Consider the following 144,179-nt stretch of genomic DNA (forward strand, 5'->3'; position numbering starts at 1 on the left):
TGTATTTTTAGTAGAGACGGGGTTTCACCGTGGTCTCGATCTCCTGACCTCGTGATCCGCCCGCCTCGGCCTCCCAAAGTGCTGGGATTACAAGCGTGAGCCACCGTGCCCGGCCACATGTAATATATGTTTATAAAATATAAACATACAGTAAAATTTCTGCTTTTTAACTATGATATTTTAGATATATTTTATATATTTTATTATATATTTTATATACATATATAGATATAAAATATAATATATATTTCTTTAAATATAGATATATACACACACACACATATATATTTTTTCATTCTTTGGTGGAGACTTTAGGATTTTCTACATATAGGATTATGTCATCTGAAACTAGAGATAATTTTTCTTCCTTTTGGATTTGGATTCCTTTCATTTTATTTTCCTGTCTAGTCCCTTTGGCTAGGATTCTTAGTACTATGCCGAATAGAAGTCAGGAGAGTGAGCATCCTTGTCTGTTCCTGATCTTGGAGGAAAATGTTTTAATTTTTACATTGAGCATGATATTATCCATGGGCTTGTCATACGTGTCCTCTATTGTGTTGAGGTACATTCTTTCTATACCTAGTTTGTTGAATGTTTTTATCACAAAAGGATGTTGAATGTTTGTTGTCAGATGCTTTTTCTGCATATATTGAGATTATCATGTAATATTTAACTTTCATTTTATTAATATGATGTATATCATTTATTCATTTGCACATGCTGAACTATCCTTACATCCCAGGGATAAATCCCATCTAATCATGGTGATTGCTCTTTTTAATGTGTTTTGATTTTGGTTTTCCACTATTTTATTGATGATTTGTGTATCTATGTTCATCAGGAATATTGGCCTGTAGTTTTCTTTTCTTATAATTTCTTTATTTGTCATTGGTTTCAGGATAGTGTTTATATCATAAAATGATATAAAATGGATGTGTTCTCTTCAACTTTTTGGAAGAGTTTGAATTAGTTTTTCTTTTAATGTTTGGTAGAATTCACTAGTGAAGCCATCTGGTTCTGGGCTTATCTTTGGTGAGAGACTTTTTATTACTGAGTCAATCTTCTTACTCATTATTATCTGTTCATATTTTATATTTCTTCATGATTTAGTCTTTGTAAGTTGAACATATCTAGGAATTTATTTTCTCCAGGCTATCCAGTTTCACAGTATGTAAATGTTTATAGTAGTCTGATATGATTCTTCTTTTATTTCTATGGCATTACTTGTAATGTCTCCTCTTCATTTCTGATTGTATTGAGTCTTCATTCATTTTTTCTTAGTATAGCTAAAGATTTGTCAATTCTGTTTGTGTTTCAACAAGAAGCAACCGTGTTAATTTCAGTTTTCCTAGTCTCAGTTTTATTTATTTCTGCTGTAATTTTTATTATTTCCTTCCTTCTACAAATGTTGGGCTTAGTTTGTTCTTTTTCTAGTTTCTTAAGGTTTAAAGTTAGTATGTTTATTGGAAATCTTTCTTCGTTTTTATACAGGTTTTTTTTTTTTTTTTACCATAGCCTTCCCTCTCAGTACTGCTTTTTCTGCATCCCATAAGCCTTGATATGTTGTGGTTTCATTTTCACTTGTCTGAAGATAGTTTCTGATTTCCCTTTTGACTGCTTCGATCCATTGGTTGTTTTGGAGCTTATTTAATCTCATCACATTTATAAGTTTTCCAATTTTCCTTCTGTAATTGATTTATGCTTTCACATAATTTTGGTTAAGAAATTTGATATTTTAAGCTGAAATTTGCTAAGACTTTCTTGTGACTTAACGTGACATATCCTGAAGACTGTTTTGTGTGCCTTTGAGAAGAATATATATTCTGCTACTGTTGAATTTATGTTCTGTAGATATACCTGAGTTCCATTTGGTCTATACAGTTGTTCAAGTTCACTATTTCCTTATTGATTTTCTGTCTGAATGAAATATCATTGTGTTGTACCAAAGTGGTGTACCAAAATCTCTTATTATTATTGTATTGTTGTCTATTTCTCCCTTCAGTTCTGTTAATATTTCCTTCATATTTAATATTTCCTTTATATATTCAGATGTTCTAATGGCAGGTGGATAGACATTTATTTTATATATTTTTATATATTTATATATATGTATTATATCTTCCTGATATATTAATCAATTTATCATTATATAATGTGTTTCTTTGTCCCTTGAGATAATTTTTGACTTATATATATATATATTTTCTGATATTAGCATAGCCACCCATGCACTCTTCTAGTTACAATTTGCATAGAATATCTTTTTCCATCCCTTCACTTTCAGCCTATGTGTGTCCTTAAATCGAAATTTTCTGTCTGAATGAAATATCATTGTGTTGTACCAAAGTGGTGTACCAAAATCTCTTATTATTATTGTATTGTTGTCTATTTCTCCCTTCAGTTATGTTAATATTTCCTTCATATTTAATATTTCCTTTATATATTCAGGTGTTCTAATGGCAGGTGGATAGACATTTATTTTATATATTTTTATATATTTATATATGTGTATTATATCTTCCTAATATATTAATCAATTTATCATTATATAATGTGTTTCTTTGTCCCTTGAGATAATTTTTGACTTATATATATATTTTTTCTGATACTAGCATAGCCACCCATGCACTCTTTTAATTACAATTTGCATAGAATATCTTTTTCCATCCCTTCACTTTCAGCCTATGTGTGTCCTTAAATCGAAAGTAAGTCTGTTGTAGACAGCATATAGTTGGATCCCATTTATAATCTTTTCAACCACTAACCATATGTTGATTGACAAATTTAATCTATTTACATTTAAGGTGATTATTGATATGGAAGAACTTACTATTTCAATTTTCTTAATTATTTTATCTCTAGTTTGTAGTATTTTGGTTTCTCTTTTCCCATCTTGCTGTCTTTCTTTGAGTTTTACTGATTTAAAAAAATTTATTTAAATTGTTATGGGTATATAATAGTTGTATATATTTATGGGACACATGGGATGTTTTGATATAGGCATACAATGTGAAATGATCAAATTAGGGTAATTGGGAGTAGCCTTAACTGCAAGCTTTTATCTTTTTTGTATGTAAGGAACCTTTTAATTCCACTCTTAGCTATTATATAAAATACAAAAAAAATTTTAACTATAGTCAACCTATTGTGCTACCAAATACCACATCTTAATCATTCCATTTATGTACCCACTAACCATCCTCACTTTATCCTCAGAAGGGTTCCCCTTTCTCCACAGGCCTGTTATCTAAAAGGCAGGCATTCATTATTGCCTGTCTTTTAGATAAAAGTTATTTTAACTGGTTGACATGATATCTCCTTGTTTTGATTTTCATTTTTCTGATGATTAGTGATGTAGACCATTTTTGTATATACGTGTTTGCCATATGTATGTCTTCTTTTGAGAAGTATCTATTCAGCTCTTTTATTTTTAGACATTTTGGCCATTTTAAATCAAATTATTTTTTGATCCTACTGTGTTTTTGGGGGGCTTTTTATATATTCTGGTTATTAATCTCTTATCAGATGGGTAATTTGTAAATATTTACTTTCATTCTGTGGGTTGTCTCTTCACTTTCTTGATTGTTTCTTTGCTGAACAAAAGTTTTTTAGTTCAATGTGATCCCATTTGTTCATTTTTGCTTTGGTTGCTTTTACTTTTGAGATACTACTCAGGAAATCTTTACCCAGATCAGTGTCTTAGAGTGTTTCCCCAATGTTTTCTTCTGATAGTATTATAGTTTCAAGTCTTAGATTTAAGTCTTTAATCCATTTTGATTTTTGTATATGGCAAGATACAGGGGTCTAGTTTTATTTTTCTGCATATGGATATCCAGTTTTCCCACAACAATTTATTGAACATATTGTTATTTCCCCAATGTATATTCTTGGCACTTTTGTTGAAAATGACTTGACTATTAATGTATGGGTTTATCTCTGGGTTCTCCATTGTGTTCCATTAGCCTATGTGTCTATTTTTATGCCATTATCATGCTTTTGGGTTCATTTAGCTTGGGAGTATAATTTGAAGTCAGGTAATGTGACTCTTCTAGTTTTGGTTTTTTTTTCTGTGTAAAATGGCCTTGGCTATTCTAGATCTGATTCTCTTTTCACTGTGTTTTTTTTTTCTGTATGCGTTTTTATATTGTGGTTATTATGAAGCATTCCATAGATATAGTTATGAAAGCCTATTTTAAGCTAATAGCAAATTATCATCAATAACATACAGTCTACAATACAATATACTTCCTTGTCATACTTCATGTTTTTGGCGTCACAATATACACCTTTCGACAAGTTGAGTCCATTAACACATTTTTGTAATTAGTTACTTTTTATATTTTCGGGTTTTTAACTTTTATACTACAATTAAAAGTGATTTCTACACCATCATTACAGTATTACACTATCCTTTATTTGTTTACATGATTACCTTTACTAGCAATTGTTGCCCTTTTAACGCTTTCCTGTTGCTGTTTAGTATCCTTTAGTTTTAATTTAAAGAACTTGCTTTCACATCTCTTGCAACTCATTTTTAGTGGTAATGAACAAACTCAGCTTTTTTTTAGGAAAGTCTTTATCTTTCATTCATTTTTGAAAGAATATTTTGCTGGGTATAGATTCATAGTTGGCAGATTTGTGTTGTTTTTTATTTTAGTACTTTGAATAAATCATCTAATTCCCTTCTGTCAGCAGAGTTTCTGCTGAGAAATTCACTGATAGTATTATGGGAGCTCCTTGACACGTAATGAACCAATTTTCTCTTGTGCTTTCAAAAGTATCTCCTTATCTTTGAATTTGACATTTGATTAGAATGCATCTTAGAATAGACATTTTGGTTTACCCTAATAGGACAAATTTGAGCTTCATAAATATGGATGTCTATTTTCCTCCCCAGATTTTGGAAGTCTTGGGCCATTATTTTTTAAAATAAGTTTCTGGCTCTTTCTGCCTTTTCGTTCTGGAATGTCACATATATATTGATTCCTTTTATTTATTATGTCCCATTAATCTCATAACTATCTTTATTGTATTTTATTTATTTTTCTTCTTCTTCTTCTTCTTCTTCTTCTTCTTCTTCTTCTTCTTCTTCTTTCTTCTTTCTTCTTTCTTCTTTCTTCTTTCTTCTTCTTCTTCTTTCTTCTTCTGCTTCTGCTTCTGCTACTTCTGCTTCTTCTGCTTCTGCTTCTGCTTCTGCTTCTTCTTCATTTTCACATGGTGTCTCTCTCTGTCACCCAGTCTGAAGTGTAGTGGTGCGATCTTGAATTACTTCAACCTCTGCCTCCCGGGCTCAAACTATTCTCGTGCCTCAGCCTCCAGCGTAGCTGGGATTACAGGAATGCGCTACCGTGCCCAGCTAATTTTTGTATTTTTAGAAGAGATGGGGTTTCGCCATGTTGGCCAGGCTGGTCTTGAACTCCTGACCTCAGGTGATCAGCCCTCCTTGGCCTCCCAAAGTGCTGGGATTACAGTCGTGAGCCACCACACCTGACCCTTTTTTGCTCTTCTGACTGGATAATTTTAAATTATCTGTCTTTGAACTTGCTGATACTTTCTTCAGTTTTATCAAGTCTGCTGTTGAAGCTGTCTCTTTGATTTTTCAGTCCAGTTATTGTATGGTTTCTATCTCTTTACTGACAGTCTCGTTTTGTTCATGGGTCTTTTTTCTGATTTTGTTTAGTTGTAGGTCACTGAAACAATCATGGCTCACTGCAGACTCAACCTACTGGGCTCCAGTGATCCTCCCACCTTAGTCTCCCAAATAGCCAAGACTACAGATGTGTGCCACAACATTCAGCTAATTATGATTATTATTATTTTTCTTGTAGAGATGAGGCCTCACTATGTTTCCAAGTCTGGTCTCAAACTCTTGGCCTTAAGAAATTCTCATGTCTCAGCCTCCCAAAGGGCTGGGATTACAGGCATGAGCCACAACAGCTAGCCTCACTGAGCTTCTTTAAGTTAAGTATTTTGAATTCTTTCTCATGGAAACCAAAGTTCTTCATTTCTTTACAGTCTGTTACTGGAGGTTTATTTTTCCCTTTGGTAGTGCATCTTTTCTTGATTCTTGGTGGTTCCAGTAGCTTTGCATTTCCATCTACACATTTAAAGAATCAGTCACTTCTTCCAGTCTTTATCAGCTTGTTTCAGCGGAGAAAATCTTTGACCAGTCAGCCTAGCTGGAAGCTTCTCAAATATTTTCTGTGGCTATACACATTCCACTCCTTTCCTATTCTTGGTGGACACATTTCAGGGTTGTGCCTCTTCTCCCAATCTCAACATGTTGTGCTGGCCACAGTAAGTCATCTTCCTGAAAGGAATGCACTGGAATGGTGACAGGCTGGGTGCAAGTTTCACTTTCCCTTCCTCCTGAAGGGTAAGACTCGGGATTGTAAACTTTCTCTTTGTGTCACAGTGCCATACAGATTTGAAAGCTTCTTGCCCCATTTCCCTAGTGCAGCTCCACTTTTCTCACTTCTTCCTGAATACAAAATCTAAAATATTTGCATCTTCTTTCCATCCCACAGTGCTATACTGGCTGCTGAGAGACCCAGCACCTTTCTTTGGTGTTAGCTTCCCCCAGGCATTCAATTACTGGTTCCCTGACTGCTTGGAGTTGAGGTAAAACAAAATTAGGATTATTGGGGAGAACCCCAAAGCCTGGGAATGTCAGATGGACTCTTCCCTCAGTCCTTCCCTCAAGGGAGAAATGATGAACCTAATGAATTTCTTTTGTCACTGAGCCAGAGTGGCTTGTGGGAGAGGTTGACACAGATAAACTAAAATTATTCCTTTCATCCATTTCAGAAAGATTTTTCTAAGTTTTTCACCTTTCAAGGCTGTTTCAAGTTCTTAATTGGATTTTACAGGTTTTATAAAGGTATTTTGGCCCAAATAGCATTGTTTTATCAGTGTTTGTGTGTGGAGATGAGGGCTAAGACTTCCTACTCTGCCATCTTGCTGATATCACTCTTCAGCAAACATTTTTATTTATAATGATTTTTTATATTAGCTAGAAATTTACCAATTCTTTAATATATCTGTTTTAAAAGATTTTTTTGTCAATTTTTCTACTGAGTTTTTTTATCAAGTTGTATAAGTTCAATCTTGGATCATTGATTCTAGACTTCAGGTGTTATGTAATTTAGTAATTGAGATTTTGATTTATTTTCACATCAAAATTTAGAATAAATATGTAGTCAAGTATGGAAATCTTTTAGCATATGGCTCCTGGGCAATAGTTTTTTTGACTTTATATGCAGAAAGGAAATTGGGCTCTTTAATTTGATTTTTAAATGAACCCTGAAATTGAACATTAAAGTATAAAAGAAATCCTAATAGGCTACATTATTCTTCTTACTTTATTCATTAGCGTAACATTTAATAATAGTAATTCAATAAATATCTGATTCAATACAATTTGAACACTATATCATGAACTGTATTTAGAAATTCCCAATAACACTTTTACTAAACAATCTACAGTCATTTTTCAAAACATCAACTCTTTTTTACAAATTTTGTCTCACGTCATACATACAGTCCTTTTAAAAATAGGGTTAGCAAAAAGGAGTTGGTTGCTTTTTTATGCGAAGTTTGAATGCAGTCATCTCTGAGACTGGCCTGACTGCTTGATAACTTTGTGTAATTTTCTGAGTCACCCATGTTAAGCTTTAAACTACTTAAGTTTTTTTTCTGAGCCTGAGAGGAAGAGAAGACATCTGGTCACCAGCCTTTGCATAATTAGCCTTTATATTAGAATATTAGAAGACTGTGCCTTTGCCTTCTGCTTATGTTGAACCATTAAAATCCAATTTTATATCTCCTTACCACGAAATGTATAAGAACAAATTCTTCTTGCCATGGTGGCTTGATATATGTAATAGGGGAGAAACATTGTTAAGAAATAGGAAAAATCTGACTACAAGAGAGTTTTATAACTTATCATAAATCCCACAGCAAGGCATATATTGTTCATCTGTCAAAAGCTCAGATTTAAATATAATAGACTCTCCAAATAAAAAGAAATGTAAAGAAAATTGGATTTGCAATGTCTTAATATTTATATAAGGAATAGGAGATGTAAACATTGTCATTTCTAAGTCCCCCTACTATACAACCACAAGAAAGATTTATTCAACATTTCTCTTTTTTTATGGATGACTGACATTCAGAGTTAGGAATTATCAAGAAAAGAATTTATGCAAAAAATCGGGTCATCTGGCATTTGCAAGAATTGCAAGCAGAAACAAACTTCAGAGTACCAAATATTTAAAAACAGCATTAGCCAGACTAATTGAGCCAGATTGATACTTAAACAAATACCGAAAATTAGAATGGAACAAAAATGTATTTCAGTGAAGTGCTGTTCCAGGTATAATGCAGTTACTCCTGTGGCGGCCCATAAAATATTTGATAATAGAATCTGTTTGGCAGAAGGTTCGCTTAGAGAGGAAATATGCTCTAATAAGCTTGCTCTAGTCAGTTGGAATCCCTGGGAAACAGACTGTAAAATAGAGATTAGCATTCAGGAGTTCTATTCGAAGTGTTCTTAAGATCAATGTCTGTGAATAAAAGAAAGGAAGAAAAGACAGGGCAGAGGATGAAGTGAAGCAGTAAGAACATTTTATGGAATACCTCAGCCAACCCTATGAATAACTCGATTTGGAATAACTTTTCAAAAATCTTTACAAAATGTGTTTTATTTATGTTATTTATAAGAAATGTGTCAGACACAATTTGTATTCCTTCTAAGATTCAATCAGCCCCATTCACCTGAAATGCCCAAAGCCAACTGCAAATGCTTCATTTCCTGCTATAATCAGTTTATTCTTCCTCTCATGCTGAGAAGCGGCATCAGAAAACCATTCATTGTAATAGATTCCTTTTTTTCTCAGACCCTTAAATCTTTATTAGCGGTCAGTAATTTTATGAATGGGAAAAACAAATTTCAGGGTTTAAATGATTTTTCCAAAATAGAATTTCTATGGAACTATATCTGTTTGACTTCAGTAACTTGTTATCTCCTTGATATATTCTTCACTGATATCATAAGTTATTGCTAATATTATATGACAGACCATTTTTTTTGTATTAAACCCCAGAGGCCTACAAGGAATGATGCCACTTCTAAAAAGATCATCAAATAAATTAACTCGAGATAGAGTATTTTCATTTACAGAGGGAAAAATTTTTCTCTTTTGGTTTCAGATTCCACATAAAATTTAACCAGTGATGTCACAATTTTAAAAATAAAAAGATATAAATGAAAAGCAGTAAATATTCTAAATTTTTCTAAAGAAATGGCTCAAGAATACCAAATGCATTGAAGTAAGACTTAAAGCTGCACTCACCTGATTCTCTTTGTAAAATAGTAATAATCATGTGGATTAACTCCTAGAATAATGCATTTTTAAGAATCATAAGCTGAATAATTTTAACAAAAAAGAATAGGATTGAAGAATAAGTACATCACACATTTTAAAGATAAGCAGAGACTTTTGGAAAATATCTACTCATTTACAGTTTTCATTGTTTATGTTGGGTGTAGTAGTTATCTAGTCCCCAAAAATGACATAAACAATAGCAATTATTAACTCACAGTGGGTAACTCTGTGGAAATTTGGGGATAGTTTAAGTGGGTTGTTCTACTTCAAAGTCTCTGACATTATTTCGGTTAAGGTGTAAGCCATGGCCACAGTCATCTAATGCTTTGACTTGGACTGGAAGATCTACTTCTAATAGGGCTCACTTACATGGCTGTGACAAAATGCCTCCATCTCTTATGACTTGGCGGCTAGCTTCTTCTAGTGTAAAAGATTAAAAGAGAGAGCTTCATGGAAGCTTCATATCTTTTATCAGTCCTCTTCTGATGGCACACTCCAATACCATTTCATATTGATTATACAAGTTGTCCCTATTTTATATGAGAAGACTATAGATGGGTAAAAATAGCAGGAAATAGTGACCATGGAGTGATTTTTTAGAGAATAGCTGCTGCAAAGATTTGTAAAATAAAATATTTCCTTACTTTAAGTCACAGTGTAACTTATTTATAAAACAATGTACAGCTTTTAGAATCAGAAGACTTCAGTGTGAAACTAACTTTTTCATCAGAAGGAAATTATTGAATCTTTAGGTTTAATGTTCTCATCAGAAAAATGGAAGTTGAAATATTTGCCCTTCTTTTTCTGAGTTGATAATGGTCCTACTAACCAAGATTGAGGATAAATGTCACAGATTAAAATTAGTTTGTTCCCTTATATTCTCTAGAATACTGTTAGCACTATTAATCCTTAAGTAAAACTTTCATGGCAGACACACTTTGGTTTTCTTATTGCACAGAGGATTCAATGCAAAACAGCAAATTTATAATTTTAATAACTAACATGGGAAAATATGCTGCTTTTTATATTCAGGATTTTTTATTCATACATAAAAAATTGTACAAATGTATGGGGTACATGTGATATTTTGATACATGCATACAATGTGTAATGATCAAATTAAGGTATTTAGAATATCCATCACCTCAAACATTTATCAATTATTCATATTGGGAACATTTCAAGTCTTCTAGCTATTTTAAAATATGCTATAAATTATTATTAACTATAATTATTAACTGATAATAACTATATTATTAACTTATTCATTTAATCTAACTGTATATTTATATTCATTAACAAATGTCTCTTCATCCCCCCTTTTACTCTTCCCTGACTCTGGTAACTATCATTTTACTTTCGAACTCCATGAGATCAAATCTTTAAGTTCTACCAGATGAATGAGAATGTGCAATATTTGTCTTTCTGTGTCTGGCTTATTTCACTTAATGAACTCCAGTTCCATTCATGTTGCTGCAAATAACAAGATTTTATTTTATTTGTGGCTGAATAATACTCCACTTGCATATACACCACATTTTCTTTATCCATTCACCCACTGATGACACTTAGGTTGATACCATATCTTGGCTCTTATGAATAGTGCTGCAATAAACATTTAATATATCAATTTCCTTTCCTTTGGATAAATACCCAGTAGTGAAATTCCTGGAGTGTATGGTAGTTCTATTTTAAGGTTTTTGAGAAATCTCCATATTGTTTTTCATAATGGCTGTACTCATTTACATTTCCATCAACAACAGTGTGTAACAGTTCCTTTATCTCCACGTCCTTACTAGTGTTGATTTTTTTTTTCTTTTTAATGATAACAATTCTAATTGGGGTGAGATGATGTTTTATTGTGGTTTTGACTTGCATTTCTCTGATGATTAGCCGTGTGGAGCATTATTTTTCATACACCTGTTGACCATCCATATGTCTTCTTCTGGAAAATGTGTATTCAGATCCTTTGCCCACTTTTTAATGAGGTTATTTGTTTTTTGCTGTTGAGTTTTTTGAGTTCTTTGTATATTCTGAATATTAGTCCCTTTTGGATAAATAGTTTGCAAATATTTTCATGCATTCTCCGGGTGCTTTCTTCACTCTATTAATTGTTCCCTTTGCTCTGCAGAAGTGTTGTAGTTTAACATAGGCCCATTTGTCCATTTTATTTTTATTGCCTGTATTTTTGAAGCTTTAGCCATAAAACCTTCACCTAGATCAACACCCTGAAGTGTTTCCCTTACATTTTCTTCTAATAGTTTTATGTTTTTATGATTTATGCTTAATTATTTAGTCCATTTTGAATTGATTTTTGTATAGGTGAGAAATATGTGTCTCATTTCATTCTTCTGCATATGGATATCCAGTTTTCCAAGCATCATTTATTAAAGAAGAAGTCCTTTCTCCAGTATACACTCTTGATGCTTTTGTCAAAATCACCTGGCTGCAAATATGTAGATTTATTTCTGTGTTCCGTATCCTGTTCCACTGGTCTATGAGTCTGTTTTTAAACTAACACCATGATATTTGTAGTATTATAGCTTCATAGTATATTTTAAGGTCAGGTAGTATGATACTTCCCTGTTTTTTTCCAAAATGCTGCAGCCCTCTGGGTGAACATTGTGGTATGTCAGCAGGGATCCAGGAATGTAGGGATGTAGGGACTATTCAGCCTTTAGGAAAAATGTAGCCTAGCAGGGGCTGGGCTCTCAAAATGGTGCTTTGCTTTGATTGCTTGGGTTCAGGGGGTGCGTGGGACCCAGTGGGAACTCCTTCTCTGGAACAATTATGTGGACTCCTGGCAGCTCCCAGTACTGGTCTCAGAGCCCTCGAGGGGCAAGGGGCCTTCCAGTGCCTAGAATTGCAGGGGTTCATAGTGGGTATACAGACCATTGGGAATCTCTTGCTTACCTTTTCCCTGCAATGGGGAATTTCTTTTGTCATCTGATCCTGATCAGGCCAGCTGCTTTGTGTCCCTATTCTCCCATCTCTCGGATGTTTTCTGTCATTTCCCTGCTGAATTCCACTGCTCTCTCTTAGATGCTCTGTTCCACCTGATTATCTACTCACTGCTTTGGTTCTTCTTTGTGGAGGATGTGAATGCCAGGCACCTCTAGTCAGTCATCTTGAAGCCCTCACCTGGCCTCACCTCAACATGCTGTTTTTTAAGATCCACAGTTTCATCTGTTTTCTTCTTCATCCTACTGGACTTCTTATATTTTTGGTACATCTGATTTTATATCCCAAATAAAAATCTGTTACTAAATTTGAACATATATTTTGTATGGGATCTGATTAATACATTAGCATCCATAGGCACAATGTCTATTTACTTTTGCTTGAGCCAGTAGTAAATGACATATCATTATATAATTTACTAAAATATATTTATACTTTGTGGCATGAAAAATTAGTAAACTATAAAAAGAAAAAGAAATAGACATGAAGAATTTACATTATTTGGGCCAGGCATGTTGGCTCATGCCTGTAATTCCAGCACTTTGGGAGGCCAAGGCAGGCAGATCACTTGAGGTCAGGAGTTGGAGATCAGACTGGCCAGCATGGTGAAATCCCATCTCTACTAAAAATACAAAAATTAGCTAGGTGTGGTCCCAGTTATGCAAGAGACTGAGGCACGAGAATCTCTTGAACTCAGGAGGTGGAGGCTGCAGTGAGCTGAGATCGCACCAATACACTCCAGTCAGGGCGGCAGAGTGAGACTCTGTCTCAAAAAAAAAAAAAAAAAAAAAAGAATTTACATTATTTGGACAATTATCCTGCTATTTCCACCAGGACTCCCTAAGTTAGTACCCATTATATTGTTGATGATGTAATTTAAAATATTTCATTATCACTATAAGTTAACTAATCTATGCCCCAGGGAAACGTATTTAACATTTACTTAGTATTTGAAGGCCTCTAGAAAGAAATACAACCTGAAGATATCTCTACATTAAGCATCAAAGGGGTCACTGATAAACAAAAATAATACCCCGAATTTTTTTTTTTTTTGGTGAAATGAGTGAGATTTAAGAAAATGTGATTGGAAAGAATGTGTAATCCTTAGGACCTTTGCCTAGTTTCCTCTACTTGGAATGTTCACCATTGCTAATTTTCTCATCTCATTCAAATTGTTGTTCTAAGATTATTTTCTCATTATAAAAGACTTTGACCACCCTATTTTAAATTCTACTACAAATTCTCCCTAGCAATCTGAGTCCTCCTTACCCAGTTCTCGTTTTTTCTAACATACTTTTTAGTTTATTATGTTTATTGTCTGACTCTTTCCTGTAAGCTTTACAAGTGTGTACATTTTTTTCTCCTTTTTAATGCTGATCCCCAGTTTCTAAAACACTGCCACTCAGCGATTGGTTAGGAAGCATTTTTGGATCAATAAATGAGAAAGTACAACTTCCCTTTCTTCTCACTTTACTATTACAGTTTTTTATACCTAAAGCTTTGTGTGTGTGTGTGTGTGTGTGTGTGTGTGTGTGTGTGTGTAATGTATCTATAATTTGTGGAGGTTTTCCTTTCTTCCACTTTAAAGTTGTCTTTTATTATTACATTCATGATAAATTTTCCTGTTTTACAAACATGCCTCAAGGTAATAGACAGTAATTGAACTTAGTATCTTTTATCTCATAAAACAGCAATTTTCAAATCTCAATGTAGTAAGAAAACATAGAGGAGTCTGCTAAAATTGCAGCATTTCATGTCATATCCTCAAAATATCAATTCAGTAAGTCTGGGGAGGGGCCCAGAAGTCAGCAGAATAAACAAACATTCCAGATAATTTAGGTAAAGGTAGTTATTTGATAACAGTTTGAGAAATACTGTGGGCTGCCCACAAATTGATAATAGCAAACCCTGACTCTGAAATATTAACTGTTCTACTGATTTTTAGGTAATAAAAATGTAAAGAATTTTCAGCCTGTTTAACATGGATGGATTAAAATAGTAAAAGATAAATCATTACTTTGTTTTCTGGTGCATTTATTGATTTTTTCCTATTAATTTATGTTAAATAACTATTCAATAATTTAACAAATAATCTGTAGGTTTGCTAGAAATGTTTCTCTATCTTGGCTGATTTTCATTGATAAGTAAAATTTAAGTTCTACTTTCAGAAGTAAACCTTGCAATTACCCCCAAATGGTGTTGTTTAGACATGGTAATTAAAATGCAGTCATTCATTTTCCAGAGATTTCCAATGATTCATAAATTCAATCTAAACATAATCCTCTCAGGATTGCTTTAGCTACATTACCAATTCAGACTCTCATCTCAATTTAAGTAACTGTTCATGAAGTTAGTATGTTCTATTTTTTAGGCTAAATTTCCTTTTATTTGCAGTAGTGATTATTGTAACCAATCTCAACAGCAAATTGCAAATGAATCTCTCCACTGCTAAAGACAGTTTGTTCTTAGTATAAACAAAATCTATATATGTGCCCCAAATTCATTCATCTGCACTAAAATTTTGAATTACCAAAAAACAGATAAAACAGATAAATAAAAGCAAATTAATGTGGTACAGGTAATATATGAAACAAACTACTTTTTTAAACAAATTTAAATATAGAGTCTCACTTTCTCACGAGGCTAGAGTGCAGTGGTATGATCTCAGTTCACTGAAGCCTTGACCTCTTGGGCTCAAGTGATCCTCCTACCTCAGACCCCAAGTAGCTGGGACTGCAGCTGTGTACCACCACAGCAGGCTAATTTTTTTGTACTTTTTGTAAAGATGGGAGTTTTGCCATGTCACCCCAGCTGGTACTTTCCATTTTTATATTAAGTTTGCTATTATTTATTTCTTCACTATTTCTTTAATACAGTTTTTTAAATCTTGAGCACTATCGAATTAATAAAACTTAAAGGTAAGAAGTAAAGGATTTATTTTCAAAATGACGTAGAAAATGGGTGTGAATTGACTTCCTTCTCTCTATAATAAAGGAGATGTTTTCTACAGAGAAAAAAATAACTGAAGTAATTCTAAGACTAAAGACAGAAGAAAGTCTTCTTTTTCAATTGAAATATAGTTGCAAATATATTTGGAATATTCAGATTATCCCAATAAATATCCCACAAAACTCTGTATTTAGACCCAGCCTAAAATAAATTATTCTGAGGTTTCAATTATTCTAGGGTTGGTTCCTCTATTGCTATCAAAGGAAATTCAATTCTACAAGAATTTATTGAGTATTCCATATAGAAAACATGTGCCAATTGCTGGCAGGAAAGAATAACCATGCAGGAGGGAAAAGGCCCTAAAATAAAAGTGTTTCTCAAACTAAGTGATAGAGCTAGAATTAAAAATGATTTTTCAGACTGATACTTCCAAAGAGATAATTATATTTATATAAAGTTTCAAGAGACCATTAATTCCACCTTTATAGTAGCTAACTCATCAGTGACATAAAAACATGAAGTCATCATTATACTACTAATTTCAACCCTTACTATTTGTCAAGTTTTGTGTTAAGGACTTGAGACATGGAAACTTGGATGTTTCCAATATTTGTTTGAGCTACATTCCCTTTTCATATTTCTCCTGTCCTGGAGGGGCTGAAAGTCTTGAAATCAAATTGCTCCAATGGGAAGTTCTTGCAAGGGATTTGGAAGGCAAAAGAAAAACAAAAACTGTCCTTCTCCTCCTGAAACCTATGGTATAGGTGGTAGAGCTTGGTAGATCCATAGTTTTGCAGAGGTCTCAGTAGTTTCGTGGAAATTACTCCTCCTGGAGCTGCAGCAACCTCTAACAGTTGGTGCTCCCTTATCTGGAAAGCTTGAGTAAAACCTGAGAGCCGGGGATGACTTTCCCTGAGCTTTGCTTCTCTATCCCTTACAACAGTTTGTAAGCACTTAATTCCTTGTGCAAACTTTCTTCCTCCATAAATCCTGAAAGATTTATTTTCCAAACCCTACCTTGAGACTGATGCTTATAAACATTTCTTTGTCCCCAATGTTTAGTCATATTTAGGCTATGTTCAGAATTAATCATCTTTTCTTTTCCTCTGGAGAATCTACAACACTAGGGTTATGTCTAAGCCAAAAAAAAAAGTAATAAAAATATACTTAAATTTTGACAGATAAGTATGAAATAATTGACACGAAATGGCCCTTTATGTAGATAAAGGTTCCTTCAAAACTGCGCTGTCAATATAAAGAATGGAATTCAAATTGACACCTTCATATTTAAACAAGCAAATAACCAGATTTGCTTTTATTTGAGCAGTTTATATAATTTTTTTAAAAAGCTTAAAATAAAACGTTTCTAAAGATAATATGAAAAATAAATTTTTATTTTAGGTTTAATATACTTATTTTTCATACTAAGTATACAGAGTTTTGCTGGCCTTTAGACATTATATCCATTTATGTGCTGTACCAACAAATACTCTGATGATATCACTGTAAATTATATCTGAGTAAAGATGACAGAAGAGAATCATAGATTGTAGCATATGCATGTATCCTCAAGCAGAATTTGTTATTACATTTGATAGAGAAGCAAGTTAAACTTTAATCCCTACAATGTTCTTTGGATGGTCTTGCTTTTGTTTATTTATTCTAGCATGAAAGTGTAAAATATTGTCTATATCCTTAAGGATCTCAAGCTTATTTTCAAAATCCTCATTTTGTTATTCTATAGCCTGACTCAATTCAGCTCAAAGAAACACATTCCCTTAGATGTTATAATGGTTAGTGTACAAATTATTTCACAACTTGGTCATACAGCTGTAGTAACATAGATACGCTCTCTTTCAGTACATATCCAGGATGTATAGCTCCATCAAAAAAAGAAATGGCAGTAATATAAGAACATGTGTAGTAAATAGGGCAGTTTAGCAAAGCATTTAATGATAATTTTGCTAGAGATTGCAGTAGAAGGAACAAAAATTTCACGTATCGTGCCTGCAATAATCTTTCTTGTAAACATTTACAATGAGGTGATTAAAGGACAATTTGATCTTTATGCCTGCCATTTCCCCATTTAAGGCTTTGTACACTAACTTTTCAGCAGCAAATGATTATGGTTTAGAAGACAACAACATTTTAATGTATTGTAATGTATTTTTAAGAAAAGAGCAGAATGTAATTTATCTATGGTAAATGTGATAATTTGAGAGTATTTGTTATCTAGAAAATCAGATTACAACCACTAATTTGAAGTACACAAGACAACTTAAATTTTGGATTTTTAATGTAAATGATCTTTATATGTTAGGCACTATATTTATAACTGTATTTAATGTTCAAAAAACAAGTTCAATTTCTGAGTTAAATGTATGATTTGCAATCATTTTTTGAAGCAAGAGATAATTTACATATATAACACAAAAGGACATATTTAAAAGTGTATTTGTTGTAATTTCTAAATCATTCACTATTTATATGAGCTATGGGATATAAGTTACAATACCTGGCTAAATCTACTGAATTTTCAAGCTTAAAGTAGTCTTCATTTGTAGTGAATGCCTTTTTCTCTAATTAAACAGCAAAATTCAGAGTCAAATCTTTGAAGTGTGTGTCCATATGTAATACACTCAGAGATTATCAGGCAAGCCACTTACTGTAGATGAAAGCCTAAGGGAGGTTACTTAAACATAGTGCTCAGTTGGAACAGAAGGTGGAAAAAGGGATAGAGACCTGTAAGTTCCCCATAGTTGAGGAGGTGGTCCAAATTAATACAGTGGGGGTTGGAATTTTCCTCTGGAAAATTAATATAGGAAATATGTGGGAAAAGTCAGAGGTTTGGTGCATCAGTGTTTAGAATAAAGAGATAATCTAGGCTAGGCACAGTGGTGTAATCCCAGCACTTTGGGAGGCTGAGGTGGGAGGATCCTTGAGCTCAGGAGTTCCAGACCAGCCTGAACAACATAGGGAGAGCTTGTCTCTACTAAAAAGCAAAAAAAAGTAGCCAGGCACCGTAGCATTTGCCTGTAGTGCCAGCTACATGGGAGGACTCTTTGAGCCCAGGAAGCAGAAGTTGCAGCGTGAGCTGTGATAGCATCACTGCACTTTAGCCAGGCAACAGCAAGATCCTGTTTCAAAAAATAAAAAAAGGTAACATAGCTGCCCCAGATTTCAGATCCAAGGTAGGTATTATGCTATACCAGATGAAGGCTTTTTTTTTTTTCTTTCCTTTTTTAGACACAGACCCATGTATTTCATTGAGAACAGAGGAAAAAAATGCAGGTACATCATTTATAATGGAAAAACAAGTGAAGCCCCCTTGGCTTAGAACTACTTTCTCTGAAAAGATTTGATAAACACATCTTCTAGGAGCTGGTATTTGAAGAACCGTATTTTGGTTTATTGGTCTGAATAAGTATCTCTGATGTGGCACCTCGTATCTTTCTCCAGAAAAAGTTCTTTCTGAAACACAAAAAATAAATAAATGGTTATAGGTTATCTCTTTAAAATGCAAGAGTTTTATGAAGCTTTACTGTATTTTGTAGTACTTGTTTTCAGTTTTTGAACTCTGTACTAGTGTGTCTTATCCTCTTCTGATATATTCTTTTCTCTTTCTTTCCAAGTTCTTTTCTGGAGTCTGTTTTCTATAGAACAGTATGTCCTTCTGAAAATGGTAGTGGCCAGGTCTCTTACCTGGATTGCAATGTTGGAGAGATTATAACACTTTTTGTCCTTGAGTTAGCTTTATATATAACTCTGTTCCCTCTGGAAGTTTTAAAATTATCCTCCAAAAAAAATAAGCTTTCAATTCTTTTAGTATTTCTTTCTTTGTATCCAAATTGACTCAAAGATTTCCCACCAAAAATTTATTCTAGAACCCTTTTATTGTTCACTTAAGCCTACACACTCCTTCAGAGTAAAATTTTTGACCTGAGTTCTCCAAAAGCTGTCATTATTCTTTTATTATCTACTCATAATCTAGAATCACACCATGGAGTCCATTAATTTTTGAGATATTTTGGAATTTATTTCTCAACTTGTTGCTCACTCAGATAAATTCTCCTTATTCTTAGGAGGGTTTCCAAGGAAAAAAAAATAATAAATAAAATATCTCAGAAAATTTAAGAAAATCAGGGCCAGCCTTTGGTGCTTAGAATCATATTTTATGCCTATCACATATTTCATCATTTTTTTTGAGACAGAGTCTCACTCTTGTTGCCTTCATCATGTATTTTTTCATGTATTTTTAATTAAAATAATTAGATTTAGACATGTATGGGTATTTGAGTTCTCTTGCTACACATTGTCTTAAATGGCCAACTTTTTCCAACGTCTATGTGTTGTTTAGATATTTCCATTCTAAGATTATTATTCAATTCTTTGGTAGTCTTGTTTTTCTTCTGCTGAGTAGTGTACCTCATTTCACTTACATTGGCCTTCAGTAGTGTCTTTTGGGCTATTTTTCTTGTTGGCCAACGGATGTCACAGAGTGAGTTCTTCCTAAGGGACCACAACTGGCAAGTAAGTCGCTTTTTTCAGATGAAATCTGTTTTAATTGACCTGTGAGGCTTTATCTGAATCACAAAAGTGCTGGATTTTCATCTCCATGGTGGATTCTAACTCTAACTTCATAGGTTGTGCAGTTGTCCTGGTGGCCCCATGTGAAACCAGATCCTCAGAGTGTGAACAAGTCATAAGATAACGAAGTTAAAATCCGGGGCAGGGAGATGGCTGAGACTATAGAAGCCAATACTGATGCAGGATTTTTTGCTCCTTAGCTCAGTTAAATTTGGGTTCTTGTCTCATGACCAGGGAGAATTAGGTACTCGGGCACATTGAAGGGTGAGGAGGGTGGAATTTATTAAGTGAAAGGAAAACTCTCAGCAAAGAGAGGGGGTCCTGTAAGCAGGTTTTCACCTCACCAATTGAATATTAGGGCAACCATATAGGAGCTGAAGAGACCAGGCTCCTCCCTTGCATATGGTGCAAATTCCTGGTGGCTCCACCCCATTCCCCCAGTGGATGTGGGCCTCCAGTTCTCTGCAGGCATGCCCGGGCAGGTCCCCTGTGCAGGTTCCCTTATCTGCACAAATCTTCTGGCATAAGCACTTGTGGGACAGGTTGGAGATTGTCCAAGGACCCTTCTCTGTCTGCCTAGGCATTTGGCTGTCTTCGGCCTCTATCAGTAGGGCAGGGCCACTGTAGCAAGTGTGGCAAAGGGCTGGCCTGAAGCCTGAGTCCTGACTTTCTTCCTTATACTCAGCTGTAAGTGCCCAAAGAGATCTCACCAGAAACACAATATATATATATCAATATGGAATAACACAAAATGTTCCAATAATACAAAAGGAGATTGGAAGAGGAAATAAACTATTTTTTTTTAAAAAAGAGGGAACAAGTATAAAACAAGGAATAACATGGTAGACCTAAATCCAAACATGTCAATAATTACTTTGAATGCAAACTGTCTAAAAATGCTAATTAAAAAAGAGATGCTGTCAGATGAGATTAAAAGTAAGACCCAACTATATACTGTTTATAAGAAACTCACTTCATATGTAATGTAATAAGTAGGCTACAAGAAGAATGGGGAAAATATGCTATGCAAATACTAATTAAAAAGCTGTAGTGGCTTTATTAATATCAGACAGATTAGACTTCAGAAAAAAGAAAATTACCAAGTATGAAGAGGCATATTACACTGTGAAAAAGGAGCTGTTCACCAGGAAGGTATAGCAATCCAAAATGAGTATGTACACTTGTACACACATACACACACACACACACACACAAATGAAAGCAGCAATATAATCCAAATTTTAGAGAGTTCAGTGCTCCTTTCTCAGAACTAACAGACAGAAAATCAGCAAGGTCATAGAACTAAAACCACCATCACTCAACTGGATCTAACCGACATTTATAGGTGCACTACATCCACCAACAGCAAACTACCCTCTTTAAGTGCACCTGAAGTATGCACCAAGGTAGACCATGTCATAGGTCATAACACAGCCATGACAAATTCAAAATAATTGAAATCATGGACAGTATGTTCTCTGACCATAATGGAAATAAACTAGAAAAAAATAATGGAATAACTCCAGATACTTGAAAATTTAACAACATGCTTCTCTGTCAAACATTGATCAAATATAAATTCTCAAGGGAAATTTAAAATACTTTGAACTGCAAAAAAAATGAAAATATGACATAGCAAATTTTGTGGGATACAGTGAAAGTAGTGACTAGAGGATATGTATTATATTAAAATGCTCATAAAAGAAAAATATATATCCAGTCTAAAATTTGAGCTTTCACTTTAAGAAAAGCAGAGCAAAATAAAACCCAGAGAAAGGTGAGAGAAGGAAATAAGGACAAAAATGAATAAAATTAGAAAAAGGAAGACAATTGAGAAAATCAGTAAAACTAAAAGATGATCCTTTAAAAAGAACAGCAAAATTGATAAACCTCTAGCAAAATTGACAAAGGTAAAAAGAGAAAAAATACAAATTGCCAATATCGGGAATAAAACCAGGATTTCATTACAGATTCTGTGGCCACTAAAAGGATAAAAATAAATATTATGAAAAACTATACACATAAATGCAACTACCTACATGAAATGGATTAATTCCTTGAAAACCGCACACTACCAAGATTCAACTATATGAACTGAATTATCTGAATAGCCTTATAATTACTAAAGAAATTCAATCTATAATTAGGGAATGGGGTATTAGGTTAACATATTTTCAGAACTAAAAGGAGACATGAGAGGAAATCAAAGCTAGACATTGCCATTTAATCAAGACTTTTCCACCGATCTTTTTATTGCTATACAAAATTAGTAGAAAAATAACAGACCATAGAAATCTATATGTTTTTATATTGTATGTGTCATAATTTTACTTATTTAAAAATTATTCTTGAAGAGCAGGTTTAATCATGAATATACTAAGGACCAAAGCAATTTAACGTGAGTTTGTGAGATAAAATATGGGATGTCCAGTTCGATGTAAATTTCAGAGAAACAATAATATTTTTAGAATGAATATATTCTACGAGACATTTGTAACACATACCAAATAAATACACACACACCAAATCAAAAACTCAAGTAGAATCTGATAAAGAAGAAAGATTTTCCTAAAGTATTTCACCTAGAAATTTCAGGAAGTCCAAAATATATGAATGATCTATATGGGAAATGTTCTATTTTTAATAGATGATGTATAGAATAAAAAAAAAAGCACTTCCAAAATACTAACTAGTCTTCTTAAGATTGATGATATTATAATCAATCATAAATCAGATGATTAAGAATAGATTGTATTTAAATTCTGGGAAAAAGCACTACTAAACAATAAAAATCAAGAAGTAGCCAAAAATAGTTATTCCTTGGCTATAAATTACTCTACAGTATTTAGAAACAAACGACAATATCTGACGTATTTCCAATGTCCTGATGTAGCAGAGATACAGTCAATGCAGTTCTCACATATTTTAAATGACTCACAATAAATCAGCTCTTACAGTTTCTGGTTCTTTGTGGGCACTCTATTTCCTAACATCTGTATTAAAATGCAAGATCCTGTGACTCTTCTAACTTGTTTCTAGGAAAAACAATTAACAAGTCATGAACTCAGTTTCTAGTTAGATGGTGAACTCTCTGAATAAGTGAGTTTATGAATCAGGGCTCACTCTACTCACCTGTAAAATAAGTAGAATTAGGTTCATTCTGTGTTTCTTAAATAAAGGGTAAAGTGCCAGTGCAACTAAGAAATAATATTTCAGGATATGCCAAAAGCCATGGAATAAATATGTGGCATCTTGCTAAAATATAGAATGAATGGGCCAGCACGGTGGCTCATGCCAATAATCCCAGCACTTTGGGAGGCTGAGGCGGGTGGATCACGAGGTCAGGAGATAGAGACCACGATGAAACCCCGTCTCTACTAAAAATACAAAAAATTAGCTGGGCGTGGTGGCATGCGCCTGTGTTCCCAGCTACTCAGAAGGCTGAGGCAGGAGAATTGCTTGAACCCTGGAGGTGGAGGTTGCATTGAGCTGAGATTGCGCCACTGCACTCCAGCCTGGGCAACAGAGTGAGACTCCATCTCAAAAAAAAACAAACAAACAAACAACAACAACAATTATATATATATATATATATATATATATATATATATATATATATATATACACATACACACACACACATATAGAGAGAGAGAGAATACAGGATATTTAGTTGCACAAGGTCCTGGTGTGTCAATTTATAGAGATGTTAGCATATCGAACGAAATATGATGAAATAAGAAAATGTCATTCAGTAAAAGCATTATTCAAGTGTTAGAATACCATGGGGCATGCTTGTTATGAAAGTGTAACCAGAGATGTCAGTTAAATAGTCTTCTAGAATAGTGAGTATTGTTGATTATACACAAAGTTTTTGTTTTGGCTAGTGGGGAGTTAAAGCTTGGGTATAAAGCTAAATGTTCTGCACATAAGAAAGTTAGCCTCGCTCCGAGTGCTGTAACTAAATCACTTCCTTCTCTGATTCGCCCCAAGCAAAATCAAACATGTGCTGAATGTGATCATTACATATCGATGTTAAGAACTGAAAAATTATTTACACATGGTAACTGGTAACAAGTTTATAAATTACTAAAACTTTTATCTGGCTTAACTAGTCTGAAAAATCAATAGACTTACACAACAAAATGCAAAATAGACATGGTTTTTTAAATGTATAAGTATTAAGAGAAATTTCTCCCATAGCCCTTTTACACTCTGTCCTCAGAGATTCAGGATGCTAATTGATTCTTAGCATCGCCTTGTAGACACTCTATAAATTCCCCTCTGTTGGATGACTTCTTTCCTTGCTTTGCTAATTTACACAATCACAACATGCCAAACTTGTGAGATAACATTTGAAATTAAAAACAGCAACTTTAAGGACAGGAAAAGGTATTGTCACCAGTAAACTGAGACCTTTCCCCATTTTGTGTTGGTTGCACAGAAAGAGCATTCAATTGGAAAAGCAAGAAGGTTTCTATTCACTGGCCAGGGAAAGAAGAGGGTGAGCTCTTGTTCCAAATGCATCTTCTCTCTGAACAAGAGAAGGCAGGGGCGTTTAAAGACTAGGTGTAGGGGCAGGAGAGGAATGTCAGCATGTGCAGTGAGACTTCAGGCTTGCAGGTGCAATTCATAAACATTCGTCTTCCTACATCACATACACAAAAAATGGCAGAGATTTTCTTTCAGAGGAGGGAATCTTAGCATTGTAATGATATATTAATGATCTGAGGGCAATGAGGGGTTGCCTGATCCAGTTTGTGCTAGTTTCATGGGGTCTTATCTTGCTTTGGTATGTGTTCAGGGGTCAAGAAGCTCTGGCACCATCCTGGGCTAACTGGTTTCTTTAAGCAACTGTGCCTACAAATAAATGGACTATAGAAAAAATAGTAAAGAAGAAACAAAAAAAAAAAAAAAGAAAGAGCTCTCAGTTATTTTATCAGGGCTGCCCTGGTAACTACCACTTTATTTATTTATTTATTTATTTGAGACAAGAGTTTCGCTCTTGTTGACGAGGCTGGAATGCAATGGCGTGATCTTGGCTCGCTGCAACCTCTGCCTCCCGGGTTCAAGTAATTCTCCTGCCTCAGCCTCCCGAGTAGCTGGGATTACAGGCATGCGCCACCACACCCAGCTAATTTTGTATTTTTGGTAGAGATGGGGTTTCTCCATGTTGGTCAGGCTGGTCTCGAACTCCCGACCTGAGGTGATCCCCCCCCCACTTCGGCCTCCCAAAGTGCTGGGATTACAGGCATGAGCCACCACGCCCGGCTGGCAACTACCACTTTAACATGTTGGTAACGTAGAATCCATTGCCCACACGTGGCTACAAAGATAACACAGACATATATCTTAATTTGAGCTCATGAATATTCAAATGCATGGTGGATCATTAAGAATCTATTAGTAATTCTTAAATTAGAAGTATTTACTATTATATAAGCATTCACTTACGAGAGCATATTTTCCTTCGTAGGGAAGGAATTCTGGGAAATGTAAAAATGAAGTATTTTTGTGAGGGTTTAGAAAAATGTTCCTGAATATAGATCTAGTTCTCTTGGCAGTGGTTTGTAACTTGAATTTTGGTGTATGTCAGATAACAAATGTAATGGTTTGGCTGGTGCCATCTAGCTGGGTTCTGCTATTAAACCATGATTACCATTATTACCCTTTTTCTAAGCATTCAGACACAATTTTCAACTTGCATCAAAATGTTCTTACAAATACAGTACAAGGATTTTCTGTTACAACTTGGAAACCGCCTTTGCAAAAATTATGACAGTGAGAGAAATTTAACATAACTGACTCCATCTTGCATCTACCCTCACAGGCTGATTGTCCTGGCTCATTCCTGGGCATAGGCCAAGCACACCAAAAGGGGAATTTATAATTTAACTTTGAAGCAGGGATAATAACAGTCCCTCCCTAAAACTAATCCCCTCCTTGGTCAGGGACTGAAGCTGCCTTTGTAAAACTAGCGAATGTCTACAAGACTAGCAGGTGCCTGAATTCTGCTAAAACATAGGAATAGTTTCTATAGCCTTTTCTTGCTCAGAAGTCATGTGGCCAGAGGTTACGAGATTTGTGTCTTCCCCAATTGCTCCTATAGGTAACATCACTATTGTAGAACATAAGATTGGTTTTTCGAGATGTATTTCATACTTTTGCATTCTGGCAACTGACTCATTCTACCCAGACATGTGACTCATGACTCAGCCAGTCCTATGGCCCCTATCCAGAGGTAAACTGAGTACAGGAGGATCATTTTTTATACCCCTGTGATTGCATCCCTAACCAATCAGCTTCACCCATTCCCTAGTTCCCTGCCCACCAAACTATCCCTGAAAATTCCTAACCTCCCAGCTTTTGAGGAGACTAATTTGAGTAATAACTCTTTCTTCCATGTGGCTGGCCTCACGTTAAATAAACCCTGTCTTTACTGTAATACCATGGTCTTGGTCAACTGGTTTTTTTCTGTGTAATGGGCAGGAAGAACCTGTTAGGCAATTTTAACTTTGATATTCAATTAAGTGAGGAAATGACTTACTTTTCAGTCTTTACCTGGGATTTTTCCAATTGAGTAAAGGGTATTTGGTTCTATAATTAAAGTTAAAATGTGCTGGGCTAAAGAATGTCATCACCTTTCCAAATAGTCAGTCTTTGCTCATTATATGACATAGACTGAGGATGTCCATTAGTGCTCCGAAATTGTGAGCAAAATGCCGTGTAAATGGCCATCTTTTATGACATTCAAAATTTTATTGTCAAAAGAGTTTATAAAGTGTTTTAAAAGAGTTCTCGAGAACCCTTCCAAAAGGCACTTACACCAAAATTTCCTTCTTTTGATATGGGGAAGCACTGAATGTGAAAACAACTTAAAAATACAAACCAAATTACTTGAGAGCCTCTCTATACTAGTGATAGCTCACTACGATGATTAAACACTTTAATGACAGACCATTCTGTGAAAGTCACATATGCATAATGCTAAAAACCAAGTGGTTCCCAATTCTTTTAAGTCTTTATTAAATAGGTTAATTGGTTAAGTAACCAGATATTGTTTTTCAGTGGTGTAACAGAGGTTCTAGTTGTTTTATGAGATAGACAGTAACCTTCCTATTTATTCATTTTCTAATTTATTTTTTAAAGAAAATATTTGTTGAACAAGACATGATGCTAGGCCCCAAGTATACAAGATTGAATAGGTAGACTGTCTTTTTTCCTTGCTCAGCATATTACAAAAGACAAGTAATTATTAAACAAGCAACGACTATCAAGTATGATAAGCGCCACAAAGGAAACGTTATGTTATTAGGATGTTTTGCTGAGTCAGCTAACGGTGTCTAGGAGTGACAGGGAAATGAGGGAAATGATATTTCAGTTGAGACCTGAAGGGTATTGAACCAAGGGCTAGGGAGGAAAAGAATAATCCAGGCAGGTAGAGGGAAGAGTGGTGTTTTCATTATATCTTTTATTTGAAAAATCTGTTTATCCAATTGTATTTTGTACTTAGTAAAATAGAAGAAGTATAATTATTTTTCTAATAATCTCAAGAAGAATAATATTATGCCTGAGTAATGTCTTTAAGCAATTTCCAGATAAGATTTAGGGACATGGAGTTAGAGGAGAGCTACTTAATAACTAGAAGAAAGCATTACATTAATATATATCAGTATTTATGTTAAGAGAGACAGTGAAAATGGACCTTTAAAGAACTTACTAACTATAAACCAATGAACTTGATTTTAACTTAAGGGAAAAAATATAAGGCTGGGAAACATAGATTATTATGGAAGATACATACAATAGAAAACAACAAAGTAAAAAAAATAGATCTTTTAGGCATAAGTTTGCATCAGGGTGAATCGTAAAGGTACTCTTTTCTACACATTTTGAGCTGGGAACTTCAAAAAATAGGAGATTTGGAAAAGAAGAGGAGATCTGTTTTATAAAAAATCATTCAGTGACTTTGAGTTGTTGAGCTTTTTAAAAAGTATTCTTTTCTCTGCTTATTAATTTTAAACAAAGATCTATGTTGACCTAAAAGGAAGAGGCTGAGGCACAAAATATAATTTAAAGAGTTTACTTGACCCAAAGTGAGGGCAGCTACCCAAAAAACTCAGACCCAAGTAACTTTGGGTATGAGCTCTGTTTGGCCTATGATACAAAAAAGAGGGACAGGCAGTGGGCTGCTACAAAGTTTTCGTTTGTCAGAAATTCACAGTGATTTATAGAAATAACATTAATTAGTGATTGGATATACATTATTGATCTATAGGGTATGGGTTATAGTGTCCAGTGTGGCATTGTTAGGTTAATGAGTAGCTACCTGTGACAATAACAGGCAGTTTCAGGAGATAAATACGTAGCTGAAGGGGGGAAGTAGGATATGATTCCTGTCTGATTTTAATGTCCCTCTGGTCCTGATTGTTTAAAAAAAAAATCACATTCCTCAGATAAAAGTTCTTTTCTCATCTAATTAGAACTAATGTAAAGACATAACCAAAGTAATACCTGAAATATAAAGATTTTATGTGTTTAGTTTACAATATAAAGGAATTCACAGAGCATTGAGATAAATTTTGTGTTTTGATGTGGAATGAAAAAGGGGATATCACATTTTATTTAAAGTCTTTACATATTTTATTCATATGGTTCTCTGATTCTCGTTCTTCTTTCTGATTAGAGAATAACAAACTAAATATTAAATATTTCTGTTCATCTTTGAATATTTTAAACCAAATTCACTCTGATTTATTTCACCTATGCCGTTTTGCCTAAAGAAAACCAAGGGCAACTTTGGCTCTACTTGCAATTTATGGGTTCATTAAAAGAAATCGTTAAAATCAAAATGTCTTGGATAATTTTGTTATAGGAAACAAGATGACCTAAAATTTCCTTAGGTATTTATTGCCTTGTCTACCACTTCTTGAGACAGTTTTCAAAACAGAGAGATCTCAAAGTAATTCACTTTCAAACCATTTTTCCTCTTAGTCTCAAGTCTTTTCATCATGTGTATTAGTCTCTGTGTCATGATGGCAAGGTTGCCAGTGTTTTCTTTAACAAAGAGTACAGCATTATGTATGTTGGCCTTTGCCCATATATTTACCTGGAATGCAAATATACAATCTGAATCATTTTCATTAGACAGAACATGGGTAAACAGAAAGTAGCTATGGGGTAGTGGTACAATTTAACAAGAATAAATCAGTGAATCCGAGAACTAAAGAACGGTTCAACTTTCATGTGGCCTGGGTTCCTAACGTTCATGCACAGATGAATGACCCAAACAGCTGCAGCACATGATAGAGCCATCATACAAAATGCATGTTCTTACAACTCTTGAAAATCTGGAACTTTACATCTTTATCAGAATTCTGTTGCTGAGGAGAGCACTTTTGTTTGTACTTACATCTTCAGACTGCATCCCTGTATAATATCAAATATATTATGATAGCAGAACTACATCTTTTAACTCTTTATATCCTTATCGCCTGGCTTAATATAAGTACATAATATGCTTATGTTTATGATGGTACGATATACCTGTTGATTTAAATAATAGCTAGTTATGTGACATGTGTGGGGACTGTGAGGGAATTAACCCTGTTTCTTGATGCAACTCAGGTTATTTAAATCAACTCAGGTTATTGGAATCATTTTATCTAAGGGGCAGATTCTTCGATAAAATAAAAGAAATAACTGAGAATCCTCATGGCATTAATTTCTTCGTGAATAACTTTAGAATTTTGTTTGTATTTCTTCTAGTGACTATGTTTAAAGAATAAGAAATCAATCTGAGAAAGCCAAGAGTGTTGGGAAACACAGGCCCGGAATGCCTGATTTTGGCAACTTATCAATTACAAATGACATCTTCAGGGCCTTTGTCTCCCTCTCCTTTGCTGTTGTTCCCTTTGTAAAGGGAAGAATCAGTGGAACATGGAATAGGTCATAGTAATACAGTTTAGTGTTATTTTTCAGGCCACATATGAAGCCATAAACTTCTAAAACCTAATTCCTGTGACAAAGCTTGTAAAAAGAAGGTAAAATAGTGCATCATAAATCCAACCTTCTGCCACTGACTGAAGCAGAAGGAAATCTGGTACAATTTAATCTGCTTTAGTTACAAGGCTAAGAATGTAATCTTGTGAAAAACAAATCTATAATCAGAATTGAATTTCAGTGTTCTTAAAGAGTTTGTGATAGAAAATTATAGAGGAGCTTTTTCAAGAAGTCTTAATGTCCACTGTATTTATTTCCTTAAATGATTCAGTTGGGGGGTTTGAAAGTATCTCTGAGATATAATACATCTAAATTTTGATTATTTAAAATTTCTAATTGTAAAAGAAGTTATTGAAGATATAGCACCTAACTACAAATTTGAAAGTAATGTTTCTCCTAATCAGGCTCACTTTTTAGGTCTTTCCAATAACAAATGCTTTGAGAAGTTATATATCAGTTTATGCAGACATAATAGGAATTATCTTTATGGTTAAATCAGGATTTCCTGAAGCAGTTGCTCTTTTGGATTTGTTTCTTTGTTTTTTACCATTTTTGCTTCCCGACTGAAAATATTTTTATTCAAAATATATGTTGTTTTCATGAAGGTGGTCAAAATAGAAGCTTAGAATTTAATTAATTCTCACCTTACATATATTTTGCATCTTTCCTAGAACTGAACAAAGGGCTTTGCACCAAAGATTAGATTATTAAAAAAAAACAAAACAGAACAAATCAGAAACTAGTCAGGACAGGGTTGGATTGTAGTGTTGCTTGTGTGCTAGAAATTCCTTCACTGGTTTAGTACACTCAACACAAGTATGACTATATTTTCAGTGTTTGTCTGTTTTTTCTTTTTTAGAGATTGGTTCTTACTTTGTCTCCCAGGCTAGAGTTCAGTGGTGTGATCACAGCTCTCTGTAGCCTCAAACTCCTGGGCTCAAGCAATCCTCCCGCCTCACCCTCTCAAGTTGCTAGGACTACAGACAAGTGCCACTATGCCCAGCTATATTTTCTTTTCTTTTCTTTTCTTTTCTTTTTTTATTTTGAGACAAGGTCTTGCTATTTTGCCCATGCTGGTGTCAAAACTACTGTCTCAAGAGATTCTCCCACCTTGGCCTCCCAAAGTGCAGGGATTAAGGGCACAAGCCACTGTGCCTTGCTTCTGTGCTGTTTAAATAAAATCAATATCATACTTGTGGCAGATTGTATTTTTCAAAAATGATTGTGCTGACATTTCGATGCTATATGCTATTCCAGAACCTTGCAACACTTCTATCAAAAGGTGGAATTTATTTACCCCCTCATTGAATTTGGATGGTACTTTGTAACCCTTTCAGACATTACTCCTTTCACCTTCTGAGGCTCATGACCTCATGACTCTTCCACAATGCTTGCCCTTGGAACACAGCCACTCTATTGTGAGGAAGCCTATATCACATGGAAGGCCATATGTGGATGTCCTGGCAGACAGCCCCAGTTAAGGTCTCAGCTGACATCCAGCCTCTACCACCATACATGTGAGTAAGTAAAGTTTCAGAAGATCCTACTGCCCAGCTTCTCGTGGCACTAGCTGATGCCAAGAATAGTAGACATGAACTATCTCCACTGAACACTAACCAGATTACAGATTTGTGAGCAAAGTAAATGACTATTGTTTCAGGCCACTAAGTTTTGGGGTAGTTATTTTCATAGATACAGGCAACTGGGTCATTGACAGAATGTAAATGGGGAGAGCAAAGAATCGGAAGAGAACAGGGAATAAGTATTAATAAGTGAAGTAGCCATATTTCTCCTCACTGTTTTGAAGTTCTAGATTTAAATATCAAATATGAATATCTGATAGATTGTTCACTCTTATCCCCTACATCTTAAAGTGAGAGAAGGGACTAATGCCCTCTGTCATACATGATACCAATTTCAGACCATTATCTCTTTGTTTTTGTGTAATACTCATTCCTCTTTGAGCCACAAACCATTTCTAGTATCATCTTTTACTTCTGTTCATCATTAAACTGGCCCAATTTCCCCATAGAACTGATGTTTACTGTTTTTTTGGATAAACATAGAAATTGACTCTTCCAGTCTTAAAGCTTAAAACTTACATTAGTCTTATCTGAGTTCCTTTCTCAGGAAATTTTCAGCTCTCCCAAATAGTATCAAAGAACTACATCCTGACAATGACATCCTCATCCATCATGATTGCTTCCTTAATCCTCTCTAATTCCTGTTTTCCCACATGTAGTTATGTTCCTTCCCCACTATACAAATCTCCAGTTTTAGTTGGTTGGGGGTGAACTTGAGACTTATCTCCCATCTTCCAGCTGGCATCACCTGAATAATGCCTTTCTTCCCTGGCATTCCTCATCTTGGTGATTAGCTGGCATCACCTGAATAATGCCTTTCTTCCCTGGCATTCCTCATCTTGGTGATTAGCTTTCTGTGTGGTGAGCAATGGTACCTAAACTGATTGCCTGGCAATTGGTAACAATTGCTATCATTTACAGACAATCTACCCATCCCCTTTTTATCAAATATCCTGCCAAATTGATTATTCATTTTATCACTACCAGATATCCTGTTATTTTGATTCCTACAATGCTCAGATGAAAAACCAAAAGAATTTAGCCTCTTGATTTCCTGATGTTCTTATTTTTAATAAAGTTCTACTTACAATTCACTTCAGTCACACATGCCATGGCCACTTGATTGGGATTGTATCACCTAGAACTGATCCCCTTATGAACCATTTTATGCAAATGCCTCACAACAGATTTTCTGTCCTGTTTTTCACTCATTTACCTGTTCTTTGAATTCAAAGTAATATTCAGTCTTCTGTCCAATATCCTTTCTAATTATCTTACTCAATTTTATTTTATTTTTTGATGTAGATTAAATTATATGGTCCATCTGTTCAATGATAGCCTTGTAACTATTCTGTTTTCTAGCTCCACTATCTTTCCATCGTTACCGTCTGGGAAATCTCTAGCACTAGTTCAACTTCACTGTCAACAGCCTCTAAGCCTATACAAAATTCCTGAGTGATAAATACACAGTCCCATATTTATGTCACAATATACTTATACTTTGACCTTATTGGACCCTCAACAATGCCAAGTAATCTTATTATTTTCCTAATTAGCAATATCTCTGTCTCTATAGAAGCTTTTTCAAAATCTTTTTACTTGTACCATATGCCCAGCAATCACCTCTACCTTATTCTCAGTAGATGACTTTACTTCATATTTTAAGAGAAAAAAGATAGAAGCCATCTTTTAAGGGCAACATCAATTCCAGCCACAAACCTTAGGATTTTCCTGACTAAACACACATCTACATCATAATCTATACTGTTATAATAAAATAAATTTCTTCTTTTTTCTAAAGCTAGTCCTTCAACATTGTACTGATTCCATCCACATTTACCTCTTTGTAGCCAATCCTCCTTTTCCCGTGTATCTTCAACTATTCTCACTTTTTGGCTGCCTGAAATTAGTCTTATAACATCTTCAGATGTCTCCAGTTTCTACTCTCCCTAGCCATTTTCTCTTTCTTTCTTTTCAAAGCTAAATTTCTTTAAGACTTGTTCATATTTCTACCTACTCATGTTTCACTTACATGCTTACCTATTACAGTCTAGTTTCTTCCTCAGCCACTCCAATGAAACTGATCTTGTTGTGGTTTCTAGGAACCTGTGTGGTAGGTAGAATAATGGTCCCCGAAAGATGTTCACATCCTCATCCTTAATTCCTAGAACTTACAACAATGTCACCTTACAAAAGGAAATTTGCTTATGTAACTTAGCTAAGAAATTGGAGATGAAAGAATTATCCCGGTTAATACAGTGGGCTCAGTGAAATCACAAAGGTCAGAGTCAGAGAAGGAGGTGCGAGGAAGGAGACAGAAGTCAGTGATGTGGCTATAAGCCAAGGAACGCAGGTAGCCTTTAGAAGCCAAAAAAAAAAAAAAAAAGAAATTAAATATCCCTTAGAGTATCCAGAAGGAACACAGCTATGCTAACATGTTAATTTTAATCCAATATATCCTGTTTTGAACTTTTGAACTCTGGGAATGTAAAATGATAAATCTGTGTTGTTTTAACCTATGAAGTTTGTGGTAATGTATAACAACAGTAAAGAAACTATACCGCTTCCTAGTTGGTAAAGACAATATTTTCTATCTCTCTGTAACAATTCCATCTGAAAACTATTTTTTCCTTCTTGAAACCATCTTCTTCCTTTGGCTTCCTAGTTTCCTCATTATTGAGAATTTTTTCTTTTTGCTTAGGTTAGGCCTTTTTAGTTTCCTGCAAGGAATTTCTTCCTCTTTCTGTTTCAAAATTCTGAAATCACTGGAAGTTTTTTCTTTTTTTTTCAATTCTTAGACTACTTACCTTATCTCATAAGGGGATCTTAAGGTTTCATCTATTTCTATGACTTTATTTGCCATTCGACAACTCCAAAATCTGTATTTCTTAGAATTCTCAGTCTTAGCTATAAAGTTCCGGGACATTCAATTTCTTTTATTTTTCTTCCACATGCATAATTCATGAATTCCATAACAGTGAAGGACATTGCCATCTACTCAGTTGCCCCTGGAGGAAACTTGGAGCACTTCTCAATACATTCATTTTTTTAACTACCCAATCCAATCATTTACTAAGTTATAGATCATATACCTCCTAAACATTTGTGAAATTAGTATACTACTTTCCATCACCACCACTTCTACCATACTTCATGCTGTTGTTATCTCCCAAATAAATTGCTGCAATGACCTCTTCACTGATCTTCCCCTTATACAATCCAGTTACCATGCTGCAATGGGAGAGTTATTTCTGCAAATCTGAACTTGCTCATTTCATTAGCGGCATTTGCTGCTTTCTCTCTTTCACTCCAAAATCTATGGTTCAACTACACTTAAAAAAAAAAATTCCTAGAATAAGCCTCTCTCTTGCCTCTGGGAACAGCTCTTGACTATGTTTAGAATGTTTTCTCCATGTTTCTGCTTTCCTTTTTGCTAACTCCAACTGCTATTCTTCTTCATCGTGAATTTCCTCTTCCCCCAATTCTGAACTGATTCTCTTCCATTATTTATCCCCTAGCACCTTCTTAGCATTTTGTTATTTCTCTTCCATAATATTTTGCCAGGATTATAGCAATTTTGTAGTTACTTGTCTGAGTTCTACACCATAATCCTTTTGAGCGCAGAGACTATGTCCACCTACCTAACTGTAATATACCTAGTATTTAACACACAGTGTCTAACATATTCTTTTTCCCTTAGTAGGTGCTCAATGAATATTTCTAGAATGAATCAGTAAGTGAATGCATGAGAAATAATTGCATTCGAAGTGGCATTAGAGTTTACTACAAGATGAAATGGTTGTGTCCTTAGCTATTAGACAAGAAGTCTCTTTTTAATTAAACATCTAAGGATCTGAGTTATTAACTTCTTTAGTCTTTTATTTATTTGATTTTTTTTCTTGTGGTTTTTTTTTTTGGCTTGTTCTGCATTTCAGGGGACTTAGGAACTCAGTTCATCATTTCTCTTCTGTAGCTGCTGTCAAATATTTCTCAAAATCAAATATTTCTAAAAATCAAAGCCAACTAAGTATTTCTAAACAAAGCCAACTGTAATAAAGGAGCATCTAAACTTTTTCCTTACAGTGCTAACTCTACACAAGCTTATGAATGTGTTTAAATTCATACTTTATTGTTAAAGCAGTTTCAGATTTTCAGAAAAATTGACCAGAAAGTACACAAACTTCCCTAACCTCAACTCAAACCCTAAGCCTAACCCCAACCTTGCCTGCATACACAGTTTCCCCTATTATTAACAACGTTATTAGTGTAGTATATTTGTTACAATTCATGAATCATGACTAATACTTTATTATTAACTATAATCTATCATTTGCATTTAAGGTTTACTCTTTATATTGTACAGTTCTGGGAGTCAAGTGTATAATGGCATGCTTCCACCATTATGGTGTCATACATAAGTTTTACTGCTCTAAAAATCCCATGTTTCATCTATTCATAGCCCTTTCCCTCACTCTGAGCCCTTGACAACCACTGAACTTTTTACTCTTTCTATAGTTTTACCTTTTTGAGAATGTAGAAGCATGGAATCATACATTATGTAGCCTTTTCAGCTTGGTTTCTTTCACTTAACAGTATTCATTTAAGGTTTCTTTATGTCTTTCAAGGCTTTGTAGCTCATTGCTTTTTATTGCTGAATAAATAACTCAGCAATTGTATGAATGTATGGTAACTTATTTATCCATTCACATATTGACAGATACTCTAGTTGCTTTCAAACTTTGGCAATTATGAGCAAAGCTTCTATAGACACTTGTGTAGAGATTTCTGTGTAGATGTCAGTTTTCAATTCATTTGAGTAAATACCAAGGACAATCATTGCTGGATCTTATGGTAAAAGTATATATATATATACACACACAGTTGAAGTATATTTCGCTTTGCAAGAAAGTACCAAATTGCCTTTAAAAGTGGTTAAACCATTTTGCATTTCAGCCAGCAATGAATGGGGGTCCCTTTTGATCCACATCTCAGTCAGTATTTGGTCTTCTCAGTGTTTGGTTTTTTTGCCATTCAATCAGTGTGCAGTGGTATCTCGTTTTAATTTACAATTCCTTAATGACATATGATGTTAATTGTTACTGTCTGTGTATCTTCTTTGTAAGGTATTTATTCAGATCTTTTGTCTATTGTTTTTCTTTACTTTTGAATTTTAAAGTTTCTTTATACTTAAAACTATTTTGGTACCTGAAATACTTGCCATACCCTGGACAATGTCACTGTAAGTTTATGTGCACAATTTTAAATGTTCTCCATGAAGATTTTGTCAAGTTATATTGTCTTAATGGTGTATACCAATACCCATTTTCATACATCCTTGCCAGACCTAAGTGTTATCATTTCTTTTTTTATCTCCGATAATTGTCTATAGATGAATTTAAGAAGCAGCTAACAAAATGAACTTTAATTTCTCAGATACACATTCATGAGGTTGTCCTGTTTTGGACTGAAGCAAGAGAAGTATAATTTCGGTACATGAACTAAGAAAAAAGCTGCTCACTTCAATTATGAAATACTTCATTTCACAAATTTTTATTGACTACTTACTATGTTTGCTAGGTATAAAATAAATACTGGACCTATATGATTAAGAAGGCAAGTGAAGTTGTACACTAAAATTTATGGTGGGAGACACAGATCTTCTTAGAGACTTTAAATTCTATTGGTGGAATGCATGAATAAACTAATAGATTAGTAAGAACGACAGCAAAGATAATTTATTAACACTCGAGAAACAATTATTTAGCGTCTTCTCTTTGGGGAAAGAACATCAAACAATTGAACAGACAACAATTTTCATCTTGGAGATCTTGCATTCTAGAAATAAGAGTATAATATGTAAGTAAATTTTGGGAGCTTGTAAGTGTTATGAAAGTCAATTGATCTGGGTAATGGAATTACGTGTCATATGGGGAAAGGATTAAAAGGGCTTGCAGAGAATTACTATGAGATGTATCACAAATAGTGCAATATCTCCAAGGAAGTAACATAATTGCTGAGATTTGAGTGAGAGTAAGGAGGCATCTATTTGAAGATCACAGACAGGCAGAAAGAACATTTGTGCAAAGTCTATAAGGCAGAAACTCATGTGCATTTCTGAAGTAAGAGACAAATTTAAAAGGCCAATATGCCCGGGGCCCAGAAAGCACTGAGTCACACTTGCTTCAGTTTAAAAGAAAGGCATGGGCCAGTGCACACAAGGCTATGCAAACCTAGGTAAGAAGGGTATAAATAATAGGGGTACTTTTGGATTTATATCTATAATCATATAATACTTTTATCTCTAAAATCCATATCTGTTAAATGTGTTCCATATGTATGAGTTTAAATATATGCATCTGTATATTTGTGTTTCTGGAAACAACCACTTAATAATAGAAATGAAAGAATAGGTACTAAGTTCACTCTGGAACCAACTGTCATTGAATTTTTCATATGATTGACTGATTTTTCTGAATCAGTGTTCCAAATAAAATGTTAGGAGCATAGCCAATTGATTGGTCACCCAACAGTAGACAGGGAAGCTAAAGTGCAAGGCCAGGGAAGTCATAATATGGAATAAGGTAATTAAGTAGCAATATAGCTGATGGAAGAGAAAAGGCAAAAACAGAGCATGGCATGATACTGAAATGTCAAGAAAAGGATCACACGAAACAGTACATAAGAATTCAATCCAGTGACCAAGACTGTTGGGAATGTAACTGCTTTTATATGTAATCATTTTATTCATTTTTTTCTGTGATAACTAATTTATAGTTTTATAATATTTTATTCATGAAAGTAAAATAAATAAATAAATACATTCAGTCAATTTTACGTTCTCACCCATTACCTGTGTCTGTAATTAAGATTCAAGCACGGGCTTACAATATATCAAATCATAAGGGAATAAGGCAAAATGAAAAGTCTTCAGAGATGTCTGTCCATGCTGTCATTTTCATGTGCATTATCTAGTCTAGACTTTAAGCATTATTCCATACAAATTAACTAAGTTTCCATCTACAGTTCTTTTTATATCTGTCAGTCTCTTCCTGCATAACATTAATCCTAGGAGCACATGACTTTTCCTTGGTTTATAAGGAATCCATTGGACATCAAGCTGCTTTGGGAGTCTTTCTAAGGTTCAGCCCTCTTATACCTTTAAGTTCTCGCCAAGTGCCAGAAGTACTCATAAATGAACATAACTCCCCTTTTCTCCTAAATTTCTTTAATCTATCTGTATCTTTCTTTGATTGCTTTTACTCTTCCTCTGGAATTCAGCCTCAGAAAAAGGAACTCACCACTCATTGTTTTCTTTTTGCATGGTTCTTCCCCAAATTCCCTGCATCTCAGGAAACCCTTTTCCTTTTTCTAGACTCATGGATGAGAAGCATTGTTTGTCTGTCAACTTGTCCCCCCTCCCCTCCAATTCTATTTTCTTTATTTTAAATTCTTGCATTCCTCAGGAGGGCCTAGCTTTGAAAATTTAAAAATACCTTTTTTGTATCCTCTCCTTTTTGTTGTCACATCCCTCCCTCGAGGGAAGCTATATAAATTAGTAGGAATGGCTGTCGTGGGGGAGTGATGACTATTTGGGCTGGCAGCATGGGGATAAAAGAATTTACCAAGAGAGTTATAGGTAAAGAAAGCCAGATTTATTAGAGAAAGTATGAAAATACATTACAAGAAAGCAACAGGCAGTTCAGCATGAGAGAAGCTGACTGCCAGGAGACAAAGACTTGCTGAGGATTTTATAGAAAGGGACTTGGGAACTTGCATTCTTCTGTCAGTGGGATGCTTGATAAATTGAGGCATTTGATGGTAAGCAGGAAGTTTGTGAGTTATGTACGTTATTTGTTCCAGAGGGCTACATGTCCTGGGCCATAAAGAAAAACAGATCTATAATTCATCTCCTTCTTCTTATTGTTTATATGTATTGAACCATGAAGAAAGGCATATTTATAGCTTATTTACTTTATCTCTTTGCTTTGCCCTGGTCCCGCCAGCCTGACTCCTTTTCCCTAATTAGGACTCTGCACTGGCACCTAGTTAATCTTGGTAAAGAGGTGAGAGAGCAAGGAACAAGGGTCTAAAGGACATGTACAATGCAAGAAGAAAATCAGTGAATTATCCTAAAATAGTTTTTGTCATAACAATCAATAAAATGGCATGATGAGATCCTAGACTAGGACATAACATGGAAAAGATTTATCCTAAAGACAAGCCACATACATGGAAAATATTTATTTTAAAGACAATCTACATTTGCAAAGAATCAAAGTATCCATTTTCATATGTTATTTAAATACATGGTAAGCTTTACCCCCCGAATATGGCAAATTTATAATTTTTTTTTTTTTTTTTTTTTTTTTGAGATGGAGTCTTGCTCTGTCACCCAGGCTGGTGTGCAGTGGTGCAATCTCAGCTCACTGCAAGCTCCGCCTCCCGGGTTCGCACCATTCTCCTGCCTCAGCCTCCTGAGCAGCTGGGCCTACAGGCGCCCGCCACCACACCTGGCTAGTTTTTTTGTATTTTTAGTAGAGACGGGGTTTCACCCTGTTAGCCAGGATGGTCTCAATCTCCTGACCTTGTGATCTGCCTGCCTTGGCCTCCCAAAGTGCTGGGATTACAGGCTTGAGCCACCACGCCCAGCCTATAATTTTTTTATACATAGAAATTTTAATCGTAAAAAGTCACTATGTAAAATTATAGATATGTTCTGTTTCTTTATAGTAACCATTTTACTATCTATATGTGTTACATAACAAGATGTTGTAAACCTCAAGTATACACAATAAAACTTACTAAAACACAACAGAAGGAAAAAGAGGGGCCAATACTGAAGTGCATTGAATTCTTAAGATTAAAAAATAAACACATATAATTTTTTTAAAACATTGAAATAAAAAATTAAAGTTTTTTTTCTGTAATTTCAAGATTCAAGGCATTATAAAAAGAATTCTGTTTTTTCCTACTAGTTTGTAAAACATAAATATAATTTGATTCACTTCCAATGACAGCAACATCTTGAGAAGAAAGCAAGATATGGATTTAGTCAAAGAATTTACTTTTATATCTAGGAAACTATAGATTTAGTAGATTTCTTTCTAAAGAACTTTTGATCACAAGATTCATAGTTAGAGGAAAATCCCCACATTTAATCCGTTACTCTCTTTTAGTTTATGCCTCACAGCAAACCACTCTTGAAAGTTCTTTGTACAGTCTAGTTAGATATATATTTTTAATTTCATAAAAACATGTACAATGAATAAAGGAGTTAATTAAAGAAATATATAAGGGAAGGATATAAAATTTCTTGTTAAATATAATTGATATCACACATATTATTGGAAAGGTCAACAAGCACTTCAAAACTGTTGAATCAAGTACCAAGCAATTAATTCATCTAATATAATTATATGTATTTAGCAAATGACATATTTTTAATCATTATATTGAAATTCATATTTCATTATGCAAAACAAATTTAGAAAGGCACATGTTGCTGTGTAGTACAATTTTGTAATCGAGTCACAATGAAATCAATTTTTGCAATCAGCCAATATTTGTAGCTAGTTTTCACTTTTTAAATATTATTAAAAAGTCTTAATTTTTTATGTTCAATTAATATTAATCTGGTACCTGAAACGTGCCAGAATGTGCTGAACCAGGTATGAACTTCAGAGATGAACAGGCACAATCTCCCTTCTCAAGGGTAAGAATCTAGTGTAGTTTATGTAAGATCAAGAATTATTTTTAAAAGTGTAATAAATGATAATGTAGCAGGACAAGCCACAGACAAAACCTCTCAGATACCGAGTTAAAGAAGGAAGGGCTTTATTCAGCTGGGAGCTGCTTCAGCAAGACTCATGTCTCCAACAACCGAGCTCCCCGAGTGAGCAATTCCTTTCCCTTTTAAGGACTCACAACTCTAAGGGGGTCCGCGTGAGAGGGTCGTGATTGAGCAAGCAGGGGGTACGTGACTGGGGGCTGCATGCACTGGTAATTAGAATGGAACAACAGGACAGGGATTTTCACAGTGCTTTTCTATACAATGTCTGTAATCTATAGATAACATAACTGATTAGGTCAGGGGTGGATCTTTAACTACCAGGCCCAGGGTGTGGCGCCGGCCTGTCTGCCTGTGGATTTCATTTCTGCCTTTTAGTTTTTATTTCTTCTTTCTTTGGAGGCAGAAATTGGGCATAAGACAATATGAGGGGTGGTCTCCTCCCTTAATAAAATAGAGCAACTTAGAAGATTTTATGAGATTTCTGCAAGAGACATCTAATTCAGGCTGAGACAAGAAGGATTGAAAAATGTTTCCAAATGGAGGTGATATTTGACTAATTAGTGTAGCATTACCTACGAAATGAAGAAGGGGTGGGTCAAAAAAAGTCAGACAATAAAGCTCAGAGGCAAGAGAAATCTTGGCGCATTTCAGCAACTTTAAATAGGTGAGAATAGCCATAAACTAAAATGTGTATGACTTTCTAGTGAGAAACAAGGCTGAAGAACGCTGGCAGTGAGCAAAACACAAAGAACCTTTTTAGTGTGAACTAAAAAGCTTGAACTTTATTTTGAAGCTTTCCTCATGGGTTTTAATCATGACTGGGACATGACAGAATTGTGTTTTAATCTATTTTCAAAATGGAGCTTCCTCTGGAGATATTTAGAACAGATTGAAAATAAGAATTTAGTGAAATCAAGTGAAAAACCAAACAAGAAGTAAACATTTGGAGATAAGAGGACTTAGCAGTCTATAGGAGGAAGTAGATAGTGTGAGATTGCGCTTTTGTATTGTCTTAAGCAGGATCTCAGGAAAGTAGTTAAAGCTAATTATATACTTGGCTTAAACAACAACAACAATCACTAAATAATTTAACATGCTGCAGGCAAGCAGAATAAAGCAGATAGAAGTGAGCAAGAGAAGGTGGAGCCTCCAAGCATTCACTTTAGCAACTAGAGGGATTGGGAGTTAAAATTTAAGGTGTGTACAGGTATCCTTTTACCAAGGGTGAAAGGGAGAGCTTATCGGTACATGCTCAAGGGGTAAATTAAGCAGTAGTTTTTTGAAGGTTATGAAGAAATCTCAGAGATTCAAACGTTCCCTAGACTTCAGTTAAAGCGGTTTGGTTTAGTGCAGTGTTCCTCAGATTTTGACCTCTAATAATAATTAATAATCCAAAAGTGCTTTCATCAACATGGCTTATATCTATTGATATTCTATTTTGTGTCCTATGAAATTAAAGTTGTGAAATAAAAAAATTAATTTTTAAATGAAAGTCTATTGCATATTAACCCAAATAATGCATTTTTGTGAAAATATTTTTCAAAACACTGAGAAGAGTAGTATTGTTTTGCAATTTTACAAATATCCTTATCTGTCTAAAAGGAAGAAAGCTGTATTTGCATATCCACTTCTGCATTCAATATCTTCAGATGAATTGTTTTGTTCGAAATATCTAATAAAAATCTAGCCTCACAGAGTTATGTAGTACAAAAATAGTCTTTTCAAATCATTGTGGATATATTCCTTTGATGTTATGCACAAACTCAACAAGTAGTTGTTTTTTTGTTTTGTTTTGTTTTATTTTGTTTTTTGAGACAGAGTCTTGCTCCGTTGTGAGACTCCAGGCTGGAGTACAGTGGCATGATCATGGCTTACTGCAGCCTTGACCTCCTAGGCTCAAGAAATCATCCCATCTCAGCCTCCTGAGTAGCTCGGAGTACAGGCATGCACCACCACACCTGGCTAATTTTTCTTTTTCCTTTTTTTTTTTTTTTCTCTTTTTTTTTTTTTTTTGTGGAGATGGAGTCTCACTATCTTACCCAGGCTGGTCTTGAACTGAACTCAAGCAATCCTCTTGCCTCAGCCTCCCGGAGTACTGAGGTTACAGGCATGAGCCACTGTCCCAAGCCTAGTAGTTGTTTATTAAAGATTAGTTGCAATGTAAAATCTGAAACCATGTGAAGAAATGTTTCATACTCTGTTACATTAAATTTATTTCACTTCAACTTAGAATGGACCTTTAACATGATCGATGATTGTAATCTTGTAACATTATGCATTTGTCATTTGACAAATATTTGAGATTCACTGGTCTGATAAATGAGCTTTTTTAAAAATGTCAGGAAAAGTAATCATGAGAAATGCCCTGACCACCCCACTCTGTTGGTGTGGGCTGTGCATTGTGACTTTCTTCCAAAGAGTACCCTATGAGAAAGGATGGCAGGGAAATGTGGTTTGGAAGAGAGTAACTTTACATTAGAAAAACCTGACAAGCACTACTTCAGCCAGGTAATCGAGGTCAACGTAAAAATCATTAATTATGTTTAAAGTATGTAAACATGATATGATGTGATAAAAATTGCCTTTCATATCTGTAGTCTTCCTGTCAATGACCCATAGTCCCTGTCTTATCATGAAAAAAAATTGTAAACACCAATAGTGAGACAGTCTGCCAAACACCTGATCATACTGTTGAGGCCATCATGAACCATGAAAAGTTAAACCTGCTACAACCAAGAGAAGTATAAACAAACTTGACAACTAAACTTAATGTGGTATTCTGGAACAGAAAAAGGACATTATATAAAAGCCAAGGAAATCTAAGTAAATTTGAACTTCAGTTAATAATAATAATTAATATTGCTTTGTTGATTGTAGCATGTATAATACAAATGTTAAGTTATTAATAATAGGGGAAACTGGGTGTGGGCACCAGGGAACTTCTCTTACTATTTTCCATTTCTTTTGCTGCAAGTTTAAAATTGTTTTAAAAAAATATAGCCTAAGAAACTATGTTTAAAAATCCTTCCTGAATAAAGACTATAATTCCTTTATACATTATTCATCAAAGGGAATATAGGACATAAATCTTTTAGGGGACTAAATTCAAGTCACCACATCAATTTGTATTAACTTGTCTGTTTTTCCCAAATTGATCTATAGATTAAAACAATCTCAGTAACATCTAAACACATTATTTTATGAATATCAACAAACTGATTCTAAGGTTTGTATAAAGAGGCAAAATACCCAGACAAGGCAACACCAAATTGCAAGAGAAGAAGAAAGTCTGACAACTGATACTATTAAACATTAAGAGTTAAAATAAAGCTCAAATAAGATAGTGTAATACTGGTAAAAGGAGAGATGTGTAGATCAATGAAACTGATAAAGAACTGGAAATAGACCCACACAAATATAGTCAACCGATCTTTGACAGAGGAGCAAAGGCAATTCACTAGTCTTTTCAAAAAATGGTACTCGAACAACTGAACATCCACATATAGAAAAAAAAATCTAGACACAGACCTTACATCTTTCACAAAAATTAAAACAAAATGTATCATAAACCTAAATGTAAAATCCAATACTATAAAACACAGAGGATAACATAGGAGAAAATCTAGGAGACCTTGGGATTGGTGATGACTTATTAGATACATCAAAAGCATGATCCATGAAAGAAAAAATCAGTAAGTTGGACTTCATTAGATTAAAATCTCTGTTCCGCAAAAGATACTGTTAAGAGGATTGAAAAGATAAGCCAAAGGCTGCAAGAAAATCCTTGCAAAATATGTATCTAACAAAATGGGTTCAAAATATATAGTTGACCCTGTGGGGGACAGGGGAGTGAGTCTTCCTGTAGTTGAAAATGTATGTATCACTTTTGACTCTCTGAAAACTTAACTACTAATAGCTTATTGTTGACCAGAAGCCATACTAATAGCATAAACAGTCTATTAACACATATTTATATGTTATATGTGTTACATACTATATTCTTAGAATAAAGTATCTAGGAAAAAGTTATTAAAAATTATAAGAGAAAATATATTTACTATTTATTAAGTGGAAGTGGATCATGATAAAGACCTTCATCCTTATCATTGTCACATTATGTTGGCTGAGGGCGAGGAAGAAGAGGTGCTGATCTTGCTGTCTCAGGAGTAGCAGAGGCAGAAGAGGTAAAAGAGGTGGAAGGAGAGGCAGGAAAGGCAGAAATACATCATAATTTCTTTCTGACTTCTTTGCTTTCTCATTTCTCTAAAGATATTCCTGTACCAATCCTTCCACCATTTACTTTGGTTTCACTACGTGTATCATAAAAGAGTCCAGATTGTAAAAGAAGTCAAAAGCAGTCTTGGATAATCAGAACCCTTCTGCCAAGTTGTCTAATGTCAATTTGTTTTCTGGCACTGCTTTTACGTCTCCTTCCTTACTCCCTGGCACTGGTTCAGAAGCACTCATCTCCATCAAGACATCTTCTGTTAATTCCTCTGGTGTGGTGTCTATTAGCTCTTAGGTTTCTCCGAGATCTATGTCTTAAAACTCTTTACTCTGCACCTTTTTTTTTTTTCTTTGTCACATACATAGTTTCTTTCATGATTTTCTTAATTGACTCTGTCATAAATCCTACAGGCATGAACAACTGAGCAGTTTCTTCCAGCAAGAATTTATTCTTTCAGGTTTGATTTGCTTTTACAGCTTTTTATATAACAGCAATAACATTTTTAATGATGTAATCCTATCAGACATTCATGAAGCTCTCTCTGTTGAGGTGCTCTTCCATATTACTGATGGTCCTTTCCAGAAAGTACCATTTGTAATGAGCCTTAAAGGTCCTTATGAGCCCCTGATCTAGAGGCTGAATTAGAGATGCCATTTTTGGGGGCAACATAGACCACTTTGACACCTTTGGCGTTGAACTCGTGGGGTTCTTGGCATCCACGGGCACTGTCCAAAATCAAAAGTACTTTAAAAAGCAGTCTCTTACTGACAAGGTACTTCCCATCTCTAGGGACAAAACACTGAAGGAACTAATTCAGAGACTAGGTTCTCATTGTCCAGGTCTTCTTTCTGTACAATCAAGAGACTGGCAACTGGTGTTTATCGTTGCTTTCAAGGCTCAGGTGTTAGCAGCTTTATAGTTAAGGTCAGTCCTAATGATAAACCCCATTGCATTTACATGAAACAGAAGAGTTAGCCTTTCCTTTCCTGGCTTAAACCCCGGGGCTAGCTTCTCTTCCTTACTAATAAATATCCCTTGTGCAATTATTTTTCCAGAATAGGCACATTAATCTGCATTAAAACCCTGTTTAGGTAGATATGCTTTCTTCTCAATGAGTTTCTTTGTTTTTGTTGTTTTTTTTTTTTTTTTTTTGAGATGGAGTCTCGCTCTGTCACCCAGGCTAGAGTGCAGTGGCTTGGCTCACTGCAACCTCTGCCTCGTGGGTTCAAGCAGTTCTCTGCCACAGCCTCCTGATTAGCTGGGATTACAAGTGCCCACCAGCATGCCCGGCTAACTTCTATATTGTTAGTAGAGATGGGGTTTCACCATTTTAACCAGGCTGGTCTTGATATCCTGACCTCATGATCTGCCGGCCTTGGCCTCCCATAGTGCTGAGATTACAGGTGTGAGCCACCACGCCCGCCCTTCAGTGAGGTTTTTAATGACAACTGGGGACTGTCTGCTGCCTCTTGCTTAGCAGAACCGCTTCTCCTATTATCTGGACATTTTTAAAGCCAAAACTCTTTCTAGAATTATCAAACCATCCTTTGCTGGCATTAAATTCCCTAGCTTTAGATCTTTTACCTTTTATTTTTTTTAAGTTGTCATATAATTACTTTGCTTTTTTTTGAATCATGTTAGTGTCTCTAGGTATGCCTTTCTTATAGCATTCCTACACCCACATACAAGCTAACTTTTCATTGCAATATAAAAAGATATTTTGCCAGCCTGGACAACATAGCAAGACCTCCAGATCTACAAATTTTTTTAAAAAATTAGCCAGGCACCTGTAGTCCTAGCTACTCAGGAGGCTGAGATGGGAATGTGGCCTGAGCCTAGGAAGTCAAGGCTGCAGGGAGGGTCGCTTGAGCCTAGGAGGTCAAGGATGCAGTGGGCCGTGATTGTGCCACTGCACTCCAGCCTGAAGGACAAAGCAAGACTGTCTCAAAGAAAAAAAGGTATTTTGCAAAATGTGCACGGTTTTCACAGCTACTAGCATAATGATGGCAGCAACAGCCTTATAAATTTCATTTTTTTCTTACAATGCTTCTTTTGCTGAATTCATTCCTCTTGAAATGACAAGCAACTGCAGCTTCAGACCTCAATCTATAGTACATATTAAGCAATTCAACTCTTTCTTGTAATGTCATGACTTTTCTCTGCTTCTTAGGAACACTTCCAGAATCTCCAGTGGCATTTTACATGGCTTCCATGGTGTTACTTAAAGTTTATAATAATTTCATTAACATGATGAAGGATACACAGAACTACAACAGGTCGCTTTTTTCTGTGATATGCAATTTAATGGAGAAACAAACTGCTCACACAGAGATAATGAGTATCACACGGCATTTTAAGCAGATACTTGCAACACTTGAGCTCATCAGATAGCAACAGAAGGTGGCTATGAAATTATTACAGTAGTACAGTATGCACTACAGTTAATTTTATACAGTTATGATTTAATACTTCATCTTTATGGTTTGTTTACATTTCTCTTGACTGTGAGTGACCCCATGTATGGTCTTTAAGTGTCTGTGGGTAATTTATAATAAATTTTAACTTTTAGCAATAATTGTGTACATATTTTATGGTAGTAAATGATAAAATAGACCATTATCAACATACATGTTATGCATTAATGACATATATAACTTTTTCTGAATTTTTTTATATTGCTGGGTTTTGTGGTTCGTCTGCAAGTTTTTTTAAGTTGTTATAAATGTCCAAAAATTTTCCAATATATTTATTGAAAAAACATTTGTGTGTAAGTGGACTCGTGGTTCACACCCATGTTATTCAAGGGTCAAGTGTATGTCATTCTAAATTACAGACCATTTCAATCAATGCCTAAAAATTGGCTCTTAGGATTATACGTGGCAGCCACCACAGAAAATTTTCTGGCCTAAGATTCCAACAGAAGGAAGAAAGAGATAAACAAAACAAAACAGGAAATATGTACATTTAGTTAGGGTAAGCAGCCTTAAGTATGTCAATGGAATAAAATTTTTAATGAATCACAGTCCTATATAATATTACCTGATAATACAATTGTATGGAATTATCAAAATAAAAAGCTGAAATAGGAACCATGCATTTTAAGAAAATGTTTTAAAACAACTCTTATATAAATACTTAGAGTAAGAATTTACATTTAAACGTTGAGTTTCAGTTGCCTAGATAATTCAGTTATGTGGAAAAACTACTTATTATATTACTATAAATAATCATGCTGAAATTCTGTTCCCTTTTTTGAAACGGTAAAAATAATCAACTTTTTTCAAATGTGTCTGGTATTTTAGCAGTGACTTAAGTTATCTGTCATGAATTTATTGAAAAATTACTAAAGAAGTAAACATAACCTCATATAGACTTACTCTGTGGTTATTGTGTAGTAGTTCAAGAATTACATCTATAAAACGTATCATTGAACACTATTCCTGCTGCTTTAAGCAACAGAGTCAGCCAGAAAATAGAAGCAGAAACTGACTTTACATTGAGGGAAGATGCTAGATCCCTAGGAGGAATGATGTAAACCCTGTCCTGAAGGCAACAGCCCCTAGGATGAAAACATACAGAATCAAGAATGAAGCTCTTTCTTGCGTGAAGGCAATGCATCATCTATTTCTTTACGTCGTAAACTCTCAAAGTCTTCTGCAACTGAGAAAACATCCAATTAAAATAATTCACTGTCATCTATAATCCTTGGGCTCCCATTATGTACATGCCATTCTAGTAATGATGATATAACATTTACTATTAGGGATTTAAGGATAAACTTATCTTATTAAGAAAATCGAACTTCTCTATGTGTTACTTTCTGGGAAAATATGAAGAGTCTATTTTATTTTATTTTATTTTTTATTTATTTATTTTTTAAGACGGAGTCTCACTCTTTTGCCCAGGCCGTAGTGCAGTGGCGCGATCTCGGCTCACTGCAAGCTCCGACTCCCAGGCTCACGCCATTCTCCTGCCTCAGCCCCCCAAGTAGCTGGGACCACAGGCGCCCACCACCGAGCCCGGCTAATTTTTTGTATTTTTAGTAGAGACGGGCTTTCACCATGTTAGCCAGGATGGTCTCGATCTCCTGACCTCGTGGTCCGCCCACCTCGGCCTCCCAAAGTGCTGGGATTACAGGCGTGAGCCACTGCACCCGACCTATTTTATTTTTTCTAATACTTACTGTTAAGTTTTATAGATACAGCCTTTAGCTTTCAATCAATCTGCCTGTCTGTATGCATTAGTATATGTGTGTATACATGTAGTGATGATAAATACATGATAGATAGATGATTGATAGAAGATAGATAGATTGATAGCTAGCTAGCTAGATAGATATAGATAGGCAGGCAGATAGGCATATCCATGAAGTTCTTCTTGTATCTAGATAAAGTTATTTTAACACATGATCGCTAACCTCCATTGATAAAACAACCACTGCCTACCATGCTTCTCCTCTAACACTTTCTAAATAGCACGTTTTGTGCTTCAAGGTGTGAGTTGCTCTTCTCGAGGAGTATCTTTGTGGCGTTCTCTTTATTTCCTGAATCTGAATGTTGGCCTGCCTTGCTAGATTGGGGAAGTTCTCCTGGATAATATCTTGCAGAGTGTTTTCCAACTTGGTTCCATTCTGCCCGTCACTTTAAGGTACACCAATCAGACGTAGGTTTGATCTTTTCACAAAGTCCCATATTTCTTGGAGGCTTTGTTCGTTTCTTTTTATTCTTTTTTCTCTAAACTTCCCTTCTCACTTCATTTCCTTCATTTTATCTTCCATCATGGATACCCTTTCTTCCAGTTGATCGCGTTGGCTACTGAGGCTTTTGCAGTCTTCACATGATTCTCGAAACTTGGCTTTCAGCTCCATCAGCTCCTTTAAGCACTTCCCTGCTTTGGTTATTTTAGTTAAACGTTTGTCTAATTTTTTTTTCAAAGTTTTTAACTTCTTTGCCATTGGTTTGAATTTCCTCCTGTAGCTAGGAGTAGTTTGATCGTCTGAAGCCTTCTTCTCTCAACTCATCAAAGTCATTCTCCATCCAGCTTTGTTCCATTGCTGGTGACGAACTGCGTTCCTTTGGAGGAGGAGAGGCGCTCTGCTTTTTAGAGTTTCCAGTTTTTCTGCTCTGTTTTCTCCCCATCTTTGTAGTTTTGTCTACTTTTGGTCTTTGATGATGGTGATGTACAGATGGGTTTTTGGTGTGGATGTCCTTTCTGTTTGTTAGTTTTCCTTCTAACAGACAGGACCCTCAGCTGCAGGTCTGTTGGAGTTTGCTAGAGGTCCACTCCAGACCCTGTTTGGCTGGGTGTCAGCAGCGATGGCTGCAGAAACACCGGATTTTCATGAACCGCAAATTCAGCTGTCTGATAGTTCCTCTGGAAGTTTTGTCTCAGAGGAGTACCCAGCCTAGTGAGGTGTCAGTCTGTCCCTACTGGGGGGTGCCTCCCAGTTAGGCTGCTCAGGGGTCAGGGTCCCACTTTAGGAGGCAGTCTGCCCATTCTCAGATCTCCAGCTGCGTGCTGGGAGAACCACTACTCTCTTCAAAGCTGTCAGACAGGGACATTTAAGTCTGCAGAGGTTACTGCTGACTTTTTGTTTGTTTGTGCCCTGCCCCCAGAGGTGGAGCCTACAGAGGCAGGCAGGCCTCCTTGAGCTGTGGTGGGCTCCACCCAGTTTGAGCTTCCTGGCTGCTTTGTTTATCTGAGCAAGCCTGGGCAATGATGGCCGCCCCTCCCCCAGCCTCGCTGCCACCTTGCAGTTTGATTTCAGACTGCTGTGCTAACAATCAGTGAGACCCCGTGGGCATTGGACCCTCTGAGCCAGATGCGGGACACAATCTCCTGGTGTGCCATTTTCCAAGCCCATTGGAAAAGCGCAGTATTAGGGTGGGAGTGACCTGATTTTCCAGGTGCCGTCTGTCACCCCTTTCTTTGACTAGGAAAGGGAACTCCCTGACCCCTTGCACTTCCCGAGTGAGGCAATGCCTCACCCTGCTTCGGCTCGCACATGTTGCACTGCATGGACTGTCCTGCACCCAGTGTTTGGCACTCCCTAGTGAGATGAACCCAGTACCTCTGATGGAAATGCAGAAATCACTTGTCTTCTGCGTTGCTCTCGCTGGGAGCTGTAGACTGGAGCTGTGCCTATTCGGCCATCTTGGCTCCACTCCTATTATTATTTTTTAATTATGTTGGGATTATCTATGTGAAAACATGTCAGTCTGCAAAGACATAATGTAGTGCTTTGAGGTTTATCTTGGGACTAGTTTAATTTTTACTCTCTTTGATTTAAACACTCTAAATGTTTGTATTTCAACTGACTTAGTAAGCGGAATTACGTCACACCCACACCATCTAGTCAGTAGTAGAAACTGCATTCAAACACAGTCTCTATGCCGTAATAACTAACTATCTCTGTGACCGTGTAGAACCTTCTTCAGTAATGGCAGGGGCTTCCAGAACTTTGCTTGTATCTCTCCACCATATGGTTTCCATCAGAGACAGAAACCTGTGCCAGACAGTGTGTCGCATGAGCAGACGCAGTCCCACACTATAAATATTTATTCCTTCCATAGACAGCACACACATGTTCACAAAGTTCACACAACTATTAAGCGATTGAGCCAAAATTCGATTCAGGTACACTAATTCTAGACTTTTCATCCTTGTCTACTCTGCTCTTCTACGTAGATTACTTCAGGCAGTGATAAACATATGCATACATACAAACTGAATTTTAGTTTTTAATCACGTTTCAGAAAAATGAAGTAGTTTTAAAGTTTAAACATTGTTTTCAGCAACTATTAACGTCTAGAATATAAGAAATTTCATATTCACATTTTTTTTCCAGAAAGGGAAATACTAAACATTTTCTTTAGCTTTAGCTCATAAGAGTACTTTTTATTCAAATTTATCAAGAGACAATGGCCAGGTTAGGGGTTTCTTAAAGATGTGGACCTGCAAAGGGGTCATTTGAAATGGGGACCTGCAGCCAGGCATAGTGGCTTATACCTGTAATTCCAGCACTTTGGGAGGTCAAGGCGAGTGGATCATTTGAGCTCAGGAGTTCAAGACCAGCCTGGCCAACATAGCGAAACCCCGTCTCTACTAAAAATAAAAAAATTAGCCGGGTGGATAGTGACACATGCCTGTAATCCCAGCCACTTAGGAGGCTGAGGCAAGAGAATTGCTTGAGCCTGGGAGGCGGAGGTTGCCTGTGAGCCAAGATCGTGCCACTGCTCTCCAGTCTGGGTGACAGAGTGAGACCTTGTCTCCAAAAGGAAGAAAAAAAGAAACTGGGACTTGAAACTGATCACTCCAATACCCTGAACATTAGCCAGCATCAAGGCAACGTAAATTCGCCCATTTTAATATTATTTCCAGATTTTTATAATATAAAAACTACATTTTTTCATTTAGACCAAAACAGTCATAAGTTAGAGAATGTTTAACTCCAAAACACACATATCATGTAACTTAACAGTACATTATTACGATATTCCAATGAAACAATGTCTAGGACTTGATGAAGAGTTTTGGAAAACAAATGGGAGATTAACATATATATTTAAATCAGGGTTTCTCAATGCTGGCACATGGATGTTTTTGGCTGAATAATTCTTTATTGTAGAGGTTTGTCCTGTGCATTGCAGGATGTTTGGCAGAATTCTTGGCATCCACCAACTAGATGCCAATAGCATTTCCCTCCAAGATATAGCAATAAAAAATGTCTGGAAGCATTGCCACATGTCTTCTAGGGCACAAAATCAGCCCTGATAAAGAACCACTGTTCTAAATGTTTATATATCTGCAAACAATAAGCAAAAAGCAAACTAACTAAAATGTTCTCATAAAGAAAAAGTACAATTTCATGGGAAATATTTTCTCTTAAACTATTAGCCCTGAAGGGATAGTTAATATTTTATTATAAATAATTGAGAACATTATATGAAATATACTGTTATTAAAATATATGTAAATATGCAACATGTATAAGATAAAGTTAATAAAATTATAATTTAATTTGTATGTACTGATAGAATTTTTCTGTCAAACACATCAAAGACTTCATTTTCTTACTCCATATTACTCAGATTTTAATTTTGCTTTGATTTTCAAACCAAGATTACATATGTGTTTAGAGCATATACTTCTAGGTGGAGGCATTTATATTTTAAGGAAGATTTAATTCAAAGGAATCATTAATTTACTTAAATGTCAGAGAGATAGATTGTTCTATGGAAGTCTTATAACTAGTTAAATAGATTTAAGTGCAAACTATGTAATATCTCATATATAAGATGAACTCTCATCCAAAAATTAGTGACTTAATATTCAGTGGAAATTTGACCATAAATATTTCAACGTTCTTTTTCTCTACTATTTTATTCTCCTTTGTGTATGATATAATTGACACATTAACAGTAGCAAGTCTCTAGTCTATTAGAATCTCTAGTAAAAGACACTTCATTTATCCTGATGATCACACTTCCTTTTATAAGCCAGTTGCCCTTGACCAGACATTCTTCTGATCCCTACCTTAAATGACAAACTCTGTTTCTCAATGTCATTTCATGTCCTGCCTTTATTATTTACGACCCTACATAGGTAATCTCCCCATTTATAAGGCTGATATTTCAAATAATAAATGTGCCAAATTACAGCTCAGTATTTTAAGCAGACAGAACAGAACATTTGTGGGCTTTGAAGAATCACATCAGGAATGGAGGTTCCTCTGTCACTGCTGCAGATCATTAATGCTTAAGCTATTGATTCTTTAGTCAAACTATTACAAGTCCAAAGCTTGACACAACATCCTTAATAAATGCTTTTAAGTAGAGAATTTCCTCGTTTGCTTTTGTGTTGATTTCTTAAGACCAGTGGATAATGTCTAGCCTTTAAATGCTTTATGTTTACATACAGAAACAGCCAACACATTCCTGTCATTTATCATGTAGTAAACAGTATTGTCCCTTTCTTTTTCTTCCTTCTACTTTATCATATTAAAAATCACCAGTTTCTTAATCAATTCAGTGATTATTAACTTTCCTAGAATGTGTCATAGCACATGCCTACAATGGCTAGCATAGTATGGACAAAAATTAGTGACCAGTAAATATGATATGACTGTACATAATGTCAGAGCAAAAAAAGAAACTTTTAAGAAACCATGCACTGGCTGGGCACGGTGGTTCACACCTGTAATCCCAGCACTTTGGGAGGCCGAGGCAGGCAGATCACAAGGTCAGGAGATCGAGACCATCCTGGCTAACACAGTGAATTCCCGTCTCTGCCAAAAATACAAAAAATTAGCCAGGTGTGGTGGCAGGCGCCTGTAGTCCCAGCTACTCGGGAGGCTGAGGCAGGAGAATGGCATGAACCCAGGAGGCGGAGCTTGCAGTGAGCCGAGATTGCACCACTGCACTCCAGCCTGGGTGACAGAGCAAGACTCCTTCTCAAAAAAAAAAAGAAAAAAAGAAAAAAGAAACCATGCACTTGTACACACACACACACACACACACACACACATATATATATATACAGGTTTTAAAAACTGCTAGTTTATCAACCACGGAACATGGATTACATAAAGAGCATGAGGTCAGGTTTTCAGAAATTAATGCTGTCCATCAAAGTAGTTTTCAGCAGCTTAAGGATTGTCACACATATTTCTTGAAATCCCTAAGATTCTTTCTACTATTTAAAAATATGTTCATAATTATCTGTTACAGATTGTTATTTTCCATAATTGATTAACCATTGTCAAATTTGGGCCCTATGAAGTAAAATAGCATACATTTCATTTCACCTTTGATGAAATGGTTCCCCTGATTAAAGTGGCCAAACTCACCCATATGTGCCATTTTGAAACCTCAGTAAAGGTTTAAGGATGTAGTGTTAGTTTTAGTTAGTTAAAATTTGTTAGTTTTATTTATTTTTTTCAATAAACAGATGGCTAATATACTGTTTTTCACAATTCATCCAGGGAATCATATTAAAACTGTTAATTATTTAATTAGTCTATTACGTAACAAGCTGAACCTTGATGAGAAAGAGTGAAGGGCAGCCATATTTAATGCCTGTGGAAGGCATTTACTAGGATAAGTATTTGAAGTGCCTCCACATGCATGCTATTATAATTGAGAAGGAAATTAGATAATTAAAAAGAAAAATAATACACATTTAATGTAAGCTGCTGTTGGGTACAGGAAGCAACAAAAACTAAATTCCTTGCAAAGTTGCTGCTTCATTAAACGATAATTTAGGCACATGCATAGCCTAAAACAAAAGTCAAATAATGCCCTAACAATGCATTTCATCAGACTCTGGCAACATGAAGCATGTAATTGAGTCACATTACCTCATGTTGGAGGGGAAAGACACAAAAGCCATCTTATCATTCTTTTTTCTTTTCTTTTTTTTTTTTTTTTTTGTGTGTGTGCTCGTCACCCAGGCTAGAGCACAGTGGCACAATCTGGGCTTACTACAACCTCCACCTCCTAGGTTCAAGGGATTCTCCTACCTCAGCCTCCCCAGTAGCTGGGACTACAGGCAAGTGCACCATGCACAACTAATTTTTGTACTTTTTTGAAGAGATGGGGTTTAACCATGTTGGCCAGGCTGGTCTCAACCTCCTGACCTCAAGTCAAGTGATCCACCAGCCTCGGCCTCCCAAAGTGCTGGGGTTACAGGCGTGAGCCAGTGTACCACACCATCTTACCATTCTTTATGTGTGAAGTTGATGAAGCTGAAAGAGTTGTGCTGACTTATGCAGTATCATACAGCATTCGGCCAACCTCTGTGACTCTTGGTTTACCAATCTCTTTATATACGAATGTGAAAACTGTAGCCAATAATCCTGACCTTCCCTGCATGAACTTTAGCATACAAGTCAATTAAAAAGATCAAACTTTAATACATACATTGTCACTGTTTTCTAATAGAAAAGCTTTATTTTAAACACAATATCTGATTGTTTCCAATTTTAAAAAAGATAAAACACAGATTTAACTGGAATCACACTAACTTTTGACTATGGAGTCAATTTGCTATGGAATTAATGGAGCTTAGAAAAATAGTTCCCTGATCTAACAACAAACTATCTCCCCATTTATGGAGAAGCTCAATTATTATAGAAGTGCTTTTCCTTAGTGTAATACTGTATATGTGTATGCTATGCTGGCTACCATTACCCATGCTGAAAGAGAGTGTACACTCAGTGTTGCAAGTTATTTTGCCATGACATCAATGCATTATGCTGCATGTACGTCAAGGAGAGTTGAACAGATTGGTTTATACTCTTGGCATCACCTTTATTTAATATGACACTGCAAGAAAGTTTCTTACTCTTTCTCAGCTTCAATTTATTCATCATTATGATGTGGATCATTAACACTGTATTCTGGTTTACTGCAATAATTAAATATGCCACTTTGTATAAAGCCCTCATATTACTACCTCAACTAATAATGATTATTAGTATGTTATATTTCTACTATCATCATTATTGTAATTACTAAATATTTTGTAGAACAATTGTTTTTAGATGTGGGGTAGGGAAATATGATCTCCCTTTAAAATCTGTTAAAATAATTTGATTCTATTGACTCTGCTCAAATTAACACAGAGATGCACAAATTTTTGGACAATTGTGGGGACTATTTAGATACCCTAAACTTAATTTGGCATTTGCAGTTAGGTAATGGACATTAGGCTGAGAAGTCCCTATTCAAACACAAGTTTTGACTACAATAAAGGTGAGAAGAACATGGGAACTTTATATGAATATCATCAAAAGACAGAGGAAGGGTTGGAAACCTGCCTGTAACTATGAAGATGGAGAATATAGCAATGTGTAGATGAATGACAATGGATTTAGAATCAAACAGATATGGGCTCTGCTGTGAATGATGAAACAGGATGCTGATATGAACAAATATTAGATGACATTTAGCAATCACATTCTGGCCAGCCAACTCCAGGCAAACAACGTTCTCTTCCTGACCAGTCATTTGCTACGGTATAGTTTCTGAGAAATACGTGTAGAAAACCATAACAGAGAAAGCAAGGCACCCCTACATATTATTTGGGACTTTAGCCTCAACAGCCAGTAATGCAATCCAGTAGGCTAGGCTGGAGTGGATTCTTTCAGCGTCTTTCTACTTAGGTAGGCCTGTGCAGCCGAGTCCTGCTCTCCAAATATATAGGGAGGAGAGAGGAGATAATACCTCAATATCTTCATGCTGGCTGTTTTAGGATGCAGACTCAAGGCCTTCTTAAATCAGGGAAAGTATCTAGGTAACATTACTTCTGTGCATGGGGTAGTTTTTATTTTTATTCTTGTCAAGGTTATTACAATTTTGTTTGTTTATTGTTTCGTTTTGTGGAGGAGGAGATTTGAGGTAGATTTACATGTGTGTGTAAATGAGAAAGAAGGGAGAGAGGAAGAATTAGGTATTGGGTCTTCTCTTATGTATAGAATGGGGGAATTGCCACTACTCAGTGACTTAATCAGTGTAAATGTCAGAGAGGGGTATAAAAGATCACATGCAAGGCATGTTGATCTATAAAACCTTTTAAAATTCTCACCCTTAGAGACCTAGACAATATCGGTGTCTTCAAATTTTACAGTATATGTCCTTCTTAGCAGTAGGGCATTTTCCCCTGGATTCTGACTCATTCCTCTGAAGTGACATAGAGAATTGAAGGAAAAGAAAAAGAAGGTTTGAATCCCCCTTAAAAAGCAAGTGTAGGTTATCTACTTATTCACTTACAGAAGTTGAGTAAATATTTTAGCTTTATGCATGAAAGACTTGATATACTACCATATACACTATGAAGGAAATTGAAGTACAGCATAAATTTATCAAAATTTAATTACAAATTTCAAAGCACCTATTACAAGTCTTGCACTTGATATGTAATCACTATGTAACTATATCTTGCGTGTAATATGTACTCAGATATGTAACTATATATATTTTACTTTACATTTTGCCTTTACATGGACTCCTATATATTTTAAATATGAAAACCAATTTAGAAAGAGTGGTCTGTACCTACCATTACATATACTTCCAAAATAAAGATAAAGAGTCATGATAAAAGTTTGTATTAAATGACCCTTTTTGGCTATTTTCTAAAATTACTGACTAGAGCTTCCGTTACATAATTCTTTAGCAACATCAGTTGTGATGGCCTATGTTTACATGACACATGGGCTAAATGTAGTGAATTCACTAGAGTGGAGTTATTCTGATCATAGTAATTGTAAAATGTATCGTGTCATTCACGCTTATGAGCCAAAGATGATATTGAAATAGGCTCATCTCTTCTTCAGGATCATTTTCTTCATTAATTAATGTTAACAAGACATAAATTCATTTTCAGAAGTCAATTATAAAAATTGGTCCATGACATCACTATAGAAATGTACAGACACATGTCGTGAAAAATTTCAAAGGCCAGAAGATGTTAATTATATCTTAATTTCCACTGTTGGTCTTGATTACAATGTCATTAGACCCCCTTGATATGAAAAAACAATTTGACCATTTTTTAACGAATTCTTACCATCTCAGATGTCTTTTTCCTTAAATTCTCCATATTCAAAAGGATTCATTTTGGCTCATGTAGCAGAACCCTGAATAATAATGGCTTACATACAATATGGTTTTCTCCACATAAAATAAGTCCACAAACCAGCAATAAAAGGAATATTGCAGCTTGCCACTTTTTTCTTTGGAGTGGCTGCTGGAAATCATGGAGGGGTAAAAGGGCAAATGCCCACAGAGGCATACCAGTGGATGCAGGCACTGTCTGTCAGCAGTCACAGTGGTCTTTCCCAACAATTTCATTTAAAATCCATTGTGCAGAATTGGATCAAACAATCACTTCTCAGTGCCAGGCAATTATTTGGGAAATGCAGTTTTATAACTGAATATTGAGACATTCCTAAGAAGGTTAGGTTCTCTAATGAGAGAGAGCAATGCAGTCCAGGCTATAATGACACATTTTTGTTTTTATTATTATTATTATCACTATTACTAGAATATTACATATTCTTATGAGTTGAATTATATTCCCTAAAAATTCATATGTTGAAGACTTAACTCCCAGTACCTTAGAATATGACTATGTTTAAAGATTAGATCTTTAAAGAAGTAATTAAATGACCAGGTGCAGTGGCTCATGCCTGTAATACCAGCACTTTGGGAGGCCGAGGCGAGTTGATCATCTGAGGTCAGGAGTTCAAGACCACCCTGGCCAAAATGGTGAACCCTGTCTCTACTAAAAATACAAAAATTAGCTGGGCATGGTCGTACATGCCTGTAATCCCAGCTGCTCGAAAGGCTAAGACAGGAGAATTACTTGAACCCAAAGGCAGAGGTTGCCATGAGCTGAGATTGTGCCACTGCACTCCAGCCTGGGCAACAGAGTGAGACTCCGTTTCAAAAAAACAAAACCAAAAAACAAACAAAAAAAAGAGGTAATTAAGTTAAAATGAGGTTATTAGGGTGGGCTCTAATCCAATATGACTGGTCTCTTTAATAGAACACAGGCACACACAGGAAAAACCACGTAAGAAGAAAGGGAGAAAATGACCATCTACAAGTTAGGAAAAGAGGCCTCAGAAGAAATCAACTCTGGCAACACTTTGATCTAGTTTAATTAGAATGATGCTATCTCATAGCATTTTATATTTGATATGCTTTTTTTTTTTTTTGAGAAAGGGTCTCACTCTGACGCCAAAACTGGAGTGCGGTGGCTCAATGAAAGCCACTAAACTTGAACTCCTGGACTCAAATGATCCTCCCATCTCAGCCCCCTGAGTAGGTAGAATTACAGGTGCATGCCACCACACCTGGCTACTGTGTTGAACAGATATGGTTTCTCTATGTTTCCTAGGATGGTCTTGATCTCCCAGCCTCAAGCAATCCTCCCTGCTTCACTTTCCAAAGTACTGGAGTTACAGGTATGAGCCACTGTGTCTGGCTTCTTTTTAATAACCAATATTATATTTATATATATTAATAACCAATAACTGAGATTCTGTCAATGTGAAATTGATGTGAAAGAACTTGGAAACACATGAGGTGACAAAATATATTTTAAAAAATGACTTTTGCCATAAATCTTTGTGTTACTCAATTTTTTTTTTTTTTTTCTGAGACAAAGTCTTCCTCTGTTTCCCAGGCTGGAGTACAGTGGCACAATCTCGGCTCACTGAAACCTCCACCTCCCGGGTTTAAGCAATACTCCTGCCTCAGCCTTGGGAGTAGATAGGATTACAGGCCCCCACCACCATGCCCAGCTAATTTTTGTGTTTTTAGTAGAGGCGGGGTTTCACCATGTTGGCCAGGCTGGTCCCGAACTCCTGACCTCGTGATCCAGCCGCCCCAGCCTCCCAAAGTGCTGGGATTACAGGCGTGAGCCACCATGCCCAGACTTAAATTTTATTTTTCTTAAATGTGTGTGGGCTATTTTACATGGAATTTCAATAATGCATAAGGATTTAATGCAATAATATATGAACCATTTTATGGTTTTTAGATTTATTACAGTATGATTAAGAAAAATTAATAAAGTTTTTCTAAGCTTTACCGTGATTAATATTTATTATAATCATCATTAAAGTATGCCCCATTTATCTTGAAAAATATCAGCAAACTTATTATGTTTGTTCTGTGGGGTGTTTTGTTTTCTATCTGCTAAAGCACATTATGCTCTTATAGAAAGTTTTGGGTAATAATTTAAAGCATAAAATGTCTGACGAAAACATGACATTCCTGATAGTTTCCCCAAGAAAGAACATTGACTAAGAAAACAATGGCAGCAGCGCAGTTGATAAAAATACTTCAACACATCCAGCAGTGACTTCCAATATTATAGTTTGTAATCTGTTGCTAAAAATAACTGCAGAAAAGGAGGGGTAAAAAAGATCAGCTTCATCCATGCTGACTCAATGTGCTTATAGCATTGATTTCCATTCAATAGAATTACAGACTGCACCCTAAAAGTCAGGAAGAGTGAATTAAATAAAGTAAGGAATATTACTCTTAGAAGTGGGGCAGCTCCATCCTACCATCAACATTGACAGTGACATCCTTCCTGGTAATATGAGAAGAGATCAGGAGTCAGCTTCCTTGATTACAGTTCAGGTAAAATGCTTTCAGATTACCTTCCAATGTTAAAATTGGAGGATGGCAAGGATTTCTTTTAAAAATACAGAAACTGAACTAAATTACAATGTACCATAATCATGCTTTGATAGAAGTCTGCAGGCTTAAGCACGATATATAGGAAGTTTAAACATTTTAAAATGTTATTCTAAAACATTATTTTTTCCTTGCATATTGACCCACCGTTTGTTACGGGATATTTTTGTCTTTTAAAGTGTGTGTGTTCTTTGTGTATATTATGTTACATGTGTGTAATGCTATAGAAGTTGCCATTTACTTAACAGCTATTGTGTGTCAGGCTCTTGTACTCACATCTTACACTACTTGACAAATGTGCTGAATGTATATCCTTATTCTCATTGAACAGGGATAGTAAGACACTGAGGCTCAGAGACATTTAATATAGTTACTTCATTAGTAAGTAGCAAGGTCATTATTTGTCAAACTGCAAAATTATACTTTTACATAGAATATAAAAGCATGAAATGACTTATCTTAAGTTACAGAGCAAGTGATTGACAAACAAGATTCAATTTTTGGACCTTAACTGTGGGTTTCAACACACAGAGCCAAGTATTATTGATCTGAGAAAGTTTGTGTAGCCATAAACCATTTTCCACTGTGGGACAGAGATAGGTAGACAGGCATGTCTATTCAGAAGAATGTCCCCACAAGTAACTTAAAACATCCATATTAAAATAAGCTTTAAAATTCTGTGAATGTGTGTGCATACATATGTAAACAGTGTTTTGATGGGATCACATTTTTATCTTTTATAATTTAATTTATCCTTCTCTAGGAAAATCTCCCTGAGTAGAATAAATTTGAGCTCTGTGCATGGGAAAATTCACAGATTGGGGAAGAAATTAATATTTTCTACTTTTAAGGCCTGTCACTACTTCATCTACCACTTATTAGAGGAATAAAAGTTACCATTAAACTTCACTCTCCATGCATAACTGAGAGACAGGACTAGCTGGATTTCCTAGGCCAACTAAGAATCCCTAAGCTTAGCTGGGAAGGTGACTGCGTCCACCTTTAAACACGGGGCTTGCAACTTAGCTCACACCTGACCAGTCAGAGAGCTCACTAAAATGCTACTTAGGCAAAAACAGGAGGTAAAGAAATAGCCAATCATCTATCACCTGAGAGCACAGCAGGAGGGACAATGATAGGGATATAAACCCAGGCATTCCAGCCGGCAATGGCTACCCTCTGGGTCCAGACCTTCCCTTTGTATGGAAGCTCTGTTTTCACTCTATTAAATCTTGCAACTGCACTCTTTTCTGGTCCATGTTTGTTAAGGCTCGAGCTGAGCTTTCACTCACTGTCCACCACTGCTGTTTGCCGCTGTCACAGACCCGCCACTGACTTCCATCCCTCCGGGTCCGGCAGGGTGTCCGCTGTGCTCCTGATCCAGTGAGGTGCCCATTGCCGCTCCTAATAGGGCTAGAGGCTTGCCATTGTTCCTGCATGGCTAAGTGCCCGGGTTTGTCCTAATCGAGCTGAACACTAGCCACTGGGTTCCACGGTTCTCTTCCATGACCCACGGCTTTTACTAGAGCTATAACATGCACCGCATGTCCCAAGATTCCATTCCTTGGAATCCGTGAGGCCAAGAACCCCAGGTCAGAGAACACGAGGCTTACCACTGTGTCTGGAATTGGCGGGTTCTTGGTCTCACTGACTTCAAGAACGAAGCTGCGGACCCTTGCGGTGAGTGTTACAGTTCTTAAAGATGGCGTGTCCGGAATTTGTTCCTTCTGATGTTTGGATATGTTTGGAGTTTCTTCCTTCTGGTGGGTTCCTGGTCTGGCTGGCTCAGGGGTGAAGCTGCAGACCTTCGCGGTGAGTGTTACAGCTCTTAAGGCGGCACGTCTGGAGTCGTTCGTTCCTCCATGACCCACGGCTTTTACTAGAGCTGTAACATGCACCGCACATCCCAAGATTCCATTCCCTGGGATCCGTGAGGCCAAGAACCCCAGGTCAGAGAACACAAGGCTTGCCACCATCTTGGAAGCGGCCCGCCGCCATCTTGGGAGCTCTGAGAGCAAGGACCCCCCCCACCCCCACCCATAACATCACTACCCGTGGAATGGACTGATTGAAGCTTGGGCAGTGTAGAACTGCCACACAGCCATATGTCTATGAATTTATTTTTGAAGACTTGAAAAACTAAGAAAGCTTATTATAGAATATAACCACATTGAAATGATATCATGACACTGAAACTATTTTAGCCACAGAAATAATCATTAAAAATTAGATACTTCTTATTTGGTCTTGGAATTATCAGAAAAGCTCTATAAAAATTCAGCAAATATGTTGATAACATGCAAATAACTTTTGCAAGATAAAAATGATTCTGAAAACTGGCCAGAAGTTTATCAAGCAGAAAAATACAAGAATAAAGAATATAAGTGCTTGTAAGGTAGTTCATAGAGTCAGGTACCAAACAAAAATATTGATAACATTGACTCTTCAGAGAACTATTATATAACATAAATGATGGTACAGTGCCATTTAATGTAACTCAGGTTGGGGATATCAGGGGAGAAGTTATTGAAAGGTATCAGAAGAAAAGCATTAGGTTTCTCATGTAAGGACTGATGATGTGCTACTAAGTACATGAAATAGATGTAGTTTAAACCAAGCAAATACAACATTCTTAAAATATAGGCATATAGTTTGTAGAGTATGAATCTACTCCCTGACTTGAGTATCCTGGGATTTCATACCAGATAGAGGACTTTATTTAGACCTCTGATGTGCTATGGAAGAAATATAAAGTTATGGCAAAACGCGCAGCACATCTAGACAAATCTATCACTCTGGTAAGTTTAACTGTTTTGAGAAAAAAGGTGTACTTTAGAATTGCCTATTCTCAGTTTCCCATTTCACTGAGCAAATAACTATAAGTCCCCTTCCGCTGACCTTTTCTGATATCTACAGTAAATCTCTGCCCATAATCTCCATTTCTTTCATGCTGTTTAGGTAAGTAAGTCATTCAATAGAGCTAAGAAAAGCCTGAGCTCTTACTGGGTATGCAGGAGCACAAAAGGAACTTTATGATAGTACACGGTTTAATGCCTCTTATAGAAAAACGGCTGTTCCAATGGGATCACATCTGAGTGTAATTTATACCAAAAAAAATAAAAAAACAAAAAACAGAGCTAGTATTTTTTTAGGATAAAGTTAAACGTATCTGTGTGGCCAGGTAGGGTGACTCATGCTTGTAATCCCAGCACTTCGAGAGGCAAAGGTGCCAGGACTGTTTGAGGCCAGGAGTTCAAGACCAGCCTGGGCAATATAGCCAGACCCCTTTTCTTAAAAAAAAAAAAAATAATAAATATATCTGTTTCTAAAACTAATTTTTATAGAAATTTACATATTTGAAATATGAAATAATTAGTCAAGGGAAATGAACAACACATACATCTATATGCAAATAAAACATTGTTTTAATGTAAATGACATTACTAAAGTTATTAAAAACCTGTACTGAGGTAAATATGTTTATAGGAAATATAATAGAGAAAACCCTATTTCATAAATAAATTAAAAAATATACCTGTGTTTGTAAAATTGATCTTTAATAGAAATTTACATATTTGAAATAAGAAATAATTAGTCAAAGAAAATGAACAATATGCAAATAAAACATTGTTTTAATGTAAATAACATGACTAAAGTTATAAAACACTCTACTAAGGTAAATATGTTTATGGGAAATATAATAGAGAAAACCTTATTATCTTATATTTTTAATTTCAAATTAAGTGTTAAAAATATCATTAATAAATTTAATGGACATATGACATAACATGACTGTTTCCGTAAGAAGAGATACAACTAATATCGAATAAAGCAAATTATATTTAACAACCAGAGTTTAAGAAAACACAAATAAAAGAATAATGAAACACCCATAAAATTAATAAAAATGTAAAATAACACTACTATCTGCTTCCTAGAGTATACTAAAATTCATATATTACTGTTGATAGTGTAAATAGTTACAATTATTTTGGTGAGTGGTTGAAAATATGCTAAAAGTATTGGAAAAAGGTTTTAGATTTTTGTGATACTTTGTTTTTTAAAACGATTTGCTTGTAGATATGATAATTTACCTTAAGAGGGGAGATATTCTAAGTAAGAGAAAAATTTAATTCATAGAAGTATTTATTGCCCTATTATTTACAATGAGAAATCTTAAATATCTAATGATAAAAACCCTGTGGTAAATTTTAAAATTTAAGATGGTACTTTAGAATGCTAGTTTGCCATCTTCTCAGTTTGCTTGCTCTCCAATTAAACCTGCTTCTCCTCCCACCAATCCTTGCTTCTTGTGTCTGGCTTTCAAGCAGTAAGCAGCAGAACCTGGGTCCAGTTACAATGCAAAGGAAATTGCATTAAAAAAAAATAACAGCGAGCTCATAATTTCACTGCCTGGTTTACTTCAATAATAATTCTGTATTATATAGTTTAAGCAGTATGAAAAAGAACAAGATGAAAAGTGAGAAACTTTCTTCCCTATTTCTTAATGTTAAGTAACCAAAGTATTGGTTATTCTTTCCAGATTAAAAATAGGTTACAAATATCTATAAATATGCATCTTTTATCATTATTTTAATCATATGTTTTTTCAAATCAGCAAATAAAAATCCATGTCACTATGTAATAACCACAAAGTATTCTGTGGTTTTCATGGAGTATTATTTAGTTAAATAATTAATTGCTTATCAATTGTCACTTTGTTTGCCTTCAGGTTCCATTATCACATAACTATGGAGATGGTCACATTGTGACTGACTGTGCAGGAGGTACCATTGTCATTTCTATTTAACAGAGGAGGAAAGGAAGTCACAGAGCATTCAAGCAGATTTCTTGGTATCCCTCACTGTCCTAGTGGAGTCAAAATAGAAATAAAGGCAGTCAGACTTCAGATTCCAGGATCTTAAACACTACCATATATATTTCTAGTAGACAAAGGTGGCTGTGCTGGTGCCTCCTATGTCCAGAATTTCAAGATGAGCCCTGAGTTGTTTCATGAGATTCAGAGCTTTTTCTGAATAAAATTATGTAGTTTGTTTATAACTCCAACAATGTCATGTACTCCTTACCTACTTAGAATAAAAACATGTTCCTGTAATTTTATGCTGAAGGATGAGACTCCAGAAGCAAGATGCCTTTTTTTAGCAGAGACATTAATGAGTTTATGCAAATCTAAAAGGGTGCCTAGAGCTGGGAGTACAGAGTTTAGTGACTCTTTAAAATAAGATAGGAGAAATTGAATTTGAGGGAGGAAAATCCAAGAGAAGAGGCCATGCAATATGGCAAGGATTTGGAGCCTGTGGAGAAATCTAAGTGTTGAGATGTTCCTAATAGTGCATAGTGAAATAGCAGGAACACTTTGTAGGTAAAGAAAGTCTAATATTCAATTTACATTTTTTTCATTTAATATACATATATATGAAGTTTTATTGTTAGAATATCCAGGAAAGGAGGCAAATTCCATGTGTGGGTTGATGAAGAATAGAGGAACAAAGAAAATATAGTAAAAGCAATATAAGTGAAATGAAATTTCAGGAACACTGGAAACTTAGTGGTATATGGTATAGTAGATTACAAAAGCAGCCGCTCCCTTCCCCGCAACTCCCACAGACCTCCTAGAACTTGAAGAAATCTTATAAACGTCAGATTTCCTATAGAATCTGCGAAATCTTGAAAATTTATTTGATTACCGAGAAATAAGTTGGCCTTTGCTGACATCTAATTACAATAAGATTTAAGAAGTCAAAGGAAAAGAGATCTACAAAAGAGACTGAAAAGTATTGCCAAGGAAATACAGCCAAGGAGGAGTATTTGGCAGAAACAGAACAGAGGAAATGGTCAGTTAAGTACTTCCCACTTCACTTTCCTTTATTAATATATTTGACAGTTTAAGAAAAATGAAACTATGAAAAATATGACAAAATATTGCAAAGAATTCTCAGACACCCTAGTTCCAGATTAATCAAATGTCAACATTTAAGTAGAACTTTTAATAAAGATATTTATTCATTCTTCTTTCTCTGTCACTCCCATGGTTATCTATCTATCTATCTATCTATCTATCTATCTATCTATCTATCTCTATCATCTGTCTATCTATCATCTATCTGTAGATCTATGTATAGCTATGTATCTATGTATCTATCATCTATCATCATCTATCATCTATATCTATCATCTTTCATCTATCTATGTCTATCATCTATCTATCTATCTATCTATCTATCTATCTATCTATCTATGTATTCTATCTTTCCATCTACCTATCTTACTATCTTTCTTGTAATCTAAGATAAATACATATATAAAAATAGATTATATGTGTATGTGTTTTCCCCCGAACTACTGAGGAATAATTTGCAGACAGGATATTCCTTTACTTTTCCCCACAAAGTACTTATGTATATTTCCTATAAACAAGGATTTATTTTACACAACGTTTACAATGGCTAAATAAACAACATTGATTAAATATCAATATTTATTTCTAGGAGTAGTAAATTATTCTGTTAAGGGCCAGAAGCTAATTATTTTAGGTTTTGCAAACCATACGGTTTTGGTTGCAACTACTCAATTCTGCTGTTGCAGTGCAAAGGCAGCAGAGAAAATATATAAATGAAAGGCATGGCTGTGCTCAATACAAATTTATTTTCAAAAACAAGTAGTAGGATCGCTTGGCTCATGAGTCGTATTTGCTGACCCCTGATCTAATATATAACCCGTCTTCAGAAGTTCCTAGATAATGTCATTTATAGCAAAAGAAAATCTAAGGTCATGTGTTGCATTCAGTTGTCATGTAGTCTTAATCATATTTAATCTTGAACTGTTTATTTTTTAATACTTTTGAAGACTACTGAGCAATTATTTTGTAGAATGTTCCTCTAATTGGATTTATCTGATTCTTATTTTTGGTTAAATTCAAGGTAATCACTTTTGTTCTGAATGTTATGGAAGTGATGATGGACATTCTCAATGCATCATGTCAGGGGCACATGTCGTTGATTATAACACCATTACTTGTATTAATAACTTTTGTAATTAGGCTAGAAGGCTGCCAGCCAGATTTCTCCAATATAAAGTTACAACTTTATACTTCATAATTAGTAAATGTTTTATTGGGAGCTGCTTTGAGACTATATAAATATCATGTATTCCTCAAACTTTCACTGTCTAGTTTCAGAATTTATTGACTATTTTTACCTGAATCAGTTATTACAGTGGTTGCCAAATGGTGATTTTCTAATTGCGTCATACCTTCCACATCTAGTGGTTGGTTTTCTAGTGCAATGAAGACCATCTATATGTGTTTGTTATGGAGACTTACTTTATTCAATAGAGTAAAAACAATAATACCGTTATTTATTTCAATTGTCAAAATATCCAAGATTTGACTTTTTAGAGTCTCTTCAAACTGACTTCTAAGTCTTTTTATGTCTCCATCATTCACTGAGTGCATCTATGCTTTTTTGGCATCTAAAGGTATTGCAACTTCAATTTATCCTTACCAGATCCTGACATGAAATCAGTCGTTTCTCTAAGGAGCCTTGATTCTTTTTTAGGGGAGAATGGTATTTAGAAAACAAGATATACAAACAAGTATTGCCATTGCTACCTGGGAAATATAACATGCATACATACACACACACATACAGATATGCACACACATCTGTTATCTTTCTGTGTCTATCTTTCTATTTACACGCTTAATATATTAAACCCAAGGAGTTAGCACTGACATCTTCAAGTCCAATTCAACATGGTAGGATTTATCATTTTCCCTTCCATATTTGTAAGTCTTTAATAGGAAAAAGCTGGCTGTCATTATCCATAATATATTTACATATTTGATCAATTCTGGAATATGTAAAAGTTTTGGAATTACTAATATATACCTCTGAGAACAAAAAAAGAACTATAAAGTTTAATATTATAATTTTTTTTCCTGTAACCTAAGGATATGTAGTCCAAAAACTACTTCAAAGTTGCCTGGGGGTAGTTCTTCCCTCACACTACCATTTCCGTATGTTTCTATTAATTTGTGTCCATTTGTGTTTACTTTTGACTCACTTCTCTCTCTTTGTTGATTTTGTTTATTTATTCTCATTTAGAGTATGTAAAACATTGATTCCAAAAGTCAGTACTATGCCTGAAAGTATGTTCAGAGAGTACTCAACTCCTCCCTTCACTCCCTGCCCTTTCCACTGCTTCTCACCATGCCCTGTATGCCCTGTAGGTGACAAGTTCTTATTGTTCATCAGTTTATCCCTCCAGCATTTGTTTTTGCTTAAATGAGCAGACACTTGTGCATTTATTTTCAGTTTTTATTTCTCCTCCATAAAAGTAGAACAGTTTGAAATATGAATAATTTATCATACCTTGCTTTCTTCATTTACTAATATAACATGAAAATCACTGCACAACTCCAGGCCAGTTTATAAACATCTACTTCATACTTCATTTATTTATTTATTTATTTTAGAGACAAGGTCTCTCTCTATCACCCAGGCTGGAGTGCAGTGGCACAATTATAACTCACTACAGCCTCAAATTCCTGAGCTCAGGTGACCCTCCCACCTCATCCTCCCAAGTAGCTGGAACTGCAACCACACGCCAAGTCACCTGGCTAACTTAAAAAAAAAAAAAATTATACAGATGGGGCCTCATCATGTTACCCAGCCTGATCTCAAACTCATAGGTTCAAGTGTTCCTCCTTTTTTGGCCTCCCAAAGTGCTGGGATTACAGGTATGAACCACCATGTTCACCCTCATTTTTTTTTTTTTTTACAGCTACTTGGTACCCTGTTTTTGCATTTATCAGAATTTCATTCCTAGGTGTAGGCACATAGGTTGTTTCCAATATTCTGCAGTTCTGCCTATACATTTTCACAGTGTCAAAAGTATAGCTTTAAAATAAATTCTTAGAAGTTGCAAACATATATTGTATTTTCTCTTCTTTTTAGATAGAGGTCTTGCTTTTACTTTGAGCAGAAGTGGTGTCAACTTTTCTTTTACTTAATCAGTGCAGTATTGAGCATGTAATAAGGGTATAGTGTATGAATGAATAAAATTCTCCCAGGTATAGAAAATTTGATGAGAAATAAATCTACCTAGACACACAGTCTTGGAAAGGAGAACTGCTTTGTGAGAAAAGCTCCTGAAAGAGAAATACGACATAAGCATCACAGACAAAGACCAAAGGAAGGAAAGCTCTTGAGGCAACTAAGCTCAGCTACCAATAGCAAGAGAGCCTGTAAACAACATCTGAGCAGAATTAGGAAACAAGGGATGGAGAATTCACTATTTTCAGTTCTGTTGGAGCCCGTGTGGGTAACATCTGCAACAAAGATCTTCGGATACAAAATTCCACACACAAAAGTGGCAGAACGAAAATGCTTTGTAGAAACTGAACCCAGGCTTCAGAGAACAAAATAGCAGCTTATGTAAATTTCTGACAATTAAGTTGGCCCCCAAAAAGGGAAATTTTTGAGTGCATTTGAATGGATTTTGGCCTTTTTTCCAAAGGAAAATAATTAAAGGAATATGAAAAGCAGTCTCAAAAGTAGGAAAGTCTGTTATCTCCTCACCAAGAGAAATCGACAGAATTGTAATGCTTCCATAAACTCGCATGACAGCAGTGTAAACTCAACACAAGCCTGTATTTGGCTCTAAAAAAAAATGTATTACAAGCTTCTCCCTTTCACCCCTTTTCATGTTTACTTCAGATTCAGAAAAATGTGAATAATTCATAAGCTCAAATGTTCTCCCCATTACGGTGAATAGCACCACACTGAAGCTGCTGCTTATTTTGCTAACTACATATTGCTAAGAAGATTCTCTCTGACTCTCTACTGTTTCTTTTTACTAAGATGTCTGTCCCTTTTTTAAACGTATTTTACCATTTTTTGAATTAACATTAAAGTCTATTATGTAATCATACATCAATTTGATTGAATCAATTTTTAGGTTAATTCAAAGAACTGAAAATCAAATCAGATGTTATTAATCTAAAAAAGAAAAATTGCCACATCATAACCTGGCTAAAGGATACAGCTGAGCATGCCCCAGATTTTCATAGTAATAAAAGACTTTAGGTTTGGCAGTTTATTTTTAACAGATATTTTTAAGATATAATTCATATACAAAGAACTGCACATATTGAATGTGTATACTTTGTTGAGTTTGCACATATGCAAACACCGATGATACCATAACCCCAGTCAAGGTAATAGACACACTCAACACCGGCCAAAGGTTTTGTGTACCTTTGTTTTTTGTTTTTATTTATGTTTTTGTGGTAAGAATTTTTTTTTATTTTAGTTGACAAATAATTAGACATACATGGGGTACATAGTGATGTTTCAATACATATGTATAGCAATCAGATAAGGGTAATGAGCTCTCAACATGAGATTTATCCTCAGATTTTGAAGCGCACAGTATCGTGTGGCTATCTTCAGGTACTACGATGTACAGCACCTCTCTGTAACTTTTCTTCTAGCATAACTAAAATTTTTTACCCACTGAGCAACCAACTGCCTTTTCCCCAACCTCCCCTTTAACCTGTTGTATTATCTGTTTCCTGACCATTATAGACAACTCATGTAAGTGAAATCATGCAGCCAGGGGCAGTGGCTTATGCCCATAAACTCAGCACTTTGGGAGGCCGAGGGGGTGGATCACTTGAGGTCAGGAGTTTTAAGACTAGCCTGGCCAACATGGTGAAATCCTGTCTCTACTAAAATACAAAAATTAGCTGGGCGTGGTGGCGGGCACTTTTAATTCTAGCTACTTGGGAAGCCAAGGCGGGAAAATCAATTGAACCTAGGAGGTGGAGGTTGCAGTGAGCCGAGATTGTTTGCCATTACACTCCAGCCTGGGCAACAGAAGGAGACCCTGTCTCAAAAAAAAAAAAAAAAAAAAAAAAAAAGAAAAGTGAAATCATGCAGCATTTGTTCCTCCATGCTTGGCTTACTTCATTTAGCATAATATACTCAAGGTTCATTTATGTTGTCACAAATTATAGGGTTACATTTTTGTAAAGATTATAATATCCATTGTATATGAATACCATATTTTCTTTATTTATAAGTCAATTGACAGTTGGATTTTTTCCATATCTGGGCTATTGTGAATAATGTGGCAATGGATATGGGAGTGAAGATATGTCTTTGTGATCTTGATGTCAGTTATTTTATATTTATAGCCAGAAGTGAGATTGCTGGATGATATGGCAGTTCTATTTATATTTTTTGAGAAATTTCTACACTGTTTTCCATAGCTACTGTGCCATTTTATACTTCCAGCATCAGTGTACAAGCGTTCCAATTTTCCCACATCATTGTCAACACTTACTATCTTTCAGTTTGTTAATAATAGTCATTCTAATCTGTGTGTGTTAGGGTTCTCCAGAAAGATGGAAGAAACAGAAAAAACATATATGTAATATAGTTTCAGTCCACTCAGGTTGCTGTAGCAAAATACTTTAGACTGGGTAATTTGTAAACATCAGAAATTTATTGATCATAGTTGTAGGAGCTGGGAAGTTCAGGAGGAAGGCATCAGATTTAGTTCCTGGTGAAGGCTTTTCTCTGTTTCAAACATGAAACTTTTTGTCGTGCCCTCACATGGCAAGAGGACAAAGGCGCTCCCTCAAGCTTCTTTTGTAAGAACATTAATATCATTGTGAGGGCAGATCCCTCATGATCTAATCATTTTCTAAAGGCCCCACTTCTTAACACCATCACGTTGGGGATTAAATTTCAGCAAATGAATCAACTGAAAAGAATTGAAGACTTCAACATAAAACCCAAAACTGTAATACCGCTAGAAGAAAACATTGGAGGAAGGGGCTTGATATTGGTCTTTGCAGTGATTTCTTGGATATGACACCTAAAGCAAAAGCAACAAAAAAGCAAAATTAAATAAATGAGGCTGCATCAAACTAAAGGACTTCTGCACAGCAAAGGAAACAATCAAGAGAATGAAAAGGCAGTCAATGGAAAGGAAGAAAATATTTGCAAATCATCTATCTTATAAAAAGTAAATTCCCCAAATATGTAAGGAAATACAACTCAATAGCAAACAAACTAATTAAAAAATGAGCAAAGAATTTGAACAGATGTTTCTCCAAAGAATATGTTCAGATAGGCAACAAGTATATGAAAAGATGCTCAACATCCATAATTATTAGTAAATTTGCAAATCAAGACTACAATATTTGTTCCTTTTTAAGGTCCCAGTATGCATTGTGAAGGCCTAAGAGCTTTGTTTTAAAACATTGATTTTAATAATAATTTTTATAAATCTATAATAATTCAACAAATAATGTAATAATAAAATTTATAAGAATAAATTTTATAAATTTTACAATTTAATTAAAATATTCTTCTATAGTTTTATAATTTTTCTTGACAGTCTTTGTCATACTAACATATCACAAATATATTCCTTACCTCATCCCTTTGTATTTATAAATGTTTCTTAGGTACTCATCATGTGATACCTATTGTAATTGCCTTATTTAATTAATCATCATAAAACTCCAGACATAGTTGCTATCATTATTTGTATTTTCAGGTGTCAAAATTGAGGCTCAGAGTATTTTACTAGCTACCTCATGATGACAAAGCTAAAAGGTGGCAGAGCTGGAATTTTATTTTGACACTAGGGCCCAAGCAGTCACCATATCTTGACATCTCATAATGCTGTTGAATTTACAAAGTAGTTGTTGTTGTTCTTTTACTAAGCCTAACTATGACAAGACAATATAATTGGTTAGAACAACTTAAAATTCACTTTCCCAATTTATCTTAGAGAAATTAAATAACAGTTGCATTTAAGAGGTAGAAGTGGCATTCTCTGCCAAAAGGCCACATTTTAAAAAAATTCCCCAATATAAAGTTTTCTGTGTATCCTACTTTTAAAACATTTCACATTTTGTGAGTTTACATTTACTGAGTTCATCAAGCACTCAGCTATGCATTATGAGTTATGTCATTTAGCCCTGATTGCTATCCAAACTCCAGATGTATGCTTTTAGCTACCTATTTGACAATAACACTTGGATTCCCAGTATTCACTTCTAATTATACATATCTAATTTAAGAGATTGACATCCTCTCCAACAACGTGTTTTTACTCTACTTTTCTCCATCTCAGAATGGTGCACAAACAGGTGCCTCATTATTCAGGACAATACCCTAGGGGTCAGACTTGTGTATCCTTTCCCTGTCTCCTATATCCAACTTATTGTTTAGTCCTGTCACTATAAATCTCCAAAATGTATCTTAAATCCAAGTACTTCCCTCCATATTTATTACCACCACCATAACCCACATCCCATTATCTCTTGCCTTATCTGCTGTTATTTTGGCATTACCAGTTTTCCTTCTTCTAATCTTGACTCCCTGATCTCGAGGTAATGTAAGTAGTCTTTTGAAAACATCTATCATTTTCTATTTATTGCTTTAATATCTTCTCATTTATTTCAAATTGAAACCTACAGTCTTTACAAAAAACCCTAACTCTCCAATCTTATTTCTCAAAACTATTTGCCCTTGCTCGTTTCCTTCCCCCAAAATGTCCATGTTTCAGTTCTTTGAATGTTCCAAGGTGTTTCTCAGCACAGGAACTTTTTTTTTTTTTTTTTTTTTTGAGATGGCGTCTCGCTCTGTCGCCCAGGCTGTAGTGTAGTGGCGCGATCTCGGCTCACTGCAAGCTCCGCCTCCCGGGTTCACGCCATTCTCCTGCCTCAGCCTCCCAAGTAGCTGGGACTACAGGCACCCGCCAGCACGCCCCGGCTAATTTTTTTTGTATTTTTAGTAGAGACGGGGTTTCACCGTGTGTTAGCCAGGATGGTCTTGATCTCCTGACCTCGTGATCCACCCACCTCAGCCTCCCAAAGTGCTGAGATTACAGGCGTGAGCAGGAACTTTTTATAGACTCTTCTTTTGATATGAAACACTTTCCCCCCAAAGCTTGTCATATGGAAGATATTTTCTTGTTCACAAAATATCACCTTTTGATGGGGCCTTCCTTGATGATTCTATCTAAAATCATCTTCATTTACTGTCTGTCAAATTATAGTACATATAGTACATATTATAACCTAGACATATATTGTTTATTAATTTTTTATTGGCTATCACCATAAACTAAAATGCAAACTACAAAGGAGAAGGGACATTGCCTACAAGCATGCATAGCACAGGTTAGCTGTTGATAAACAGTGATTCAATGAATGAACAAATGGAATCTCACAACTACTCTATAAGACATACCTTTTGTAACTTCATTTTGGGGGCTAAGAAAATCAAGGCTCAGAACATTACAGACAATTTCTGAGGATCATAAATCAGTGAATAGAAGCCTCGCGATCCAGGCACAAATCTGGCTGACTGATGAGTTCAATCTCTAATCATTTTAATCATGTATTCTGCTTAAATTTATTCTCCTTCTAAATAAAGAACATTCAACTGGTATTTTTTTAGACACTCTTAAGCTGGTCTTACACTTGACCTGTAAATCAGTTTGTGAGGTAAGGACATTATGCCAACATGGCTTAATAAGTCCTTGGGATCCGAGCCTGTTACTTTGAGCATCAACTAGAGTCTATAGTGAGCCTGTGATGTCACCACCTCTTTTACAGCTGAGTAGGGAGTTCTGGAATGGCCGATTTATTTTGCAGGTCATTAGTAATCTGGGCAGCTTGGGCCTGCAGGTAGCATTGATAGATCTACTTGTCACAATAATAAGTCACTTTCTTAGAGTTGCACAGATTGGGGGAAAGTGTTTTTCCACTGAATCTTTAGGGAAACAATTTTTTAGAGGATACACAATATATCATTTCAGGTTATAATGAATCTTTTAACATCACAAAATACCATAGTATTTGGCTAGATATGGAATTACATTTCTCCCTACTTTTACCAGAGATAGAATAATTTGTCAACAAGAACTCCATATAGAAGTTCTATCAAAATGACTTAAATTCCAGAATTATCAGGCTATTTTTAAAACATTCATAGGAAATAGTTATTCTTTATCACAAGCTATCCATTTGATTGATTTTTCTCATATTTAATTAAAGATATTTATTAGGTAGGTAGTTTTTAATGTCAAATGTTATACACATACATATGAAAAAAGTGAGACTTAAGTAAAAGTAATCTTTCATTTTTCAACTTCCACTTCAACTTTCAGTAGTTCAAAAAGGTGAACTACTTCACAGAGGCAGCTCAGCAGTCCTGGAATCATTCTCCATTCTGTTGTCATGTAGTTTCTGATCTTGAGCAAGCAATAACTGACATGGGAATCAAATATCTAAGTTATAAAACCGGTAGATAAGAACATGATTTTCTTTTAAGTCAATATGTATTTTCTGTTCTTTTCCCAGTTATACTAGTGACTTCTCTTGAATTGTATGTTTCGTGACTGCTATGGTTCCTTTGTGTATGTACGATACTTAAACTTACAATAAAACATGCTACACTGGATTGTAATTTCCTATTGTCATTCCTGAGGATATCAGCAGATGGTCAAATTCCTTGTATAATATAGCTATTATTTGCATATAACCTACTCATATTTTCTCATATACTTTACATCATTTTCAGACTACTTATAATATCTAATACAATGCAAATTCTATATAAATAGTTGTTATGCTGTATATTTTGTACAATTTTAAATTGTTATAATTGTTATTTTTATTGTTTTCTTTCTCTGGATATTTTTGATCCACGGTTGATTGAATGTGCAGATTCTTGTGGAAAGGGAGGGTCTAACTGTATTTCTTTTTATCAGTGTTACCCACTAGAAGGCAGGGATATATCTTTGAGATTGTTTGATTCAATTGGCTTCACCTTTAATATCTGGCACCAGTTCTACAATCATTTGTTGATGAATGAACACTTTCTCATCTCTTCCAATTCTGATAAATATACATTTGGAAAAAAGTCAGCAAATGTTAATGGATTCAGGTCTTAAGTAACAAAGTGAAAGGGGTTGTTGTTTAAAATTAACTGGGCAGACATGATCTCACTGACACTGAGTCTAAACACAGGGATCATTTTACCAGATACGCTAGCTACAGGCTCATGACTGCCTACCATTGCCTGCCCTCAGAATAGGAAGAACAGCTTTGCAGGCTACATCTGCTAAAGACTGAATGTGTACCAGAGAGAGCCAGTAAGGCAAACAGATTGAGGTTTCAAAATATAGGCATAATACCACTTTATCCAATAAAAGAAGGTCTCAGATCAAGTTGAATCGGCATGGTATTTTCTCACTGTTAAAACTAGCACTCTCTGGGTAGTGTGCGGTGGCTCACACCTGTAATCCCGGCACTTTGGGAGGCCGAGGTGGGCAGATCGCCTGAGGTCGGGAGTTCGAGACCAGTCTGGCCAATATGATCAAACCTTGTCTCTACTAAAAATACAAAAAAAATTAGCCTGGTATGGTGGTGCACACTGGTAACCCCAGCTGTCTGAGAAGCTGAGGCAGGAGAATTGCTTGAACCTGAGAGGAGGAGGTTGCAGTGAGTCAAGATCATGCCACTGCACTCCTGCTTGGGTGACAGAGTGAGACTCCATCTCAAAAAAAAAAAAAAAAAGCACTCTCTGGAATACAATTTTCTAAACGAGTAAATCCTAGTGATCATTTAATCATCCAGGTTTAGGAAAATGTAATATCAAAATAATGACAGTGTTTGACTTCTTAAAGCCTATTTCCTCAAAACTGAAATCTAGAAGATATTCTGAATGAAAGCGAGTATTAAACAAAAATGATATCCTTTCCTTTTCCCATGGAGCTAATTTATAAGAAACTAAAAGGCAAATTTTATGACTTAAATGTGTTTTATCATATCTACAGCAGAATCTCTTCTGTCTTTAAGAAATAAAAGTCACAACATTGAAATTACTAAATTACTCACTGGCAAACCGGCACTGGCGAATTCTCTTTTCCTTTTACACATCTAAGAAAGAAAATAGCAAAATATGCATGGAAAAGTATTGAAATGTATCACATTTATTTTAAAAAAGGATATGGTTTTGAGATGTCAGCGTAAAAGGATGATGTTAAAACTTGATGTGTTTATCTCAGGAAAGTAGAAATTAAGCCATAATGGTGCGTTTGACAAGAAAGTATGTGTAATTGAAAAACATGAGTAATCGGGGCTCATCCCTGAGCTCAGATTTTTCATGAATTTCCTCAAGCATGTAGAAGCATCTGACATTTGGGAGACAGGGGGACAGATGTATGTGTGAAGTGCCTCCCTCCCTGGCCTGCATGTCATCGCTGAAGGTAGCACTTGCACGTAATGTAGATAGTAAACAGACTGGCATTCTGCCTGCTGCTGACCTGACAGGAAGCATCTGGCAGAAAATCAGAAGGGCATCTGCATTACCTGTTATCTAGCTCCTTATCCAACAGTCAAGCAAATATGACTGAATTTTGTTTAATATGCCGTGATTGTCTTCTTGGGCTTCTTGGTTAAGATTATATGTATATTAACTCATAATAAAAGGAGGTGTTTTATTGTTTCCCATATTTAGATAAGGAAACTACAGTATTGAAAGGTCAAGTAACCAGAAGCCCAATTAGTGTTAGAACCATGTTTCTAGCTCTGGCCCCTGAGCCTGTGTCCAAGATACCACTCTGCCAAAAAAAGTCATGTGATCCTAAATCTCAGTAGATAAAGTCGATGTTGAATTCTTCACTGACTTCAGGAAATTTCATACTAGCAAAACTCTGTAAGGACATGCATGCAAATCCAGTGTTACCTTTTCTCTCATTTTGTATTCATTCAAATCTAACAAATCAGACAAACCTATAAAGAAACTCAAAACTGAAAAACAAAGTCCTGCCATGCAGAAAAAATCACCTGTCATTTACAAAGATTTTACCTACATCTTAAGTATAAATTTCTAATTTGCGCTGAGTATAGTGAGTATAGCTGTGTAATAAATTTACATCCAGAAGAGATGGAAAAAAATTATTTTAATTGAGCAATTGTTTCTGTCCTGAAATGTCTAATATAAAATCATACATGTCTTTGCCACAGAAGTGAATACTTTCTGATGTATAAAATAGCAATGTTCAAGGATGCCTTCAGCAATATTCAAATTAGCCTTAATGATGACACGTTAAAGCCTTCCAAGCTCCCGAAATAATTTCTGTTTAATTACTTTTCTACAACTGTAAGGCATGAAGGTACTATCACTTTAAATACAATTATATGAATTTACTTTCAATATTTCCATCAAGGCTAATTTAAATGCAGTTTTCTTTTATTAAATGCTTTTATTGTTTTGGTGACAATATCATTGTACTGTTTATTTAAATGAGCTTTGTTTAAAGTTATTAACAACCTAGACACACCACACACACGTAGATGTGTGCATACACACACACACACACTCACACGAGATTTCCTTGTTCAGTCCTACATTTTTTTCCACATAATCTTATTCACAACTTTTATATGTATTGAAAATATTCGCTTTGAAAACATGCTTTGTGGTAGTGTCTTTTTCCGTAATTAGTTTCCTTTGTATTGCTTTTGTTCATCCATAATTCTTATTGTATAAACATAAATTAGACAAGAACTAGGGAGTTTACACTACTATAAATATTTTTCTCATCCTTAATTTGCACTGGCTGTTTTATTTCTTATATTTGTCATTGTAGGATGGCTTCCTCTCATTAACCTATAAACCTCTGGACACTGTGTTTCTTGCCATACTCCATTATGACTAGAAGCAGAAGTTTTTCCAGATTCTTTTTTTTTTTTGTTATTATTATACTTTAAGTTTTAGGGTACATGTGCACGATGTGCAGGTTTGTTACATATGTATACATGTGCCATGTTGGTGTGCTACATCCATTAACTCGTCATTTAGCATTAGGTATATCTCCTAATGCTATCCCTCCCCCCTCCCCCCACCCCACAACAGTCCCCAGTGTGTGACATTCCCCTTCCTGTGTCCATGTGTTCTCATTGTTCAATTCCCACCTGTGAGTGAGAACATGCGGTGTTTGGTTTTTTTTTTTTTTTTTTTTCTTTTTTTTTTTTTTTTTTCCCTTTTTTTTTTTATTATACTTTAGGGTTTTAGGGTACATGTGCACAATGTGCAGTTTTGTTACATATGTATCCATGTGCCATGTTGATTTCCTGCACCCATTAACTCGTCATTTAGCATTAGGTGTATCTCCTAATGCTGTCCCTCCCCCCTCCCCCCACCCCACAACAGTCCCCGGAGTGTGATGTTCCCCTTCCTGTGTCCATGAGTTCTCATTGTTCAATTCCCACCTATGAGTGAGAACATGCGGTGTTTGGTTTTTTGTCCTTGCGATAGTTTACTGAGAATGATGATTTCCAGTTTCATCCATGTCCCTACAAAGGACATGAACTCATCATTTTTTATGGCTACATAATATTCCATGGTGTATATGTGCCACATTTTCCTAATCCAGTCTATCCTTGTTGGACATTTGGGTTGGTTCCAAGTCTTTGCTACTGTGAATAGTGCCACAATAAACATATGTGTGTATGTGTCTTTATAGCAGCATGATTTATAGTCCTTTGGGTATATACTCAGTAATGGGATGGCTGGGTCAAATGGTATTTCTAGTTCTAGATCCCTGAGGAATGGCCACACTGTCTTCCACAATGGTTGAACTAGTTTACAGTCCCACCAACAGTGTAAAAGTGTTCCTATTTCTCCACATCCTCTCCAGCACCTGTTGTTTCCTGACTTTTTAATGATCACCATTCTAACTGGTGTGAGATGGTATCTCATTGTGGTTTTGATTTGCATTTCTCTGATGGCCAGTGATGATGAGCATTTTTTCATGTGTTTTTTGGCTGCATAAATGTCTTCTTTTGAGAAGTGTCTGTTCATGTCCTTCGCCCACTTTTTGATGGGGTTGTTTGTTTTTTTCTTATAAATTTGTTTGAGTTCATTGTACATTCTAGATATTAGCCCTTTGTCAGATGAGTAGGTTGTGAAAGCTTTCTCCCATTTTGCAGGTTGACTGTTCACTCTGATGGTAGTTTATTTTGCTATGCAGAAGCTCTTTAGTTTAATTAGATCCCATTTGTCAATTTTGGCTTTTGTTGACATTGCTTTTGGTGTTTTAGACATGAAGTCCTTGCCCATGCCTATGTCCTGAATGGTAATGCCTAGGTTTTCTTATAGGGTTTTTATGGTTTTAGGTCTAATATGTAAGTCTTTAATCCATCTTGAATTGATTTTTGTATAAAGTGTAAGGTAGGGATCCAGTTTCAGCTTTCTACATAGGGCTGGCCAGTTTTCCTAGCACCATTTATTAAACAGGGAATCCTTTCCCCATTACTTGTTTTTGTCAGGTTTGTCAAAGATCAGATAGTTGTAAATATGCGGCACTATTTCTGAGGGCTCTGTTCTGTTCCATTGATCTATATCTCTATTTTGGTACCAGTACCATGCTGTTTTGGTTACTGTAGCCTTGTAGTATTGTTTGAAGTCAGGTAGTGTGATGCCTCCAGCTTTGTTCTTTTGGCTTAGGATTGACTTGGCGATGTGGGCTCTTTTTTGGTTCCATATGAACTTTAAAGTAGTTTTTTCCAATTCTGTGAAGAAAGTCATTGGTAGCTTGATGGGGAGGGCATTGAATCTATAAATTACCTTGGGCAGTATGGCCATTTTCATGATATTGATTCTTCCAACCCATGAGCATGGAATGTTCTTCCATTTGTTTGTATCCTCTTTTATTTCATTGAGCAGTGGTTTATAGTTCTCCTTGAAGAGGTCCTTCACGTCCCTTGTAAGTTGGATTCCTAGGTATTTTATTCTCTTTGAAGCAATTGTGAATGGGAGTTCACTCATGATTTGGCTCTCTGTTTGTCTGTTATTGGTGTATAAGAATGCTTGTGATTTTTGTAAATTGATTTTGTATCCTGAGACTTTGCTGAAGTTGCTTATCAGCTTAAGGAGATTTTGGGCTGAGACAATGGGGTTTTCTAGATATACAATCATGTCATCTGTAAACAGGGACAATTTGACTTCCTCTTTTCCTAATTGAATACCCTTTATTTCCTTCTCCTGCCTGATTGCCCTGGCCAGAACTTCAACACTATGTTGAATAGGAGTGGTGAGAGAGGGCATCCTTGTCTTGTGCCAGTTTTCAAAGGGAATGCTTCCAGTTTTTGCCCATTCAGCATGATATTGGCTGTGGGTTTGTCATAGATAGCTCTTATTATTTTGAGATATGTCCCATCAATACCTAATTTATTGAGAGTTTTTAGCATGAAGCGTTGTTGAATTTTGTCAAAGACCTTTTCTGCATCTATTGAGATAATCATGTGATTTTTGTCTTTGTTTCTGTTTATATGCTGGATTACATTTATTGATTTGCATATGTTGAACCAGCCTTGCATCCCAGGGATGAAGCCCACTTGATCATGGTGGATAAGCTTTTTGATGTGCTGCTGGATTCGGTTTGTCAGTATTTTATTGAGGATATTTGCATCAATGTTCATCAAGATATTCGTCTGAAATTCTCTTTTTTTTGTTGTGCTCTGCCAAGCTTTGGTATCATGATGATGCTGGCCTCATAAAATGTGTTATGGAGGATTCCCTCTTTTTTTATTGATTGGAATAGTTTCAAAAGGAATGGTACCAGTTCCTCCGTGTACCTCTGGTAGAATTCAGCTGTGAATCCATCTGGTCCTGGACTCTTTTTGGTTGGTAAACTATTGATTATTGCCACAATTTCAGAGCCTGTTATTGGTCTATTCAGAGATTCAAATTCTTCCTGGTTTAGTCTTGGGAGGGTATATGTGTTCAGCAATTTATCCATTTCTTCTAGATTTTCTAGTTTATTTGCATAGAGGTGTTTGTAGTATTCTCTAATGGTAGTTTGTATTTCTGTGGGATCGGTGGTGATATCCCCTGTATCATTTTTAATTGCGTCTATTTGATTCTGCTCTCTTTTCTTCTTTATTAGTCTTGCTAGCAGTCTATCAATTTTGTTGATCTTTTCAAAAAACCAGCTCCTGGATTCATTAATTTTTAAGGGTTTTTTGTGTCTCTATTTCCTTCAGTTCTGCTCTGATTTTAGTTATTTCTAGCCTTCTGCTAGCTGTTGAATGTGTTTCCTCTTGCTTTTCTAGTTCTTTTAATTGTGATGTTAGGGTGTCAATTTTGGATCTTTCCTCTTTTCTCTTGTGGGCATTTAGTGCTATAAATTTCCATCTACACACTGCTTTGAATGAAATCCCAGAGATTCTGGTATGTTGTGTCTTTGTTCTCATTGGTTTCAAAGAACATCTTTATTTCTGCCTTCATTTCGTTATGTACCCAGTAGTCATTCAGGAGCAGGTTGTTCAGTTTCCATGTAGTTGAGGGGTTTTGAGTGAGTTTCTTAATCCTGAGTTCTAGTTTGATTGCACTGTGGTCTGAGAGAGAGTTTGTTATAATTTCTGTTCTTTTACATTTGCTGAGGAGAGCTTTACTTCCAACTTTGTGGTCAATTTTGGAATAGGTGTGGTGTGGTGCTGAAAAAAATGTGTATTCTGTTGATTTGGGGTGGAGAGTTCTGTAGATGTCTATTAGGTCTGCTTGGTGCAGAGCTGAGTTCAATTCCTGGATATCCTTGTTAACTTTCTGTCTCGTTGGTCTGTCTAATGTTGACAGTGGGATGTTAAAATCTCTCATTATTATTGTGTGGCAGTCTAATTCTCTTTGTAGGTCACTCAGGACTTGCTTTATGAATCTGGGTGGTCTCCTGTATTGGGTGCATTTATATTTAGGATAGTTAGCTCTTCTTGTTGAATTGATCCCTTTACCATTATGTAATGGCCTTCTTTGTCTCTTTTGATCTTTGTTAATTTAAAGTCTATTTTATCAGAGACTAGGATTGCAACCTCTGCCTTTTTTGTTTTCCATTTGCTTGGTATATGTTCCTCCATCCTTTTATTTTGAGCCTATGTGTGTCTCTGCACGTGAGATGGGTTTCCTGAATACAGCACACTGATGGGTCTTGACTCTTTATCCAATTTGCCAGTCTGTGTCTTTTAGTTGGAGCATTTAGTCCATTTACATTTAAAGTTAATATTGTTATGTGTGAATTTGATCCTATCATTATGATATTAGCTGGTTATTTTGCTCATTAGTTGATGTAGTTTCTTCCAACCTCGATAGTCTTTACAATTTGGCATGATTTTGCAGTGGCCTCTACCAGTTGTTCCTTTCCATTTTTAGTGCTTCCTTCAAGAGCTCTTTTAGGGCATGCCTGGTGGTGACAAAATCTCTCAGCATTTGCTTGTCTGTAAAGGATTTTATTTCTTCTTCACTTATGAAGCTTAGTTTGGCTGGATGTGAAATTCTGGGTTGAAAATTCTTTTCTTTAAGAATGTTGAATATTGGCCCCCACTCTCTTCTAGCTTGTAGAGTTTCTGCCAAGAGATCCGCTGTTAATCTGATGGGCTTCCCTTTGTGGGTAACCGGACCTTTCTCTCTGGCTGCTCTTAACATTTTTTCCTTCATTTCAACTTTGGTGAATCTGACAATTCTGTGTCTTGGAGTTGCTCTTCTCGAGGAGTATCTTTGTGGCGTTCTCTGTATTTCCTGAATCTGAATGTTGGCCTGCCTTGCTAGATTGAGGAAGTTCTCCTGGATAATATCCTGCAGAGTGTTTTCCAACTTGTTGTCGTTCTCCCCGTCACTTTCAGGTACACCAGTCAGACGTAGATTTGGTCTTTTCACAAAGTCCCATATTTCTTGGAGCCTACAGAGGCAGGCAGGCCTCCTTGAGCTGTGGTGGGCTCCACCCAGTTCGAGCTTCCTGGCTGCTTTGTTTACCTAAGCAAGCCTGGGCAATGGTGGGCGCCCCTTCTGGAGCCTCGCAGCCACCTTGCAGTTTGATCTCAGACTGCTGTGCTAGCCATCAGTGAGACTCCGTGGGTGTAGGACCCTCTGAGCCAGGTGCGGGATATAATCTCCTGGTGTGCCGTTTTTTAAGCCCGTTGGAAAAGCGCAGTATCAGGGTAGGAGTGACCCAATTTTCTACGTGCCGTCTGGACTAGGAAAGGGAACTCCCTGACCCCTTGCACTTCCTGAGTGAGGCAATGCCTCACCCTGCTTCGGCTCGCACATGGTACGCTGCACCCACTGTCCTGCGCCCACTGTCTGGCACTCCCTAGTGAGATGAACCCGGTACCTCAGATGGAAATGCAGAAATCACCCATCTTCTGCGTCGCTCACGCTGGGAACTGTAGACGGGAGCTGTTCCTATTTGGCCATCTTGGCTCCACTCAGCTCCAGATTCTTTCTGAACAAATGCAAGGCAATGACAAAAAACATTTCTGAAAGATGTTATGTCAGTTTCAAATTACCACACTAGATAAACTCTAACTTCGTAATACCCCCGATTGTAGTATCTGAATAATACAGAAAATGACACCACAAAGTGAGGTTGACATAGAACCAGGTCCTAACATATTTTTAAGATGCTGGATATATTGATGTCTCTGTTAGCATTTTCTGGCCTCTGAATCTGCCAATCTACCATGCCCCTCAATCTTCCCCATCACATAGAGACCATAAACCTGACACACCCATTCATGATCCTGTGGGCCTACCACCACTTCCACTTGAGAGAGTGTATTAAAGACAAATGAGAAAGAAGGATTGTTGTGTAGGGATAAGATTGTAGATAGGTTTAGCTTAACAACTTTGTAATATTGTAGATAGGTTTAGCTCAACAACTTTGTAATATTGTAGGTAGGTTTAGCTCAACCACAATAAAAAGGCTCCCTTTATTATGACTTAATATACATAACTTTCTACCAGAATCAGACTGCCTAACTCTAACTTGTGAACCTAAGCTTTCTAGGCCTCAGTTTTTTAATTTGTGAAATAAAGACAATAATATTTTTTAATTAATAGTCTTTCTGTGATTATTAAAATGGATAATCTATCCAGTCCCCTTGTGCAGTGTCAAATGAGAGGTGATAACTCAGTGTATAATTCACTGGGCTTTAGAGTTTTCCTTTTTAAATAGCATTATTAAACAACATATTGTGTTAAAATATGGTTTTTAATTTCCTGCACTTGTTAATATGTTTTTATTAATAACTTATTAATAGAATTACATATTCACAAATGACATCGGACAATCTTTAGATAGTCTTGTGCATTTACAAGGACTTATCTATACAACAGTAGGTCATTTTATTTAATATAAAGCTATACCGTGTATTTTTTTTCTAAATAGCAAGGCTCTCTGGAAATCAATTTGCAGAAAGTTTTAAATTATTGAACTCTGTCTAGGCTTTTTATGTGTTTGATGATTTTTCTTAGCTATTTAGTGTAATTTAGTATAATTGTTAAAATGACTGAACCAGATGAACAGTTTATAATTTCTAAAAACCACAAGTCAAGAGACAAGGTTTTCTATTTTAGATTTGTCATTAACAAGTTGGTGATCTTATGTGAATTGTTTATGCAATTAATTCTTCATGACTTGGGATCATTTTACTAGATGTACACTAGCTTAAATGAACTAATGGGAGCCTAGAAAGTTCTAGTATCAAGTCAGAATAAAGAAGTTGAAAAATTCAGGTCAGAAGGGATCTTATGTTATGTAGTTCAAACTGGAATGCCTATAAAGCTATGTAGGTAATGAAAATGAAGAAAGTGTAACAACAGTAGCTCAGGCAAGATTATAAATGGGAATTAACAGTGTTGTGGATATAGGAATGCTTTTATCTATGGTTAATTAGGGAAAATAAAACTTGTCTATAAGGGGAAGTAACTCCTTACTTCCTATTTGTTGTTGCCACAGAAAAACATAGTGCAATTTTGCCAGATTTTCTGATGTTCAAATGCTAAGAGATGCTGGAAATTAAGATTTTCATGTGAACTATTCTGAATTCTATATTTTTGCAAATTTTTTTTTTTTTTTTTTTGAGATGGAGTCTCGCTCTGTCGCCCAGGCTGGACTGCAGTGGTGCGATCTCGGCTCACTGCAAGCTCCGCCTCCTGGGTTCACGCCATTCTCCTGCCTCAGCCTCTCCGAGTAGCTGGGACTACAGGCGCCCGCCACCACGCCCGGCTAATTTTTTTTGTATTTTTAGTAGAGACGGGGTTTCACCGTGGTCTCTATCTCCTGACCTCGTGATCCGCCTGCCTCGGCCTCCCAAAGTGCTGGGACTACAAGCGTGAGCCACCGTGCCCGGCTGCAAATTTTTTTTTTAAATAATATCTTAAAGCCACACAAACAGATTATGGTGCTACATTCAACCCAAGAACCACCAATTTGTCACCTGGTCAAATAGTTTCCCATTTAACACTTGAATTCCTCCCCAACATTCCTAAGAAGTGATCATTACTGTTAATAACTGAAGATAGTAATGAGCATATTACTATCTGTTGTCTGTCTATACAACTTTATAAATGGTATGCTCATTACTAGCTTGGTCAATTATTCTTATTTATAGACAGTCTTGCTAGAAAGTTTTTTTTTAATTGCTTTTGCTAAAATTAGTGCCAATAATTGTCACATGTAAATTACTTTCCTCTTCAAAAACCATGATGAAAATCTAATCTGCATATTCTTTGAGCTATTGAAGAAAATTATTGCATCTCTATCCCCATATTAACACCTACATCTTTTCTTATTTCAATGATTTCACACAGTTGGAATTTCTTCAGCTTTCTGGTCGAAACGAATTTATAGAACCTATCTGTATTCTTAAAAGTGTTCAGGACAGAGTTAAGTACTGTAGTCTAAACAGTGGTTCCCAAACTTTTTGGCACCAGGGACGAGTTTCGTGGAAGACGATTTCTCCACAGATGGGGGTAGAGAGGTTAGGAGGGTAGGGGATGGAGGAGATGGTTTTGGGGTGACACTGTTTCACCTCAGGTCATCAGGCATTTGCCACATTCTCATAAGGAATGTGCAACCTAGATCCCTCGCATGTGCAGTTCACAATCGAGTTCAGGCTCCTGTGAGAATGTAATGCTGCCACCGATGTGACAGGAAGCAAAGTAAGGAGATAATGATGACTTGCCTCCCGCTCATCTCCTGCCATGTGGCTGGGTTCCTAACAGGCCAAGGACTGGTACTGGTCTGCAGCTGGGGGTTGGGGACTCTGGTTTAAAGTGAGACCCATCAGAACAGTGCCAGTCCCGAACCACTATCCATTTAGCACACTAATGTAGCACGTAAAAATCTCTCTGCTTCTAGAATTACTTTGCTATGTAGGTTAAATATTACAATTATCAAAATAACATCACAATTCTTTTTGTTTTCTGACTTCATAGATTATGCCACTTGACCCTACAATGTGTTATCTTCAGTTTCCTACATTCAGTAAAATTTTTCAAGACTCAGCCTCATATAATAGAATATTACTCAACAGTTGAAAAGTTGTTTGCGTCGTTGTTTATATATTTATAATATTTTATTCATGTCATTAGTATTTTTAGTCATAGTTTTGAACAATAATCTACAAGATTGTCTTGCAACTTTAAAAATCAAACACATTTGTTAAAAGATTATTGTGGAATTTTCCTTTAAAAGTAAAAAATGTTTCTTAGACCTATAAGAATTTATATTGACAAAGTTTTCTTTTAGCTCTTTAGAAATTTGAGATAGCTCACATGTATCTTAGGAAGTAGCATAGCATTTGTGAGATCCCAACCATGGAATTTGGGGTAATTTGAATAGCATATTAAAATCAGGTCCTCTTTGGGCTCTAAATCAATGTCAGTCCATGTTTGAGAAAAAGGCTTAGTGATCAACTTGATAACAGCCAATTAAAACATTATCTAGGCTTAACACTACTTCCATCCAAATTGATTTTATTTATTCTAATTATTTTATCTTTTCTTCTTATGTTCTGTATAGTCTTCCTTTGAGAGAAACAATCTATGCATCACTAAGAACAGTTCTAGGTTATATATATTTTTATTTATTAAGAAGTCTTTATGTGAGACTATCACCCTACCAAGGACATAAGGAATCTGATAAATTGTCAGGTAGTGAGGTAATGTTACCCTGAGTGAGTCATGTAACATGGCATTTTCAGCCCTGAGCAATGCATCATCCACGTCTTCCCTACATCTCTGTGTTAAGGGCCTTAGGAGGTCATTCAGGGGCATGCAGTTTTAGCCATGACTTAGAGAGCCATTTATCACTATCTAACTTCACATAAAAATTTTCTAATATATTTATGGGGCAATACATGGCATGTGGGCTTTTCATTTGAGTGGATTTTAATAGATTTACATACATCTTATTGTGGGCAGCGTGGAAGGGCCAGCGAGATACAGACATAGATTTTGGGACCTCTCTCATTTCCAGAATGCCTGAGTTTGTAAAAGGATAAGACAGGGTGATGGACTTTACTGTGCAAGCCTCAAGAAGAACACATTTGTAATGGGAGTGCTCTTTTTCAATCTAAAAAACAAAGTTCAGTGGATTAGTAACACAACTCTCTAGTTCAGTGGATAATTAAGACAACATAATAAAGAACTTAATAACACTTAATAAGGAAGAAGAGTTACTTCTTTCTTACTAAACTTCTATTGGAACTGGTTCTCAAAATATAGGACCTCTTTAGGACCTCCATATTTTTCTAATCATTCAGCAGCCAATTATCTCAACCCATTGTCTTGCTGCCACATTCTTCCCACCAAACCACTTTTCTGAACACCTTTCTGTGTCCCTTTTCCCTGCTTCTGTCCTATGGAACATTTCAGGAGAAAGTTGCATGGTTTTGAATACTGGCTGTATTGAAGTATGTTATTTTTAAATCCTATCTCTATAAGATATTTTTGTTTATTTACATATTTTTTTTCTCATTCCTCAGAACTGCTGGCTCCACTATTTACAAATTGTTTTCAAATTCCTGAATCACTATCCCTTTTTCTAAAACTTGCACCATTTCTCTTATTACTGTTTTGAAGTTCATTTTGAGCCACAATTGCTCTCCATGCTCTTGAATAGAATAAAACATGCTTTATAACTCATGGCAATTCTTTCTTTTGCCTCCCATTCTAGCTATTATAATGAAGGGATAAGTTGTTCAACAGTAGATTAAAGCAGGTAAATGGGCTTTACATTTATTCTACATACTCCTGCATCTCCACTGCTGTACCATACCTCTTTCCTGAGAATTCACTTTGCTTTTACTCTCCATTTTGATTGGTAGGTTTTAGTATCTCTGCTTCTATCTTGTTACCTATTGGTATCTTTCTCTGCCAAGCCTGTAGATATATTCTCCCTCTTGGATTAGTGTCTGTTAGGAACATTGTTGTTCTATAAAGGGAAATGGTAATATTATGGGTTCTAGGGGCAAAGAGCCTTGACTTGTGAGCCTATGTGAACAAGTTATTTGATGTTCCTAAGTTTTAGTTTTCTCATTTCAATAATTGAAATAAACAATATAATAAGGCATTTTATTAGTTTTCTACTGTTTTATAGCAAATTTTCATAAAATTAGTAGTTTAAAATTACATAAATCTATCATATCACAGTTTCTGTTGGTCAAATTAACTGGTTCCTTGATTCAGGGGCTCACCAGTCTGAAAACAAGGTGTCAGAAAGAGCTACAAGTTCACCTAAAGCTTGGAGTCCTCTTCCAAAGTCACTTGTTCTAGCAGAATTTAGTTCTTTGCGGTGATGAGGCTGAGGTTCTCATTTTCTTTTTCTTCTTTTTTTTTTTTTTTTTTTGAGACAGTCTCACTCTGTCGCCCAGGCTGGAGTGCAGTGGCGCGAGCGATCTCGGCTCACTGCAGCTTCCGCCTCCCGGGCTCACGCCATTCTCCTGTGTCAGCCACCCAAGTAGCTGGGACTACAGGTGCCCACCACCATGCCCGGCCAATTTTTTGTATTTTTAATAGAGACGGGGTTTCACCATGTTAGCCAGGATGGTCTCGATCTCCTGACCTCGTGATCCACCCGCCTCGGCCTCCCAAAGTGCTGGGATGACAGGCGTGAGCCACCGTTCCCAGCCTCGTTTTCTTGTTTGCTTGCCGTCAAGCAGGAGCCATTCTCAGCTCCTAGATGCACCAATCATTACCTGTACAAAGTAGCGCTTTGCTCCTTTAAGGCCAGCAGAAGAACCTATCACGCTTAAAATTTCTTTAACATCTCCCTTAATGGGGACAGTCCCACCCTGGATAATCTCCCTTATGATTAACTTATAAGTCAACTAAAAGGAACATTAATTTCATCTGTAAAATTCCTCCTGCTACATAAAGTAATGTAATCATGGGAGTAATATTACATTTTATTTATGAGTCCTGCTCACACGTCAGGGAGGAAATTACATACAGCACGAACACCAAGGGGTAGGAACCCTGGGGGCCCTATTTAAATTCTACCTACCACAGATACCAAATTCATAAAATTACTATGAGGGTTAAACTGGTGGTCAAAGGACCAGAAAACAGATTATTGATTTTTAAATTATTTTTATATTTGAGTCTTGGTAGCATCTGATCTGCTTTCTTACAACAACAAACCTGTGCATACTGTTAAAATTTTAGTAAGGCCAGATTTCTATTGTATGTCCCAAGGAAATAACAAACTGCTATTCAAATACAACTGTATGACATTAAGAACCATGTGGAGAACTGACATGGAAATCTGGAAGAGATTACTGAGTAAAATCAGAAATTTAAGTGCGGAAGAGTGAGGCAAGCTGGAAGATGGAAGAGGCAGACAAAACTCTATCTTGCTATCTATCTAATGTGATTACGCTGAGTACTTTCTCTGTTTATTTGCAGTTTAATGGTTCCCTTGACCTGTCTTTGCTCAAAAATTATAGCAAATCCACATGATTTCTGTTCCTCAGTTCTACATGGAGACTTAAATGAAACATTTCTGGGTTTGGAGTTGGAAACCATCTTTTCTCCCCTTCTTTCCATCAGAACAGCCTTAGATCACAATTGAGTACTGGCCACCTTTTGGGACCTCATGCATTTTATTGATACGTTGTTACTTTCAAAACAACTACTGTTATTTTTATGCTCTAAACAGCAACTGTGGAGGTCTAGAGAAAGACCTATAGTGGTCTCATCAGTCACACTCTGTCCTTGACATCTTCAGAGGGAAATTCTCAAAGAGAAAACAGGTATCTGTCGCACAATATTTTATCCCACACACTCAGTAACTTACACTTTTCATGGTGGGGAATATAAGTGACATACTGATCTTACACTAATGAATTTCCATTCCAAACAGCACAGCCACAATGTTTCCTTTGTATTAAGCACTGAGCAGGTGGTGATTTCTAATCAGTCATGCTCAGCTCATCTGCTGTCACAAGCAACAGAGATCAAAAATGTGTGCTGTTGCCTGTGTGGTAAAGTTATGATGAATAGAACAAGGTTGTATATGCTTTGATTGGGAAACATTTAATTTGAAATCCATGGCAACAGAAATGTGTGAGGTGGGGCTGAGCCCTCCTCTGTCATAAAAAAGTAATTCAACATCATCTAGCAATCCTTCAGCTTGGTTCTTGTCACTACTGAGATATAGTGAATTAGAGCACAGAATCAATGGTAGAAGTGGCAAGACATTACCTCTGTTTAATAACACAAAGTTCTTCTGCAGCAACAGTACCTTCAAAACTGTACTAAATGTGTGTCCTCTGTGCTCTCAAATAACCTCATTTTAATTCTTATATACTGTGTTTTTTCATATATTAAATGTCTTGAACTATTTACTTTTCTCACTACATTGCAAGATTTTTGAAGGCCATATTACTCCTACTTTGCTTTTCTTACTTCTTGTTCTATATTTGACAGCTGGTAGACACTCAGCAAATATGTGTTTTTAAATAGAATATACTCAAACACAAATATCAACACCATTCTTTCATATTTTGCTGAGGAATTTCAAAGCTACCTGATCTTCAGACTATAATATGTTCAATCATTTCAGTAATTTTAATGTTGGCCTTTATGTTGAGCAGGTCAATAATTTAAGATACTCTATTACAGTTGTAATTTTGCATACATTAATAAAGTAGAGCTGATGACCTTTTGTTGAAATAGATTTTACAAGTAACAATTTCATTATTCTTGAGACTTGAACTAGTAGATAAATAGCATCTATTTCTTCTTTGGAAGTATAGCCACTTTACCCTCTAAGGCTCTTATTCTGAGGCAAGATTTGCCATTTTAGAGATGAATCTTCTATTAGGTAGCCAACTGCATTAATAATTGGAATGAGTCATTAGAGGAATTAGCTATCAACTGGAAATTCATTCAGGATACAACAATGGGGTAATTTATATAACAGCAGTTTCCTGAAATATAATTAATATTTTCCAGCAACCTGTGAGATTTATCAGTCACAGTCTAAACAGTTCAATGAGACCATGTTTTAGTCATGGTAATTTCTGACTTAATGCCCATTCATTGTTGAGTGTGAACTAGTGGATTCAAGAGAAAAGTAGACTTGATATGGAAAAAACGAAGATCTCCTTAGAGTTATGAGATAAGGCTCTGAAACAGAAGCCACCAGATGGTTAAAATAGACGTACTCTCTGTGGCTTTTTACCCTGTCTGCAAAATCAAAAGTGTAATAATCTTGTAAACTGCTTAAAGTTCAGTAATTTGCTTTCATGGTTACTGCAAAATATTTAGGAATGTTAAGGTTAGACTTTGTTTGCTAAAAGAAATTGTAATATCTAATGTAAAAAATTGATAATAATTCTCTGTGTATCTTAAGCTACTTTATAATACTTTATAAGTATCCTCTGGAATAGGCTCTTCAATAGATTGGAGATGATGAAAGAAAGACATGTTTTCTCTCAATGACATGAAAATTTATTTCATGAAAATAAATAGATGAAAAATAATTATATATACATATATAAATGTATATACTATATATACTAAAAATGCAAAAATTAGCTGGGCATGGTGGCAGGTGCCTATAATCCCAGCTACTCGGGAGGCTGAGGCAAGAGAATCACTTGAATCTGGGAGGCAGAGGTTGCGGTGAACCGAGATCACGCCACTGCACTCCAGCCTGGGCAACAAAGTTGGACTCTGTCTCAAAAAAAAAATAATAAAAATAAAAGTCTAGTGTGTATCTAGTGACTATATATATATATACACACACACACACCTATATATATGACATTTTTTATTTTATATATATATATACATAAAATGTTATTGAGTGTACATAAATACAATTCAAAGGCTAAAAGGACCAGAAGTTAAAAACCCCTGAGTCAGATGAAAGATGGAATTCAGAAAAGACTTTCTTGAGATCCAAATTATTTGTTAGGATCTCACAAGGGCAGAAGCACACATTGGGGGAGGAAGAGTGTACTAGGAATAAAGGCGTTTTGAAAGGCAGGTACAGCACAGTAAATCAAGGTCAGTGAGAATCTTGCTGGCAGGACCCCAAGGGCCACTTGAGAGAATAAAGTGACATGAGATTAATGAACCATAGCTGCCAAAAAGGCATGAACAGAGCCATGTGCCTTCTATAGGAGAGGTGCTTTATGTTCTTGGGCAGGTGAACAAAATACAGAAGAAAATTCTTCAAGATGATCATAATAATAGCTAACATTTATTGAATGCTTATTTGTCAAAAAACATATGCCTTAACTCATTTCTCATGGCAAACCTATGAAGTAGATACTATTAATATTATATTTTTAACTCAATTTAATAGAAGATAAGTGATACAGATAGAAGTTTTGTAACTTAAAACACAGAGAATAAATGATACAGTAGACATTCTAATGCAATTAGCCTGACTAGACACCCTATAACAATCACCATGGCTGCTGCTCAAGGTAGTTCCTTTAGAAGCCAGCAAAATATTGAAAGAAATGGGTCAAATCTTATTATAATAAAATCAACCTAAAGTTCAAGGCAATTCATTTTTAATAGAAACAGCCTTCAGAAGAGATAAAAAGAAAAAAGAAATTCTTATTTACTCCTAATATACCACTATCTCGAACAATAAATTTCGGATACTTTTTGTTATGATGGAGAATTATTTATTCATACTCAGAACTGCTAGATTGAAAATAAAGTATGATTCAAGTCAACACAAGGAAAAATGCAAGGTGTATTTTCCAGCTAGAAATTCTTTTTGATGTAATAGAATCTATTCTTGACCCAGAAACAGACAAATATAACCTGAATCTAGAAATGGCAATGAAATATTGCAGGGAAAAGGTAATCTCTAGGAGAAAACGTGGACACAGGCAAGAACGGGAATAAGAAGTTCAATGGAGAAAAGTGTACTGGAAGGGGACCTTTTGGTTTTTCATACTCTAAATGTGAATTAAAATAATAATTGTCTGCTAGGAGACAATATTACTTAAGTCCCTTGTCTGCGACATAGAAAATTTTATTTAGAAAAAACAAGCCTATTAGTTGTCTAATTCATTCATTTAGTCATGAATTTATCTGTTTAAATATCAGTAGGCGTACAACTTTGAAATGGTATGTTCATTTGATGTTTATGACTTTCAAAATAATCTGTCACTTTCTCTAGTCCCCTTTTTTCACAAGGAAAAATAGAAATTATTTTATTTTATTTATATGTATTTTTTATTATACTTTAAGTTCTAGGGTACATGTGTACAATGTGCAGGTTTGTTACATAGGTATACATGTGCCATGTTGGTGTGCTGCACCCATTAACTCGTCATTTACATTAGGTATATCTCGTAATGCTATCCCTCCCCGCTTCCCCCACCCAACAACAGGCCCCAGTGTGTGATGTTCCCCTTCCTGTGTCCAAGTGTTCTCATTTTTCAATTCCCCCCTATGAGTGAGAACATGTGGTGTTTGGTTTTTTGTCCTTGTGATAGTTTGCTGAGAATGATGGTTTCCAACTTCATCCATGTCCCTACAAAGGACATGAACTCATCATTTTTTATGGCTGCATAGTATTCCATGGTGTATATGTGCCACATTTTCTTAATCCAGTCTATTGTTGATGGACATTTGGGTTGGTTCCAAGTCTTTGCAATTGTGAATAGTGCCGCAATAAACAGACGTGTGCATGTGTCTTGGCAATGCGGGCTCTTTTTTGGTTCCATATGAACTTTAAAGTAGGTTTTTCCAATTCTGTAAAGAAAGTCATTGGTAGCTTGATGGGGATGGCATTGAATCTATAAATTACCTTGGGCAGTATGGCCATTTTCACGATAATGATTCTTCCTACCCATGAGCATGGAATGTTCTTCCATTTGTTTGTGTCCTCTTTTACTTCATTGAGCAGTGATTGGTAGTTCTCCTTGAAGAGGTCCTTCACATCCCTTGTAAGTTGGATTCCTAGGTATTTTATTCTCTTTGAAGCAATTGTGAATGGGAGTTCACTCATGATTTGGCTCTCTGTTTGTCTGTTATTGGTGTATAAGAATGCTTGTAATTTTTGCACATTGATTTTGTATCCTGAGACTTTACTGAAGTTGCCTATCAGCTTAAGGAGATATTGGGCTGAGATGATGGGGTTTTCTAGATATACAATCATGTCATCTGCAAACAGGGACAATTTGACTTCCTCTTTTCCTAATTGAATACACTTTATTTCTTTCTCCTGCCTGATTGCCCTGGCCAGAACTTCCAACACTATGTTGAATAGGAGTGGTGAGACAGGGCATCCCTGTCTTGTGCCTGTTTTCAAAGGGAATGCTTCCAGTTTTTGCCCATTCAGTATGATATTGGCTGTGGGTTTGTCATAAATAGCTCTTATTTATAACATCAATACCTAATTTATTGAGAGTTTTTAGCATGAAGGGCTGTTGAATTTTGTCAAAAGTCTTTTCTGCGTCTATTGAGATAATCATGTGGTTGTTGTCTTTGGTTGTGTTTATATGCTGGATTATGTTTCTTAATTTGCGTATGTTGAACCAGCCTTGCATCCCAGGGATGAAGCCCACTTGATCATGGTGGATAAGCTTTTTGATGTGCTGCTGGATTCGGTTTGCCAGTATTTTATTGAGGATTTTTGCACTGATGTTCATCAGGGATAGTGGTCTAAAATTCTCTTTTTTTTGTTGTGTCTCTGCCAGCCTTTGGTATCAGGATGATGCTGGCCTCATAAAATGAGTTAGGGAGGATTCCCTGTTTTTCTGTTGATTGAAATAGTTTCAGAAGGAATGGTACCAGCTCCTCCTTCTACCTCTTGTAGAATTTGGCTGTGAATCCGTCCGGTCCTGGACTTTTTTTGGTTGGTAGGCTATTAATGATTGCCTCAATTTCAGAGCCGGTTGTTGGTCTATTCAGAGATTCAACTTCTTCCTGGTTTAGTCTTGGGAGGATGTATGTGACCAGAAATTTATCCATTTCTACTAGATTTTCTAGTTTATTTGTGTAGAAGTGTTTATAGTATTCTCTCATGGTAGTTTGTATTTCTGTGGGGTTGGTGGTGATATCCCGTTTATCATTTTTTATTGCATCTATTTGATTCTTCTCTCTTTTCTTCTTTATTAGTCTTGCTAGGTAGGGGTCTATCAATTTTGTTGATCTTTTCAACATTGATTTTTTGAAGGGTTTTTTGTGTCTCTATCTCCTTCAGTTCTGCTCAATCTTAGTTGTTTCTTGCCTTCTGCTAGCTTTTGAATGTGTTTGCTCTTGCTTCTCTAGTTCTTTTAATTGTGATGTTAGGGCATCAGTTTTGGATCTTTCCTGCTTTCTCTTGTGGGCATTTAGTGCTATAAATTTCCCTCTACACCCTGCTTTAAAAATAGTCCCTTTTTATGATACAATCCCTTATAAAGTTTGTCTTCCTCTGTTTCCCTGAGTTTATTTTAATACATCAAGCACTACTTCAATTTTTGAATTTTCCACTAACCTTTTGCTCTGCCTCTTAACGTTCATGTATTTTTTTTAATTATACTTTAAGTTCTGGGATACATGTGCAGAACGTGCAGTTTTGTTCCATAGGTATACACGTGCCATTGTGGTTTGCTGCACCCATCAACCCATCATCTACATTAGGTATTTCTCATAATGTTGTCCCTCCCCTAGCCCCCCAGCCCCCCAGCCCCCAATAGGCTGGGAGGAAAAGTATCTTGATCCCAAGCTAACACTATGTCAAAAAAATTAATGAAGTATGAATTGTAGATTTAAATGTACAAATAAAACAAAACAGGGCCAGGCACAGTGGCTCATGCCTGTAATCCCAGTACTTTGGGAGGCCAAGGCGGGTGGATCACGGGGGGTTGGGAGTTCGAGACCAGCCTGACCAATATGGAGAAACCCCATTTCTACTAAAAATACAAATTAGCCGAGTGTGGTGGCACATGTCGGTAATCCCAGCTGCTTGGGAGGCTGAAGCAGGAGAATTGCTTGAACCCAGGAGTTGGAGGTTTTGGTGAGCCAAGATTGCACCACTGCACTCCAGCCTGGGAAACAGATTGAGACTCTGTCTCAAAAACAAAACAAAACAAACAGATTTAATTTAAATATTTTAAATGACAATAAAAAATAATATCTCGTTAACATGGATTAGAAAAAGATATTTTGAACAGAATAACATAACCTTAATATTTTTAAAAATGGCAAATTGAATTACATTAAAGGTAAGAATGTCTATCAAAAATGCTATTGAAATAAAGAAAGTACAAGCCACAGAGTGAGAGGTAATACTTGAAATATATATATCCGGGAAAAAACTATACCTAGAATATATAAAGGACTTCTACTAATCAACTAAAGACAGATCATCTGATAGAAAGATGGGCAAAAGACTTGAACAGGCACCTCACAACATATAATGGTCAAATGATGAATAAACATTAAAAAGCCATTTGCTACCTTTAGTCCTGAGGGAAATAAAAATTAAAATCACATTGCAATACCAGAATGGCTAAAATGAATAGCACTTACCATGTCTTGTTAAAAATATGGAGCAACTAGAACTCACCTTCATGTTTGGGAAGAATGTAAACTGGTACAACCACTTGGGAAAACTGTTGGGTAACACTAGATGATAGTGAACATAGGCATAGCCTACAATACAGCAACTAACATATAGATTATAGCTTTATTTACAGCTACCAAAAGGGATGTAGGGAATGTTCATAGCAGCATCCTTTGCAATAGTGACAAACAATGCAGGTATTCAACAAAAGTAGGATTAAATTAATTGCCGCGTAGGCATGCATTGTAACACTATGTAGCAATGAGAATTAGTGAACGACACTCAGCAACCTGAATCAATCTGGGAAGCATAATATTTTGTAAACCAAACTATTTTACTAAAAGAACATTTTTATTTTTATGTTTTTATTTTTTAACATTATTATTATTATTATTATTTGAGACAGAGTTTCACACTTGTTGCCCAGGCTAGAGTGCAATGGCACGATCTCAGCTCACTGCAACCTCTGCCTCCTAGGTTCAAGTGATTCTTTCGTCTTGGTCTGCGAAGCAGCTGGGATTACAGGTACCCACCACTATGCCCGACTAATTTTGTATTTTTAGTAGAGACAGGGGTTTGCCATGTTGGTCAGGTTGGTCTTGAACTCCTGACCTCAGGTGATCCGCCCACCTCGGCCTCCCAAGGTGCTGGGATTATAGTTGTGAGCCAATGTGTCCAGCCAGACATTTTCATTTTTACTTTTAAAAGTGAAAAAGAGAAAACAATTTAAATGTTCAATCAAAGCGCAAATATATTGGGATTTACAAAACAATCGAATACTATGTAATACATTATTAAAATGATAGAATAGATAGAGCAGTGTTTAGCCTGCTGGCCAAATCCAATCTTCTGCCAGTTTCTTTAAATTCAGTTTTATTGGAATGCAGACATGGTCCTTCACTTGCATATTGTCTACAGCTGCTTTTGCTGTATAAGAGTTATCAAACAGTCGAAATGTCCCACAAAGCCTAAAATATTTACTATTAGGCCCTTTACAGCAAAAGTATGCCTATCCCTGGCATAGAGGAATAATTAATAATATGAAAAATTTTAACTATCAGTTGGATATAGTTATAAAAATACATCAGAGTTTTTGCTTTATATACCAAATAAATAAGAATAGTAAAACATTCAAAGTTTTGTTTTGTTAAGAGTAGAAACAGAGAATGATTGGCAGTGTGTGAATTGTTGCTATGGAAACACACTGTAAACTTTGAAGATGCTATATATTTTACTAGATTAAATAATAAAGTCCCAGCAGTATGCCATTTTTAAAAATAGCACACATAGGATTTGAAGGAATCCACTAATAGAATCAAGGGGTCATATATGTTTGACATTAAGAAAGTTTGACATTAAGCCAATGTTAAAGTGTTAAAAATTATAAGGTAAATTTGATATTTGTTTGACATGTAAGCCAATTTTAGATTAATAGACTTTCAGCACAGGCAGGAAATTTAAAAGCCATCCCAGTCAAGCACCTAGCGTATGTTTTTCTACTTACCATTATACCTGTAACAAATAGTTGTTGGATGTGGTTTGGATGTCTCAAGTCCTCCTGAGGCAAATCTGTTTTTGAACAACTCTAATTTCTGAGAAGTTTTTTCTACTAACGAGAGAAAATTGTATCTTGGTTCTTCTTTATGGTGAAGGCAAAACCACCAGATTCCTCTGAATTATTCATTTCCATAATGCCTTGATGTGCTTTACTACTCATTGTAACAGGGAAATGCAGGAGGGCCATTTGGCCTTGAGCTCACTAGCCTTAAATGTAAACTTTGACATTATTTTAAATACCGTCACTAATACCATCACTGTAAACTTTTTTTTGTAAGAGTAAAGTGTTAATTTCTTAATACAGTACAAATAACCCATTTTTTATTACTATCATTTACCATTGATTAATTTTTAAACTTACTGGGACCCACAAAATTAAAAGAGGTTCAGGCCTTTCTAGTCTTTGGAGACCACTGCATATATAAACAGCATCATTGGAAGAGCACGGTAGTATCTATAGTGTACAAAAATATAATTTAGATACCTGAAAAAAAAAAACTCTTTCTTTTGTTTTTTTTTTATATTGGAAGATAATTTAATCATTCAACATATTTGTATTGATTTCCTGTTGTGATTCCAGAAGTTGAGAATATAGCTGTAAACAAGACAGGTAAAAATCCTTGTCTTTTAGAGTTTACATTTTAGTGCTGAGAAACAGAATATAAACACATAAAAATAAGTAAAATAAATAATATAATTTAAAATATCAATAAAATTTATAAAGAAAATAAAAATGTATAATGGAACAAATAATTATCAGTTTAGATATTCAAGAAAGATCTTTCTGAAGAAGGAACATGTAAATAAGTCTGAATAAGAGAAGGTATTATCCTTGCATTCCCTCAAGTTAGATATTTCTTCAAAAGTGCAAAGCTTGTCAGCAAGGGCAAAGGCCCGGAGGCACAAATGAGTTTGGCTTATTCAAGGGAGAACAAGAGAGAAGCCAATATGCCTGGTGAATGTTAATCAAAGAAGAAAATATTAGGATATGAAGACAGAGAAAGAAGTCAGTACCATTCTAAATGCAAGAAGACACTGGGAAAGGAGAGGGAGAAGCATGCCTCACCTGAATTCCTTGGATACCCTCTGAAACCCTTAATGTATTTCTGTGCTTTTAGAGGATTTCATTTGCTCCAGGGATAAGACAGACTTCATACCACCTCCACATGAATATTTTTTGGATAAAAAAGAATTGAATTACAAGAGACTGTGAAAGGAAAATAAAATCTCAGGAACCCAAACTCACTATGCCAAAGGGAAAAGTTAGGCTTATGGGAACTCAGTCATGCAAAAACTGCCTTCCTTTTGTTTGCAAGCAGCTGCAATTTCACATACTTGTTTACCTTATGTAAAATGTAGATTTACTGAGTGCTAGATGAATACTTAATTGACTTCTCCCCCACTCTTTTCTTTTCACAAATAAAATGTACATTCATGGAGCACTCATCAGAGCCACACGAGAATGTAACCACTTGCCTCACTGCTTACTCTCCCTCCTTTTATTTTTCCGTCCCCTCCATCTTGCTCTCTCTCCTTTAAATATTGAAGTTCCCAAAACCCTCTCTTTGGAAAACACACAGGACACAGGTCCTACTGTGACTTGTGTTTCTTTTTTCTGGGCACAGCCTCAACCTTGGCAAAAATCATCCTCTAAATCGATTGAGATCTGCCTCCATCACTTTTTGGTTCACAGAACCTTTGAGCAAAAGCAGAAAGACTAGTTAGGAGATTGTTATGCTAGTCCCAGCAAAACTGATGGTCTGACGTGGATTAAAGTAGAAGCTATGCAGTGCCACGGACACACAGATTTATTGCATGCCAAGACCCAACTATTGATTAATTATTAAAGACATTTTTATTCCTTGAGCAAGTAAAATGTTTTAACAACACAGGAACAAACTGGGGCATTTAGAGTATACCACGAAGTGTCAGATGGCCAAGGGCACATTTTCAGTCCCCTTAGCAAACTTGTACCCTAGTAGTATCCATTATTACTGGGCCATTGTTTAAAGGGTCTTGTGATATTCATATTATCATCTTGGTGGGGACTGCCTTCTGTTATCGTATCCTAGCTGTTCAGATTACAGAAACTGACTCAGTTAATTTTCATATATGCTTTTAAATCAGCAGCAACTATATGCCACTTACTCAATGGTAGGTTTTTCCAGGTCTGTGGAAGTGATTCTCTGAATATATCCAAACTTCTGGAGCTATTCACCCTTTGTGATCTTTAAAAAGTTACAAAACATAGTCGGTTTTGAGGTTGAAACCATATCAGAGTCTAACAAATGCTTAGTTCAATCAGAAGATGGTCTCTAAAACTTTTAAGACCTTCCCGTATGAACTAGTGGTTATTACATGAGAACTTCCTCCAGTACCCATTTGATGAGTTAGTGCTAACTAGATAGATTCTAAATCAGGTCTCTAATATGAGAAGGTATTCTGGGTATTTTGCAGTCCCTCTGAATCATTTATCCAGTTAATGCTCAAATTATCCATTAACTACTTTTATCTGAACAGGTTAATTCAGCTTTAACTTCTGCTTTAAAACTTAAAAATTGAAACATTCATTCAAAGATGTCAGTTCAGTCACAGTTTTTCCTTAATAATTAAACTTTCCTACTGTTCAAAAAAATTGGTTAAAAACATCTCCCTTTACAAATAAAAAGACAATATAGAGAAAAGCATGAAAGGAATATGCGATGCCATGTTGTTCCCTGTCCAGTCTTTAAATACATTGAAATATGATATAATTCCTCAACTTACATCTATAATAGTTACATCTTATTTGCACATATTGATAAATCCGGTGCCTAGCACAGAATAAACACTTAGTAAAACATTATTTAATGAATGAGTAAATGAATAAATAAATGACTGGAAGATAAATTCCAAAATATCCACAAACAACTGTTGTGATGATTATTTTGATGTGTTAATTTGAAGACTAAGGGATACTCAGACAGCTAATTAAACATTATTTCTGGGTATGTCTGTGGGGGAGTTTCTAGAAAAGAATGGCAAATTAGTGGACTGAGCAAAGAATATCTGTCCTCATCAATGTAGGAGGGCATCACCCAATCCATTGGGATCCTGCCAAGAACAAAATGCAGACGAAGGGCAAATTCTCCCTCTTCTTGAGATTGGGACATCAATTTTCTCCTGACATTGGACATCTGCTCCTGTTTTAAGGCCTGCAGCTTCAGACTAAATTACACCACCAGCTTTCTTGGATCTCCAGCTTGCAGATGACAGATGTGGGATTTGGATTCCATAATCATGTGAAACAATTCCCATAACAAATTTCCTGTCATGTATTTATATCTATATCTATATCTATATCTGTATCTATATCTACATCTATACATCCTATTTGTTTGTCTGGAGAATCCTAATATAATAACCTACCTGATAGGAATACAAATTTTAAAGTAAAACATTTAATCATATCTTTGATTACTAAACTTCTGTAAATCCCAGTCTCATCTGTAAAGTGAGGGTCAAAATAGTACATGCTTTGCAATACTCTTGTGATCATAAGCATACCAAAAATATATTTTTAAATCTTTTATTTCATATATCTATATATCCTTTTCTTGTTAAGTTTCTAAGCATTATAGGCACCATGCTATTAATAGTTGTTTTTAAACATTTCATCACTTAACAATCAGAATCAACACAGCCTTAAGAATGTTGTAGCCTTTAGAATCTGCATAAATGAGGAAACAGATTTGTCCAAACTCTATGGCTGGTATGAGGGCTAAGTGAAATTCAAACCCAATAATTCATATTCAATGCCTAGGATTCTCTCTCCATTATACCACAGTACCTTCTTACACAGTTAATCATCTTGGCTTCTTTTATGACTATAAAGTGCATATCAAGTAGCAATTTGGAAAGAGAATGATAGATTCAGAATGCACTCATTTATTCAACATATATTATTTCTACTATGTGAAATGCACTCTTCTAGTTGCTGAGGCTAAAGCAGCAAACGAAACAATATCCTTGATCTCATGGGTATCTCATTGGAGTAAGGGAAGCAGCTATTTATATCCGTAAGCCAGACTTGTGAATATATATGCAAACTAAGAAGACAGAGGAGGTTCTACTTAAATAGGATTTATAGTAAAGACCTATCTGAGAATATGATAATTCAGCACAGAGCTGAAGAACATTAAGAAGCCAGCCATGCAAATACCCAGGCCGTGAGAATGACTAGAGCTAAGGAGCTGAGGGAGAGATACTCTTGATGGATGTACTTGAGAGGCAACAGGAGGTCAGTGTGCTGGAACTTGCTAAGTCAGTAGGAGAGTGAAAGAACTGAAGCCGGGTCTAAATCATGCAGGATCTTGCACACCCCTATAAGGAAATTGGATTGTATTGAGTCTAAGGGGAAATCCCTGGTGGGTTAAAAACAGACATAGTATGCATGCTATGAATTTATATTTTAAAAATATTTTTGCTCTGATTAAAATAAAATAATCCCCTTTTTTCCCTTCTGATTCTCAAGTACAATAAAAAGTGCAGAACATTTCTATAATGAGCACTATTTATTAAGCACTTACCATGCTCTTGGCTCTGGCCTAAGTATTTTACACTGATTATCTAATTTAATCCTTATAAAAATATTGTGATGTAGGGAGTATATTTACCCTCTGAGGATGAAGAAAGACAATTTCCTATAAGTTTACATGAGTAATAAAGGGGAGATTTGAAACTTGAAGTCTTAAATTTAAAGTCAAACTTTGACAACTATACCCAAATCATTTATACTGATAATTAGCACATATGATCTCACATGTATCATGATAATAATATAATTTTGGTATTTAGCCTGGTGAAATAATGTATAAGTTGCTTTCGTTTCTGCTGAACTGTGAAATCTTAAATAATAAGGCACTGAAATGATGCAGCAGCTTCAAAGATAAAGATTTGGTATTTCTAAGTGCAATTTTCCCCAGAATTTATCTCTAGCTTATTCTTTTCTGGCCCACACAATTTGTCTTCTGAGATAGTATCAAATCACCAATAAGCAGCAATTATGCTCTCACTTGGTTGCTCATAGGTAAATGAGCACTGGATGTATGTTTACCCGGTGGGGTGAGGACAATGAATCAAGAAAACTGACCCAATCTCACCCTCACACTATCGGAGCATAACCAACCAAGCATAACAGGGAGGCTCTGCTTGCGACCTCCTTTAGAAAAACCAATCACAGCTCAAAATCTCTCAGAATAGATCATATATAAAAGACAACATAAGCACAGATACAAATAGCTACAAGTAAGCTCTGTTTGAACCTAGTACAAAATGTAGAAGGTCATTGCTGAGAATTATCGGAGAACATGGAAATAATTTTAACCTCTTGAAAGAGTGCTAACCATATAAATGTGATAGAAGTGGTTAGTTTTAAAGAAAATATTGGCTCTCTTTCCTGATGTTAGTACCAAAAAAGAGTTAACCTAACCTGTAGTATATGAATATGATGGTTCGAAGTCCATCAGCCATGGGTTACTTATCTGCATGAATGTTCAACTTCATGAATTAAATATATTCTTAGATGAGATTTGTACAACTATTCAATGAGTTTAATGAGCACACAAACCCTGAAGACATTAGATAACAGCTAGCAACATTAATTGGAACTTAAGCGAACTGTCTTTTGCCAAGAGTACAGTATTCTTTTTTTTTTTTTTTTTTTATTATACTTTAGGGTTTTAGGGTACATGTGCACAATGTGCAGGTTTGTTACATATGTATCCATGTGCCATGTTGATTTCCTGCACCCATTAACTCGTCATTTAGCATTAAGTGTATCTCCTAATGCTGTCCCTCCCCCCTCCCCCCACCCCACAACAGTCCCCGGAGCGTGATGTTCCCCTTCCTGTGTCCATGAGTTCTCATTGTTCAATTCCCACCTATGAGTGAGAACATGCGGTGTTTGGTTTTTTGTCCTTGCGATAGTTTACTGAGAATGATGTTTTCCAGTTTCATCCATGTCCCTACAAAGGACACGAACTCATCATTTGGTCACGAGCCTGGCTGCCTCTCAAGCAACTTCTCTTCCATTTTTCAAGCCAGTAGTACACATACATCCCTACGTTCTTTATATTGCACTTTCATTTTCTGAAAGATCCTCGCAGGGACAATTAATAACGAAGGTTAATAAATAATACTAGTGTTGTGAAAGTGAATATTACAAATATAAAGACTGCATTGCCTTGCAAATCTTGACAGGCAGGGGAAATGCCAGAGATTGATTAAAAACAAACAAAAAAAGTAATAGAGAAGTTCTTTCAAACTTTCAAATTTCAAATAAATTTTCAAATTTAAGTCTCAGGTCATCTACATATTCATATATGCACATAGGTATTCTGCCCAATGCAATGAAGACCATTAATTATATGTTGATAGTCACCTTTCTGTGGATTTAAAACAATTTCATTCAAATGAGCATCCCCTGTACTATCTCAGGCATCAGTTCTGCCATTTGTCAAATTGTGTTCACAAAATCCATGTAAACTTTTTCACTAGCCCAATCAAATTTCCTCCTGAAGATCCATCTAATGTAGTGCATACTGAACAGGAAATGTGTTAATGCATTCAATAGCAAGTTGGAATTATTTTTGGAACACTCATGACCCATTTTCTCCTGACTAATGTATTGATTTTCTGGGACTGCCATAACAAATTATCACAAATTGGGTGGCTTAAAAGTACAGAAATTTATTCTCTCACAGTTCTGGAGGCTAGCAATCAGAAACCAACGTGTCAGCAGGGTTGGTTCCTTCCGAAGTTTCTGAGAGACATTCCTTTTATACTTCTCTCCTAGTTTTCAGGAGACTGCCAACATGCTTGGTGTTCTGTGGCTTATGGCTGCATATCTAATCTTTGTCTCCCCTTTTATATAGTTTCTCCCTCTATTTCTCCTCTTCACTCTGTCTTCTCTTTTCATAGGAACATTTGTCATTAGATTTAGGGGCAACCTAGTTAATTCAGGATGACCTCATCTTGAAATCCTTAACTAATTATACTTGCAAAGAACCTTTGTCCAAATACAGTCACATTTGCATTCACAGATAGGAGAGGTTAGAACTCGGACATAAGTTTTGAGGGACCACAATTAAATGCACTGTAATTAGCAGAGTAATAACATTATAACTGATATACCAGCTCTAGGTAATTTCCTTTTAATAGTCTGTTCAAAGATTAGGAGGAAAACAAAAATACCACTTGCATTGAATGTTATGTGATACACAATGGTTTTATGACTACTTATGACAGTTATTTTGGGATAAAAGCACTTTTCCAGCAGTGGCAAATTTCTTTTGACATGTTCTATAAGAAATAGCTGTATGTTTTATTTTGTGTATATATATATATATATATATATATATATATATATATATATATACACAAAATATTATATATATATATATGGGAAGAGAGAGAGAGAGAAATGTGTCTAAATCTGCTAGTGTAATTTTTGTTGTTGTGCAAAAACATCTGTCAAGGTAGCTGTAATCACCCAGAATATGTTTTTTTAAAGAAGAGTATGAACAAGGAATAACAACATAACCCTGCCCAAGGATAACAATACATTGCTAAGCTGGAAATATGAATAGAAATGAAAATAATCAGTGGTCTCCAGTAATCAGAGACTTCATTAGAGAAAGACAAACAGTAAGCCAAAAACATCTTTGTATTGGATACTTTTTGCAGTGGATATTTATTTTGTACCACTTTAAATCCAGTGGACTCACCTCTTATTCTATCCATTGCTCTGGCAACTAGCTTACATATGCTTAGACAATTTTGGAGCCAGTGCATGCCCGCTTCCTGCCTAGGGGTCCCTTTTCAATTTCCTTCAATGCCTGCTGTCTGTCATGTGATATTATACTAAAGTCAGGTTGGAATTTGGTATCTTATTGCTACAGTCTACTTTGCCAGTCATAAGATCTCTGTTTTAAGTTTAATGCTGGTCATTTTTGCCTAAATTCCAAAGCAAGGTGAGAATAATGAGACATCGCTGAACCCACCTTCCCATCACGGTCTAAACTAGATTTTTGGGTTTACTTTGGAATGCCCTTGGCTGAGAGGGGTGTCCATCAGTTGGTTGAGGAGTTCAAAATTTTATATTTGGTTTACAAACTGAACTCAGGTTCTGCTGCTTGCCACTTGAAAAGCCAAACAGGAGAAGCAAGGTAGGGTGGAAGAAAAGCAGGTTTGTTGAAGTGCCAGTAGCTTGAGAGATGGCCAGACTCACGTCTCAAAAAGCTATCTCAAATTCAACAGCTAGCTAAAGAGTTCTTAAAAAGAGAGGTGGCATGGAAACTATGTGCAGGAGTGGTGTGGGGTGCAGATCTGCTTCTTATTTTCTGATGGTTATCTTTAGGCATGGACTATCCAGTGGCTGGTTGGCATCATCTTGGCAGGGGCTGGGTTATGGGTTAACTGTGCATCAATTTATTCTTGGAAGGGAGAAAATTGCAACCGCCATGTCCACTTCATGCCTGGATTGTTTCAAGATTGGCCTTTGGAATTCTCAAGCAAACAAGTAGTTAGATATATGTGTAGCAAGAAACAAAGCAAGAGAAGGGCTGGTAACCTGGCTATACCAGTTACACCAATTGTTTGTGAATTTAATCACATCACTTTAAAATACAGAAAGCAAAATCTGATAGAACCACAATGAGAGAGAGAAAATTTCACAAAAATATTAAGAGATTTCAAAACTCCTGTTTCAATAATTGTTAGAACAAGTACAAAGAAAATAAGGATATAGGCTACTTGAACAGTACTGTCAACCAACTTTACTTAGTTTGTATTTCTAACACACTTCACCCAACAATAGCAAAATACAGATTTTTTTATATGCACACAGAGCATTTAACAAAGAATTGCAAGTTTCAGTTTACAAAATATATTTTTGTAAGAATTATTTATTTATTGAAACAAGTTCTCATTCTTTCACTCAGACTAGAGTGTAGTGGTGTGATCTTGGCTCACTGCAGCCTCCTCCTCCTGGGCTCAAGCAACACTTTCACCTCAGCCTCCCTAGTAGCTGGGACTGCAGGCGCCCACCACCATGCCCAGCTAATTTTATATGTTTTTGTAGAGGTACGGTTTCACCGTGTTGCCCAGGCCGTTCTCAAACTCCCGCGATCAGGCCTTCTGCCCACCTTGGGCTCCCAAACTGCTAGGATCATTTTAGTAAATTTTAAAGGCTTATTATATAAGCTTATTATATGAATATAATTATATGAATATAATTAAGTTAGAAATCAATATGAGAAAGATCTTCAAAATTTTCAAAACATGGAAGCTAAATGGTTATTGTAAGTAATCCATGAGTCAAGAAAAACAAAAGGGAAATAAGAAACTTTATCAATAAAAATAAAAGCGTGACACATTATGTTTGGGGATGCTATTATGCAGTACTTACAGAGAAATTTATAGCAATGAATTTCTATGTTAGAAATGAAGAAAGAGGTCTAGCCAATGACTTTAGCTACCAATATAAGTCCTGAAAAGGAGGACAAATTAAATTCAAAGTAAGCAAAAAATAAGTAAAACAAAAATATTAGAACTGAAATCAATAGAACATAAAACAAAAAGGAATTGGATGTTTGAAAGGTCAATAAAATTAATACATCTATAAAAAACTGATATAAAGAAAAGACACAAATTACAAATATCAGAAATGAGAAAGGTGATATCTGTACTGAATTTACAGGTATAAAGAAAATTAAGAACATATTGTGAATTAATTTATGATAAAAATTCAACAACTTAGATAGCATGTGCGTGCTCCTTTAATATACAAACTACTTAGTTCACTCAAGAAGAAATAAATTATTTAAATAGTCTCAGTTAAAAAAAAATTGAGTCTGTCCTTAGGAGCTTTCCCATAAAGAAAACTCCAGGGCTAGGTAGCCTCACTGTTAAATTCTACCAAGCATTTGAGAATTAAACTCTGACTTTTAATCCTTGCTCAAATTTTTTTCAAAAGTGCCCGGGGAAAGTTATGCCTTCCAAGACATAAAATCTTATTAAACAGGTCTCTGTGATCCAGTATATTCTGACTCACTTTCCAGACTGATTCTGATATGGAATCGAATAACAGATAACATACCCACTTATCTAAACTTAAGCATTTCTCTCCACTGACTTGAAGTTTTTAGACAAAGCTTAACTCTTCAACCAATTGCTTACTAAAGAATCCGTAAACTTACCTATGACTTGTAAGCCTCTGCTTTGAGATGTCCTGCCTTTTTGGGCCAAATCGATATATTCCTCCCATGCATCGATTTATGATTTTACCTATATTTTCTATCTCCCTGAAATGTACAAAATACTATAACCCAACCACCATGGGAGCTCTTCCTCAGGACCTCTTGAGACTGTGTTTCCCTGGGCTGTGGTCACTCATGTTGGCTCAGAATAGACCTGTTAAAATACTTTGACAGAATTTGGGTTTTGCATCAACAGTTTTAACATTAAAAAAATAAAATCAATCGACAAACATAATTTTAGCTATATCATGTGTACAGTTTGGAAGCTGTCATTCTCATACTTAGAACTAGAAAAAATACAAACTAAAAAGAAATTACTTCGGTGCAATTCATCAGAGAACTTAACGTCTCAGGCAACCTGCCACTCTGACATCTAGAGAGCAAAGCAAATGAGAGAAATAGAACTGAGATCATCGATTTGAGCAGAGGCTAGTGGAATTACAAGCTAGTGAACACTTTAATGATAATTTTGATAAATATATTTGGAGTAAGGAGATACTTTCCTGGATTCTATCCCCAGGAAACCCACCAGGTTCTCTTAGTAAAGAGCAAAAAGTAAGAAAGAAAAAGAGAAAACAAAATCCTCACATTATTGACAGAAAGGAGAAAGAATCATTTACAAATATGAACAATGAATTCTCCATAAAATGGTTTCCGTCCAAGGGAAATTTATCAAGCTTTACCTGACCTCAAAGAAGTGCAATTATTTAATTCCAGCCCCTTGTCATCTTCCTGTATCATGATGGGGCTCAGAAAACAATATACTCCAAAATGAAGGCCTTGGAAGCAGTATCAGAAGCACTTTTATTTAACATTACACTAGAGATTCTAGTCAGTGCAATAGGGCAAAAAAAAAAAAAAAAAGAGTTAAAAGGTATCCATACTGAAAAGAAAAGTTGTCTTATTTATGATAGAAATAAATGAAGATTGTAGATTCTGAGCGATTTTCTACATAAATAAAGACAGTATCACTGTCATCTCATGGAGTTTATTGTAGTCCATTTGAGTTACTGTAACATAATACCGCATACTAGGTAATTAAACAACAGAAATTTATTTTCTCACAGTTTTAGAAGCTGAGAAGTCCAAGATCAAGGTACTGCAGGTTCATTGTTGTGTAAGGGGTACTCTCTGCTTCTAAGATGGTGCCTTGTTGCTGAATCCTCACATGATAAAAGTTGGAAGTCCAAAAAGGGGCAAAGAATGTTTGAAGTCTCCTTCAAACTGTTGGATTCAGGATTGAGTTTCAACATGAATTTTGAAGGGGACACAGTCAAATCATAGCGGTATACTTGATATGTTGTGATAAAGTGGCAACTTAACTCTGTGATTTCTTCTCAAAAACCTATAAGTTAAGCATAATCATGAGGAAAACATTAGAAAAGATTCCTTTAGTGAGGCATCCTACAATGTACCTGACTAGTACTTCTTAAACTGTTCAGTTTATGAAAAACAAGGACATTCTGAGCAACTGTCACAGCCATGAGGAGCCAAACTGTGAGCTCCCAATAACTAAATGACAATAAATATAAATGTAAAGATGGGATTCTGGAACAGATAAAGGACATTAGGCAAAAACTAAAAAAATTGGAATGAACTATGCACTTTAGTTAATAATAATAATACATCAATATTAGTTCAGTAATTATATACACTATATGTGTATAATTCTTAAAGGTAATTGAATTTAGTAAAGGAGAGCTTTCTGTAATTATAAAAATTTTGTAAATACAATTTACTATATTAATATGTTAAATAAAAAACATTATCTTAATAGACAAAAATGTATTTGAAAAACTCAGCATCCATTTATGATTTTTAAAAAATTATCAGCAAACTAAGAGTACAAAGAAATAACTTCCTGTCTTTAAACAAGATCTACTGGCCAGGCATGGTGGCTTACAGCTGTAATCCCAGCACTTTGGGAGGCCAAGGTGGGTGGATCACCGGAGCTCAGGAGTTTGAGATCAGCCTACCCAACATAGCAAAACATTGTCTCTACTAAAAATACAAAAAATAAACCAGGTGTGGTGGCGGGTGCCTGTAATCCCAGCTACTCTGGAGGCTGTGGTATATCTGTAAATGGAACACTATTCAGCAATAAAAAAGAGTGAAATGTTGATACACATTATAACATGTATGAATGTCAAAATAATTATGCTGAGTAAAATAAATTAGGCAAAACTACATAAATTCTAGAAAATACAAACCAATGCATGGTTGCTTCAAAATAGGGTGGGATATAGAGTCATTACAGATTACAAAGTGGCACAAGGAAAGTGTGGGGAATAGTGGATATGTTAATTACTATAATATGTATATGTTGAATGTTATGAAAGTTTTATGTGTATGTGTGGGCATAAAAATTAATCAAATTGTGCAATTTAAATATAAAAATATTTAAACTTTAACAATAAGATTCAAAGAGTAGAGATAAAGTGCGTAAAATCACTTTTTCTGCAGACAAAATTGAGGAGACCGAAGACGAATCTCATGTAAGCAATTTTCTTGAATAAGTGGCAAATTCCCTTCTCAAGATAGATTCCCAGCCTTGGAAAGGCTATATCCTTGATTCTATCTCTGTGTTCCACAAATGACCTTTTAAATGACAGAGTATTCGTCACCTTTAAATCTCTCCTGCAATTTAGTTCTAGATGAAAATTAACCTGGCTAATATAATTATCATTTATGGGTTATTAATTAGCTCTGCAGAGACTATGTGCTCATGTCAAAGGGCTTCCTTTAAAATACGCAGAAGCATTAGCTATAAAAATCAAAAAGATCCTAGCAGCAGATTCATTTGCTTAGCATAGTTTTCTGCAAGTGGATATAATCTCTTCCTTTGAATTGATTTTCCATCTGTGTTCAAACCACTTAAGAATTCAAAATGCACTTGTGCAGCCTAAGGGGATGGGGAGAGTGATAAATGTTAACAGTGGTGACAATTATACCAGACTTGCATGAGGTAAATAATGAAAGAATAATTACAATACAGAGACTCTTTAAACATAAGTATAAATACATCTGAAAATTAACTGTATGCCTATTATAATAAATGTAGGCATACTTTTGGAGATATTGTAGGTTTGCTTCCAGACCACCACAATAAACTGAATATCACAATAGAGTGAGGCAAAATTTTGTCCTGGTGCATATAAAAGTATGTGTGCACTATATAATGGTCTATAAAGTGTGTAATAACATTATGTATGAAAACACAATGTACATATCTTAATTAAAAATGTGTTATTGCTAAAATATGCTAAAGATCACCTGAGTCTTCAGAAAGTCTTAACCTTTTTACTGGAGCTTCTGACTGATTAGGATGGTGGCAGCTGAAGTTTGGGATGGCTATGGCAATTTTTTAAAATAAGAAACAATGAAGTTTGCTGTATCAATTGATTCTTTCATGAAATATTTCTATGTAGCATGCAACACTATTTGGTAGCATTTTACCCACAGTCAAACTTCTTTCAAAATTGGAGTCAGTCCTCTCAATGCCTGAAGTAGCTTCATCAACTAAATCTATTTAATATTCTAAATTCTTTGTTGTCATTTCAACAGTGTTCATGACATCTTCACCAGGAGTCAAGAAACCACTTTCTTTGCCTATTCCTTAGAAGGAACTCCTCTTTCATTAAAATATTATCATCAGACTGCAGTGATTCAGTCACATCTTCAGGCCCCACTTCTAATTCTAATTCTCTTGCTATTTCTACCACAACTGCAGTTTCTTTGTCCACTGTAGTCTTGAATCCCTCATAGTCATCCGTGAGGGTTGAAATCAATTTCTTCCTAACTTCCGTTAATGTTTATATTTTGACCTCCTTTCATGAAATGCTCTTAATGGCATCTAAAATGGTAAATTCTTTCCAGAAGGTTTTCAATACTTTACCAGATCCATCAAAGGAATCCTATCTGTGGTAGTTATACTCTTATAAGTTGTATTTCTTAAATAATAATGCTTGAAAGTTGAAATTACTCCTTGATCCATGCTACATTAGGAGGCATAAAAACAACATTAATATCCTTGTACATCTCCATCAGAGCTTTTTGGTGACAAATTGCATTGTCAATGAGCAGTCATATTTTGAAATAAATATATTTATTTCTGAGCATTAGGTCTCAAACATGGGCTTAAAATACTCAGGAAACCATACTATAGACAGATGTGCTGTCATCCGGGCTTAGGTATTGGATTTATAGAACACCAGCATAGTAGATTTAGTATAATTCTTAAGGGTTATAGGATCGTCTGGGTGGTTACTGAACCATGGTTTCAATTTAAAGTCATTTATTTTCATTTAACCTGAGAGCTGTGTTACTCTTTCCCTTGAACACTTAGAGGTCATTGCAGGGTTATTAATTAACCTAATTTCAATATTTTTGTCTTCAGGCAATTAAGGAGGCCTGAGGAGAGGAAAAGAGATATGTGAACCACTGGCTGGTGGAGTAATCAGAGTGCATACATCTTTTTTTAAAGTACACCTTATATGGGTGTAGTTATGGCACCCCAAAACAATTACAATAGTAACATCAATGATCACTGATTACAGATCACCATAACAGATATAATTAAAAAGTTTAAAATGTGAGAATTACCAAAATGTGACACAGACATGAAGTGAGGACATGCTGTTGGAAAAAATGGTACTGACGGAGTTGCTCCATGATGGGTTGCCATAAACCTTCAATGTTTTAAAAAATGCAGCATTTGCAAAGTACTGCAAAGTGAAGTACAATAAAATGAGCTATGCCTCTACTAATATAAGTGGCTTTTAAAATGCGAAATAGTAATTTTTGCTAAACCACATAGTAGAGCCATGGCATAATTACCTCAGTGGATTGTCAGAGTTCAGATTAATTTTGGATATTTTTATTTTCCCCTGTAAAAGAAGCTTCCCACTTACTTTATTAAGTCATTTATGTGGCAGGAAGACTGAGAGGGGTCGATGTGTGAGAAATGGTACTTCCTCTCTTAAAACCTAAGCACATCAGTAAAATTTTTTTGAGATAAAGGTAATTTACCTTGAAAATTCAGATATCAAAGTGTTTATGCACATTGCAATATCAACAATTATGCTTGTATTTTCTTCCACTGTTGAGTGGTTAAAAAATAAAATCTGACAAAGAAAAAAGTGAGGGGAATAAAAATTCCCCACTGTTGAAAATGAGAATTATATTAGTATATTTCTCATGAGTTTTTCTATTATATCAGTGCCCAGCATTAAACTATTGGTAAAAATGAGGCCAGGCACAGTGGCTCACTCCTGTAATCCCAACACTTTGGGAGACCAAGGCAGGTGGATCACTTGAGATCATGAGTTTGAGACCAGCCTGGCCAACATGGTGAAACCCCATCTCTACTAAAAATACAAAAATTAGTCTGGTGTGGTGGCGTGCACCTGTAGTCACAGCTATGCAGGCGGCTGAGACAGGAGAATCGCTTGAACCCAGGAGGCAGAGGTTACAGTGAGCTAAGATCGCACCACTGCACTCCAGCCTGGGAGACAGAGTGAGACTACGTCTCCAAAAAAAAAAAAAAAAAAGTACAAATGATGAGAGTTTAGTTAAACTGTATTAAATCTGTTGTTAAATGTGTTATGCATTCTATAAAATATGAAGATCTATCTGAACACTATTTTATAATCATCTTGCAATGATTAACCTATTGCATGAATATAAACCTCAATAAATGTTAAAGAACTAGCACAGATAAAAGGAGCATTTGAAATGACTAAGTTCTTCAACAAGTAAGAAAGTTATGTTTTTACAAAAAGTTTTAAATTATTTGATTAGCAATTACTAATAATTGAAGCTATATGCACTCTGCATAAAGAATTCTAACTTAAAAAATGAGTTAAACTATCTCAAAACCTGCTGTGTTCATTCATTTTTTAGTAATGCAGAATCCCTGTAACTGCTAAATGTCTGTTTAACTTCTCATATATTGCACTTCTGTGATGAAAATAATTAAGATATACTCTTTTTAAAAAGCATTCTATCACTTATGCATTTACTCTGTCAAACATTTTTTAAAATTTAAATGCCAAAAAAAGAAAAGTGGTATTTTTCTCTTAGATTGTATGTCTACTTACCTTATAATTAAGGGCTCACAGTGCTGAAGGATAGTAGGCTATATAGTTGAATACAGAAGGCATTTACAGCTGAATAGCTGCAGAGAAAAAGGGGAAAATGAGAATCATGGGCAAAACCAGATTAACATAGATAATAACAGATTTTTTATGCCAAATGGCATTCTCAAAATTGGTACCTTTATGGCTTTGCTGGTATTAAAATTTAAATTCTGACAAGAAGATAATTTACCTTGAATCAAATTTACCTGTAAAACAATGACATTTGTAGCAAATTCTGTTAATTCTGAGAAATAAAAAGAATTTTTCTACTTCATGTCAAGATAATTTCAAATAACTTGTAGCTAGAGTTTTGCGAAGGAAAATTTTGCTATGTAAAAATGTTGCCTTAATTTCATAATCTAAGTCAAAATGTGTGCTTCTTTATCATTACACAACAGGGACTAATTATGGAAATTTTCACTGAGGTTGAAAACGTTTATGATTTTATTCTATTTGTATTAAGAGCAAGGATACCTGATAAAATACTTTACTTTTCTTGGAAAGCATGAGGACTCTAGCCTTGAGCAGCTCCTTTATAAATGTTAGCTATTGACTGGCCAGTGAGCACCCATTATGCAGATGATCCTTGACTTACAAGGGGCTTACGTCCTGATAAATTAAATTTTCACCTTAAGTTTAAAATACTGTTAAGTTTAAAAATGCATTTAATACAAACTTATCCTAGCCCACCTTAAACATGCTCAGAATACTTACATTAGCCTACAGTTGGACAAAATGTATAATACAAAGTCTATTTTACAATAAAGTGTTGAATAGCTCATGTAATTTATTGAATACTATACTGAAAGTGAAGAACGGAATGGTTGTATGGGCACTGGAAGTAAGGTTTCTACATAATGTGCATGGCTTTCACATTATTATAAAGTTAAAATAACTCAAAACATTGGAAGTTAAGGAATGTTTTATTTCTCCAAAGATAAGAATTAAAGTAAGTATTTGGAAATATCCTTGTATCTCCAAATTACATGTAGGAAATTCTTGTTGGTTAAGATCCTATGTCCTCAGTCAAAAAAATCTGTTGACAGTTGACATGCAAATTTTTGCATTTGCTTTTATCAGAAACTGTTAGAGAACTTCAATATATTTAACAATTCATAAACTTTTAATCATTTGCAAAAAGAAGATAATAGGTAAGAGCAGTTATTAGAGAAAAATAAAATATTCTTTATGTATGTTTGAAGAAAAAAATGAAAAAATTTTGTCATATTCATTAATTTAAACAATAATATAAACTAATACTGTTTGTATGAAAATATCTTTGATTACTCAAATAGTTTTCTTAAATATTAATGAATATATTGAAGATTCACCTGTTTTAGTAAAATGTTGATCAGACATTTCATATTTTAAATTCAATGGTAGAAAATACAGTCAAGCAAATTTGTGAAATATGAGCATGAAGAAACAAATTTAGCTTTAATTCTTACCTCTTCTGATTAGTTAGCAGGTGAATTCATTATTTAAATATTGAGTATTTTATATTATTAACACCTCTTATCAGCAGAGATGTGTTTTATAATATAGAGCCTGAACAACAAAGCTGTTATAAGGCCACACAATTTGTTTTATAGTTTCTCATTAATTAAAGCTAATTCCATGCTTAAAAGTGTATTCATTTTTCTGATTTTATATTTTCTTTGATTAAAAGGGAAGCTAATATAATTTTCTATTTAAATTTTCTTAAGATAAATAGCATAAAAGGTTTACCTCTGCAGCTACTTACTAGCTGCCTGACATTGGGGAAAATCCTTGATCTCTGTCTCACTTTTCATATCTGTAGATTGCGGATAATAATAGTACATTCTTCAGTGGCATTTTGTAAAGATTAAAATTATTCAGCAAAGATGTGCATAACATAATTTCTGGATTATAGAAAGATAAAATTATGGCTATCATTTTTCTTATTATAGCATACAATGTACATTTTTATAAGAAACTTAGGAAGAATTTATGCTCATCTCACTACTATGTATTAAAGTACTTTGCTTGAAAACTGTTTTCTCTTTAATCTTAAAGCCTAAAAATCATGTTATTGGTAAGTGTATTAATCCATTCTCCACTGCCATAATGAAACACCTGATACTGAGTAATTTATAAACCAAAGAGGTTTAATTGGCTCACGGTTCCAATGGCTGTACAAAAGCATGATGCTGGCCATCTGCTCAGCTTCTTGTGAGGGTCAAGAAACTTACAATCATGGCAGAAAGTGAAGAGGAAGTAGACTCATCTTACACTGCTGAAGCAGGAGCAAGAAAGAGAGGTGGGGAGGAGGTACTACACACTTTTAAACAACCGGGTCTCATGAGAACTGTATCATGAGAACAGCACCAAAGGGATGGTGCTAAACAATTCATGAAAGATCTTCCCCCATGATCTAATCACCTCTCACCAGGCCCTATCTCCAATATTGGGGATTACTATTGAACATGAGATTTTGATGGGGACATGGATCCAAACCATGTGATTCCACCCCTGGCCCCTCCCAAATCTCATGTCCGCACATTGCAAAATACAATCATCCCTTCCCAATAGTCCCCAAAGACTTAAGTAATTCCAGCATTAACTCAGAAATCTCAAGTCCAAAGTCTCATCTAAGACAAGGCTAGTCTCTTCTGCCTATGAATCTGTAAAATCAAAATGAGTTAGTTACTTCCAAGATACAATGAAAGTATAGGCATTTGGCAAATACTCCCATTCCAAAAAGAAGAAGTTTGCCAAAATAAAAAGGCTACAGGCCCCATGCAAGTCCAAAACCCAGCAGAGCAGTCATTAAACGTTAAAGCTTCAAATTAATCTCCTTTGACTCCATGTTTCACATCCAGGGCACACTGATGCAATGGGTGGGCTTCCAAGGCCTTGGGATGCTCTGCCTCTGTGGCTTTGCAGGGTTCATCCCCTGTGGTTACTCCCAGGGACTGGCATTGAGTGCCTATGGTTTTTCCAGGTACAGCGTGCAAGCTGCTGGTGGACCTACCATTCTGAAGTACCGAGGATGGTGGCCCTTTTCTCACAGCTCCACTAGGCAGTGCCTCAGTGGGGATTCTCTGTGGGGACTCAACTCCATATTTCCCCTCTACATTGTCCTAGTAGAGGTTCTTCATGAGGGTTCTGTCATTGCAGCAGACTTCTGCATGGACATCCAGGCTTCCCCATCCATCTTCTGAAATCTAGGCAGAAGCTCTCAAGCCTCAGCTCTTATACTCTGCACTTACAGGCTTAACAGTCTGTGGAAACCACAAAGGCTTACAGCTTCCAAACTCTGAAGTAGTTGCCTGAGCTGTACCTGGGCTCCATTGAACCACAGCTGGAGCTAGAGTGGCTGGGATGCAGGGAGCAGTGTCCTGATGCTGTGCAGGGCAATGAGGCCCTGGGCCTGGCCCAAGAAACCATTCTTCCCTCCTAGGCTTCCTGGCCTGTGATGGGAGGGACTGCCACAAAAGTCTCTGAAATGCTTTCCAGGCTTTCTCTCCATTGCCTTGGCTGTCAGCACTTGCCTTCCTTTAGTTATGCAAATATCTGCAGCCTGCTTGAATTCTTTCTTGCAAATGGGCTTTTCTTTTATATGGCCATGGTACACATTTTCCAAACCTTTTAAATATAAGTTCCAGTTTCAGGTTACTTTTTTGCTCATGCATACGAACATAGGTTTTTAGAAGCAGCCTGGCTACACCTTGAACACTTTGCTATTTAAAAATTTCTCCTGCCAGATACCCTAAATCATCACTCTAAAGTTCAAATTTCCACAGATCCCTAGGACAGGGGCACAATGCACCAAGGCTCTTTGCCAAAGGATAACAAAAGTTACCTTTACTCCAGTTTCCAATAAATTCCTGTTCTCCACCTCAGACCTCTTCAGTTTGGCCATCTCTCTTCACATTATTATCAACATTTGGGTTACAACCATTCAATAAGCCTCTAGGAAGTTCCAAACTTTCCTCATCTTCCTGTCTTCTTCTGAGCCCTTCAAACTGTTTTAACCTCTGCCCATTACCCAGTTCCAAACCTGCTTCCACATTTTCAGGTATATTTATAGCAATGCCCCACTCCTCAGTACCAATTTTCTATATTAGCCTATTGTCGTACTGCTGTAAAAAAAATACGTGACACTGGATAATTTATAAAGAAAGAGGTTTAATTGGCTCATGTTTCCATGGGCTGTACAGGAAGCATGATGCCTGCCCTCTGCTTGGCTTCTCGGGATGCCTCAGGAAACTTACAATCATAGTGGAAAGTGATGGGAAAGCAGCCTCATCTTACAAGGCCAGCACAGGAGCAAGAAGTCAGGGGGAGATGCTTCACATGTTTAAACAACCAGACCTCGTGAAAACTCTATTATGAGAATAGCACCAAAGGGATGGTGCTAAACCATTCCTGAAGGATCCACCCCTATGATCCCATCACCTCTCACCAGGCCCCACCTTTAACATTGGGGATTATAATTTAACATAAAATTTCGATGGGGACACAGATCCAAACCATATCAGTAAGATTGCCTAACTGCTAGATATATTAGGGAACTGTTTATTATTCTCTCACAAACGTATCTGTATTTATCAGGATGGGCCAACTTATGTGTTAGTAACAATGTCCAAATTTTGGTAGTTTATTTAAAGAAAATTCTAGCTCATGCAAAGTCTCTAGGGCAACATTCCTTCATGTGTTAGCCCATTCTTCTAAGCTGCTTTGATTTCATGACACTTCATATTAATAAGTGCCCTGATGATGTGGCAGTGCAAGAGAGAACTGCACAACAGCTTCTACATGCTTTTAACTGGAAGTAACATACCTCATATTCACATTATATTGGCCCAAGTCAATTATTTGGCCATGCCAAGTGATTGATGTGGTTTGAATTTGTGTCCCCGCCCAAATCTCATGTCAAATTGTAACCCCGATGTTGGAGGAGGAGCCTGGTGGGAGGTGATTGTAACATGGGGGTAGACATCCCCCTTGCTGTTCTCATGAGACCTGGTTGTTTAAGTGTGTGGCACCTCCCCCTTCTCTCTCTTTCTCCTGCTCCACCCATGTAAGATGTGCCTCTTTTCTCTTTGCGTTCCACCATAATTTTAAGTTTCTTGAGGCCTCCTCAGCCAGGCTTTATTTACAACCTGTACAACCGTGAGAAAATTAAACCTCTTTTCTTTATAAATTTATAAATTACACAGTCTCAAGTAGTTCTTTTTAGCAATGCAAGAATGGACTACTACACTGATCTTTAAGGAGACAGGGAAAGACAATCCTCCCTTGTGCTTAGTGGGGTGAACTGGATAACAGTAAAGAGCAAAGATGCTTAACAAAATAAAATAAATTTCTTAAGAAAAATACTTTGCTATACTTTATGTCTCCACTGTTGTTTTTCTTTCACTCTCACATGTAATTCATATCACTTTACATTGTGCATCTTAAATTTTTCTAGAGCAAGATGAGGTAAAATATGCCTTCAGAGAAGGGAACTTTGTCTTATTTGTAGTAGCCTCAACACCTGTAATAGTGCTTGGCAAAGATAGAAATATATTAAGTTATTATATTAATCAGCAAAAGATCTTAACAAAAGGAATATTTTTAATAATGAAAATAAATAGTAGCATGTACTTTAATATGTTTTGTTTTGTACATCCCCATGGACACAAACAGAAAAAGTTACCTGAGGTCACATGACCAAGCAGTAGCACTTACAGATGCCATCAAGCTGTCTCATAATCTAGTGCTATGATTAAGTCACAAATTAAATAAGTAAGGTGGAGGGAAGAAGAGAAATAGATAAAAGAAGCAGAAGTAAAGACATTGTAAAAGAATACTGTCTTATTTCTAGGTAAGTGACAAGAAGTAATCCATGGATATTTTTCTATTTGACAGACAGAGTTCTCAGTACTAAGATAATAAGAAAAGATGAAAGGGTTTCCACTTCAATGATAATATACGTAAGAAGAATATAAATAGCTTTTTTTTATTGAAATGGAGAGTGTAGGTGTAAAAATTATGCATATGCATGTCTGTGGCTCTTGAGGAATGAAATTATCTACCTGGGTTGAAGTACCAGTAAGCATTAAGCTCTGAGTACTTAGAAAAACATACAAATACTTTAAAAATAATTTTAAGGAGTGCTAATAGTAGTGGGAGCAATAAATTTAAAAATTATCTTCCAAACAAACATTGCTCCTTCTGTGGGAAACATGATGAGGTATTCTCATTCACTGCTGTAATAATGATTCAAGTGTGTAATATTCTATTGAATTTAGCAGACCTGCAAAGTACTGTCTTCCAGAAAAACAGATGTTTCTTCAGGGAATACATGAAACCAGCTACTAAAATTATCTATTCCTGTGGAATATACTTAGCAATCACTAAAAATGGAATTATTATTTTTTAAAATTTAGATACTATACTAAAATCTTATCTTTCAGTATTAGCAAATACTGAATTTAATAATATTCCATTCTCTTCACATTATCAAAGATGCGATCTCCATAAATGCAGCTGATAGTGTTTTTTTCTTTCCTTTTTTATTGCAGCATAACTTAAATACAGTAAAATTCACTTTTTATATTACAGTTCAGTGAGTTTTGACAAATACATATAATCGTGTAAGCACCACCAAAATCAAGAAACAGAATGGTAGCATCACCCTCTAAAAATCCTTCATGTCTTTTTGTGCTCAACCACTGCCCCTATCCTTAGCCCAGGGAACCACTGATCTGTTTTCTGGTGTTGTAGTTTTGCCTTTCCAAGAAGATCCTATGATTATAATTCAACGATATATAAACTTTAACTCCGTCTTCATCACAGCATAATGCATTTGAGATTTACTCATGTTTTTGCATGTAACAATAATTAGCTTATTCATTTTTGTTGTTTGTTGCTTAGTAATATGCCACTATGTAGATACACCACAGTGTGTTTATTTACTTCTCAGTTGAATAATATTTGGGGCATTCTACCTTCTGGTGATTGTGAATAAAGCTTCTATCAAGATGTGTGTACAATTTTTTTTCATGAATATGTTTCACTTGGGTAAGAACCTGGCAGTGGGATTGATGGGTTATATATTAAGTGTTTGTTTAGCTCTGAAAGAAATTGTCAGCCAGGCATAGTGACTCACAGCCTATAATCCCAGCACTTTGGGAGGATGAGGTGGGTGGGTCAGTTGAGGCCAGGAGTTTGAGACCAGCCTGGCTGATATTGTAAACCCCATCTCTACTAAAAATACAAAAAAAAAAAAAAGTACCTGGCCATGATGGCACATGCCTGTAATCCCAGCTGTTCAGGAGGCTGAGGCACGAGAATCACTTGAGCCTGGGAGGTGGAGGTTTCAGTGAACTGAGGTCATGCCACTGCACTCCAGCCTGGGTGACAGAACAAGACTCTGTCTCAAAAAAAAAAAAAGATAAAACAAATGAACATAAAATAAATTGCCAAGCTTTGTCCAAAACAGGTGTCATTTTGCATTTACAACAGCAATGTGTAAGAGTTGCATTTGCTCAATATCCTCCTCAGAATTTGGTATTTGATTATTTGGTAATTGATTAACATGATAACAATAGTCATTATTATTATTACTTTAGCTATTTTAATAGGGCTGCAGTGGAAACTCATTGTAGTTTTAATTTTTTAAAAATATAACAATATTGAATATCACTTCATATGCTTACTTGCTATCCATTTGTATTTACTGAAGTGTTTTTTCAAATTTTGTGACAATATACTATTTGATTGGTTTTCTTACTGAGTTTTGAGTGTTGTTTATATATTCTAGATACAAATCCTTTATCATCTAAGTGATTTGCAAATATTTTCTTCTGGTCTCTTCCTTGTTTATCATTTTCTTAAGAGGAGAAATGTTAAATTATGATAAAATCCAATTTATCATTTTGCCCCTTAACTGCTAAAAGTTCATAAGTCTCCCAATCTTTGCTGTGGTATGGTGTTTGTGCTGTGACACAAATGTAATGCTCAGGCAGGTAGCTTACAACTCTGCCCCAGCCTTCATTTCTTGCTTCATAGAGCCTCAACATGTGGCCTTCTAGATTCCTAGGAATATATTGGACCTTCACAAAAATGCTTAAAATCTCATTTCCCAAGTTTTATTTTTATATTTTTGGTCACTTTTTCCCCCCACGAGTTATCACTGCCATGGGCAGCTGCAATATTAAGCAATTGCTGCTGATTTTTTTTTTATTATTTTCAAGACTCCAGTTTTATTTTCTGATGTAAATGTTTTCCACGGTACTTTCTTGAGTTATAGAAGCTACTCATAGCCCTTCCAATAAATCCCATTTTTGCTTTAGGTAGATTAAATTGGGTTTCTGTCACCAAAAATATCCTGATGGATATATATTACTCTTTAGTGATTTGACTGCTTCTAGAACTCTGGAGAACAGAAAGTGCGTTCTCACTATTCTTCATTGTTAAATGTATATACTCAATGCACCCTCCTGGGGGAGAAGTAGAGGCTAATAAAGATGAGATTAATAATAGCCATTATCATTTGTTGAGAACTGACTGTGTATGAGGCTCTATGCTAAGCACTTTCTTCTTTTTATTTTATTTTATTATTATTATACTTTAAGTTTTAGGGTACATGTGCACACTGTGCAGGTTTGTTACATATGTATACATGTGCCATGTTGGAGTACTGCACCAATCAACTCGTCATTTAGCATTAGGTATATCTCCTAATGCTATCCCTCCCTCCTCCTCCCACCCCACAACAGTCCCCGGTGTGTGATGATCCCCTTCCTGGGTCCATGTGTTCTCATTGTTCAATTCCCACCTATGAGTGAGAACATGCGGTGTTTGGTTTTTTTGTCCTTGTGATAGTTTGCTGAGAATGATGATTTCCAATTTCATCCATGTCCCTAAAAAGGACATGAACTCATCATTTTTTTATGGCTGCATAGTATTCCATGGTGTATATGTGCCACGTCTTCTTAATCCAGTCTATCATTGTTGGACATTTGGGTTGGTTCCAAGTCTTTGCTACTGTGAATAGTGCAGCAATAAACATACGTGTTCATGTGTCTTTATAGCAGCATGATTTATAGTCCTTTGGGTATATACTCAGTAATGGGATGGCTGGGTCAAATGGTATTTCTAGTTCTAGATCCCTGAGAAATCGCCACACTGACTTCCACAATGGTTGAACTAGTTTACAGTCCCAGCAACATTGTAAAAGTGTTCCTATTTCTCCACATCCTCTCCAGCACCTGTTGTTTCCTGACTTTTTAATGATGGCCATTCTAACTGGTGTGAGATGGTATCTCATTGTGGTTTTGATTTGCATTTCTCTGATGGCCAGTGATGATGAGCATTTTTTCATGTGTTTTTTGGCTGCATAAATGTCTTCTTTTGAGAAGTGTCTGTTCATATCCTTCGCCCACTTTTTGATGGGGTTGTTTGTTTTTTTCTTGTAAATTTGTTTGAGTTCGTTGTAGATTCTGGATATTAGCCCTTTGTCAGATGAGTAGGTTGCGAAAATTTTCTCCTATTCTGTAGGTTGCCTGTTCACTCTGATGGTAGTTTCTTTTGCTGTGCAGAAGCTCTTTAGTTTAATTAGATCCCATTTGTCAATTTTGGCTTTTGTTGCCATTGCTTTTGGTGTTTTAGACATGAAGTCTTTGCCCATGCCTATGTCCTGAATGGTATTGCCTAGGTTTTCTTCTAGGGTATTTATGGTTTTAGGTCTAACATTTAAGTCTTTAATCCATCTTGAATTAATTTTTGTATAAGGTGTAAGGAAGGGATCCAGTTTCAGCTTTCTACATATGGCTAGCCAGTTTTCCCAGCACCATTTATTAAATAGGGAATCCTTTTCCCATTGCTTGTTTTTGTCAGGTTTGTCAAAGATCAGGTAGTTGTAGATATGTGGCATTACTTCTGAGGGCTCTGTTCTGTTCCATTGATCTATATCTCTGTTTTGGTACCAGTACCATGCTGTTTTGGTTACTGTAGCCTTGTAGCATAGTTTGAAGTCATGTAGTGTGATGCCTCCAGCTTTGTTCTTTTGGCTTAGGATTGACTTGGTGATGCGGGCTCTTTTTTGGTTCCATATGAACTTTAAAGTAGTTTTTTCCAATTCCGTGAAGAAAGTCATTGGTAGCTTGATGGGGATGGCATTGAATCTATAAATTACCTTGGGCAGTATGGCCATTTTCACGATATTGATTCTTCCAACCCATGAGCATGGAATGTTCTTCCATTTGTTTGTATCCTCTTTTATTTCATTGAGCAGTGGTTTGTAGTTCTCCTTGAAGAGATCCTTCATATCCCTTGTAAGTTGGATTCCTAGGTATTTTATTCTCTTTGAAGCAATTATGAATGGGAGTTCACTCATGATTTGGCTCTCTGTTTGTCTGTTTTTGGTGTATAAGAATGCTTGTGATTTTTGCACATTGATTTTGTATTCTGAGACTTTGCTGAAGTTGCTTATCAGCTTGAGGAGATTTTGGGCTGAGACAATGGGGTTTTCTAGATATACAATCATGTCATCTGCAAACAGGGACAATTTGACTTCCTCTTTTCCTAATTGAATACCCTTTATTTCCTTCTCCTGCCTGATTGCCCTGGCCAGAACTTCCAACACTGTGTTGAATAGGAGTTTTGAGAGAGGGTATCCCTGTCTTGTGCCAATTTTCAAAGGGAATGCTTCCAGTTTTTGCCCATTCAGTATGATATTGGCTGTGGATTTGTCATAGACATCTCTTATTATTTTGAGATACGTCCCATCAATACCTAATTTATTGAGAGTTTTTAGCATGAAGTGTTGTTCAATTTTGTCAAAGGCCTTTTCTGCATCTATTGAGATAATCATGTGGTTTTTGTCCTTGGTTGTGTTTATATGCTGGATTACATTTATTGATTTGCATATGTTGAACCAGCCTTGCAACCCAGGGATGAAGCCCACTTGATCATGGTGGATAAGCTTTTTGATGTGCTGCTGGATTCTGTTTGCTGGTATTTTACTGAGGATTTTTGCATCACTGTTCATCAAGGATATTGGTCTAAAATTCTTTTTTGGTTGTGTCTCTGCCAGGCTTTGGTATCAGGATGATGCTGGCCTCAGCTGATTGTTTTTGACAAATGCCTTCAGAGGAAAGGCTGTTTGCCCTGACTGAGCTTTCATTTAGGTCAAATAAAGAAAAGCTGGATGAGGGGGATTTTGAGAAAACTGCCAGACAAGTCAAATAATGACAATTTTATGAAAATAATGATTTTGGAGAGCTCCAAACCTGTTTTGCCACCTCCAGTGGCTGCTGTTTTTCACTATGATTTAGTAGCCACTGTTTTTCAGTGTTACTGCAAAGCTGCGAAAAGACAGATGAAAACAGAGTGAGTTAAATATTCTTAACAAGATTCAGCATTTCGTTTTAAATAAATACTTCCTTGTTACAAGCCTTTAGTTGTTTCTAGAGTTTTGAAAAAGTTGGCACTGACAATTCTTCCAGTGTTCTCACTGTTTCTAAAAAGAAGGAACATTTTGCAAGTTTGTACTCCACCATTCCTGCTGATGTCTGCAAATGACTTCTGGTTTCAAGTTCTCTAAAAGCTACATTTGTGGTTTAGCTTTTTTTTTTTTTTTTTTTTTTTTAACTTTACAGACATGAGGCCAGTCATAGGTCAATGAACAAAACCACATCTCTTGGCCTTAATATAAAATTATATAATACTTTTAACAAACGAATATTTTTATATCATGAAACCTCACATTTTTAACATGAAGCCTCTGAGGATCTTCAGACTCATGCCATGTAGTGTCATGTCATTCCTAACCAACTAACGGGATTTCTCTTGGTAGGTTGTCTATGGTTCAAAGAACTTGTGTGATGGATATATTTGCTAGTACAAAACAAGGGTATGCCTGCATGTCAGCACAGTTCACCTCTCCTTACAGTGTGAGTAAAGGAGTAAGGGCTGGTTCTCCTGTTTGAGGGTCTGCACATAAGTAATGAGAAATGTACAAATAATTATTTAATGACAATATTTAAATAAATACTGAATGAAAAAATATTGTGTGATCTGGAAACTGGTGAAGGATATTTTTCTGGTTATCTATTGTTGCATAGAATTTGTTGTCCTCAGAGATGGCAAAATATATAAAATAAGTTGAAAAAAATCAAATAATGTTAAAAAGTCACGATATCTCAAGTTGCCTGTCTCTGAAAACTTCCACCTTAGCACTTTGGGGCCAAAATAATCTTCCTTACACTAATACTACTTAGTCCTAGAACTGTGTTGCCATGTCAACCACCCTCTCTATTGACTCTTACTTTCACTTAGATTCAAATCTTTATTTTCTAATATACCTATTGTTGTATACATATCTGAGATCAGCATAATTGCAGTGTATCATACTGTTTAATGTGTTTTTGAGTCAAACAATTTTAGGTTTAAATTGTATTTCACAGCTTATTAACCATAAGATCACAGGCAAGTTTCATAACCTCTCAGAACTTGTTTCTGCACATTTATAAAATGGAAACAATAATAACTAACCAATTAAGTTATGTTGAACACTTAATGATAATTATAATAGAAATACAATGATAGTACAAGACCCAAATCCCTTGTTTTAACCTGTAAAATCAAGAAATTTTTGAAAACTTAAGATTAGGATAGATATATTTGGTGTCAAAATCTCACATGAAATGTGATGTAATGCTATTTTACATATATATATAAATAATTCAGATAGGGTGGTCACATAAGATTTCTCTGATAAAATGTTCTGTTCAGAATGTGTGTGTATATATATATACACTATATATATATGCACGCTATATATATATATATATACACTATATATATATACACATATATGTTCTGTGAATATGTATACACTTTCTACAGAATTATTAATGTATTTAGTTCCCAGACTCAGCCTTAAATTAATTACAAGAATTTGTGGACCTGCAATAATAAAATACCTTTAATTTTTTTTTTTTGTGTTCTTTCTTTCTTCTTTAATAGAAGGAGAGTAATCTAAGTAGCACTGTGGTGGATGTTAACTGAGGCTAACCTTTGTAAGGAGTTAGGAGGCAGAGCTCCCATCTCTTCCAAGATGTGTTTTCAGACAGTGATGCTAAAAGGTAGAATAGGCAAAACAATGTAGATACGCAACTTTATGATTTCCCAACATTGACTTGAAATGAAACGATGGGAGAAACAAGTAGAATTCAGATGCTCTCTCAACATTATGGCTCAGACTCATATAACTCAAATTCTTCCTTGAACTTGCTCAATTTTTGATGAGGCACAAATATTTTATTAATTTTTCTCCTATTTTCCTCTGGTCTTGGCCTCAGTGAACCACATATAATTACAGAGTTAGTTACTCTTTATCAAATTTGGAGAATTTTTCCTCTTCAAAATTTAATACAAAATGGGAATCTCATTGTCAAAACATTGAGGATGTATGAAGACTTTAATCTCAGTTGTGTGCTGTGCTTATTTTGTTCAGCCTCCAACTGTAATCTTGCTGCTCTTCATTTTTGTGGTCACAAAAATGTAAATATTCTTTAGGTACTCCCTGTTGATATTGCTGTGGCTCTGTAAGTTACTGTGGATCTGTACACATTCCCCTGCATTCTAGTTTCACTTGTGATATTTCCTTAGTCTTGGTACTATTTTTTCTTGAAATTCAAAACAAATACATTCCGCTTAGCAATTATGACTGTTAGTATTAATCAGATGAAAAAGCTATGGAAGTCATGCCTTTTTTTCTTTGTGAAACATTGCCAAGTACACTAAAAACTAAACTAAAATTAAATTTAAAACAAAATAACTTCAAATCTTATTTATTTAAATAACAATTTTACTATTAAAATAAATTAAATATTTGATCTAAATTAGATTTCTGCTTATAATAGTTTCTAATCAGGATGACCAGTAGTAATAATGCATTTTTAAAAGCATAGGAGAAAAAAACTCATTTATTGTAAACTTACATTTATATATTTAATTACTTTTTAAATTCAATAAATAATCCTTTAATTAGTGTTAGTAGTGGAACACATCAATTCAACTCACAGAATAACATCATTAAGTACAAAAATTAAAAACTAATGAAGTCAGTTTTTAGCTTTTCAAAGAATAGGCTTATGTATACCGCAGATAAACACATTATGTAGTATTTTACAATGAGATCTAACCATAAAAATACTAACAATTACTGCCCCATAAACTAAATGTGTCTTTTAAATGAAAACTTCCATGCAATTGAATTAAATGTATAAGGCTGATTCATTGATTACAAATAGATCTAGAAAATAAAAAAGAAACACATTATCCTGGGAAAAGTATTGAGCTAAACAAAAAAATGTGCAGGTGTCATATCAATGAGTTAACTCACTGTTCTCATATACTAACTAAACAGCTCAAAGATGTCAGGAATCAGTCTGTGCATACATAAATTCAAAAAATAGTATTTGTAGTGGTGTGTAGTAAAGATGTCTGTCAGGTATATTTTAATTCACTTCAAAATTTTAATGTAATTTAAAATTTTAATTTTCAACAATATTTTTTCTACTATAGTGGTATTAGTCTTTTCTCATGCTGCTAATAAAGACATACCTGAAACTGGATAATTTATAAAGGAAAGAGATTTAATTGATTCACAGTTTCACATGGCTGGGGAGGCCTCAAAATCATGGCAAAGGCAAAGGAGGAGCAAAGCCATGCTTTGCTTTGCTCCTTTATAAAACCATCAGATCTCGTGAGATGTGTTCACTATCATAAGAACAGCATGGGAAAGACCTACCCCCATGATTCTATTACCTCCCACTGTGTCCCTTCCATGACACTTGAGAATTATGGGAGCCTACAATTCAAGATGAGATTTGGGTGGGGACACAGCCAAATCATATGAGTAGTTAATACAAAATACTGATTTTGAAAGCAGAAATTAATAACACAATATCCTAATTAATTTTGGCTTAACTTTATTAGAGTTTTGAAAATTGATTGCCAATGTAATTTTTATTGATTAAAAAAATAAATTACAATTTTTCATTTTTATCATCCCGTATTGTGTTTTCTCTTTCTATATAATTTACACTCCTTTCTGATAAATGATTACTAATTTTTATAAAACAATGACCTCTAATCACAAATTTAAATATATTTTCTTTAGAGAAAAAAATTATACACGTTTTATTCATCAACAAATATTTATCTTAAGCTTTCATGAAGGTATTTACATTTAACAAGTGAGAGCTTTTTTTGGGATCTGCTATTTAATTTGGTGTTCTATTTTCTTTATATTTGTAAATATCTTATAATTAACATTCAAATGTACTTGGTCAATCACCACCAAATTTCACAGTAACTCCTACGTGACCAAGTAGTACAATAATCTTAATGCTAACTACCTGTTCACATCTTTTCCCATGAAATGATCCTGTGGATTTTCAAGAAGTCCAGAACTTGAGGCAAATATATAGATTACCAGGAAGGGAATCAGAAGTTCTTTAGTCATGGGATGCAGAACATCAAGCTTGAAATCAGCAAAAAAAAAAAAAAAAAAAAAAAAAAAAAAAAAAAAAAAAAAAAAAAGAGAGAAAAGGAGGAAAACCCAACTATCTTCTGCATTAAAAAATACAAGCACATTTTCACTCAAAAAGGATGACCTAAAGCAAACCTTTAGATCTAATATTGATTACACAGAAATTATTTTATTATAGTGGAAAACATATTTTGGAGGCAAATTCTAACTAGATTAGAATGTTAGAAATTCTCAGGCACACTAGCTTTTGATTGCTGAAGTTTCAGTCTTGCAAAGCTGTCAGCAAAATTACATAAATCTTATTTTTAAATTTCTATAAAGGTGGTCTGAACAATTCTTATTAGTTATTTTTCAGTCCCCAAACATCTTTTCTAAACAATTCATTTCTACACATGCCTATTTTTACTGAAATATAATAGAGGATACTTCATTCAACAAAACTCATCGAGTTTGCATGTTATAACTATATCTTCATTTGGTACAAACTTGCTATCTATAAGGTAAACCATTTTGTTTTTTCTTCATTTTCTTTTTTTTAAAAAAACTGATTAAACACAGTAAGAAATTACAATGTGAAAGTTTATAAAAAATGAAAATAATTTAAGAACAAATGTATCTTGAGATTCCAACAAGTATCAAAAAGTATTTATTATAAAGTTTCTTCTGTTTTTTTAAAAGTGTTCTCTACCAACAGTCCCAGTCAGAAGAATATCAAAGAGATTGACTCAGAACTGTATAATTTGAAATACTTTTACTTTCTTTCTTTCTTTTTTTTTTTTTTTTTTTTTTTTTACCAACCAGCCTATTAGCAGTGTGATTTTTAAGTTATATGCTAAAGCAGGGTATTCACTTTGTAAACAGAACCAAGCTGGTTAAAATGGAAAGTTTAAATCCCACCTATGTCTAGCAAAGTTTCTAAGGCTCACCACATATAGCTGAACATTTTACGAAGACAACTTGTGGGACCACAAATATAATTTGCTTTAGTGATTGTACATAATAAGATCTAAATTAACTTTTATAGGGCATTTACAGTGTGTTTAGTATTGTGTCATAGGAAATCATATATTATTTTATATACCTCTTACAACATCCCATAAATTAGATCTTACCTACAACATTTAACGGATTGAAAAACAGTAACAAAAACAAAACGCTTAAGCTCTGAAAATTACTGTGTGACTTGCAAAAAATCGTATGGACAGAAAGTGGCTGATCAAAACCAGAGCCAGGTTTGAATTCTATGGCCAAATATTATAGATATTCCCAAGTAGATAAATGTTTCTGTTAACATATGTATAACAGGATAAGAATTCCAGAAAGCAACATCGTGTATTATTTTCATTTCATATTCAATTCACTTGAGTGACTTTCATTTCTGAATTCCATAGAGATGTTCCACATGCAAAAATAATATGCCTCAGTTTATTTACATAAATCAAGATGAAATAACTTGTTTAAATAGCCAAGTTGGTCCATATAACAGTCTATTCAGGAGCCACTGACATAAAGACTACCATCAGTTCTGGGGCAATTTTTAGTATTAGGAAATATCTGAAATTCAAAGAAAATACTTCATTTACTCATACAGTCATTTCATAGGGTTATTCAAAACTTCTCTCATAGACAAAAACTTCTCTCATAGTACAATTATGTCTGAAAATTGTGCATTCAGAAAACCTTTTTTATAAAATATAATCATAATTCAGATATATTGTGAAATGTGCATGGTGCAAAGCATATTATTGACATATAATAAGTTCTATTGTGACAATGTATAGGCAAAAGTGTATCAGAAAGGATAGAATTGATTGATTCTCCATAGTTTTTCCTTTGGCGGCATGCTTGAACTGGTAGAGCTGGTCATATCGTAAAGAGTGCTCTAGCAGGGGGAACCTCCCCACTATGCAGTTTAATACATTTATATCCTGGGTGTAGGGACAGTTGGTTTTCTATATAACCAAGGGAGTTCTTAGCTCAGGAAGTAATGCTGCAGAGCCTTCATTGCTCATTCAGGAGGGTTTCATAATAACTTTCTTCCTGTTAGTGGCAGTACACTCTCTTCCTCCTCTGTCTTCAGTAATCTTTTGCTTTGTCCAGCAAAACCAGCTAATGTCAACTGCCCCAGAAAAGCAAGGAAAAAAGCTCCCCTGGCCATCAGTTTGTTTCTTCTATGTAAAAGCAATTCTTTACAAAGTATATGTTCTTTAAATGGTAAATTATTAAATTATCTTACAATAATATCACATTTTCCCCTAAGTTTTGGCTTAAATGTGAGTACTCCAAGAAGAAATTGAGTAATAGGACAGACAGAAGGCAGCTGGAATGGAAAAACAAATGAAAGAGCACATAGATAATTTATATGGATACAGACTACAAAGACACTGATCTATAGCTAATCAATATTAACATTTGCTGGGTCAGTAACTCACAAATATGTTAGCATTTTTAAGACCTCATTTGCTTGCTAAGTCTACTTAAAACACGCGTTTAAATATAAGGTATTACGACAACTAAAAATCATTCTGTAAAAGATACTATCCTGAATAGCAGCAATTCTTTGAGTGATGGATTCTGAGGAAAACTTTGTATAAGTGTAAACCAAAAGGAGAGACATAATCTAATAGAAACTAAATATTACGATGTGACATATATTAAAGGAAGAAATATTACTATTTTTGAGAAGAAATGAAACAGAAACTGAAGAAGAGAACATATTAAAAACAAAATAGAATTATTTTGAAATTAAAAGACAAATCACCAATTAAGAGCAGAAAATGTATGTCTGTATCATAGCTATATGGACAGTGAAAAAATCCAATGAAATATAAAACTAAACAGAGAAATAATGAAATTCTTAACAGTGTATAAAAGATAAACTTTTTGAAAAGTGGTGTTAGGTTAACTGGTTAGCTATCTGAAAAACAGATAAAACTGTTTCACTTCCTTACATAGAAACCTGGTTTAAATTCCAGATGTGAAAATTTTAAATGCATATTTATGACTCTATGCAAGTATTCATATTAAACATAGATAACTGGCTATATAGCAAGGTAGGGGAAAAACTATAACTCAAGCTCCAGAAGCAATAAAGTTAATGATTTATATACATATGATTAATTAAAACTTGTTTAAAATGGTTTTTCATGGCAAAAATATTGTAGAGCAAAGGACAAATGAAAAACTGTGAAAATATTTGCAACTTACATTGCAGAACAATGCTTTCTAACAATCGAGAATTAAAATGAAATCACCTTTGCAAAAACTATGACAGAGAAAGAAACTGGACATTGCTTATTCCATCTTGCTTCTAACCTCAGGAACTAACTGCTTTTGTTACCTTTAAAACAAACACTATAAAAATCCCTTCCGGAAACTAATCACGTCCTTGTGCAAGGACTAAAACTGCCTTTGTAAGACTAATGAAAGGCCACAAGGTAGGATTATGGAAGGGGCCTGAATTCTGCTAAGATTTAGGTGTAGCTAAATAAGAAGACATTGTCCCCTAGCATGTTTTTCTATGATTCCTTACTGCTCAGGAGTCTTGCAGTCAGAGGCCAAAAGATTTGTAACTTCCCCAATTGCTCCTATAGACCAACATCACTATTGTAAAACTTAAGACTGGTCTTCGAGATATTTTTCAGGGTTTTGCATTCTGGAGATCAACAGACTCCACCTGGACCCACCTGGACCCATAATTCATACCAAAGAATTGATTCAAGTAATCCTGTTGCCTCCACCCAGAAATTGACTTAATGCCTAAAGATGATTTTGAGCCCCCTATGATTTCTTCTCCAACCCAACCAATCAGCATTCTTCATTTCTTAGCTCCCTGCTAACCAAACAATCTTTGAAAAACGCTAACCTCCCAATTCTCAGGAAGGTGGATTTGAGAACTGTCTCCTGTCTTTCTGTGTGGCTGGCCTTTTGATAAACTCTTTCTTTGCTGCAATGCCTGCTGTTCCTAGTGTACTCACTGGCTTTTCTGGGTAGCAGGCAAAATGAACCCATCAGGCTGTTATAAAAAGACTAATAAACTAGACAAAAAAACGTGGAGATTTACTGAAAATCACTGACATGGGGCAGATTGATGAAAAAGAGAAAAGGCATACAAATTTATTTAACACGTGTACACGAGAGCCTTCATAATAAAGGCCCAACCCCACAACAAGGTACAGAAACTTATGTACCATCTTGAGGTTACAGAAATAATGCTGGCTCAGAGCATGGCCCCAAACAGGTTATGGTGGTACATCAGGTTTTACTGGCAAGACAGGTAATAGGAGAAAGAGAAAAGGAGGCTTGGCTAGCAGAGGTGGTCTTGCTATGTAGATGAAACCTCACTGGTAGCAGCTCTCAGAAAGAATAAATGATAAATGTTTTCTTCAGACCTTTAAAGATGTCAGTCTCAATTAATGTCTTCTAGATCTGGACAAGAGAACACTTGGATTCATCAACAGAGATTCTCTACAGATGCAAATCTTCCCCAGATTAAAACAGCTTTGCAAGCCCACTTCAGTCGGCTGGGCCTGTGGCAATCATCTCAAAATAGGTCAAAGAAACATATCTTAGGGTAAAATATGTTTATTTACTTCACATTATTAGCAGTTTAGAGAAAAATGAATGCAATTGGCCCATCAACGTAATAAAATGATGAATTTGAAACTGCACAAATAAATCATTTCTCACAATTACGATGGAAAATATCCAAAAGATGAACATATATACTCTGAGATGGAGATGCTTATATTTTGCCAATGAACATGTAAAATGAAGCAACTCTTATGGAGGGACTTTGACAACATCTAGAAAATTTACTTACAAATTTTCCTTTTATCCCAGTAATCTCACTTCCATGAAACCATTTGCAAGAAATACACTAGCAGAATCAATTGTAAGAATGAAGACAGAAAGACCTAAGAGTGAAGATATCGTTTGCAACATTATTTATAATAGTGAAGGACTGAAAAAAAAAAGATCATTCAATGGGGAATTATGAGACAGAGCAGAGATTCCTCTTAGGGGTCTTCTGACTCCTACCCTTCCAAGTATGAAAATAAAGGAAAATCTTGGGTATCTTCAAGGGAAATTCCAGGCACCGAGCTAGGCTTGAAAAGCAAATGAGCAATTTGATAAAGCAAGAAGGTAATAGTAACTTAAAACAATAACTGAGGAAATTAGTCATGGGATGTTTGATTCCCTATAGAAAATTTTTAAATAAACCTTCTCTTCCATAACCAGTAGCAATTCAGAAAATCTCTGCATGCATCTATGGCCTGTAAGCACCCGCTCCCCTCTTCAAGATATCCCACCTTTTTAGGCCAAACCAGTGTATAATCTCCACGTATTTATTTATCATTTTGCCTGTAACTTCCATTTTCCTGAAATTTACCCCTGCCTTTAAAAAGTCTTTGTTTGCAAGCCATCAGAGAAGTTGGGTCTTAAGAGTGAGCTGTCTGATTCACCTTGCTTTGCACCCTGCAAATAAACACCCTCCTTTCTCCTGAAGCAACACCTCAGTTGCAGATAGTTGGCCTTACTGCACTGGGCAAGCAGACCCCAGTTCAGTTAGGTAACAGTTGCTTAAATAAAGTATCACACATTTACATAGTGGAGTAAAAAAGAATGAGTATTATCTCTACATACTGCTAACTGAATATATATATATTCAGTTTTATATATATATATATACACACACATATATGTGTGTGTGTGTATGTGTGTATATATATATATATATATATATATATGATATATTGTTTGTTGGGGGAAAAAGAAGCAGAGACAATATTTCTGCCTCCAGCTTTGTGGTCAGTGACTCTGCAGTCCACTCTTCAACTCTGACTTGCTACTCCTTTCTGAGTAGTCTGAAACTGAATTGGTTTTCAATGCCATGATCCATTTCATCTGCAGGTGCCTTCTGTAGATCTTAAAGCCATCCAAACTTTAAACACCCAAATTTTTAACTGTCTGACCCTGGTAACTCTCCTGGGTAACACATATTATGGCCTTGCTCAACTGCACCTATTTGTTGTTTTGGCTGTAGTAGAACTCTATTCCAATTATATAAATAATAAGTGTGTTGTTTTTAAATGAGTAACAAGGAGAGGCAGCGAAACCGGCTCTGAAAACTGGGAAGGTATTGTGATCCAAAGCAGGTGTAAGCTTACATGGGTTCAGATAATTAAAGGGATTCCCAGACTTCTAAAACATATTTATGTGCGACTTTAATAAAAGTAAAGGATATGGTAGAACCAGACAAAGAAGGAACAGGCTATGATTTGATTGATGGTGCATCTTCTAAACTTTAAGTGAAAACTTAATCCCCAGTGCAACAGTCCTAAGAGATGTGGCCTTTGTTGAGGTGTTGGCAGAGCCCTCATGAATGGGATTAGCACCCTTATAAAAGGTCTTGGGGTTGAATGGAGCACTGTCTGGTCATTTCACCTTCTATTATGCAAGGACACAGTGATTCTCCACCCTGGAGGATGCAGCAATAAGGTGCCACTTTAAAAGCAGAGAGTAGCCCTCACCAGATACCAATTCTGCTGACGGTGATCTTGGACTTTGCAGCCTCCAGAACTGTGAGAGTCTCTGGTATGGTGTTATAGCAGCACAGATGGCCTAAGCCAACGGGCAACCACCAGGGGCCTGAGAGCCTTCTAGGAGAGGTTCCCTAGGATCTTGCTCACACAAGACACACTTTTTCTCTGGTATATGAAACAGCATGTTATATGTAATGCATTTGGGTTTCAGGGGAGACCAGGAAAAAGGTTTCCAGCAGGATGTTCTGTACGCTACTGGTCACATCCAAATCAGGTTACATAACTAGTAAAATGAGATTTAAGCTGTCAATCCGTATGTGAATCAACAATGTAGACAACTAGTTCTGGGTGTCTCTAAAATACCACAATAAAAACAACTTGCTTAGTGTTTCTTTCTTTTTCTTTTTCTTATTTTATTTATTTATTTATTTTTGAGACAATGTTTTGCTCATCGCCCAGGCTGGAGTGCAGTGGCACCATCTGAGGGCACTACAACCTCCGCCTCCAGGGTTCAAGCGATTCTCCCACCTCAGCCTCCGGAGTAGCTGGGATTACAGGCACCTGCCACCATGCCTGGCTAATTTTTGTATTTTTGCAGAGACGGGGTTTCACCATGTTGTCCAGGCTGGTCTTGAACTCCTGACCTCAGGTTATCCACCCACCTCGGTCCCCCAAAGTGCGGGGATTACAGGTGTGAGCCACCATGCCCAGTCTTGCTTAGTGTTTCTTGCCTTGATTTTGGAAAGGGGAGAATAGTAATCTTTGGGGCATATCCAGAGACAAATAGAGAGCTGTTCCAACCCAGTACTAAAATAACGTTCTTAACATGCAACTTCTTTTTTCATTTGTCTCATTCTAGAGAAATATTCTTTCTTTTATATCTTCATCTTTAAATATTCTCTTTCTTAGCACCCTCTGCTTGGACATAGCCTAATATTGTTATCAGCCCTAATTAAAAGACTCTACTGTTCAAGAGGCCATTATCAACATAGGCTTCATCTTAGAACTTCTTTATGAGGGAAGTTAAATATTTACCCACCAGCAAGTTGACTGTTTGTAGTTGAGTTATGTATCCACTGATAGTCCATTCAACCATTGGTGAACAGATCTGGATCACACAGTACAAACATGGTTCAGAGAAAGTTCCGAAATGTGCAGGCTGCCTTCTAAATTGCCATTACTATCTTAGTAATCCAAAATAATTGTTTACAGACTGCTTTATGGGGGTCATAGAAGAGCTTTGTGGCTGGGATTAAATGGCAAGTGCTGTAAACCAGCTGAGTTCTGAGATACTCAATTCCCAACTTCAGTAAGAGAACGACTCCATTTTTATTTTAAATCCCCTCACAAAAAAAAACTTTCAAAAATAAGTTTAACTTTCATTGCTTAACATTTAAATATAACTTCTCATCCTTCCTCAGCAATATATAATTTTTTGACAGATAAAAGCAAATTTGGAAAATTATATATCATACTAATTAGAAATCCCCAACTTTGGGGTTATAAATAAAATCTTTAATGATTCAAGAATACTGACGTCAATGTGCCTATCTTGGAAAACTACAGAGACAGGCACATTGACGTCAGTATTCTTGAATCATTATACAGTGTCAATAAAATATATCTGCATTTCTTTGTTATTAAAATGTACATATTTAAATTTATCTAAATAAAAAAATATAAGAAAATAAGAAAATAGTTATTTCTTGAGGCTAAACCTCTGCCATAAAAAAGGGATGGGGATGTTATTCTTGAACTCATCCTCAACTTTTTATTAGAAAAATGAGAAAAGTTATTTCATGATTCCAACATTTTATTTGTCTTTTACATGAAAATAATATTATACACACACACACACAGTGTCAAAGTTTAAAAAAGTTCTTATGAAATTTCAATAAAAATTAATTTGCTTATTTTATGTAGCCATTTTGCAATGGGGGAGGGGAGATGTTAAGACAAGATGATAGAGAAAAATAGGCGAAAATGTCATCTCAGGTAACTAAGAAAATACTCTTCTCTTTCCTTTGCCCAGAGTTATAGTAGGGTAACTATTCCATGGTCCCACTGATTACAATTTTAAAACAGGAAAATTACTCCATTACATGAGAAGTCATGATAGTGATTAGCTTTGGGAGAGGTGGGATAATAACAGGAGGGTGAGGCCGGGCGCGGTGGCTCACGCTTGTAATCCCAGCACTTTGGGAGGCCGAGGCGGGCGGATCACGAGGTCAGGAGATCGAGACCACAGTGAAACCCCGTCTCTACTAAAAAAGACAAAAAATTAGCCGGGCGTGGTGGCGGGCGCCTGTAGTCCCAGCTACTCGGAGAGGCTGAGGCAGGAGAATGGCGTGAACCCGGGAGGCAGAGCTTGCAGTGAGCTGAGATTGCGCCACTGCACTCCAGCCTGGGCGACACAGCGAGACTCCGTCTCAAAAAAAAAAAAAAAAAAAAAAAAAAAAAAAATAACAGGAGGGTGATTAAGGATGAATTCTGAGATAATTGTAATACCCTACTTTTTTGGTCTGTTGTGGCCACATTAGTGTGTTCACTTTGGAATTTCATCTAGCTATATGTTAATGATCCTTCCACTTCAATATCTGTATGTTTTCCCAAAAACATTTGTTTAAAAAATATCAAAAAATGAAATTTGAATCAAGGGGAGACAGATATTTTCATGAGGTCCGAAGAAAGAAGCAGGGAGTGAACAGTAGTGAGGAAAAAAAGAGAAAGGAACCACTTAGGCAGATAGCTAGGACAAGTCCTTGATAGAATTTCTTTTTTTCTAGCAAAGGAACAGCCTGAAAGATCAGGCTACAAACATAGATAAGGAGGCGAGGTCCACCATAAAGATCCTTCCTGTGCAACCAACAAGTGTCACATATACACGGTAGGATTCAATGAGCACATTCCTTTCCTCTTTTGGACATACTCAGATAAGGGAGTTTGCACAGAAGAGGCAGAGGGTTGGCGTTGCTTGAAACGTGCCTAAGAGGAGTAACAAAGAACCCGGCATGTCTGCAATGGAGAATTCTGTTCCCTTACACATGCACATTAAGGGAAATTAAACAACATGAAGTAACCTAGGCTAACAGTCCTCATGTGCCCTAAACGGACAGGGAGGAGCCGTTATGAATTCATGCCTCATGTAAATGAATCACCTAGTCCTAACTGGGTTTTCATACCTTATGTAAATGAAATATCTCACGGTACTAGGCTGTTTATAAAAGCCTTTGTATTTGACTGTAGAATAGCAACTCTCTTTCAGGCCCCCCCTCCATTGTGAAGAGCTTTTTTCTTTTGCTTATTAAACTTTCTCTCCAACCTCATCCTTGTGTCCATACTCCTTAATTTTCTTGGTGGTGAGGCAAAGAACTCCCCGTCCTACTTCAAACAACAAAACTGAAACATTGTGGTGCATTGTCAAGGCTGTCACAGTAGCTTCAGACCCTGAAATCTATGAACATCAGGATAGCACCCAAGTTATTCCCCATGTATTCCCAGGATGTGGTTTAGTAACGAGCAGCAAGTATACACTAACTGAAGGGCTGTTTGAGGACTGAGTGAATGGATGAGTTTCAAATGCCTCAGACACTATTTAGGTCTAGAAAGCAATAGCTAGATTCTACACAAAGGACATTTGTAACAAAAAAAATGGAAAAGTCTTAATAAAGTGATAGTTTGTGGCTTAAGAATTGAATGGCAAGTGAAGAATTACACATTTTTGGAGCCCAAACTGCTTTCGAAAAGTTTGCCTATCAAGAGAGGAAGCAAAATAATAGTTCCTCGAAGCAAGTGCTGTGGAGGGAATACAGTGAAATACTTTCAAGTTAAAATTATTAAGCTGAAAGAGTAATGGCTAGTAATTCGTTTAATGGCTGCTCTGTTATATCTACTTCATCTCACTTGGTCTTTGCAAAATTTAATTAAGCTGATGATATGAGTTCAATTAAAAATTTAAGGAGACTGAGCTACTCGGGAGGCTGAGGCAGGAGAATGGCATGAACCTGGGAGGCGGAGCTTGCAGTGAGCGGAGATCGCTCCACCGCACTCCAGCCTGTGTGACAGAGCAAGACTGCGTCTCAAAAAAAAAAAAAAAAAAAAAAAAAATTTAAGGAGACTGAAGTGTAGGGAATTTGTGTAGCTGTTCACTGATGCTTAGCTACTGCATTGAAGGGCCAGTGCTTCACATAGAACCTAGCACACAGTGTATGCCCCCAAAATATTTGTTAAATTATAGTTAACAAGAGTGAATACAAAACAGAGAGAGATAGAAAGAAAAGAAAAAAAATTTCTTTGAATGGAAAGTTTATACTCTTTTTTTCTATGCCATGTTTATAGTATACTTAGATTTTCTTTTTAAAGGATAGGACGATTTTGAGCTCTCAGTTACATATGTTAAAGTACATTTTAATAAAAATATTCCAAAATATTGCCTCCCAAATCATTTTGGCATCCAAAAATGTGCGAACATATATTGTAGAAGTGATAAGAACCTTTTCCTT

The sequence above is a fragment of the Symphalangus syndactylus genome, chromosome 4 (genome assembly GCF_028878055.3).
Source record: "Symphalangus syndactylus isolate Jambi chromosome 4, NHGRI_mSymSyn1-v2.1_pri, whole genome shotgun sequence".
Lineage (NCBI taxonomy): Eukaryota > Metazoa > Chordata > Mammalia > Primates > Hylobatidae > Symphalangus > Symphalangus syndactylus.